The sequence below is a fragment of the Ambystoma mexicanum genome, chromosome 14, assembly GCF_040938575.1.
Source record: "Ambystoma mexicanum isolate Mex_15411 chromosome 14, UKY_AmexF1_1, whole genome shotgun sequence".
Classification (NCBI taxonomy): domain Eukaryota; kingdom Metazoa; phylum Chordata; class Amphibia; order Caudata; family Ambystomatidae; genus Ambystoma; species Ambystoma mexicanum.
In genome coordinates this window covers 326,347,357-326,491,535 of record NC_090940.1, presented here as the reverse complement: position 1 = coordinate 326,491,535, position 144,179 = coordinate 326,347,357, and positions in this window count along the sequence as shown.

Below are 144,179 nucleotides of genomic sequence, written 5' to 3'. Positions count from 1 at the left end.
GATACAAAAGGGCATCCAATAATATTGCGGTGAGTGTGCTCACCTGTATTCAATATGTTGAAACTTGTATAATGTAACCACAGGGCGTATCTCTAAATGGAGCTTGGTCCAAGGATAAAGTCTCGGTAGGTGTGAGCGTTTTTCAGATCTACAGAAGACAACAATTGTTTGAAAACCTCTATTAAAATTTCATAGGGTGTAACGAATTAGTCATTATATATAGAAATGCGAAATTATTACCTCTAAATTGGCCGGAGATTAAATCCGCGTAAAGGAGGTTGTAGTTAACCCTTATCGCGTCAGCCAAACAATGCCCAATAAAGGATAGATAGCAGGACACAGAAAATGAGTGCTGGGTCTGATCAATGCCTCGGAAAGATGGAACGTTGTGGCGGCTGCTTACCTTGAAATTGATTCTAAAGTGCCGTGGAACTGACGAGCACGCGAACGCTTTGTTAGTAATGATTCAAGCGCCAGAGACAAACTCAGAGGCGTGGTTTACCGAAAGATTGGGACCGTGTCAAGCAGCGTGTCAGGCGTACGCACTGACGTGAACAGCTGTGGAGGGAGTAAGCTGAGTATTTATGCAAATGTCACGTTGACGATTAGGCCTGTAAAACTAGAGCGCACTAACGTCTGATGTTACTAGAGGCACACACGGTGACGTGATTTCCCAAGAGACTGGGGCCATGTCAATCAGCAAGTAAGACGTACGGGGTGACGTTGATGGCTGTAAAAACATTGAACTCAGTGTTATAGTGAAAAGTCAAAATAACATTGTGGTCTAAAAAATTAATAAATAAGGATTCACGTCTGGTGTTATTAAACCCGACAACGTCATGCTGTGCCTTTGTATAAGACAGCGGCAAATGCAACGCTCAAAAACATGAGCAAGAGATGTTAGGAGTGCCCTGACTTATCCCAAAAAGAAGGCAACGGTGCACACAAATCAAAACAGAAAATAGCCATGATGTTAGGGTCTATATAACGGCTTATGATGGTACTATGCTGTTTGAGAACAGTGGTCTCTGACTTTATTCATGTTTAAATTCTTACCATGAAAGCGGATGATGTATGTGAGTGCATGGGGGCTGAGGCCCTCTAGAAAAACAGGGACCACTCCACTGTTGTATTTAAACCCCGTTTTACAGTTCCCAGATTAAAAATCCATTTTTGTTCTTGTTTTGTGAGGAGTAGATCTCTATTACCTCCTCTTATAGGCACTGGAATGGTTTGGATTACGAACCAGGATAGATCGTTGAAGGAATGATGTTTTAACTGAGTGAAATTTGCCACCATGGGTTTATTATCGATCTTATTTTTAATACACAAACGATGCTCGCATATTCTTTGTTTTACTGGACGTTTAGTTTACCAATATAGTGTAAATTGCAAGGGCATTTAATGCCATAAATGGCCCACGGGGTGTTACAGTTGGAGAAACCTGTTAAAGTCCATTTTATTTCACACAGTTCAAGTGTTTTCACGTTTTTTGTTAAAGAGCAAACAGAGCAAGAGCCACATTTATTATTTGCTGTAGTCATCCTGTGAAATTTCTTTTCCTCCTTGTTTCCTTGTTAACGGAATTCTTAGATTGATTTTAATATGATAAAAAATAAAATTCGTTTTTGTTATTATTTAGTGGTTGTCCTTTTTGTCAATGGTCTTGTAAATGGTTTTTGTAAAACCTTGGTGTTGTTATTTGTTTGTTTTCAACCTTAGACCTGTTGAGTATTACCATCATACTCAACCTTTTATAAAAAGTAGATAAGTGTTCTAGTGGTTGTTTTTTCCTAATGACAGACACACCATTCACCTGATTGTGGTTCCAAGGTCACAGGGTCACCACTACTCCCTTTGTTGCTTTCTCTATTCCTCCCAGATGTCCATAGAATCTTGCATGGTCATCTAAACTCCATGGGGGTCATTATGACCCCGGCGTTAAGGGGTTAACGGCACCGTAAAAGGCTGCGGCGCCGTTAACCCCTTAACGCCTAACTACGAGGTCCCTTTATGGCTCCCGCACTTAATGGCTGGTCTGGACCAGCCGTTAAAGTAGGGACCCACAAAGGGACCTTGATGGCAATTACGGTACCGCAATTTGCGGTACCGTTATTGACGGCTTCCCCATTCCCATTGAGCCCTATGGGGCAAAAATGGGAATGGGGAAGGGCCATGGAGAAAGGGGGAATTACCGCCCCGCCAACCTCGAGCTGCTATAATCTTGTCTTCTTCAGAAGTTGGTTCTACTAATACTTTAATTCCTACAGTTTTCTCTGTCGTTATTCGGCATTCGCACACAGTGTCAGTAGTACGTATACTGATGCTGCCAGCAACACTTTAGTCCGTTGTCCATCCATGTAGGTATCCATGAGAAGATGTATGGCAGCCAAGGTTGTGAAAGTTGAACAGAAGTCCATTGAGGAGTATAAGGGTTTTAATTACAACAAGAGCATGGAGGTGGTCTTCCACCCAGAGAAAAATAGCAGGGAGTATGGGACGGAGTATTCTCATTTGAAAGCACCTCAGCTGGTGAGTTCCACCATTTGCTCTACCTCTGTTATTTTGTACAAAACTAAATATATGACCGCGATGTGTGACCCAGCGCTTTTTCCAAGCAACTGGTCCCACACGCAGTCACTTTTTACCCAGTCATGGAAATACTCTATTTTGTTTCAAGATTGATTTGATCTGAACAAAAGTGGTTTCACTTTACAGATTTACCTATCGCATGCTTAATGCATCCACCTTGGAACACTCCCAAACACAGGTCAGTCAAGGTCTCATTTGACTTCTATTGAAGTTATCCATTATCCCCCAAATGAAATCTCTCATTTGCATTATATGATCTATTTCTTGCAGAAACTACTCCACCTCTCATACCTGATGAAGGGCTGTACCGCCCGAAATGCATAGTATACACAAGGAGCGACACTACACTTTTTTTAATCACAGAAAGTGCTGTCTGCCCCTTTCAGGAGACAGTAGTTGCCTTAAATTTTGTATACCATTGAATTGTGAAAATGCTCTACTTATGTATCCTTTGAAATATTTGTATGAATTCACATTAAGCATTGTTAGGATTCTCTGCATTGGTGAGCATTATACGCCCTATTTGTTGCTAATGTTTGTTTTGATTGAAAAGTATCAATGTATAAATGTATTGTTTATCTCCAAATGTTTTTGAAATTGTTGACCTTTTGATGAATTTAGTGAAAACCTAACTGACTACGTCAGACAAAAGTGTGCCCTGTTGTTGTCCCCAACTTGTGGTGGACCTCTTTTCCTCACATTAGCATTTTCTTGTAGCCAAGATATACACGGGAGCACCTACATTCTTCCTAATTGTTTTTCGAGAGCAATTAAAACCAAATGTGGTCTTCCATTCTGAATCTCCAAAACATGCTGAGTGCACCCCTATAAAATTTGTTTTACACACAAATCACCTCAGGCCTATGGAAATTACAATGTCATGGGGAAAGTAGACTCAGGTGACCTTCTAGTGGAGGTAGTCAATCTGAAGTTTATATCATGGAATACCAGAGACAATTCACATCTGTTTACTAATCCTGATACTAAAAGAAAATAATTTTATTTTCTCCTCGTATTTTCTTGCAAGAGACATGGCACCTGTCGAACCCATCCCATGATGGCTTCCAGATACTATCACAATTGGCCAAACAGAGTAAGGGAGGCAGACCTTCTGCCAGTTTAATTATTGCACTCAAGAGTACTTTGGGTCTATCGGCCATGGTAGTCTGTGTGATAACAGATCGATTTTGTTATTGTCCTCTGCAACCGATTGCCCCCACCCCAACTTGTAACCACACCAAGCACTGTTATTTCCACAGTGTCATGGAAAAGGACACCAGTCTTGCAAATCCAAATGAAATACCCCTTGATGTGTATTAGAAGAGGTTGCCAAAGTGAAAGTTCTGTCCTGGCCTAACATTCTTACAAAAGTATTACCTTATTACTAAATGAACAGCTTTTTTTTGTTTATGAAAATCATTTTAATCTCTGCAACAAAACATTGGTTCCGTAAATTTGCTCAATGATTTCAATATCAATGTTTTCATACTGTGTGTTTTCCCCACCTAAAATTAGATGGTGGCCATTTTAAAAGATGAAAACACTCTGTGGAAACAGTTCTATGATGCACTTTCCTCTGCAATGTGTATGGTTGGGGAAAAGGACGGGCTAGAGATGAGTGATGGCAGGAAGGGAGTGAGGTAACCAGGGGTGTCCCCCACATGTTGATGTTCAGGTATAGTCAGGGGAAGGAGGGATCAGAGGGGACGGAGGAGGGGGAAGCCAGTGGTGCGATGGGAGCAAGTATTAGGGGTTTCTCCTCTGCTTGCCAAAGAGGTGCCAGAAGGCAAAATCGATGCATGTTGTAGGAGTGAAGGAGAGCAAGTGGGAGCCTAGAATAATGAGAGGGGTGCAAATATTGCAAGAGTATCAGGGGTGTCCCCTGCTCACGACAAAGAGGAGAGGAGGAGTTAGAGAGAAAGGGACGTGTGTGGCAACATCAGGGGTCAAGTGCTAAAAATAAAGTGGGGGAACACATTAACATACCATTTGAATGTGGTGTCACCAGCAATTAGAATTATCTAGGTACCCACCCACGTGTGCCCTCGACTTGAGCCCTGGGCAACATCTTCAGAGATGCCGGTGAGACAACAACGGATATGAAAGAGGATGGGAGGAGGAGCAAATACGGGAGGAGGAGCTGGTGCAGGAGTCAAGAGGCAACATTGTCTAGGACGCACAGGCATGAAGAGAGAACAGTGAGGATGGAAAGCCGCAGATTTTAAGGTGGGTGAAGAGCGACAAAAGCATTAAAAGTGGTGAAAGTATATGAAAAATGACATGTTTAATGCAAGCAGTGAGCCACCAATTAAACAAACACCTGCTTCTCTGTGACCAGGAAACATGCAGCAAGCAAATTTAACTCGAGCAAAGAATTTAGAACCCAATCTCTCTCTTTGCACACGTGACTACCCCCCCAAAAAAGCCACAGTTTCTCACAGTAGTACCGTTCCTTGAACACAAAGGTGAACCCTAGCAGTACTGTTATGCTATTAAGTTCCAAGTCTATTCTCAGGATTTCTGGAATTTTTCCCCCAATTCTTGACCAGAATGTGGACGCCACTTGGCATGACCAGAACATGTGTGTGGGATCTCCAGGGCTTTTCCCACATGACCAAAATGTGTCTGATTTGCATTAATGCTCTTAACTGTAACATCTGTGATGATGTGACTCGATGGTGAGCGTCACAGGGACCTGGGTATGACATCCTCACGTTGACACACAATACTAGCCATGATCATTTAAATGGTATCCCCAGATAAAGACAGCCCAGCCCTTTCAGAGAAGCTAACAAGCAAAAACTGGGTCGCCCATAATTCTCCTCTGCAACAGAGGGAAAACCAGGATAGTGTCCAGGAAGCGGGGGTTGCAGACTCTGGCGAGGGTAAACTATGGAGAAGCCCCATTCACTTCACCTAGGCCAGGTAGGACGCTAAAGGACATGTCTTAGGGAAAAATCTCCCAACCACACTGACAAGCCACACTGACAGCAATGGCATCTCCCACAATGCCCTTCTCTAACAACTGGGAAACTCGGGCGAGATCAAGGAAACGCAATTACAGAGTCAGAGAGTCAGAGACAGTGAGACCATGGGGAAGACCTATGCACTCCGTGGGTGTGCTTCCCACCCCCAAGGTGAACTATCACAATGGACTTAACCCCTTCTCCCTTTTAAATCTCATAGGGTTATTAAACTGGAGAAGGGGGTAAGACCTGGTTTAACACCTGAGGGGTGGCCGGAAGTGCAGCACTTTATAGCAGGGGCGAATAGTCTATAATGGGCCAGTGGGCGCCAACCCACCAGCACTCTCGCCCATTATTGAGCACAGCTGCTTAAACTGTCAAAGGAATATAAACGTTTTGCTTTGACAGTTTCTGTTCCCCAGAGTGCATGTCCAGGGGACCATGCAAGGCTAGGGGCGTTTTGCCTTCCACGACTTGCATGGCTCATTTGGGGATGCAGGCGGGGAGAACTGCACGTCTGAATTTGCGAGTGATGCCTCTGAACCTCCCTGCCCATTTAGACTCAATGGGCCATTTCAAACAAAGCACTCCGGCTCCTCTGCGTATGTGCAGGAACCAGGAAGTGCTTTGTGCTTTCTGTTTCCTGTTCCTGTGCACAGGGACTGGAGGGCCTTCATTAAGGGCGGTGGTGGCGCAACAAGGAGCAGCATCCATACCAGGTCTGAAGGTAACTCTGTAGTTTGTATGTATGAATGTGTATGTTATGCGTGTTTGGGGGGGGGGAGGGGGGGGGTGTGTGTGTGTGTGTGTGTGTGTGTGTGTGTGTGTGTGTGTGTGTGTGTGTGTGTGTGTGTGTGTGTGTGTGTGTGTGTGTGTGTGTGTGTGTGTGTGTGTGTGTGTGTGTGTGTGTGTGTGTGTGAGACAAGTGAATGCTGTGTGAATGTGTGCTTAAATAAGCTAGTTAATGTGTGTGTGCTTATGCTCAATTTGTGCCGGCCTCAGTGCTGATATGGGAGGGAGCAGTGGGAGGGGTAGGGATATCATTTTATAACCAGTGCCATGTCTGTGATAAAAGAAGCAAGGTTAGAGTTATTACGTGGCTAGACTAGCATTTTGGTGCAGTCATTATAGCTATTTTTTACTGTGGCATGACATTATTTAATGGGCATCTGTGATAAAGCAAAGATGATAAGTGTTATTACGTGGCTAGACTGGCATTTTGGACATGTTTCAATATAGTGGCAAAACCAGTAGGAGTATGTTCTTACATGGGGACACTGCCATATAGTGGCCGAACCAGCATTTACATGTTTTCTTATCAAATAATTCCTGGCATTATGCGCAATGCAAACATGAGTGTATTGTTATATGGGAATAATGGCATATGTTGATGTAGCCAGCATGGAAATGTATGGGCACACCCAGTGTACAAATATTTTTATACTGCCATAAATTGTGGCAGTCGCATCCTAAAAGTGTGTTGAGAAATTATCCTGTGCACTGTTGGCGACTTAGATTTATTGGATTTTTCCATGAGTATGTTGTAAAGTCCATTCTTTTTATATTCATTTAAATGTAGGTTAATCCTTCCCTTCCCCTTTGTCACTGTTGCATTCTTATTTGAAACATGTTTCCTTGGTAATGGAATTGTTTTGATTGGAAGGTTGGTGCCTGAATAGCAGATAGAGAGAAACCCTGGGAAACACAAATTGACCAATCACAATCTGCCTTTCCCGGGCGCGATTGGGCCTTCACCACCCACAGTGGTTGGAAAAAAAGGTAAACAAAAATGACCAGCACCATTAAAATAGGAAAGGGACGTCCCTTTTTGGATGATGGTGGTCCCATTTTTTAACATGTTTTTCATGGCCGCCCCCATCTGAAAATGGACCCAGTCCTTTTTCTATTTTTATGGCAGCAGTCATTTTTTAAAACTTTTTTTTTCATTCCGACAGGAGTTGTGCTAGTGCTGAGCTCATCTCCCACCAGAATAAAAAAGAAAAAAGAAAACTATCCGTGAATAACTTTACACACGATTGCGTACAAAAAAAAGTCACAAAAATGGCCACCGCCATTAAAATAGAAAAGGGACTTGGAATTTGTATTAAAAAAAGGGCAGCAGACATTTTTTTATACTGTTTTTTTTCTCTGACCCGTCGGAAGAAAAAAACAATGAAAACCGTAAGCTTCACTCGGGCCTACAAAGCTCGGACTGGCAGGTCGTTAAATCCCATGTGCGTCCCAGCTGGCGTGAAAGCTACATTCATTGCTTTAAGCGTGAAACCACAATAAAGAATTTGGACTTGCCTGTGTATGTTGTCCACTAAAGTAATTGAACCCGAGGATGGCGGGCATTACCGGTTGATTAATTCCTCTGGGGTGATCGTTACAAGCCGAGCAGTAATGCCCCCCCACCTAGGGTTCTATTGCTATTAGTACACTGGCACGTCAAACGTAGTGCCTCCTCCCTTTCCCTAGCGACCATTAAAAAGATTGAAAAAAACAAAACAAAGAAAATGTAGTCCCTTCTCCCTTTCTATGGCAGCCGGGGAAGAAAGAAATGGAACTCCGCAGGACTCGATGGTCCAAAGTGAGCACAGCAGGTGAGTCTTTCCCTGCCAGGTAACGATCCGATGAGGGCCAATCAGATTGTTCGTAACAATCTGATTGTCCCTAGCCGGGTAGTAATTCATAATACGTTACGCCACAAAACCAATTCCAAACTGTCTGGCCTTTTACCCAATTTTTCACTTAAAGTGTGCTAGAAAATGCACCATTCTTACCCATTATTCAAACAAAGTTCTCAGGGGGAGAACCCCTACCAATCCCCACCCCCTTCACTGATTTGGGCCCATGATCACTTGAGCATATTTGTGGGAAATGTTTACGCCCTCCAATTAAACAACCCAGCAGCTGACACTGCTTAGTATTCCGGTAACCAGACACAAAGAAAATACCCCACCACTTCCTCACACCAAAGAGTAACCTGTAGAGAGAAAAAACATTAATTCCCAGCAACTGCAGCTACAGAAAAGAGAGAGGCCCCACACAATATCCACCCCCACAAAACAATGGGGAAAACAGTAACTTAAAATATAAGTTGTGAAAAACTGTTTCTTTTTCCTCAGAATGAAAACTAAGTAGGCACACTGCCCTGCTACAAACAGCAACTTCAAACTCCAGAAGTAAGGGAACCACCATCAAGAGACAGGGAGAGAAAATAGCAACTCACACCCTGCAAATCAGTATTCCTTCAGCATGGGTCAGAAGTCCCACAGAGCGTAGTGGCCCAGAGCAGATTCTAAGTTTAGTAAAGGTGCATATTTGGTGCAAACTAGAGGAGAGAATACAAGAATCAGGGAGAAGGAGGCTGGAGACTCGAGGCCAGAAGGCAGGAGATGAGTGGAAGGGGAGACTCTCAGAGGAGTGAAGGAAACGTGTCTTGGAAGATCTGTAGACACGTACTGTGGAGAAGTGGAGAACCTCATAGGAGAGAAGGAGAGCTAACACAGGCAGAGCAGCGAAAGGGAAAGGAGTGGGGGAGAGGAAAGCCGATACAGGCAGAGCCAAGGAGAGAAGAGATGGAGACCCAAGAAGGGGCTGAAGGAAAGAAGGCAGAAGCCATAGCCAGAAAGAGAGCATTTACAAAAGATAGAAGCCCTAGCCCAAAGGAGATGAAGAGAAACACGGCTAAAGCCCTATTCAAGGAAGGGCAGTGAAAAAATGGATGAAGACCCTAGCTCGGAAAAAGACAGAGAAGGTGCAGATTGAAGCCCTCACAATGAGGATGAAAGAGAACAAGAAGACAGTTGCCCTGACAGGTCAATGAAAAGGTGGCGTCCCTGATCCAGAAGTAAGAGAATACACCTAAGGAGAGTACAGCGACTGAACATATGGAGGCCCTGAAACAGGAGAAAGAGTGAAACCCATGGAAGAGGCAGAGAAAGAAAGGACAGAGGCTCAGAGCCAGGTTAAAGAGAATCTACCAGAACGGGTGCACGGAAGGGAAGGGAAGGACCATAGCACAGAGCAAGTAGAGAATAGAAGTGTCATGTTCCAGCGTGCAGGGAGTTAACGATGGGCAGACGTATATGGTGCTGATGCGTCATAGTAGATAACCAATGGGAAGCATTGGTTGTACTCATGTGTAGGGGGGTTATTGTTATGAAGTAAACTCCAGACGGGTTTATGTTGCTTCTCAATATGTTTACTTCAGATTCTTAGTTACAGTTACATGACGCTGAGATGTCAGGATAGACATATATCACCGGCACCCATCACCCAGGGAGGGAGGGACCAACTGATACCGTTACAGAACACTCAACACAACATTCTTACTCTCATACATCAACATTCCACTTGACACTGGCATGACATCACTAAGCACATGACCAGCTTCAGCAGACTCAGACAAGCACATCATAACACATCTCCCTCCTGACCGAAACACCTACACAAACAACAAGCACTTTACATACAGGAAAGTTACACCACCATCCACCATACACACTTCACAAGATACTCTCACAGCTATACGATTCCGAACTTCGCCTACAAATCCAGGTCACCCTCAATAATAACGCAAATCATCTTCTGTCTGTCCCTGCCACGAACAGACTCTAGACTCACACTCTATACACATACCAGCCCATACACAGGCTAATACTACCCTACAAACCAAACACCGACTAAAATAACATATATCCTTCCTCCCGCCCCCGCCACAGGCGAGCCTCCAGGCTGCCAACCTGAAGCACAGGTTGCCATCCTGACGCAATACTAGTCATCCAGGATGACAACAGAATCACCATACCTGTTAAGAAACCCCATAAACCGCCAAAAACCTTGGTACCAGATATCGCCAACTTTACCTGCATCACAAACATACAAACAGATACATGTATGTACTATGCCAACAGAGCCCACCCAACCACACCAAGATATACAGATTCTGCAACAACTTGAACTTGCTGGTCAGCCATCTCCAAGACCACCAACAAAACATGGGGTTGACCTAACTACTTATCTCAATGGCAGCACTAACAAGACCCATAAACAAACCGTGACCAAAGAAAACAATGGCCAAGATTAACACATAACATAAAGACAAACAAATCACCATGCGACTCTTCATCTTGAACAGCATCTTTAAATTTAACATAGCATTATCTAGAGGGCGTCCCCTACCAGCAACACACTTCATCTAACTTAACCAGCTGTCCCCAACAATAAGAGTCGACTTCTCCTAACAGTGTACTACATCCAATCCTACAATCTCCAGACTTACAACTCCACTATCCTTAGTGCACTTCTCACACACCACTCACTAATACTCCTGACAGGGCGCTACCCCCAGGTTTACTCAACAAATATAACCCAAAGAGGCACTACCTCAAAATAGTTACCTGCACGGGGCCTTTAACTCCATGACCCAGTAGTGCCAACACACTTAAACCTAAAGCTATAATAGGATGCGCTACCACCTAGCAACACTCATACACCAACAGGGAGGCGCTACCTCGTGTCAACATCAACAGAGGTGCTACCTCTCTAAAATCTGAATTCCATACCACATAAAAAAAAACGAATGTCACAACCACACATGCTGTTCTTCACTTCCATGCTTCTTAACTAAACGAATATACATGTGATAGTTCTGTTTCTTCATCTCTTAACATTTTCAGACAAAAATATGTAACACAGTTCTTGTTTTACGGTAGCTACATGTGTCTAAAAGTCCATGTTGTTGAATGAACAGCCTAACTCCTAAAAATCCTCAAAATGTTAAGCTAACTCCATTAAGCATACATGCTATAGGCCTACACTCATTCAACAAAACATTACTCATAGTCCTTTTACATGCCTATAAATCCTCAAAAGGGTTAAACTAACTCAATCAGGCACGCAAACACGAGTAATTGTATCCTTTAACAAATAATCCATTAACTTATAGACCAATTACCTGCAAGGCCAAAAACACAATGGTTAAATTCCAATAGCAGTGTCTTAACCTTTGTCATACACCCACTAAATTGACCTACCATTCAAACCTACTATCATGCTCAATGTCACTTTACCATACAACCTCGTTTTACACTTGCATTAACAATGTGTTCTCTTTTTGGCCATTAATATTGAGCATTTATAAAACTTAACGTGCCTAAAATAATAGCACAATACAAAACAACATCCGTATTTGCTTCACTGGGCCACTGTGGCATTGTCATCTGCCATCACGCTTTTCGATGCTCACCAACAGTACTTTGATATCGGCGTACACTGCGAACCATCACTGTACACTGCATCTCTTTACAACATAAGGTCAGGGGCCACATATTGAGTACCAACCGCCTCACAGTTCCTACACGATGCGCCCCATCACCTTTGGGAAAAACAGTTTCCAATACAACCTTGACTTACACATCGCGTCCGTTGGCCGCTACCATACGCCTCTATCAGGCGGAGCGGCATTTCTTCCCATTTATAGCACGAGGAAAAAGGAAAAGCAGACCCCCTTCCTTACTCAAGTTCCTGCAAATCACCACCGTTGCCCGCTACCTTACGGCTCCACCAGGCGGAGCGGCATTGCTGCACCTTCCCTGCTCTTGTAGCATACACATCCTTTTAATGACTTCCGGATCGTGCGACGTGACGTTGCTTTGCGCCAAAACCACAGGGTCCTTTACTCACACACTTGTTCCGCTCGTCACTGCTTTTGCTAGGAATGGGAAACATCTCTCCAGAACATTGAACCACAACGTTCCACAGCTTCGCCGAATCCCCTTTGTTGGATGACGACGTCATCACTTTCAAACAGTTCATCGAGGACAGCGGAGCTCCTACGGTAATCCATGAGCCAATTGTCATTCTGCGAGCCATATTATCGCACAGTGTTTTCCTTAACCAAATGTCCGCCCTTATAGCAATGGCACTGCACATGTAACGTCTGCAAATAACTGCACGGTACTCCCACTGGGGCCCAGCTCCACTCCCGTGATCTCTGTGCCAACTGTGATGCAGGGGGCGGGACAATTCTACCTTATTGGCAAGTCTCTCCTCACTCATGCTGGGCTTAGAAGTCCCTTATGTCCCCATAAATCAGTCTCCTAGAAAAACGGGGTGCTGGTCCTGCTAGTCCATCCAAATAAGTACATGAGCACTTTTCTCACATGTCCCAAATTCCAGCACTCTAGGGGCACCCTTCTCACATGGATCCCTTCCACTTCTTATGCCCCAGGACCCAGCACTCTCAAGGCAATGGGCTGCTGATCCAATCTGCTATGGTTCTCCTCCTCCCTTATCCGCCCTGGGTGATGGGTTTGCTTACTTGGGGTCGGTGTAGTCTTTTTCATCTCCTGGTCCTGATGTCCTCTGCACCCCCCGCAGCAGTACTCTTCAGTCACAGTCTTCTCCTTCTCCTTGCACCATGGATACTTTTCTGTTAGGAATCCTCGTCGCCAATGTTATGAAGTAAAGACCAGACGGGTTTATGTTGCTTCTCAATAAGTTTACTTCAGACTCTTAGTTACAGTTACATGATGCTGAGACGTCAGGATAGGCATATATCACCGGCACCCATCACCCAGGGAGGGAGGGACCAACTGATACCGTTACAGAACACTCAACACAACATTCTCACTCTCATACATCACCATTCCACTTGACACTGGCATGACATCACTAAGCACATGACCAGCTTCAGCAGACTCAGACAAGCTTGACCAGCTTCAGCAGACTCAGACAAGCACATCATAACAGTTACTAGATAGTATAGGCACATTTTTGGGGAAGGTAATCCTGGCTCAACTAGAAGGTTGGCTGGAGTCAAAATACATCATTATTCACTTGCAGGGAGGCATCTGAAAAGGAGTAAGCATGGTAGATCAGGGGTTTATGTCATTTATGCTGGGGAAAAAATTAGTAACACTAAAAAAGTTATCTATATTTATGACATTTGTCGGCCTTAAGGCGGCATTCGACACGTCCCTAGAAGTGAGTTGAAACCCTACTTAGTATGCTATGGAGTACCAAGGAATATTATCAAGGCAATTTTCAGCAGCATTTAGGTGGGGACAGGAGGAGAAAACACCATGGGGGTCATTACGAGGTTGGAGGTAGCCATGGCGCTACTAGCGCCATGGCTACCCCCTTACCGCATACCGGGTCCGGGTTCCCTGAATGGGGAATTACCGGGCCATTCCAACCTTGGAGGACCCGGTATTTCCCCATTCAGGGAACCCATCCCCATTCCCATTCGGGCCCCCATAGGGCTGAAAGGGAATGGGGAGCATGCTAACAACGGGCCTGTTAATAACGGGCCTGTTGTTAGCATGTTGGTCCTTTAGCGGCTCCCAATAAGGGCGCCTGGTAAAACCAGCCGTCCTTAGCGGGACCCGCTAAAGGACCTCGTAATGCGGCGGTAAGGGGTTAACGGCACTGGCACCATAACCGGCACGACCCCCCATGTCCTTTAAAGTGCAGAAAGGAGTAAGGCAAGGCTGAAAATTGCAACGGAATTGTTGAACACACAGACTGACGCACCTACCCTTGTGGGGTATGTTCAGCCCCAGGATACGCATGATCTCCATCTGACTAAGGTAGGCCCAAATAGCAGGAATATGAAAAGCAAACAGTTGGATGCTGACTTAAAACTTTTGTTTTAGCAAGGGAAAACTTCCCCATCATAGTCAAGGGTCAAACACTTGGAAGGTATGCCACAGGACCGGTGGGTCGCACTACAAAATCAGAGCTTAGCAGGGTACCCAAGGTCCATCAAACCCTCCCCTGGCAATGATGGATGACTCACCCATGGGACAAGTTAGAACTGTCCTTTATTTTTCCAGACAGACAGGGATCATACAGGAAATAACAGAATCTCAGGTGATCACATCTCCTGAGCCCGTGTCACAAGCTTATATCCCGTAGTGACATCCCAATTCCCAACCCTTTCCAAAAAGCCTAAGAACCAAACCCATTGGGTAGCTCGGGTAATAATACCTATAGAAATCATCTATATGGGTTGTTCGATTGATCTTCCCATGTCAGGTGGGTTCACGAGAGACTTCCCCAAAAACTATCTATTACATTGTTGCTGGGCCCTTGGCCCTTGCAACCTCACACACCACCCCAGGATTTGAGCCTCCTGATTGGCTGGAGCGGGTCTCCTCGGGCCTGTTGTTCACAGCGCTCAGTGTACCCTTTGAAGGTAAAGTGAAAGATTTTGTTTCCCCATTGTTGCCACTGATATAGCCACCTAGCCTGGGAGAGTGCCTGCCGTTTGCAATGTCTGGTGGACAACACATGTATCAATTGTGTCTGCTTCACTTTGAACAGCTCCTCTTCCCACCGTAGGTAAATGGCCATTGTCCAGCTCGGCTGAGTCACGTGGGTGAGGACCACAAACCTGATCTTTCTGGTCTGCAATTAGTGAGAATTGTATTATGTGATTTTGCAGGTGGCTCCTTGCCCCAGGAGCCAGGAATTTTCCACACGCCCTTGTTCTTGGCTGCAAGCACTGGCTCTGTTTTTTGTGCTCCAGAATCTGCATCTCTTCTTCCCTTATATTTGAGGCTGGTAGCTTCATGTGAATTCACTACAGTCATTCCATGGTCTTCCTATATATTGTATTATTTTCTTTAGAGGGTAGTAATACTCAAGCCCTTCCAGGTTCCTTATACGACCCTGTACCTCCATTTGGTTAGTTGCAATAAGCCTGCTCTGTGTGAATGTTGCTTTCTTGCATTTCTGCATTTGGTTAGTGAAAAAGGAAAGTATTCTGCTAGTATGTATATGTATCTGTCGCCTATTTACAGAACTGTGTGTGCATGTTCTTTGTGTATGCATGTGTGTCTGCTTAACTTTGTGCAGGGATGCAAGTTTACTTCGTGACAAATGTTGCTAGGTCATGTGGTCACTAATGATGTCAGCACGGCTGGACGTTTATCATTAGTCAATATGGTCCAGTGATGAGGCTCCTGTATCTGCGAAGACATCAGCTGGATAGGGTTTGAATGGTTGTCTAAGTGAGTATCTGTTCCCATACATGTAATACACTGGCCCACCTGGGGGTTGGCCAGACACAACTGGCATCTCACATTTCTCATTTTCCGGGCTGACATGCGCATAGGGGACACAAGGGCCATCCCGGGTACCCTCTCTTCAGTCCCTCCTCTGGTCAATTTATCAACCACTTCTCCAAACGTATTCACCTTTGCCCTCGGGAGCCAAAACTTTGTCACTCCTCCCAGATGCTTATTTAACGTTAGGAAAGATCCAATTTCTGGGAACACCACCCTCAGGGATCACAAGGAAGTAGAGAAAGCAACAAAGGGAGGAGTGGTGACCCTATGACCTTGGAACCACAATCAGGTGAATGGTGTGTCTGTCATTAGGAAAAAACAACCACTAGAACACTTATCTACTTTTCATAAAAGGTTGAGTATGATGGTAATACTCAACAGGTCTAAGGTTGAAAACAAACAAATAACAACACCAAAGTTTTACAAAAACCATTTACAAGACCATTGAGAAAAAGGACAACCACTAAATAATAACAAAAACTAATTTTATTTTTTATCATACTAAAATCAATCTAAGAATTCCGTTAAAAAGGAAACAAGGAGGAAAAGAAATTTCACAGTATGACTACAGCAAATAATTTTGTGTTACCAAGGCTGAATAGTCTAAAATACACGAGAAATCTTGTGGGGTTAGTATGTGAAAACAAAGGGTATTATGTGAGCACTCAATGTACAACATCAAACACTTAAAGGTGGAGCATTATTTGATTGAACCAGCTCTATCACATGGAAAAGAAAACCTATTAGCTATCTTAGGTTTGATTTTGTGAGAGTCGACATATGTTTCGGCTAATAGCACCAAAAGAAATCAGGCAATGCACAAAAACGTTATCTGTTGATGCAAGTGTAGCCGTCTTCAGGACAAAAGGAGAGGAACAATGTAACACTTTGATAGTGCTGAGTGCTTCTTAGTAGAGTACTTTTTTTTATATAAACACGGAACCCACGACATATGTTTCGGCTAATAGCACCAAAAGAAATCAGGCAATGCACAAAAACGTTGTATGTTGATGCAAGTGTAGCCGTCTTCAGGACAAAAGGAGAGGAACAATGTAACACTTTGATAGTGCTGAGTGCTTTTTAGTAGCCGTACATTTTTTTATATAAACACGGAACCCACTACAAAATAAACAAACATAAACATGTAAGTATCAATGAAATAGAACATTTTTTTTTTAATATTGAAGTGGATGAGAGAAATTACAGATTAAAAACACTAGCAGTGTGGTAGAGGCAAAATCCCCATTGACAGTACACATCATTATTGTCATCACTGACTTTGGCCAAGGAAAAAACAACCAGCATGTGATATTTAATATTCCATGCAATATGTCGAGAGGCATGTTTATTTGGGCCTTCCAACTAGGAAATGAATAGAAATTTAAAAAGGCAACCAGGGTCTCTGAAAGCATTTTCATTTTTAACAGCCTGGGGTGGGAGAACTCACCTATGTGTAGAATTTTGGCGAAAGGGCTGCAATTTGCTTCACAAAAGTGCAGCACGAGCCGAATATCTTTTTGATCTCAGTGGTCAGTGAAGATCTATCAATGGAAACCACCTATAGATCAGTATACTTTACACGGGGTGTGCCACTTATAGATTTGCATTTGATATTGAGCAACGTGATTAAATACAAAAGGACATCCAATAATATTGCGGTGAGTGTGCTCACCTGTATTCAATATGTTGAAACTTGTATAATGTAACCACAGGGCGTATCTCTAAATGGAGCTTGGTCCAAGGATACAGTCTCGGTAGGTGTGAGCGTTTTTCAGATCTACAGAAGACAACAATTGTTTGAAAACCTCTTTTAAAATTTTCTAGGATGTAACGAATTAGTCATTATATATAGAAATGAAAAATTGTACCTCTAAATTGGCCGGAGATTAAATCCACGCAAAGGAGGTTGTAGTTAACCCTTATCGCGTCAGTCAAACAATGTCTAATAAAGGATAGATAGCAGGACACAGAAAATGAGTGCTGGGTCTGATCAATGCCTCGGAAAGATGGAACGTTATGGCTGCTGCTTACCTTGAAATTGATTCTAAAGTGGCGTGGAACTGACGAGCACGCGAACGCTTCGTTCGTAATGATTCAAACGCCAGAGACAAACTCAGAGGCGTGGTTTACCGAAAGGCTGGGACCGTGTCAAGCAGCGTGTCAGGCGTACGCACTGACGTGAACAGCTGTGGAGGAAGTAAACTGAATATTTATGCAAATGTCACGTTGACGATTAGGCCTGTAAAACTAGAGCGCACTAACGTCTGATGTTACTAGAGGCACACACAGTGACGTGATTTCCCAAGAGACTGGGGCCATGTCAATCAGCAAGCAAGACGGACGCGCTGACGTCGATGGCTGTAAAGAAATTGAACTCGGTGTTATTGTGAAAAGTCAAAATAACATTGTGGTCTAAAAAAATGGTTAATAAATAAAGAGAAAAAGGATTCACGTCTGGTGTTATTAAACCCGACGACGTCATGCTGTGCCATTGTATAAGACAGAGGCAAATGCAACGCTCAAAAACATGAGCAAGAGATGTTAGGAGTGCCCTGACTTATGCCAAAAAGAAGGCAACGGTGCACACACATGCAAAACAGAAAATAGCCATGATGTTAGGGTCTATATAACGGCTTATGATGGTACTATGCTGTTTGAGAACAGTGGTCTCTGAATTTATTCATGTTTAAATTCTTACCATGAAAGCAGATGATGTATGTGAGTGCGTGGGGGCTGAGGCCCTCTAGAAAAACAAGGACCACTCCACTGTTGTATTTAAACCCCGTTTTACAGTGCCCAGATTAAAAATCCATTTTTGTTCATGTTTTGTGAGGAGTAGATCTCTATTACCTCCTCTTATAGGCGCTGGAATGGTTTGGATTACGAACCAGGATAGATCGTTGAAGGAATGATGTTTTAATTGGGTGAAATGTGCCCCCATGGGTTTATTATTGATCATATTTTTAATACACGAACAATGCTCGCATATTCTTTGTTTTTCTGGACGTTTAGTTTACCGATTTACAGTAAATTGAAAGGGCATTTAATGCCATAAATGGCCCACGGGGTGTTACAGTTGGAGAAACCTGTTAAAGTCCATTTTATTTCATACAGTTCATGTGTTTTCACGTTTTCTGTTAAAGAGCAAACAGAGCAAGAGCCATATTTATTATTTGCTGTAGTCATATTGTGAAATTTCTTTTCCTCCTTGTTTCCTTTTTAACGGAATTCTTAGATTGATTTTAGTATGATAAAAAATAAAATTAGTTTTTGTTATTATTTAGTGGTTGTCCTTTTTCTCAATGGTCTTGTAAATGGTTTTTGTAAAACTTTGGTGTTGTTATTTGTTTGTTTTCAACCTTAGACCTGTTGAGTATTACCATCATACTCAACCTTTTATAAAAAGTAGATAAGTGTTCTAGTGGTTGTTTTTTTCCTAATGACAGACACACCATTCACCTGATTGTGGTTCCAAGGTCACAGGGTCACCACTCCTCCCTTTGTTGCTTTCTCTACTCCTCCCAGATGTCCATAGAATCTTGCATGGTCATCTAAACTCCATAGGGGTCATTACGACCCCAGCGTTAAGGGGTTAACGGTGCCGTAAAAGGCTGCAGCGCCGTTAACCCCTTAACGCCTTACTACGAGGTCCCTTTGCGGCTCCCCACCTGAATGGCTGATCTGGACCAGCCGTTAAAGTAGGGACCCGCAAAGGGACCTTGATGGCAATTACGGTACTGCAATTTGCGGTACCGTAATTGCCGCCTTCCCCATTCCCATTGAGCCCTATGGGACAAAAATGGGAATGGGGAAGGCCATGGAGAAAGGGGGAATTACCGCCCCGCCAACCTTGGAATGGGGTGGTAATTCCCTCTTTCTCCATGGCGGACTCCGGCATGGACCATGGTGCTAATAGCATCATGGTTTAGCGTCAGAGTCCTAATGAGGGCCCATGTTACGTAACAGCAGTCTCCTTCCGGGTTGCACCACACCCATTTTCCACAATATTCTTTGTAGTTGTTGGGGTCCTCGAACACTACTCCAGTCGGCAACAGTGGACACCCTGTTATTTGCATCCTCAGGGTATCTCGAGCTGCTATAATCTTGTCTTCTTCAGAAGTTGGTTCTACTAATACTTTAATTCCTACAGTTTTCTCTGTCGTTATTCGGCATTCGCACACAGTGTCAGTAGTACTTATACTGATGCTGCCAGCAACACTTCAGTCTGTTGGCCATCCATGTAGGTATCCATGAGAAGATGCATGACAGCCAAGGTTGTGAAGGTCGAACAGAAGTCCATTGAGGGGTATAAGGGTTTTAATTACAACAAGAGCATGGAGGTGGTCTTCCACCCAGAGAGAAATAGCAGGGAGTATGGGAGGGAGTATTCTCATTTGAAAGCACCTCAGCTGGTAAGTTCCACCATTTGCTCTACCTCTGTTATTTTGTATAAAACTAAATATATGACCGCGATGTGTGCCCCAGCGCTTTTTCCAAGCAACTGGTCCCACACGCAGTCACTTTTTTCCCAGTCATGGAAATACTCTATTTTGTTTCAAGATTGATTTGATCTGAACAAAAGTGGTTTCACTTTACGGATTTACCTATCGCATGCTTAATGCATCCACCTTGGAACACTCCCAAACACAGGTCAGTCAAGGTCTCATTTGACTTCTATTGAAGTTATCCATTATCCCCCAAATGAAATCTCTGATTTGCATTATATGATCTATTTCTTGCAGAAACTACTCCACCTCTCATACCTGATGAAGGGCTGTACCGCCCGAAATGCATAGTATACTCAAGGAGCGACACTACACTTTTTTTAATCACAGAAAGTGCTGTCTGCCCCTTTCAGGAGACAGTAGTTGCCTTAAATTTTGTATACCATTGAATTGTGAAAATGCTCTACTTATGTACCCTTTGAAATATTTGTATGAATTCACATTAAGCATTGTTAGGATTCTCTGCATTGGTGAGCATTATACGCCCTATTTGTTGCTAATGTTTGTTTTGATTGAAAGGTATCAATGTATAAATGTATTGTTTATCTCCAAATGTTTTTGAAATCGTTGACCTTTTGATGAATTTAGTGAAAACCTAACTGACTACGTCAGACAAAAGTGTGCCCTGTTGTTGTCCCCAACTTGTGGTGGACCTCTTTTCCTCACATTAGCTTTTTTCTTGTAGCCAAGATATACACGGGAGCACCTACATTCTTCCTAATTGTTTTTCGAGAGCAATTAAAACCAAATGTGGTCTTCCATTCTGAATCTCTAAAACATGCTGAGTGCACCCCTACAAAATTTGTTTTTCACACAAATCACCTCAGGCCTATTGAAATTACAATGTCATGGGGAAAGTAGACTCAAGTGACCTTCTAGTGGAGGTAGTCAATCTGAAGTTTATATCATGGAATACCAGAGGCAATTCACATCTGTTTACTAATCCTGATACTAAAAGAAAATAATTGTATTTTCTTGCAAGAGACATGGCACCTGTCGAACCCATCCGATGATGGCTTCCAGATATTTTCACAATTGGCCAAACAGAGTAAGGGAGGAAGACCTTCTGCCAGTTTAATATTGCACTCAAGAGTACTTTGGGTCTATCGGCCATGGTAGTCCGTAGCCTCCCGCTTGGGATACTTGCAGTAAAATTATCCTCCTCAGAGTGTCTGATCAACATCCTCCAGATTAATATGTATTGGCATACTGGGATAGCCCAATTAGGCAAATTCCTGGATGCAATCACTTCCCTAGTTCAGGATTGGCATTGTTCCGTCCCAAACAGGAAAGTGGTCGTGGCAGGTGACCTCAACTCAGATTGTCGCATCTTGTATGACAAGGGCGTTTTTGATTTGGGCGAGGAATTGCCATGTGGGATGGAGAGTGGTCGGAAATCTCAATGGGGAAAATTGTGGAATCTCTCCCTTGAATCCGTGGGTTTGGTATCTTTAAATGGAGAACTGGAGCCAGTTATTCCAACTCCCCATACGTGGCATAGATGAGCTAGTTCCTCGACAATAGACTACATATTTGTAGATGTAGGACTTTCTCAATTAACCTCTGGGGTTACCATCACCTCGAATATGTGGAGTGACCACAGTACCCTCAAAGCAGAATTCGATCTCCCCATGAATAGGACTTATAAAAGGGGTGTGATCAATCGTAAAGTTGTAGGACAGGGAAAAGGATTAAGACGGACTCCCAGAAACATCGAAGTCTTCTATGGGGAATTGAAGAAAATTATCAATAATAGCACCTGTGAATGGAAATTGCAGGTTTTAGCACCCTAGAATTTGGATTATTTTTGGGTGATTTACTGTCACGGCTCGCTCCCTTCGCTCCCGTTCCCGTCACTTGGGGGCATGTTTTGGGGTTTTTTCCCTACTGGACATTTCCTCCAAACCTTATGCTACAGTGCTGTGAAGAAATGGGAGCGCTAAAACCTTATTTTCCAAGTTACTTCCCTTCCGGATCCATTCCAGGTTTTTGGCAGCCAGCATGCTACGTTAATCTAATGACTATGCTTCCCAGAATGCCTGGCTCACTGCCTCACCTCCTCCCTTGCAGGACAAGGTTGGGTACAGGATAGGCAACACCTGTGGCTGCAGGTGCAGCAGGCGGCACACCTGAGGGGTGTGCTCGTTAAGGAGCTTTAAAAGCCTCAGTTTACTTCAGTCCAGCGCTGGTCATTGTTGCAGTGTTACTCTTGTGACTGGTCCCTTGTTCTTGGTTCCTAGTTTTTGTGCCTGGTTCCTAGTTCCTGTTTCTTGTTCCTCTGCCCTGGATTTCGAATTTATGTGCTTAATTGATTTCTGCTTTCTGGATTTCCCTTTCTGTCTTCCTCTGTCTGCAGGCAGCCTTTCTCTGTGCTTTACCCTTTAATGCTGCCCAATTTGCCTCTGTTTCTTTGAAGCTGTCCTTAGCTACTGGAAAACTTGATGCATTAGTCTTTCCCTTTATAGATTTAGCTTCCTGCCTTTTCTCCTTGGATGGGTGGGAAAGGTTTCCTTTTGTGATATCATTTTCCCTGCTCCTGAACCTTACTTTCTATTGGGATCCATTCCATGTTTTCCATTGCACTTCTGCATTTATTTCCCATTGATTATTAGGTGTGGGGTGCTGTTGTAACTAGTCCCAGTGTGAATGCCCTTTGTTTTCCTCACTATTCTATAATCACTATTCCTACTTGCCCCTTGACTAGGGTCGTATGTATTTAGTTTCCTCCACCCATTGCTGTTATAGCTTTCAGGGTCCCTGTTTGATCAACTGGGTTCGTGGGTTTACTGACATTCAAGTGGTCTTTCCGGTCCTCGTGAGTACTGTTTCTAAGTTCCTTATTCAGTATCATCCAGAGTGTCAGCTCACAGATCCTGTCCTTGCTTGCCCTCTACGTGGGCTTAGCGCTGTCAGTTTCTGTAATAGCATAGTGGGTAAGGAGTTTGCCGACTTTCCTTTCAGTCATAAGGAGGTACTAAGTGCTTACCCCACATCCCTTTTCATATATTGGTATTATTGTTTCACTCTATTTGCACTCCTGGGTTTTCGTATACACGAGTCTTGGGTATTGTATGCACGTTGTTAGATTCAAAGTTGTTCACTGTGTGATTCCGTGCACATTTTCCTTGCCATATTCATTGCCTTCTTCCTTTCTTAACAGAATGACCAGCCATTATTCCCGTTTGAATATGGCCAGTTTAAGATAGAAAGGCAGCAAGGCCACTAACAGGTTTGTACAGAAAGCTTCCCTTAAATTTACCTGTGACAATCCAATCACTGATCCTGACTTAAATGAACTCCTTGTTACAAATGGGTATTTACGTGCAAAGTATTTTTCCCACAGGATGGCCCATCGTACATTGCCTGATCCTAGTTCTGTCTTTAATTTTGATCCAGATTCTATGTCCGCACAAGCCTTAGCAGCAGAAAACAACACACTGTTAGATTTACTACACACAAGTACGTCTGTTGTTGAAACCCATGATTCCGGTTGTGCTTTACCTCAGATTGAACAGTTTCATGATTCAAACATAAAGAATGGAGGGGTTCATTGCATATCTTCTGTTTTCAGCCCTCAGTCTACTGCTTACTCCTCTGCACAAGTACTTACTGTAGTCCCTAATGCCACGAGGTCTGATGTCAGTAGTCTGCTTAAGGGAAACACAGACCAAGTCGGTAAGAGAGAGGATAGATCCCAAAACCTGCAAGCAGTAAATGACAATGTACAATCGGTGCACATCCGGATGGCTAGGGCAAGATCCAGCCCTGATGCCACCATGCCTTCCCCTGTGCCTACTGATAGGGATGTACAGTTAAGGCGGGGCATGCTAAAAGCTGAACTTGAGGAGTTAAAACAAGAATACATTACTTTAGAAGAGGAGAATAAAACCTTACAGTCTTTTCTGAATACACCTCAAACTTTATCCGTTGATGAAGTGAATACTGTTCAGTCCCTGAGTGCGGAGATTTTTGTAGGTCATGAGACTTGTCAATATGTAAAATCTATTGGGAATGAAAGTCCTTTTTCCAGCACAGCACTTATTCAGGGCACAGGTTTTGACAATTGTCCTACCGTTTGTCAGGAATTGCCGTTAGCTGAAGATTTACAAGCCACTCCTTTACCTAAGATTTCCTGTGTAGCAGTTTGCCATAATTCTGAGCTTGAACACATACATGCTGCTGATTTCCAAACACAATCCACAATGGTGGCATACACAGAATCTGTCACTACTGTAGGCTTAGGTTCTGCCCTTGATCTAGCTGCTGAGACTGAAGTAGACATTCAAGCTGATGTGGAAAACGATGCTACCTCTGTGTTCGCTCCTCCTTCTGCCAATTTTTGTCACAACGAACAGTCAAAGACAGTACAGAATTCATGTTTTGATGGACTCATTCCACAGTTTACTGAACCAAAGACCCGGCAGGCAATTCCTGAACTGTTGATTGTTAATATGCCACTTTCAGAAGCTAAAACAGAGAAATGGACATTTGACGAAATCCTGATTAACAGAGACTTTACTATGGTGATTCATCTGGTTGATTTTGACTTCTACAAAGGAAGAGACTCTGTGTCATCCACTAAGGAGAGGGACGGCAGGGGTACAGCTCAGTCTTTGGTTACTGGTGCCAAGGATCAGCCGCTTGACAGCTTTTTTGTTGCCGGATCCCACATGAGCATGAAAGAGGGGACGGGCACGGCCCCCCAGCTGCTGCACCATCCGGGTGCTAGTAGCCAAAGGAAGGGTATGACTGCTGCAGTTCAAAATGTGCCTGTTATTGCTCCTGCTGCGAGTGCGCCTGATGTACCAAGTACTGCGTCTATCACTCCTATCGGTATGCCAAACGTCCCTGCGGTTGTATCCCACGTGCAACAAGGTGGCTACATGACTGACACCAGGAGTGCCAGCCTCGTACAACCCATTGGACTTCCAGGCCCCCAAGGCGTGGAACAGATGCAGTCGAACCTTGGTCACCCTCAACCACAGGCCTTTAACCAGATGGATGATGGGAGAAGATCCGAACCTCTACCTCGGCCGCCACCTTCTTTTTCTGAACATGAACATTTCCTGAAACCTGCTATTTTCTCACCTCCTGTGTGTCCGCTCTCAGCAGGGAGGCTACCAGAGCATCTACCATTGTCTAAAGCATGTTGCACCAGCCTGCCTCCCTCCTCAATGATGTATGAGTGTTCGCTCCCAGAGACTGAGCTTCCTGGACCTTCCAACTCTGCTTCGGGTCCTGGAAGTCCTTCATGCCTTTCTTTGACCCATGAGTCTCTTCCTCACCGAAAACCTGCCTATGGCTCTTCTAGACTGCGGCCTGATTCTATTCATTCCAGTCCCTCTGCTTTTGCCCGCGGGTCATCGTTTCCGTCAGTGCCACCTCCGAAGACAAAGCGCTCCTGTCATGGAAGGAAGATGTTTTGTGCGGGTGACGGCCGCCTGGAGTCGGCCGTGGGAGGGGGTATAGTGTCACGGCTCGCTCCCTTCGCTCCCGTTCCCGTCACTTGGGGGCATGTTTTGGGGTTTTTTCCCTACTGGACATTTCCTCCGAACCTTATGCTACAGTGCTGTGAAGAAATGGGAGCGCTAAAACCTTATTTTCCAAGTTACTTCCCTTCCGGATCCATTCCAGGTTTTTGGCAGCCAGCATGCTACCTTAATCTAATGACTATGCTTCCCAGAATGCCTGGCTCACTGCCTCACCTCCTCCCTTGCAGGACAAGGTTGGGTGGAGGATAGGCGACACCTGTGGCTGTAGGTGCAGCAGGCGGCACACCTGAGGGGTGTGCTCGTTAAGGAGCTTTAAAAGCCTCAGTTTACTTCAGTCCAGCGCTGGTCATTGTTGCAGTGTTCCTGTTGTGACTGGTCCCTTGTTCTTGGTTCCTAGTTTTTGTGCCTGGTTCCTAGTTCCTGTTTCTTGTTCCTCTGCCCTGGATTTCGAATTTATGTGCTTAATTGATTTCTGCTTTCTGGATTTCCCTTTCTGTCTTCCTCTGTCTGCAGGCAGCCTTTCTCTGTGCTTTACCCTTTGATGCTGCCCAATTTGCCTCTGTTTCTTTGAAGCTGTCCTTAGCTACTGGAAAACTTGTTGCATTAGTCTTTCCCTTTATAGATTTAGCTTCCTGCCTTTTCTCCTTGGATGGTGGGAAAGGTTTCCTTTTGTGATATAATTTTCCCTGCTCCTGAACCTTACTTTCTATTGGGATCCATTCCATGTTTTCCATTGCACTTCTGCATTTATTTCCCATTGATTATTAGGTGTGGGGTGCTGTTGTAACTAGTCCCAGTGTGAATGCCCTTTGTTTTCCTCACTATTCTATAATCACTATTCCTACTTGCCCCTTGACTAGGGTCGTATGTATTTAGTTTCCTCCACCCATTGCTGTTATAGCTTTCAGGGTCCCTGTTTGATCAACTGGGTTCGTGGGTTTACTGACATTCAAGTGGTCTTTCCGGTCCTCGTGAGTACTGTTTCTAAGTTCCTTATTCAGTATCATCCAGAGTGTCAGCTCACAGATCCTGTCCTTGCTTGCCCTCTACGTGGGCTTAGCGCTGTCAGTTTCTGTAATAGCATAGTGGGTAAGGAGTTTGCCGACTTTCCTTTCAGTCATAAGGAGGTACTAAGTGCTTACCCCACATCCATTTTCATATATTGGTATTATTGTTTCACTCTATTTGCACTCCTGGGTTTTAGTATACACGAGTCTTGGGTATTGTATGCACGTTGTTAGATTCAAAGTTGTTCACTGTGTGATTCCGTGCACATTTCCCTTGCCATATTCATTGCCTTCTTCCTTTCTTAACATTTACTTAGTAGGGTTTCCACTAAATTGAGTTTTGGAGGACCTCCGAATAAACACAGACATGTCTATGATCAAAATGTTGCTAAAGTCTAATCTCTAATGCTCCGGAGATTAAGATCGATACGCAATTCTAACTGTGAGCAATTCGAGAAAACTACCAGAATCAAAAGCGTCAGGCAGAGATATAAAACTACTGCTGCTCTAGAAAAGCAATAATGATGCTAAACGATGCGCAATCGATGCTGCATTTTCTAGTAAAAAGAGATCTAAGGGCATTCTGGGAATTGATTAACTATCAAGACCTTCCGGTATTAGTTGGGCAGCTGAATGGAATCTCAGAGGCACAATGGGTCTCCTTTTTTTCTGATCTGTCTGGGGACCATTTGGAGGGCTGCCACAAGAACTATAACGGTGTTAATGTAGAGGAGAGGGTAGGTTGGTCTCCTAATATTGAGCTAAGACAGCTAAAACATCACGTGCAGCAGGCCCTAATGGACTGACCAACAAAACACTAAAAGGTAATCTTGCCGCTTGGGCCCAGATCCTTACCATGCTATATGGGAGTATTATAAAAAGTGGAACTATCCCAATTAGCTGGCAAACAGCTTATGTAGTCCCCATTCCTAAGCGGGGGACAGAAACCAAGCGTGGAATTACAGACGGACAGCATTAATAGACATGGACTGCAAGTTGTTTGCAGCTTTTTTCCCCATCTCATGTAAATGAATAGGTGGCTAGCTCTCATTTATTATACAAACTTCAAACTGGCTTAAGAGTAAGGCACTCTACAAATCTAAATGGGCTGGTAGTGGGAGCCCTCCAGGACTCAGTTTGGGGAAAAGTTTGAGGGAATTATACGTAGCCTCCATTGAATTATTGACTGCTCTTGACAGTGTAATCTGTTCACGTCTTTGGGCTAAACTGGCAAAATGGGGTATCCCTAGAGGTCTGTTGAATTTAATAATGGCTATGTATGAGAATTCAGGAATCAGAGTTTGTCTGAACTTAGAGGGAAATCTGTGTCGTTGGATCAAAACTCACGTGGGATTAAGACAGGGATGTTCATTGGCTCCCTGTCTGTTCAATCTCTATGTGTCAGATAATGGTGAGTTCCTGGAAGAAGTGGGCCTAGTGGTTCCAAAATTGGGTGACTTGAGGATACCATAGTTGGCCTACACAGATGATTTCCTCCACCCAGAGCGCACCAGGGTGGGACTGCAGCGGTTAATTAATACGTTTACAGAATTTGCAGCAAAAAATGGGTTGGCAGTCAATCCAAGGAAGACTCGAGTCCTGGTTGTGTCAGAAGGGAAGAGAAGGAAAATGTTGGGCTGGAATTTGGGGGGTCGCCCACAGAGACTACCTCAAAAATTCTTTACCTAAGCTTCCCTATAGCAGCACAGTCGTCTAGATCTGTGCTTTGTGCCTTTTTCAAACAAAAGGCCGTGCCTTCGGCATCCCAAGTGCTGAAACTGGAGTATAAATATGGTTGATTTCCCGCAAAACCCGCAATCTCCTTTCATGAGGGGAAATAGTCCCAAAATGAATATATCGGATGGAATGACACTATATCCAATTGCAGAATTTTTGGGAAACCCTTGAGGGAACTATTCGGACGTAAACATTGAAACTGCTGAATAATATCCCAATGGCAGCTATCTGCTATGAATTTGGTTTACTATCACTGAAAGTGAGGTCCCAATGGTGTCTGTTGTCCCTGTTCCATAGCGTGATAGATCCGGTCTATAGCACCTTATATGAGGACCTGGGGAAATTGGTGCCTTTGTTGGGAGTGGGGAGTCACCCAAATAATACTTGGCCTCGATCCCTGATATATGCAACCTTTTTCTTGCTTAACTGGATACAGACAGGCAGATGTTGGTAACAAATCCTGAAAGAGTTTAAAAACTATTATATGAAAGGGATTGGATTGACACGATAGACAAATTCCATTCATTTGCCTCTTTTAGTGATTTAAAATATGAGCACAAAAAGCGGGGGATAATTTCCTTTATAATGACACAGTTTCCAAAACGATATTATCATTCACTCCTCCTCAGACTTAGATGGAATATCCTCCCAACAAGAGAGGTTCTGAAAAGAAGAATGATTGTGGATGGTGTGAATTCCTTCTGTTGATTCTGCTGGAGTCCAGGGGGAATGGACACTTGCATGCATTTATTACTCTCATGCCCGCAGCTACAGGCAAAAAGAATGATCTATCTTGAGAAATGTGCAAAGTGGGGAATCAGGGGTGAGGATGATTATATTTGGTCCCGATGTATTTCGATCCAGAATAATGCAGAGGGTCTGGGTGTAGCATGTTTTATTACATTTTTGAATGTATACACTGACCCCGTTCTGGAAGCTGAGACTTGTAATCCATCAGTTTGAGTAGGACACAAGTTAATATAGTAGTAGAGGGTTAAATACCTGAGGTACTGGAAGGATGAAGTTTACATATGAAATCTGTGGTGTTTCTTCTCTTGGGAAATGAATATTTTCTTTTTATCTCTATGTATTTTTAGATAAAAAGTCTAAAGATTCTATTTCATCACAGTACATTTTTAATATGTATCAAAATGTTTTGAATGATTGTAAAATTTCCTTCACTAATACTGAACTTTGAGAGTATGTGGAGCATATGTGAATGAAGGTACTTTATCTGTCTAGCCATGTAATAATGTATGTTTCTATCTATTTTTGTGATGTCTTTTTCCATATTCCAATTGTAAAGGTTTCTATTGTACACCAGATACAAATAAAAAACAAAAGAATACACGTGAGTCTAATATGCACATACATACACTACAATTGGAATATGAACAGGCATAATGGACACATACAAAACATACACTATATAAGTATAGACAACATGTTCGGAATATGGAAATGGAAATGCAACAAAGAATGTTTGCATACACAATGGGCTTCATTACAAGTTTGGCAGTGCAGGAAAAAAGGAGGTGGTAATTCCGTTACCGCCACTTTCCCCACACCACCAAATTATAATTTCTGGCGGATTTACTATCGAATTACCACTGAACTCGAAATGAGGCCCAATTTGCTATGAGTGATTAAAATCAACACAGAATGTAAGTCATATGAGGAAATGCACTCGGAATCTGAGTAATACTCTTACAATGTATGGAAGCACAACCAATATGCTCTGAATATACATTTGCACAAACGATGATACCTGTCAACCTGGTAAGATATGGTCGTTTAACATCATGATACTGGGTGATGATTGCTGGGTGCTATTGGCATAGCAGATGCTCCCGCAAATATGACAAGGGGGAGTTTGGCCCAAGTCATTTATGCAAATGTAGCCATCATGTGATCCAGAAAACCTCCCTCTATTATTGTGTTGTAGTTGTGTGGGGTAGTGTTGGTCATTAATTATTTACTGAAGACCATTTAAGGGTCTATACAAGTTGTGCCCTGCTATCGTTCTTAACATGAGCAGTATTTTAAATGAAATGTATTGTACGTACTCATATTCTCCTGCATAAAGCCCGAAGGGAAAGCAGCCAGTTATCGCATAGCAGAGGATATGATGGTGCAGTGAGAGGAAGCAATAACCACAGTTCCCAGCTCCTTCCCCACACATGAGGACCACCCCATTCCTAAACATTGCACGCGCAAACATCCTCCTTCCTTATCCACAAAATGGAAACCTACATACCCGGATCACCTCTATGCCTGTTATGGATACAGACCCGCCTTCCGTGCAATAACAGATCAATTTTGTTATTTTCCTCTGCAACCGATTCCCCCCACCCCAACTTGTACCCACACCAAGCACTGTTATTTGCACAGTACCATGGAAAAGGACGCCATTCTTTTTTTTATTATTAAGTTTATTGAATTTTATAGAAAACATACAAGCAACAAACTTATCAGCATTGTAATCGTAGAACTCATTGCATAGAATCCACACCCCATAACCACCCCCAACCTTCACAGAATCTAAAAAGCAAAACAGGCCAACTTATTATCACATGTCATCCAAAAACCCACCCCACATATCATCAAACAATTTCAACTTTTTGTTCCTGCGAAGGATAACCTTCTCAATTCTGGCCACTTGCCTCAAGTCCTCCACCCATTCTGAACAGGTCGGCCTCTCATCACATTTCCATTTTCTCAAAACAATTATTTTCGCAGAATTTGTAGCCCTAAAAAAACAGCATTTCTGTGGATAAGTGAGATCTTCCACTTTATCATCCTCACCCAAGATGATAGTGTTATAATCAAAATCCTCTTGCAGCAATAGAACCTCATTAATCTTCTCAGTGACATTCCTCCAAAATGTCCTCAGTTCATAACAGTCCCAGATCAAGTGCTCAAAGGAGCCGACATCATGCTTACACCTCCAACAGGCCTCTGAGTCAATCATCCCTCTCGCATAAAGTCTCTGGGGAGTCCAAAACACTCTATTAAGAATTTTGATTTGGCGGCATTGTTCTCCAAGATTAATGGATGTCAGAGTTACGTTTTTACAAAGAAACCTCCACCTCTCCACAGTCATATCAGAGCCAATGACCTCAGACCACTTAGTTAACAACCCCTCTGCTGGCGTGTACTGTTGGCTCAGATTTCTATATACTTTGGACGCCATACCACCTAATGTCTTATATTCAGGTAGCCATAACTGCCAACCACCGCCATCAACAGTTCTCTGGTTCCGCAGCAAACTCTCAATTTTCTGTATTCACCCATTGTACAGTCTCTGAGATCTTTAATTTGTGCAAGTCTTCTATAGCTGATCCATTTGCCGTCTTCCATCAGATCACTCAACCATAGTACACCACTCAGGAGCCAGTTCAACCACAATAGCGGCCTCCCATTCAGCAAAATACCTGGATTCAACCAGATAGGGATGTAATCATTATCACATACCTTGCGCTTACTTTTCTTCCATAGTTCCCTCCAACAAGTTCTCAGGAATCTTGTCGGCGGAAATGAGCGATAACCAGATCCATCCACCGTGGACAGTATGGCCCTAGGCGGCAACGGAGAAGAACTACTTGATTCCGCCAGCGTCCAAACATCCTCCGAATCTTCAATAAATGGAACCAGATGCCTGGCTCCAAAGGCCAAATGATAATTCTCAAAGTCAGGAACCCCCAAACCTCCACAGTCTTGGGGCAGCTGCAATTTCCACAAGCTGAGGCGTGTGAGGACACCATTCTTGCAAATCCTAATTAAATACCCCTTCATGAGTATTACAAGAGGTTATCAGTTATAGGTGAAAGAGTGAAAATTCAATCCCGGCCTAACAATCTTACACAAGTATTACCTTATTACTAAATAAACAGCGTTGTTTGTTTATGAAAATCATTTTAATCTCTGCAACAAAACATTGGTTCTGTAAATTTGCTCAATGATTTCAATATCAGTGTTTTCATACTGTGTGGTTTCCCCGCCCAAAATTAGATGGTGGCCATTTTGGCTTACTGCACAAAAACCCAGACTAATTTAAAAGTGGAAAAGGTTGCTTTAATGTGACAGGCCAAAGCTTACAATTAAACGCTTACCTGGCTCCAGGGCATTACAGACTAAAGAACTATTTTAAACAACCAATTAAATAATTAAACATTTTCCTTTTCCCCCCAACAATTAAATAATTAATTAAAGCCACTTCCTCCCTAACTATCCCTTGGACCCTACCGTCTCCTTACCCCTTTTCCAGGCGTCCCGCTTTCTCCCCGGGGCCATGCCCCTCCAGGCTCAATACCTGTCTCCCCGGGGTGGCCCGCTTGTGCAAACAGCACCACCCCATCCTTTCCCGTGCCATTCCCCCATTGTGCTTCACTCCCCCCACATTTCAAGGGCCCATGCCCCCGGCACCAGAAAAACCCTCCACCGAGGTGTTCTTTCTGCCCCACCCCCCCACCAGTTCTCTTTACCTCCAACTCCTTAACAACTCTCCCACCCAAGAGCCCCAGTCCGCCAGATAATGATTATTCCCTTAAAGCGACAAGTGTACACCATCCTCTCAAAAGATCATGAAACCCTCATAGCCTATTTTCTGATGGTCCATAACCTGTACCACCACCGAGGCACAACTTTACCATATCTCTGTTTATCCCCTTCCTAGCCCGCTCTATCGCTCCCTCACTTCTCGCTCCCCTCCTAACTCTCTGCGGCAACCACTTAGACCCTAGTACAGATGCTTGAGGCCACACTTCTCGGAACCATAACAAAATCCCTTTTTATTTTCTTAAGAAGAGCCACATCCGTATCCCTTACCAGATCATTTTTCCCACCATAAATAATCACCCCATCTGGAGGCCCATAGCTTTCCCTCAACCCAGCCAACCTAGGAAGCAACTGATCCAATCCCAGCCCCCTAAACCCGGACCAACTTACCACAACATCTTTATAGCTGCAACCCAGTTGCCTGCCAACCAGCCTTTTCACAGCCTCTTTCCCCGCCCACTTAACCATAGAATGTCCCACAAACCAGATTTCTGACATCTGACCCGACCTCCTAGCAGCATCTGAAAAAGAAATTACAAAATCACTTACAAATCAACAACATCCTAATAACTACAACTACTCCTGCTACCTACTGAAAATGTATTTAAAGACATCCCGCCCCCGCCTTCCCTCCTTACTAATATGTCCCTGCGTTGCCCACCCTGCACCGGGGGCCCACGTGCACCCCCGTCCATGCAGGCCCTTTTCTTTATTACTCCTTTTCGCCACTGCACCAGGGGCCAAACCTGCACCCCGTCCATGCAGTCCATTCCCTATAACTAATCTTCAAGCTCCTTGCGTCCATTATCACCTGTTTCCAGCCTGCACCAGGGGCCCTAGTGCACCCCCGTCCATGCAAGCCCCTTCTTTGCCTTCCGCTGCACCAGGGGCCAAACCTGTGCCCCCGTCCATGCAGTCCATTCCATATAAATTCCTCTTCCAGCACCTTTCCTTGTTGCTCCATTTTTCCCCCAGCTGCACCAGGGGCCCTAATGCACCCCCGTCCATGCAGACCCATCTCATCACTTCCCTCTGCTGCACCAGAAGCGCTCCCGCACCTCCGTCCATGCAGCCTGAACTTACTCACCTTGTCGTGCGGCACGCGTGAGGGTTTCCCGCCATCGTCCATGCCCTCCAAAACAACTGCCACCAACCCCTAACAATTTCCACAGTTACATCCCCCCTGTGGCCCTCCACCACCCTACCTAAGCGTCTTCCTCCTCACCCCTCTCCTACCCCCTTTAGATCACCCCCCAAGACTTCTCATCAACCTTGTGCCCCCCCTCCTTTTCCGATAAACGGAGCCTGACCTACCAGAACACCCCAATTTACCTGGCATGCGGTTCTTCCCCCCCACCTCCTTGCCCCGCTCCTCGCCCTGACCCACTGTCCTCTGCCTGAAAACAATCTGTCACCGGATGCCGACCCGGACACCTGCTGCACTCGTGTTTAAATTTGCACATCCACCTCGTGCAGCCTTCTTTATTGAACGCACAACACGCTGCTGAGGGCTGTCCTCTGCCTCCTCCCCCCGTCCCCTCATGGGCGGGGCGACCAAGAAAGGGCCGGTAAGGCACCGGCAGACCACTTGCTGTGTGCAATGTCGGGGCAGGCCTCGTTGGAGCCATCCATTGCAGCCAAAGATCCATGTCGATCTCCCGCCAGACCGCCTGACTGTCCTCCGCCATCCTCTCTCTGAATTCCTCATCATACCTTACCCAGGCAAATCCCCCGAAACTTGTGAAAGCCTTCCGAATTATGTCCATATATTTAAGTAGGGCCACACAACGCTCAGGAAATTTTTCACAATAAACACTGGCATAAATGATAAATGCCGACGTCCAATTCTCAATAGTCACCGGTACCCTTGGGCGCGCAGCTAGCTCCCTCTCTTCTTCCTTAGACCCCTCCTTAGCTCTCACTTCCCTATGTAGCAATTTAAAAACGTCTACAAATTCCCCCCCTGAATCTTCTCCCTGGTTGCCGCCATCAAGTGCGCCCCCAACGTTTTCGTTATCCCCATGTATGGCAGTTTTTTCTCTTTTCCTTTCACTTCCAACTCTTTTTCTTTCCCAGATTGCCCCTCGAGCACCAATGGCTCCCCCACCTTGTCTGTTTGGACCTCCACTGAGCAGATGCCCTTCTTGACCCCCAAGTCTCCAATGGCTTGTACCCCCACTTCTTTCCTTAGCCCTTGCAAACCAGACCCTTAATTTCCCGTCCCCCCTCTTGGGACCCCTCTCTGCCATGCAGATGAACATTCCCTTTCCCGCTCACCTCTTTCCGCACCTGCCGCTGCTGTCTCGCGTCCACACCAATGCTCCTTATCTCCTTCCTTATAGGGCTCCTACTGCGGGGTCAAAACATGTCAGCAGACTCACCCAACCAACTGTTCCCCCGCCTTCTTGCCCCCCGACCACCCTGCGCCTGCCTTTCCCGCTCCCAATACCAACTTCCTCTCTCCTCCCCCCTTTCACCCACAGTCCTATAACCATCTACCTCCCACTGCCCCACATAATCCTCAAAACCGACTTCATCACCCGTCCAATACCATTGCGGCTGCGAGCCCGTGCCCCAGTCGAGTTGATCTTCTTCCTGCGAGCCCGGGGTGTCCACCTTTGACGTTTTCTCGGCGGGGCCGTGGAAACCCCTGCCTGGTCCTCTTCACTCGGGCGAGGCGCTCCGACCTCCACCCTGGAGTCTTCATTGCTAGGGGCTGTGCTGCACCCTCTAGGCTCTCCGTACGCTGACCGAGGAGGGGCCGTTCTCAAACCCTCTACCTCCACCCGCCCTCCGCCCCCACTTCTCCTACCCGGGGGGGCCGTTCCGCACCCCGCCCTAACCATCTCAATTGATGGGGACCTCTCCCTCCTCCTCCCACCCGCACTCTTACGCAGGTATTTCCCCCCTCTTCCCCGCTGCCTTTGCACCCCCTTTTGTGCCCCATCCCTAGCCCCGCCGTGGCTCCTTTGAGCCACCTCCATTTGAGCACTCCCTGCTTCCTTACTGCTATCCTCCCTTCCCTCCCCACATGGCTGCCCACCCGAAATCCTCTCTTCCCCGGACGCCCTCCTGTCTATCTCCTTCCTCATCCTCCTGCCCCTGGATTCCCACACCTCCCCTCTCCCCGCCGCAGGGGTGCAAGCCACCACTGCCGCGAGAGCCTCATCTGCTGCCGCCCTACGCTGCGGCCTACCCCCACTTGTCTTCCCCTCACCCGTGACCTCCCCCACCGCCCCCTCCAGCTGGGCCTTAGTTGCCCTGCCAATTATTGCCAGGTCCTCCCTCAGAGCCCTCGCATCAACCAACCCCTTCCTGCCTGCACCTTGGCCCACCATCGTGCACCCGCACTGAATGGCGCACTAAAATATGCCCCTTGTCGCTCGCCCGCTATTTAAGCCCCCGAGCTGGGCCTAACCGTGGAAAGAAGGACCCCTAGTAGCGGGGAAACCCAAAAGAAATTGCACTAACCACTAATAACGAAAGGAGTTAAATAACTCCCGCTTTGAAACCAAACTTACAACTCTATTCTAATTATTCTATTTATTTAGCTATTTTTTTTATTTGCCCCCCACCTAAAACTACCCCCCCTTCCCACAACCCCCTCTCCTAATTGCCCCTCTCCCTACAGTACTAGCAGGCCACCCACAAGCCTCCCTTCCCCCCAACTGCTGAACCCGCGCCGCCCACCCGGACGCTGCTAACCCCCGGCGGCGGCTCAGGTAAGGAGGGGGGGGGGATAACTTATCTACGATACCCCCGACTAGGCTGGACAGAACGCCCCCACCTCCGTATTATTATTTTTTTTTTTTTTTATTATTCTGCCTGACACTATAACAACCCCCACCCAAACTAACTACTCCCACTACCCTACCTCACCTGCTCTAACCAACGACACCTGGGCCCCACTCACTCAGGGAAGGCTCGGGGGCAGGCAAAGGGACCTGACAATCTCCAAGTCCAACCGTCGCCTGCCTCCCGAACCTTCCCTAGAACCTTAAATACCCAAAGAGGCGCTCTGCCCCTCCACGGCCACTCGCTGGCCGTGTGCAGCGCCAAAATAATCCCCGGGGGGAAACGCTTTGCGTTCCCCCCGGGGCCTCCCTTTTAAAAGATGAAAAAACACTGTGGAGACGTCTATTGTGCACTTTCCTCTGCAATGTGTATGGTTGCGGAAAAGGACGGGCTAGAGATGAGTGATGGGCAGGAAGGGAATGAGGTCACCAGGGGTGTCCCCCACATGTTGATGTTCAGCTATAGTCAGGGGAAGGAGGCATCAGAGGGGGCGGGGGAAGGGGAAGCCAGTGGTGCGATGGGAGCAGGGATTAGGGGTTTCTCCTCTGCATGCGAAAGAGGTGCCAGAAGGCAAAATCGATGCATGTTGTAGGAGTGAAGGAGAACAAGTGGGAGCCTAGAATAATAGAATAATGAGGGGGCGCAAGTATTGCAAGGATATCAGCGGTGTCCCCTGATCATGACAAAGAGGAGAGGAGGAGTTAGAGAGAAAGGGGCGTGTGTGGCCTAAGAAAAAAGTGGGGGAACTCATTAACATACCATTTGAATGTGGTGTCACCAGCAATTAGCATATCTAGGTACCCTCTGAAAAAAGTGGGGGGACGCCTGAAAAAAGTGGGGGGACTCCGTCCACCCGTGTGTACCCTCGACTTGAGCCCTGGGCAACATCTTCAGAGATGCCGGTGAGACAACACCGGATATGAAAGAGGATGGAAGGAGGGGCAAATATGGGAGGAGGAGCTGGTGCAGGAGTCAAGAGGTAACATTTTCTAGGAAGAACAGGCATGAAGATAGAACAGTGAGGACGGAAAGCCGCAGATTTTAATGTGGGTGGCGAGCAACAGAAACATTAAAAGTGGTGAAAGTATATGAAAAATTACGTGTTTAATACAAGCAGTGAGCCACCAATGAAACATACAGCTGCTTCTATGTGACGAGGAAACATGCAGCAAGCAAACCAATATCTCTCTTTGCACACGTGACTACCCCCCAAAAGAGCCACAGTGTCTCACAGTAGTTCAGTTTCTTGTACACAAAGGTGGACCCTAGCAGTACTGTTATGCTGTTAAGTTCCAAGTCTATTCTCTGGATTTCTGGAATTTTTCCCTCAATTCCTGACCAGAAAATGGACGCCACTTGGCATGACCAGAACATGTGTGTGGGATCTCCAGGTCTTTTCCCACATGACCAAAATGTGTCTGATTTGCATTAATGTTATTAACTTTAACATCTGTGATGATGTGACCCAATGGTGAACGTCACAGGGACCTGGGTATGACATCCCCACGTTGACACACAATACCAGCCATGATCCTTCAAATGGATGATATCCCCAGATACTGATAGCCCAGTCCTTTCGGAGAAGCTAACAAGCAAAAACGGTGTCGCCCATAATTCTCCTCTGGAACAGAGGGAAAACCTGGATAGTGTCCAGGAAGCGGGGTTGCAGACTCCGGCGAGGGTAAACTATGGAGAAGCCCCATTCATTTCACCTAGGCCAGGTAGGACGCTAAAGGACATGTCGTAGGGCAAAATCTCCCAACCACACTGACAAGCCACACTGACAGCAATGGCATCTACCACAATGCCCTTCTCTAACAACTGGGAAACTCGGGCGAGATCAAGGAAACGCAATTACAGAGTCAGAGAGTCAGAGACAGTGAGACCATGGGGAAGGCCTATGCACTCCGTGGGTGTGCTTCCCACCCCCAAGGGGAACTATCACAATGGACTTAGCCCTTCTCCCTTTTAACGCCCATAGGGTTGTTAAACTGGAGATGGGGTTAAGACCTGTTTTAACACCTGAGGGGTGGCCGGAAGTACAGCACTTTATAGCAGGGGCGAATAGTCTATAATGGGCGAGTGGTGCCAACCCACCAGCACTCTCGCCCATTATTGAGCACCGCTGCTTAAACTGTCAAAGGAATATAAATGTTTTCCTTTGACAGTTTCTGTTCCCCAGAGTGCATGTCCAGTGGACCATGCAAGGCTAGCGGCGTTTTGCCTTCCACGACTTGCATGGCTCATTTGGGGATGCAGGCGGGGAGAACTGCACCTCTGAATGTGCGAGTGATGCCTCTGAACCTCCCTGCCCATTCAGACTCAATGGGCCATTTCAAACAAAGCACTCCGGCTCCTCTGCGTATCTGCAGGAACCAGGAAGTGCTTTGTGCTTTGTTTCCTGTTCCTGTGCACAGGCACTGGAGGGCCTTCATTATGGGCGGTGGTGGCGCAACAAGGAGCAGCATCCATACCAGGGCTGAAGGTAACTCTGTAGTTTGTATGTATGAATGTGTATGTTATGCGTGTATGGTGGGTGTGCGTGTGAATGAGTGAGTGTCTGAGTGTGTGTGTGTGTGTGTGTGTGTGTGAGTGAGCGTGCATGAACAAGTGAATGCTGTGTGAATGTGTGCTTAAATAAGCTAGTTAATGTGTGTGTGCTTATGCTCAATTTGTGCCGGCCTCAGTGCTGATATGGGAGGGAGCAGTGGGAGGGGTAGGGATATCATTTTATAACCAGTGCCATGTCTGTGATAAAAGAAGCAAGGTAAGAGTTATTACGTGGCTAGACTAGCATTTTGGTGCAGTCATTATAGCTATTTTTTACTGTGGCATGACATTATTTACTGGGCATCTGTGATAAAGCAAAGATGATAAGTGTTATTACGTGGCTAGACTGGCATTTTGGACATGTTTCAATATAGTGGCAAAACCAGTAGGAGTATGTTCTTACATGGGGACACTGCCATATAGTGGCAGAACCAGCATTTACATGTTTTCTTATCGAATAATTCCTGGCATTATGCGCAATGCAAACATGAGTGTATTGTTATATGGGAATAATGGCATATGTTGATGTAGCCAGCATGGAAATGTACGGGCACACTCAGTGTACAAATATTTTTATACTGCCATAAATTGTGGCAGTCGCATCCTGAAAGTGTGTTGGGAAATTATCCTGTGCACTGTTGGCAACTTAGATTTATTGGATTTTTCCATGAGTATGTTGTAAAGTGCATTCTCTTTATATTCGTTTACATGTAGGTTAATCCTTCCCTTCCTCTTTGTCACTGTTGCATTCTTATTTGAAACATGTTTCATTGGTAATGGAATTGTTTTGATTGGAAGGTTGGTGCCTGAATAGCAGATAGAGAGAAAGCCTGGGAAACACAAATTGACCAATCACAATCTGCCTTTCCCGGGCGCGATTGGGCCTTCACCATCCACAGCGGTTGGAAAAAAAGGTAAACAAAAATGACCAGCACCATTAAAATAGGAAAGGGACGTCCCTTTTTGGATGATGGTGGTCCCATTTTTTAACATGTTTTTCATGGCCGCCCTCATCTGAAAATGGACCCAGTCCTTTTTCTATTTTTATGGCAGCTGTCATTTTTTAAAACTTTTTTTTTCATTCCGACAGGAGTTGTGCTAGTGCTGAGCTCATCTCCCACCAGAATAAAAAAGAAAAAAGAAAACTATCCGTGAATAACTTTACACACGATTGCGTACAAAAAAAAGTCACAAAAATGGCCACCGCCATTAAAATAGAAAAGGGGCTTGGAATTTGTATTAAAAAAAAGGGCAGCAGAAATTTTTTTATACTGTTTTTTTTCTCTGACCCGTCGGAAGAAAAAAACAATGAAAACCGTAAGCTTCACTCGGGCCTACAAAGCTCGGACTGGCAGGTCGTTAAATCCCATGTGCGTCCCAGCTGGCGTGAAAGCTACATTCATTGCTTTAAGCGTGAAACCACAATAAAGAATTTGGACTTGCCTGTGTATGTTGTCCACTAAAGTAATTGAACCCGAGGATGGCGGGCATTACCGGTTGAGTAATTCCTCTGGGGTGATCGTTACAAGCCGAGCGGTAATGCCCCCCCACCTAGGGTTCTATTTCTATTAGTACACTGGCACGTCAAACGTAGCGCCTCCTCCCTTTCCCTAGCGACCATTAAAAAGATTGAAAAAAACAAAACAAAGAAAATGTAGTCTCTTCTCCCTTTCTATGGCAGCCGGGGAAGAAAGAAATGGAACTCCGCAGGACTCGATGGTCCAAAGTGAGCACAGCAGGTGAGTCTTTCCCTGCCAGGTAACGATCCGATGAGGGCCAATCAGATTGTTCGTAACAATCTGATTGTCCCTCGCCGGGTAGTAATTCATAATACGTTACGCCACAAAACCAATTACAAACTGTCTGGCCTTTTACCCAATTTTTCACTTAAAGTGTGCTAGAAAATGCACCATTCTTACCCATTATTCAAACAAAGTTCTCAGGGGGAGAACCCCTACCAATCCCCACCCCCTTCACTGATTTGGGCCCATGATCACTTGAGCATATTTGTGGGAAATGTTTACGCCCTCCAATTAAACAACTCAGCAGCTGACACTGCTTAGTATTCCGGTAACCAGACACAAAGAAAATACCCCACCACTTCCTCACACCAAAGAGTAACCTGTAGAGAGAAAAAACATTCATTCCCAGCAACTGCAGCTACAGAAAAGAGAGAGGCCCCACACAATATCCACCCCCACAAAACAATGGGGAAAACAGTAACTTAAAATATAAGTTGTGAAAAACTGTTTCTTTTTCCTCAGAATGAAAACTCAGTATGCACACTGCCCTGCTACAAACAGCAACTTCAAACTCCAGAAGTAAGGGAACCACCATCAAGAGACAGGGAGAGAAAATAGCAACTCACACCCTGCAAATCAGTATTCCTTCAGCATGGGTCAGAAGTCCCACAGAGCGTAGTGGGCCGGAGCAGATTCTAAGTTTAGTAAAGGCGCATATTTGGTGCAAACTAGAGGAGAGAATACAAGAATCAGGGAGAAGGAGGCTGGAGACTCGAGGCCAGAAGGCAGTAGATGAGTGGAAGGGGAGACTCTCAGAGGAGTGAAGGAAACGTGTCTTGGAAGATCTGTAGACACGTACTGTGGAGAAGTGGAGAACCTCATAGGAGAGAAGGGGAGCTAACACAGGCAGGGCAGCGAAAGGGAAAGGAGTGGGGGAGAGGAAAGCCGATACAGGCAGAGCCAAGGAGAGAAGAGATGGAGACCCAAGAAGGGGCTGAAGGAAAGAAGGCAGAAGCCATAGCCGGAAAGAGAGCATTTACAAAAGATAGAAGCCCTAGCCCAAAGGAGATGAAGAGAAACACGGCTAAAGCCCTATTCAAGGAAGGGCAGTGAAAAAATGGATGAAGACCCTAGCTCGGAAAAAGACAGAGAAGGTGCAGATTGAAGCCCTCACAATGAGGATGAAAGAGAACAAGAAGACAGTTGCCCTGACAGGTCAATGAAAAGGTGGCGTCCCTGATCCAGAAGTAAGAGAATACGACTAAGGAGAGTACAGCGACTGAACATATGGAGGCCCTGAAACAGGAGAAAGAGTGAAACCCATGGAAGAGGCAGAGAAAGAAAGGACAGAGGCTCAGAGCCAGGTTGCACTTCCTGCAACTGTTGAAGAACACGCAGTTTGTGGAAGGGAGAGATATATTATTTACTATGGACGTTACGTCCTTATACACAAATATTGCCCATGAAGCTGGCCTAGAAGCTATAGAATGGCTTATTTTGAGATCGGACAAATGTCAAGGAGACCGGCTGTTCATTCTCTCCCTCTTGAAATTGGTACTTAACAACAACTTTTTTAAGTTTCAGGATAGATACTTTATCCAAATTTCAGGCACAAGCATGGGTGCAGCTATGGCACCGTGCTATGCCAATGCATTTATGTACTATCTGGAATACGAACATGTTCTCACATCACCAAGATGGATGAGACACCTATCCCTGTACGTGAGATACATTGATGACGTCTTTGGGGTATGGACTGGTCCTCAAGACGAATTGGTCAATTTCTTTGACATGATGAATCGGATGAATCCACGCATTAGGTTTACTACAGAGACAAGTACAACAACTATACATTTCCTGGATGTGGAAATTTACGTGGCTGGAGCTAAACTGGAGACCAGGATTTACACCAAACCAACCGACAGGAATAGTCTATTACTCGCCACAAGTTTCCATCCTAAACGAACCATTGACAGTGTGCCACTGAGTCAATTTCTACGTTATAGGAGGAACATCTCAGAACCCACTGAATATGAACGTCAGGTGATTACACTGGAAAATAAATTCACAGCAAGAGGATACGACTCTACATTGATCTCAGATGTATCAGGAAAGGTCCGTGAGATAAACAGGGACTCACTACTAGTACCGAAACCAACAAAATCTCGAGAAACACTGGTATATGTTACCACCTACTCGGTCCAGAGCACAAGAATTAAGAAAGCCATCAAAAAAAACTGGCCCATGCTACAATTGGACCCACAATTGCAACATCTTTTCCCTGATCCTCCAACGTTTGCCTATAGAAATAGCAAATCTATACGAAAGACCCTAGTGAAAGCTGAGATCCCAGTTGGGGGTCCGTCCACCCAACACAAAGGCACTATTCCATGCCACAATTGTCAACACTGTGGCAACATCATAAAGGGCAATCACATTACACACCCCCATTCTGGCAAACCTTTACAATTAAAACACTCCTGTACCTGTGATGCTCAAAATGTGATATATGCACTGAAATGTCCATGTGGACTCTATTATGTAGGAATGACTACTCGGAAAGCAAAAACAAGATGGACTGAGCATAAGTCTAATATTCGGAACAAGAGTCCCAAATCACCTGTTTCATTGCACTTCACAGAGGCACGCCACACTGTGGCGCAGTTAAAATGTGTTATTTTAGAACAAGTGACATCAGGTACCAGGGGGGGAGATATACAACGGAAATTAGCACAACGTGAAATACTATGGATTGATCTTCTAGACTCACTGCACCCCCGGGGGATGAATGTTGAATTTGATTTAATGTGCTTTGTATAAATTAGCCTGAATCGCCACAATGTCCGCCCAGCTGCAAGGGTAACTGACATATGATTGTTTCATGGACTACAATGCCTCACCCCAAGCTGTAAATAGGGTTGTCCCCACGCCATTGTGACTCTGAGCTCATATTTCCACTTTCTTTATTCCTTATTAGGTTTTCGTTCTCAAACATCTAGAGCCTGTGTCCTTAACATCTAGATTGTGTGATATCATATATTCCCCTCTTTGTCCACTCGATTCGTTACCATGGGCTTGTCGATACATTTACTCTATGACTTTGTCACTTGGTGATTAGTAGATTAGGAATGCACATAGCTATATTGGCTTGACTCGCCAGTTCAATACCTCTTTTTAGTACAGAGATACGGCCACCTGAGATACCCCCCCATAGAATTGTCATTTATATTGATGCGAGATGGGGGCACCCCGCGAATCCTTCTGGTTTCGCGGTGGTGCCCCCACTCGCATCCCAGAGTAAGCAATGCCTGTTTGAGTGCTTTCCTCTACATATTTAATCTAGAGACCCCGCTACATGGGTTACATTGATTCCAAGGTGCTCTTACCTATTACTCTATGGAGCTCCTCTCTCTGCGACGAGTGGCCCACACCAATATGGCGGATTTCCCGGCTGGCCCAGCGCGCATGCGTGGGGTTACCGGGACAACAACTAATGCCTACCGCAGTGGAGCCGCTGCGCTTACAGCGGTCGGCTCACTCGGTGTTTATCTGCAACCTAGGTAGGTCTTTAGACTCCGTGTGGACGGCGCACCTGCGTCTGCACTTTTTTGCACCCGCCTTTCTACACTTGGCGTGATGCATTGAACTTCATGTATCTCGTAGCGAGATACCAGGCTTGCGCTCCTATATACATTTAATATCTGTTTCTATCCCCTCGGTGGATAACTTAGACATAGCTCGTTGAGAAAACTTTGTTATGACCATCTAGATGACTCATGACTGTTTGGTCTGATCATTACTCTGTTACTATTCCTTATAGGGTGTCCCGGCCGTATTCTGTCACTTCCCGGCCTCCGGCGCATTACAGCTGTTGACTGGGTCTGAATTGGAACTTTATCAGCCTCAGATTGAGGTTAGTACCCATTACCTCTCTACTTATTTCGGTTCAAAATTACATCAGTTAACCTCACTGATTAGCTTAAATGGTAATGTTTACTCTTTTGAATTCCCCGCAGGAAAGGCTTTTAGAACGCATTTAGCAATCACTACCCTACTACATACAGGAACAGTGAAGTCCCCACCCTGAAGATGGATCATTCGATCCGAAACGCGTTGGTTACCTATGTCACCTATTAAAAGGGGCTTCCCTGAATGGAGCTACTTCACAATACAAAACCCCAAGAGTGAACTTATTGCTGTTTGTCAAATTTATATCGCTGGTTTACAATTGGTTAATGAAATGTGTACATGTCCCTTTGAACATTTACAGGATGTAAATAATTATGCTAGGCTTTGAGCTACTTGCTTTCTGCTTTTGTTGCATTTATGTACCTTCACGAACCAGGATATACTCTGTTTGTTAATTGGAATGAGAATTCCTGGATGCTTCACCATTGTCTGAATAATTCTTTTGTACATTGTTCATTTGTTTGGAAAAAACAGACCTGGAGAGGTCTATTAAAAAGTATTAAAAAGTATTAGTCAGTACCAGATCTGTATAATTAGTTACATAAGTGATCTTACATGCCCGGTTTACCCTTTATTGATGCTATTTATTTTCTATTTTGTAATTTGTTAAAGTCAAGACTCAATTAACACTCTTTCCACATGAGAGTATTAATTGATCAACTAAGAGTCAACATTTAACTCCCGAACGAAGATTCGGTAGGAGTGCATTTGGGCTTACTGCCTAGCAATAGGTAGTTTAGGTTGTTTAGATATTTTGTCCCAAGTGGTCTTGTGACGTTAGCCCGCCTGCACCTGAAATTTCACCATAAAATTCATTGACATTATTTCTTTATTTAATAGTGTGAACTAACACCTTTGGTGTGCTTCTACTCCACATCAATTATCCTGATTTACATTAGCTGTGCATTCCCACCTCACAGTTCTCTTGTGTTTTCCTTCTCTGACCACACAAAGGGAATTGCACGCACCTTCTAGATATTCGGTATTATATAATACCTGGATCTGTTCTCTAGTGAACAGTATAATATGTCTTTCTCTAAAATAGACCAGACTACAAATAACAGAGCTGAAACTTTAGCTCTCAGCGAAGAAGAAGCCACGAGAATCCTGGGGCTGATTAAGATAGCAGGAACTGAACTTACAACCACTGACAAACCAGAAGCCCTGATTCGACAATTAGAGTGGAAGATTCGAAGGGAAATCAATCTCAAGTTACATGCATCAACTTTAGCTCAGTATTTCACCACAAAGAGGATACCAAGAGGCCTGAGGGTAAACCTCGAACCCACCTTATGCAAAGAAAATCCTGCCTTTGTGAAACGTTGGCATTTGATCCTCAATAAATGCTCACTGGATTTGATCATTTTAACGATTGAAGAACTGGCTCGTTCTTTGACTACCTTGAATGAAGATATAGAAGGTCTCAAAACTTCACTAAGCAAAACCTACACGGCAGATCAACTTAAACAAATTCTTGACGAAACCAATCAGAAACTAGCAAACTATTCACAGGAACTTGAAGCAAAAAAGATCAGGAAGTTCAGAAGGGACACGCAAGACTATAAGTTGGACATAGTCTATAGTTGGCAAGCCTATTACGGGTACTACCCGAATAAACAGAATAGTAGCAATCCACGGAAGACTGGACACCCATCTACTGGGAACACCTCTTCTGACGCTTCCAGCACAGAACTAGACGCCATATCAGGTCAGACCGCGGAAATAACACCAGGTCCCTCAGCCAGCGAGCCCACGAACCATGAAGCTACGACTTCCCCTTTTTTAGAAAAAAGCCGACTCGAAGAGGACAAAAGAAAAAATCCACAGAGAAAGAAGGGGACGAAGAAACCCTGATAGTCAATATTTCGTCATACCATCTCTCGAAGATGGAGACACAAGTTCTGAGGAAAGGTTTATCCTTTGTTCCAATGAATAACAGTACCTTATTGAGGGAAAAGATTGATTTCTTTAAACTTATGCGCAAATTGAAGCTTAAAGTATTCTTCAACTCCCTGGAAGAAGACAACATCGAAAAGGAACCACATGAATTCCTAGAGCTCACTCCTAAAAGTACTTTTAATCCCCCAATACATAACCATATACTATCCACTTTTGAGAAGACCGTACTTGAAGACTTCAAGAAGATACGATTCAAAACTAAGGCTCAAGGAAACTTCACTAAAATCGAACGCCAGACATTGAAAAATCTATTAGACAATCAAACTATCATCTTCAAACCAGCAGATAAGGGAGGAGCCCTAGTCCTGATGGACAAACAGGATTACCTTGATGAAATTGAAGGCCAATTAAGAGACGAGGAAACTTACCTTGAGGTCCCTATGAACCCAACAGAAACAGTGCGAGCTCTGATTGAAAAAGTCCTGGATGAGGCCGAAGAGAATGACGTAATCTCTGAGAAAACACGCCGGTTTCTCGACAATAAACATCCCATCATGCCGGTGATGTATATCTTACCTAAAATCCATAAGAGACTGTTAAAACCTCCAGGCCGCCCCATTATAGCAGCTACTAACAGCATCCTTGAACCTTTGGCACAATATCTGGACAAAATACTTCAACCCTTGGTCCAAGAGACGCCGACTTATGTGAAGGACACCATGCACTTCCTGCAACTGTTGAAGAACACGCAGTTTGTGGAAGGGAGAGATATATTATTTACTATGGACGTTACGTCCTTATACACAAATATTGCCCATGAAGCTGGCCTAGAAGCTATAGAATGGCTTATTTTGAGATCGGACAAATGTCAAGGAGACCGGCTGTTCATTCTCTCCCTCTTGAAATTGGTACTTAACAACAACTTTTTTAAGTTTCAGGATAGATACTTTATCCAAATTTCAGGCACAAGCATGGGTGCAGTTATGGCACTGTGCTATGCCAATGCATTTATGTACTATCTGGAATACGAACATGTTCTCACATCACCAAGATGGATGAGACACCTATCCCTGTACGTGAGATACATTGATGACGTCTTTGGGGTATGGACTGGTCCTCAAGACGAATTGGTCAATTTCTTTGACATGATGAATCGGATGAATCCACGCATTAGGTTTACTACAGAGACAAGTACAACAACTATACATTTCCTGGATGTGGAAATTTACGTGGCTGGAGCTAAACTGGAGACCAGGATTTACACCAAACCAACCGACAGGAATAGTCTATTACTCGCCACAAGTTTCCATCCTAAACGAACCATTGACAGTGTGCCACTGAGTCAATTTCTACGTTATAGGAGGAACATCTCAGAACCCACTGAATATGAACGTCAGGTGATTACACTGGAAAATAAATTCACAGCAAGAGGATACAACTCTACATTGATCTCAGATGTATCAGGAAAGGTCCGTGAGATAAACAGGGACTCACTACTAGTACCGAAACCAACAAAATCTCGAGAAACACTGGTATATGTTACCACCTACTCGGTCCAGAGCACAAGAATTAAGAAAGCCATCAAAAAAAACTGGCCCATGCTACAATTGGACCCACAATTGCAACATCTTTTCCCTGATCCTCCAACGTTTGCCTATAGAAATAGCAAATCTATACGAAAGACCCTAGTGAAAGCTGAGATCCCAGTTGGGGGTCCGTCCACCCAACACAAAGGCACTATTCCATGCCACAATTGTCAACACTGTGGCAACATCATAAAGGGCAATCACATTACACACCCCCATTCTGGCAAACCTTTACAATTAAAACACTCCTGTACCTGTGATGCTCAAAATGTGATATATGCACTGAAATGTCCATGTGGACTCTATTATGTAGGAATGACTACTCGGAAAGCAAAAACAAGATGGACTGAGCATAAGTCTAATATTCGGAACAAGAGTCCCAAATCACCTGTTTCATTGCACTTCACAGAGGCACGCCACACTGTGGCGCAGTTAAAATGTGTTATTTTAGAACAAGTGACATCAGGTACCAGGGGGGGAGATATACAACGGAAATTAGCACAACGTGAAATACTATGGATTGATCTTCTAGACTCACTGCACCCCCGGGGGATGAATGTTGAATTTGATTTAATGTGCTTTGTATAAATTAGCCTGAATCGCCACAATGTCCGCCCAGCTGCAAGGGTAACTGACATATGATTGTTTCATGGACTACAATGCCTCACCCCAAGCTGTAAATAGGGTTGTCCCCACGCCATTGTGACTCTGAGCTCATATTTCCACTTTCTTTATTCCTTATTAGGTTTTCGTTCTCAAACATCTAGAGCCTGTGTCCTTAACATCTAGATTGTGTGATATCATATATTCCCCTCTTTGTCCACTCGATTCGTTACCATGGGCTTGTCGATACATTTACTCTATGACTTTGTCACTTGGTGATTAGTAGATTAGGAATGCACATAGCTATATTGGCTTGACTCGCCAGTTCAATACCTCTTTTTAGTACAGAGATACGGCCACCTGAGATACCCCCCCATAGAATTGTCATTTATATTGATGCGAGATGGGGGCACCCCGCGAATCCTTCTGGTTTCGCGGTGGTGCCCCCACTCGCATCCCAGAGTAAGCAATGCCTGTTTGAGTGCTTTCCTCTACATATTTAATCTAGAGACCCCGCTACATGGGTTACATTGATTCCAAGGTGCTCTTACCTATTACTCTATGGAGCTCCTCTCTCTGCGACGAGTGGCCCACACCAATATGGCGGATTTCCCGGCTGGCCCAGCGCGCATGCGTGGGGTTACCGGGACAACAACTAATGCCTACCGCAGTGGAGCCGCTGCGCTTACAGCGGTCGGCTCACTCGGTGTTTATCTGCAACCTAGGTAGGTCTTTAGACTCCGTGTGAACGGCGCACCTGCGTCTGCACTTTTTTGCACCCGCCTTTCTACACTTGGCGTGATGCATTGAACTTCATGTATCTCGTAGCGAGATACCAGGCTTGCGCTCCTATATACATTTAATATCTGTTTCTATCCCCTCGGTGGATAACTTAGACATAGCTCGTTGAGAAAACTTTGTTATGACCATCTAGATGACTCATGACTGTTTGGTCTGATCATTACTCTGTTACTATTCCTTATAGGGTGTCCCGGCCGTATTCTGTCACTTCCCGGCCTCCGGCGCATTACAGCTGTTGACTGGGTCTGAATTGGAACTTTATCAGCCTCAGATTGAGGTTAGTACCCATTACCTCTCTACTTATTTCGGTTCAAAATTACATCAGTTAACCTCACTGATTAGCTTAAATGGTAATGTTTACTCTTTTGAATTCCCCGCAGGAAAGGCTTTTAGAACGCATTTAGCAATCACTACCCTACTACATACAGGAACAGTGAAGTCCCCACCCTGAAGATGGATCATTCGATCCGAAACGCGTTGGTTACCTATGTCACCTATTAAAAGGGGCTTCCCTGAATGGAGCTACTTCACAATACAAAACCCCAAGAGTGAACTTATTGCTGTTTGTCAAATTTATATCGCTGGTTTACAATTGGTTAATGAAATGTGTACATGTCCCTTTGAACATTTACAGGATGTAAATAATTATGCTAGGCTTTGAGCTACTTGCTTTCTGCTTTTGTTGCATTTATGTACCTTCACGAACCAGGATATACTCTGTTTGTTAATTGGAATGAGAATTCCTGGATGCTTCACCATTGTCTGAATAATTCTTTTGTACATTGTTCATTTGTTTGGAAAAAACAGACCTGGAGAGGTCTATTAAAAAGTATTAAAAAGTATTAGTCAGTACCAGATCTGTATAATTAGTTACATAAGTGATCTTACATGCCCGGTTTACCCTTTATTGATGCTATTTATTTTCTATTTTGTAATTTGTTAAAGTCAAGACTCAATTAACACTCTTTCCACATGAGAGTATTAATTGATCAACTAAGAGTCAACATTTAACTCCCGAACGAAGATTCGGTAGGAGTGCATTTGGGCTTACTGCCTAGCAATAGGTAGTTTAGGTTGTTTAGATATTTTGTCCCAAGTGGTCTTGTGACGTTAGCCCGCCTGCACCTGAAATTTCACCATAAAATTCATTGACATTATTTCTTTATTTAATAGTGTGAACTAACACCTTTGGTGTGCTTCTACTCCACATCAATTATCCTGATTTACATTAGCTGTGCATTCCCACCTCACAGTTCTCAAGCATTGGTTGTACTCATGTGTAGGGGGGTTATTGTTATGAAGTAAAGTCCAGACGGGTTTATGTTGCTTCTCAATATGTTTACTTCAGATTCTTAGTTACAGTTACATGACGCTGAGACGTCAGGATAGACATATATCACCGGCACCCATCACCCAGGGAGGGAGGGACCAACTGATACCGTTACAGAACACTCAACACAACATTCTCACTCTCATACATCAACATTCCACTTGACACTGGCATGACATCACTAAGCACATGACCAGCTTCAGCAGACTCAGACAAGCTTGACCAGCTTCAGCAGACTCAGACAAGCACATCATAACAGTTACTAGATAGTATAGGCACATTTTTGGGGAAAGTAATCCTGGCTCAACTAGAAGGTTGGCTGGAGTCAAATTACATCATTATTCACTTGCAGGGAGGCATCTGAAAAGGAGTAAGCATGGTAGATCAGGGGTTCATGTCATTTATGCTGGGGAAAAAATTAGTAACACTAAAAAAGTTATCTATATTTATGACATTTGTCGGCCTTAAGGCGGCATTCGACACGTCCCTAGAAGTGAGTTGAAACCCTACTTAGTATGCTATGGAGTACCAAGGAATATTATCAAGGCAATTTTCAGCAGCATTTAGGTGGGGGCCAGGAGGAGAAAACACCATGGGGGTCATTACGAGGTTGGAGGTAGCCATGGCGCTACTAGCGCCATGGCTACCCACTTACCGCATACCGGGTTCGGGTTCCCTGAATGGGGAATTACCGGGCCATTCCAACCTTGGAGGACCCGGTATTTCCCCATTCAGGGAACCCATCCCCATTCCCATTCGGGCCCCCATAGGGCTGAAAGGGAATGGGGAGCATGCTAACAACGGGCCCGTTAATAACGGGCATGTTGTTAGCATGTTGGTCCTTTAGCGGCTCCCAATAAGGACGCCTGGTAAAACCAGCCGTCCTTAGCGGGACCCGCTAAAGGACCTCGTAATGCGGCAGTAAGGGGTTAACGGCACTGGCACCATAACCGGCACGACCCCCCATGTCCTTTAAAGTGCAGAAAGGAGTAAGGCAAGGCTGAAAATTGCAACGGAATTGTTGAACACACAGACTGACGCACCTACCCTTGTGGGGTATGTTCTATGTTCAGCCCCAGGATACGCATGATCTCCATCTGACTAAGGTAGGCCCAAATAGCAGGAATATGAAGAGCAAACAGTTGGATGCTGACTTAAAACTTTTGTTTAACCAAGGGAAAACTTCCCCATCATAGTCAAGGGTCAAACACTTGGAAGGTATGCCACAGGACCGGTGGGTCGCACTACAAAATCAGAGCTTAGCAGGGTACCCAAGGTCCATCAAACCCTCCCCTGGCAATGATGGATGACTCACCCATGGGACAAGTTAGAACTGTCCTTTATTTTTCCAGAAAGACAGGGATCATACAGGAAATAACAGAATCTCAGGCGATCACATCTCCTGAGCCCGTGTCACAAGCTGATATCCCGTAGTGACATCCCAATTCCCAACCCTTTCCAAAAAGCCTAAGAACCAAACCCATTGGGTAGCTCGGGTAATAATACCTATAGAAATCATCTATATGGGTTGTTCGATTGATCTTCCCATGTCAGGTGGGTTCACCAGAGACTTCCCCAAAAACTATCTATTACATTGTTGCTGGGCCCTTGGCCCTTGCAACCTCACACACCACCCCAGGATTTGAGCCTCCTGATTGGCTGGAGCGGGTCTCCTCGGGCCTGTTGTTCACAGCGCTCAGTGTACCCTTTCAAGGTAATGTGAAAGATTTTGTTTCCCCATTGTTGCCACTGATATAGCCACCTAGCCTGGGAGAGTGCCTGCCGTTTGAAATGTCTGGTGGACAACACATGCATCAATTGTGTCTGCTTCACTTTGAACAGCTCCTCTTCCCACCGTAGGTAAATGGCCATTGTCCAGCTCGGCTGAGTCACGTGGGTGAGGACCACAAACCTGATCTTTCTGCTCTGCAATTAGTGAGAATTGTATTCTGTGATTTTGCAGGTGGCTCCTTGCCCCAGGAGCCAGGAATTTTCCACACGCCCTTGTTCTTGGCTGCAAGCACTGGCTCTGTTTTTTGTGCTCCAGAATCTGCATCTCTTCTTCCCTTATATTTGAGGCTGGTAGCTTCATGTGAATTCACTATAGTCATTCCATGGTCTTCCTATATATTGTATTATTTTCTTTAGAGGGTAGTAATACTCAAGCCCTTCCAGGTTCCTTATACGACCCTGTACCTCCATTTGGTTAGTTGCAATAAGCCTGCTCTGTGTGAATTTTGCTTTCTTGCATTTCTGCATTTGGTTAGTGAAAAAGGAAAGTATTCTGCTAGTATTTATATGTATCTGTCGCCTATTTACAGAACTGTGTGTGCATGTTCTTTGTGTATGCATGTGTGTCTGCTTAACTTTGTGCAGGGATGCAAGTTTACTTCGTGACAAATGTTGCTAGGTCATGTGGTCACTAATGATGTCAGCACGGCTGGATGTTTATCATTAGTCAATCTGGTCCAGTGATGAGGCTCCTGTATCTGCGAAGACATCAGCTGGATAGGGTTTGAATGGTTGTCTAAGTGAGTATCTGTTCCCATACATGTAATACACTGGCCCACCTGGGGGTTGGCCAGACAGCAACTGGCATCTCACATTTCTCATTCTCCGGGCTGACATGCGCATAGGGGACACAAGGGCCATCCCGGGTACCCTCTCTTCAGTCCCTCCTCTGGTCAATTTATCAACCACTTCTCCAAACGTATTCACCTTTGCCCTCGGGAGCCAAAACTTTGTCACTCCTCCCAGATGCTTATTTAACGTTAGGAAAGATCCAATTTCTGGGAACACCACCCTCAGGGATCACAAGGAAGTAGAGAAAGCAACAAAGGGAGGAGTGGTGACCCTATGACCTTGGAACCACAATCAGGTGAATGGTGTGTCTCTCATTAGAAAAAAAAACAACCACTAGAACACTTATCTACTTTTCATAAAAGTTGAGTATGATGGTAATACTCAACAGGTCTAAGGTTGAAAACAAACAAATAACAACACCAAAGTTTTACAAAAACCATTTACAAGACCATTGAGAAAAAGGACAACCACTAAATAATAACAAAAACTAATTTTATTTTTTATCATACTAAAATCAATCTAAGAATTCCGTTAAAAAGGAAACAAGGAGGAAAAGAAATTTCACAGTATGACTACAGCAAATAATTTTGTGTTACCAAGGCTGAATAGTCTAAAATAGACGAGAAATCTTGTGGGGTTAGTACGTGAAAACAAAGGGTATTATGTGAGCACTCAATGTACAACATCAAACACTTAAAGGTGGAGCATTATTTGATTGAACCAGCTCTATCACATGGAAAAGAAAACCTATTAGCTATCTTAGGTTTGATTTTGTGAGAGTCGACATATGTTTCGGCTAATAGCACCAAAAGAAATCAGGCAATGCACAAAAACGTTATCTGTTGATGCAAGTGTAGCCGTCTTCAGGACAAAAGGAGAGGAACAATGTAACACTTTGATAGTGCTGAGTGCTTCTTAGTAGAGTACTTTTTTTATATAAACACGGAACCCACGACATATGTTTCGGCTAATAGCACCAAAAGAAATCAGGCAATGCACAAAAACGTTGTATGTTGATGCAAGTGTAGCCGTCTTCAGGACAAAAGGAGAGGAACAATGTAACACTTTGATAGTGCTGAGTGCTTCTTAGTAGCCGTACATTTTTTTATATAAACACGGAACCCACTACAAAATAAACAAACATAAACATATAAGTATCAATGAAATAGAACATTTTTTTTTTAATATTGAAGTGGATGAGAGAAATTACAGATTAAAAACACTAGCAGTGTGGTAGAGGCAAAATCCCCATTGACAGTACACATCATTATTGTCATCACTGACTTTGGCCAAGGAAAAAACAACCAGCATGTGATATTTAATATTCCATGCAATATATCGAGAGGCATGTTTATTTGGGCCTTCCAACTTGGAAATTAATAGAAATTTAAAAAGGCAACCAGGGTCTCTGAAATCATTTATATTTTTAACAGCCTGGGGTGGGAGAACTCATCTATGTGTAGAATTTTGGCGAAAGGGCTGAAATTTGCTTCACAAAAGTGCAGCACGAGCCGAATATCTTTTTGATCTCAGTGGTCAGTGGAGATCTATCAATGGAAACCACCCATAGATCAGTATACTTTACACGGGGTGTGCCACTTATAGATTTGCATTTGATATTGAGCAACGTGATTAAATACAAAAGGACATCCAATAATATTGCGGTGAGTGTGCTCACCTGTATTCAATATGTTGAAACTTGTATAATGTAACCACAGGGCGTATCTCTAAATGGAGCTTGGTCCAAGGATACAGTCTCGGTAGGTGTGAGCGTTTTTCAGATCTACAGAAGACAAAAATTGTTTGAAAACCTCTTTTAAAATTTTCTAGGATGTAACGAATTAGTCATTATATATAGAAATGAAACATTTTACCTCTAAATTGGCTGGAGATTAAATCCACGCAAAGGAGGTTGTAGTTAACCCTTATCGCGTCAGTCAAACAATGTCTAATAAAGGATAGATAGCAGGACACAGAAAATGAGTGCTGGGTCTGATCAATGCCTCGGAAAGATGGAACGTTATGGCGGCTGCTTACCTTGAAATTGATTCTAAAGTGGCGTGGAACTGACGAGCACGCGAACGCTTCGTTCGTAATGATTCAAACGCCAGAGACAAACTCAGAGGCGTGGTTTACCGAAAGGCTGGGACCGTGTCAAGCAGCGTGTTAGGCGTACGCACTGACGTGAACAGCTGTGGAGGAAGTAAACTGAATATTTATGCAAATGTCACGTTGACGATTAGGCCTGTAAAACTAGAGCGCACTAACGTCTGATGTTACTAGAGGCACACACAGTGACGTGATTTCCCAAGAGACTGGGGCCATGTCAATCAGCAAGCAAGACGAACGCGCTGACGTCGATGGCTGTAAAGAAATTGAACTCGGTGTTATTGTGAAAAGTCAAAATAACATTGTGGTCTAAAAAAATGGTTAATGAATAAAGAGAAAAAAGATTCACGTCTGGTGTTATTAAACCCGACGACGTCATGCTGTGCCATTGTATAAGACAGAGGCAAATGCAACGCTCAAAAGCATGTTAGGAGTGCCCTGACTTATCCCAAAAAGAAGGCAACGGTGCACACACATGCAAAACAGAAAATAGTCATGATGTTAGGGTCTATATAACGGCTTATGATGGTACTATGCTGTTTGAGAACAGTGGCCTCTGAATTTATTCATGTTTAAATTCTTACCATGAAAGCAGATGATGTATGTGAGTGCGTGGGGGCTGAGGCCCTCTAGAAAAACAAGGACCACTCCACTGTTGTATTTAAACCCCGTTTTACAGTGCCCAGATTAAAAATCCATTTTTGTTCTTGTTTTGTGAGGAGTAGATCTCTATTACCTCCTCTTATAGGCGCTGGAATGGTTTGGATTACGAACCAGGATAGATCGTTGAAGGAATGATGTTTTAATTGGGTGAAATGTGCCGCCATGGGTTTATTATTGATCTTATTTTTAATACACGAACAATGCTCGCATATTCTTTGTTTTTCTGGACGTTTAGTTTACCGATATACAGTAAATTGAAAGGGCATTTAATGCCATAAATGGCCCACTGGGTGTTACAGTTGGAGAAACCTGTTAAAGTCCATTTTATTTCATACAGTTCATGTGTTTTCACGTTTTCTGTTAAAGAGCAAACAGAGCAAGAGCCACATTTATTATTTGCTGTAGTCATACTGTGAAATTTCTTTTCCTCATTGTTTCCTTTTTAACGGAATTCTTAGATTGATTTTAGTATGATAAAAAATAAAATTAGTTTTTGTTATTATTTAGTGGTTGTCCTTTTTCTCAATGGTCTTGTAAATGGTTTTTGTAAAACTTTGGTGTTGTTATTTGTTTGTTTTCAACCTTAGACCTGTTGAGTATTACCATCATACTCAACCTTTTATAAAAAGTAGATAAGTGTTCTAGTGGTTGTTTTTTCCTAATGACAGACACACCATTCACCTGATTGTGGTTCCAAGGTCACAGGGTCACCACTCCTCCCTTTGTTGCTTTCTCTACTCCTCCCAGATGTCCATAGAATCTTGCATGGTCATCTAAACTCCATGGGGGTCATTACGACCCCGGCGTTAAGGGGTTAACGGTGCCGTAAAAGGCTGCAGCGCCGTTAACCCCTTAACGCCTTACTACGAGGTCCCTTTGCGGCTCCCCACCTGAATGGCTGATCTGGACCAGCCGTTAAAGTAGGGACCCGCAAAGGGACCTTGATGGCAATTACGGTACTGCAATTTGCGGTACCGTAATTGCCGCCTTCCCCATTCCCATTGAGCCCTATGGGACAAAAATGGGAATGGGGAAGGGCCATGGAGAAAGGGGGAATTACCGCCCCGCCAACCTTGGAATGGGGTGGTAATTCCCTCTTTCTCCATGGCGGACTCCGGCATGGACCATGGTGCTAATAGCACCATGGTTTAGCGTCAGAGTCCTAATGAGGGCCCATGTCACGTAACAGCAGTCTCCTTCCGGGTTGCACCACACCCATTTTCCACAATATTCTTTGTAGTCGTTGGGGTCCTCGAACACTACTCCAGTCGGCAACAGTGGACACCCTGTTATTTGCATCCTCAGGGTATCTCGAGCTGCTATAATCTTGTCTTCTTCAGAAGTTGGTTCTACTAATACTTTAATTCCTACAGTTTTCTCTGTCGTTATTCGGCATTCGCACACAGTGTCAGTAGTACTTATACTGATGCTGCCAGCAACACTTCAGTCCGTTGGCCATCCATGTAGGTATCCATGAGAAGATGTATGACAGCCAAGGTTGTGAAGGTCAAACAGAAGTCCATTGAGGGGTATAAAGGTTTTAATTACAACAAGAGCATGGAGGTGGTCTTCCACCCAGAGAGAAATTGCAGGGAGTATGGGAGGGAGTATTCTCATTTGAAAGCACCTCAGCTGGTAAGTTCCACCATTTGCTCTACCTCTGTTATTTTGTATACAACTAAATATATGACCGCGATGTGTGCCCCAGCGCTTTTTCCAAGCAACTGGTCCCACACGCAGTCACTTTTTACCCAGTCATGGAAATACTCTATTTTGTTTCAAGATTGATTTGATCTGAACAAAAGTGGTTTCACTTTACGGATTTACCTATCGCATGCTTAATGCATCCACCTTGGAACACTCCCAAACACAGGTCAGTCAAGGCCTCGTTTGACTTCTATTGAAGTTATCCATTATCCCCCAAATGAAATCTCTGATTTGCATTATATGATCTATTTCTTGCAGAAACTACTCCACCTCTCATACCTGATGAAGGGCTGTACCGCCCGAAATGCATGGTATACACAAGGAGCAACACTACACTTTTTTTAATCACAGAAAGTGCTGTCTGCCCCTTTCAGGAGACAGTAGTTGCCTTAAATTTTGTATACCATTGAATTGTGAAAATGCTCTACTTATGTATCCTTTGAAATATTTGTATGAATTCACATTAAGCATTGTTAGGATTCTCTGCATTGGTGAGCATTATACGCCCTATCTGTTGCTAATGTTTGTTTTGATTGAAAAGTATCAATTTATAAATGTATTGTTTATCTCCAAATGTTTTTGAAATTGTTGACCTTTTGATGAATTTAGTGAAAACCTAACTGACTACGTCAGACAAAAGTGTGCCCTGTTGTTGTCCCCAACTTGTGGTGGACCTCTTTTCCTCACATTAGCTTTTTTCTTGTAGCCAAGATATACACGGGAGCACCTACATTCTTCCTAATTGTTTTTCGAGAGCAATTAAAACCAAATGTGGTCTTCCATTCTGAATCTCTAAAACATGCTGAGTGCACCCCTACAAAATTTGTTTTTCACACAAATCACCTCAGGCCTATGGAAATTACAATGTCATGGGGAAAGTAGACTCAAGTGACCTTCTAGTGGAGGTAGTCAATCTGAAGTTTATATCATGGAATACCAGAGGCAATTCACATCTGTTTACTAATCCTGATACTAAAAGAAAATAATTGTATTTTCTTGCAAGAGACATGGCACCTGTCGAACCCATCCGATGATGGCTTCCAGATATTTTCACAATTGGCCAAACAGAGTAAGGGAGGCAGACCTTCTGCCAGTTTAATTATTGCACTCAAGAGTACTTTGATTCTATCGGCCATGGTAGTCCGTAGCCTCCCGCTTGGGATACTTGCAGTAAAATTATCCTCCTCAGAGTGTCTGGTCAACATCCTCCTGATTAATATGTATTGACATACTGGGATAGCCCAATTAGGCAAATTCCTGGATGCAATCACTTCCCTAGTTCAGGATTGGCATTGTTCCGTCCCGAACAGGAAAGTGGTCGTGGCAGGTGACCTCAACTCAGATTGTCGCATCTTGTATGACAAGGGCGTTTTTGATTTGGGCGAGAAATTGCCATGTGGGATGGAGAGTGGTCGGAAATCTCAATGGGGAAAATTGTGGAATCTCTCCCTTGAATCCGTGGGTTTGGTATCTTTAAATGGAGAACTGGAGCCAGTTATTCCAACTCCCCATACGTGGCATAGAGGAGCTAGTTCCTCGACAATAGACTACATATTTGTAGATCTAGGACTTTCTCAATTAACCTCTGGGGTTACCATCACCTCGAATATGTGGAGTGACCACAGTACCCTCAAAGCAGAATTCAATCTCCCCATGAATAGGACTTATAAAGGGGGTGTGATCAATCGTAAAATTGTAGGACAGGGAAAAGGATTAAGACGGACTCCCAGAAACATCGAAGTCTTCAATGGGGAATTGAAGAAAATTATCAATAATAGCACCTGTGAATGGAAATTGCAGGTTTTAGCACCCTAGAATTTGAATTATTTTTGGGTGATTTACTTAGTAGGGTTTCCACTAAATTGAGTTTTGGAGGACCTCCGAATAAACACAGACATGTCTATGATCAGAATGTTGCTAAAGTCTAATCTCTAATGCTCCTGAAATTAAGATCGATACGCAATTCTAACTGTGAGCAATTCGAGAAAACTACCAGAATCAAAAGCGTCAGGCAGAGATATAAAACTACTGCTGCTCTAGAAAAGCAATAATGATGCTAAACGATGCGCAATCGATGCTGCATTTTCTAGTAAAAAGAGATCTAAGGGCATTCTGGGAATTGATTAACTATCAAGACCTTCTGGTAATAGTTGGGCAGCTGAATGGAATCTCAGAGGCACAATGGGTCTCCTTTTTTTCTGATCTGTCTGGGGACCATTTGGAGGGCTGCCACAAGAACTATAACGGTGTTAATGTAGAGGAGAGGGTAGGTTGGTCTCCTAATATTGAGCTAAGACAGCTAAAACATCACGTGCAGCAGGCCCTAATGGACTGACCAACAAAACACTAAAAGGTAATCTTGCCGCTTGGGCCCAGATCCTTACCATGCTATATGGGAGTATTATAAAAAGTGGAACTATCCCAATTAGCTGGCAAACAGCTTATGTAGTCCCCATTCCTAAGCGGGGGACAGAAACCAAGCGTGGAATTACAGATGGACAGCATTAATAGACATGGACTGCAAGTTGTTTGCAGCTTTTTTTCCCATCTCATGTAAATGAATAGGTGGCTAGCTCTCATTTATTATACAAACTTCAAACTGGCTTAAGAGTAGGGCACTCTACAAATCTAAATGGGCTGGTAGTGGGAGCCCTCCAGGACTCAGTTTGGGGAAATGTTTGAGGGAATTATACGTAGCCTCCATTGAATTATTGACTGCTCTTGACAGTGTAATCTGTTCACGTCTTTGGGCTAAACTGGCAAAATGGGGTATCCCTAGAGGTCTGTTGAATTTAATAATGGCTATGTATGAGAATTCAGGAATCAGAGTTTGTCTGAACTGAGAGGGAAATCTGTGTCGTTGGATCAAAACTCACGTGGGATTAAGACAGGGATGTTCATTGGCTCCCTGTCTGTTCAATCTCTATGTGTCAGATAATGGTGAGTTCCTGGAAGAAGTGGGCCTAGTGGTTCCAAAATTGGGTGACTTGAGGATACCATAGTTGGCCTACACAGATGATTTCCTCCACCCAGAGCGCACCAGGGTGGGACTGCAGCGGTTAATTAATACGTTTACAGAATTTGCAGCAAAAAATGGGTTGGCAGTCAATCCAAGGAAGACTCGAGTCCTGGTTGTGTCAGAAGGGAAGAGAAGGAAAATGTTGGGCTGGAATTTGGGGGGTCGCCCACAGAGACTACCTCAAAAATTCTTTACCTAAGCTTCCCTATAGCAGCACAGTCGTCTAGATCTGTGCTTTGTGCCTTTTTCAAACAAAAGGCAGTGCCTTCGGCATCCCAAGTGCTGAAACTGGAGTATAAATATGGTTGATTTCCTGCAAAACCCGCAATCTCCTTTCATGAGGGGAAATAGTCCCAAAATGAATATATCGGATGGAATGAAACTATATCCAATGCAGAATTTTTGGGAAACCCTTGAGGGAACTATTCGGACGTAAACATTGAAACTGCTGAATAATATCCCAATGGCAGCTATCTGCTATGAATTTGGTTTACTATCACTGAAAGTGAGGTCCCAATGGTGTCTGTTGTCCCTGTTCCATAGCGTGATAGATCCGGTCTATAGCACCTTATATGAGGACCTGGGGAAATTGGTGCCTTTGTTGGGAGTGGGGAGTCACCCAAATAATACTTGGCCTCGATCCCTGATATATGCAACCTTTTTCTTGCTTAACTGGATACAGACAGGCAGATGTTGGTAACAAATCCTGAAAGAGTTTAAAAACTATTATATGGAAGGGATTGGATTGACACGATAGACAAATTCCATTCATATGCCTCTTTTAGTGATTTAAAATATGAGCACAAAAAGCGGGGGATAATTTCCTTTATAATGACACAGTTTCCAAAACGATATTATCATTCACTCCTCCTCAGACTTAGATGGAATATCCTCCCAACAAGAGAGGTTCTGAAAAGAAGAATGATTGTGGATGGTGTGAATTCCTTCTGTTGATTCTGCTGGAGTCCAGGGGGAATGGACACTTGCATGCATTTATTACTCTCATGCCCGCAGCTACAGGCAAAAAGAATGATCTATCTTGAGAAATGTGCAAAGTGGGGAATCAGGGGTGAGGATGATTATATTTGGTCCCGATGTATTTCGATCCAGAATAATGCAGAGGGTCTGGGTGTAGCATGTTTTATTACATTTTTGAATGTATACACTGACCCCGTTCTGGAAGCTGAGACTTGTAATCCATCAGTTTGAGTAGGACACAAGTTAATATAGTAGTAGAGGGTTAAATACCTGAGGTACTGGAAGGATGAAGTTTACATATGAAATCTGTGGTGTTTCTTCTCTTGGGAAATGAATATTTTCTTTTTATCTCTATGTATTTTTAGATAAAAAGTCTAAAGATTCTATTTCATCACAGTACATTTTTAATATGTATCAAAATGTTTTGAATGATTGTAAAATTTCCTTCACTAATACTGAACTTTGAGAGTATGTGGAGCATATGTGAATGAAGGTACTTTATCTGTCTAGCCATGTAATAATGTATGTTTCTATCTATTTTTGTGATGTCTTTTTCTATATTCCAATTGTAAAGGTTTCTATTGTACACCAGATACAAATAAAAAACAAAAGAATACACGTGAGTCTAATATGCACATACATACACTACAATTGGAATATGAACAGGCATAATGGACACATACAAAACATACACTATATAAGTATAGACAACATGTTCGGAATATGGAAATGGAAATGCAACAAAGAATGTTTGCATACACAATGGGCTTCATTACAAGTTTGGCAGTGCAGGAAAAAAGGAGGTGGTAATTCTGTTACCGCCACTTTCCCCACACCACCAAATTATAATTTCTGGCGGATTTACTATCGAATTACCACTGAACTCGAAATGAGGCTCAATTTGCTATGAGTGATTAAAATCAACACAGAATGTAAGTCATATGAGGAAATGCACTCGGAATCTGAGTAATACTCTTACAATGTATGGAAGCACAACCAATATGCTCTGAATATACATTTGCACAAACGATGATAACTGTCAACCTGGTAAGATATGGTCGTTTAACATCATGATACTGGGTGATGATTGCTGGGTGCTATTGGCATAGCAGATGCTCCCGCAAATATGACAAGGGGGAGTTTGGCCCAAGTCATTTATGCAAATGTAGCCATCATGTGATCCAGAAAACCTCCCTCTATTATTGTGTTGTAGTTGTGTGGGGTAGTGTTGGTCATTAATTATTTACTGAAGACCATTTAAGGGTCTATACAAGTTTTGCCCTGCTATCGTTCTTAACATGAGCAGTATTTTAAATGAAATGTATTGTACGTACTCATATTCTCCTGCATAAAGCCCGAAGGGAAAGCAGCCAGCTATCGCATAGCAGAGGATATGATGGTGCAGTGAGAGGAAGCAATAACCACAGTTCCCAGCTCCTTCTCCACACATGAGGGCCACCCCATTCCTAAAAGTTGCACGCGCAAACATCCTCCTTCCTTATCCACAAAATGGAAACCTACATACCCGGATCACCTCTATTCCTGTGATGGATACAGACCTGCCTTCCGTGCGATAACAGATCAATTTTGTTATTTTCCTCTGCAACCGATTCCCCCCACCCCAACTTGTACCCACACCAACCACTGTTATTTGCACAGTACCATGGAAAAAGACACCATTCTTTTTTTTTTATTATTAAGTTTATTGAATTTTATAGAAAACATACAAGCAACAAACTTATCAGCATTGTAATCGTAGAACTCATTGCATAGAATCCACACCCCATAACCACCCTCAACCTTCACAGAATCTAAAAAGCAAAACAGGCCAACTTATTATCACATGTCATCCAAAAACCCACCCCACATATCATCAAACAATTTCAACTTTTTGTTCCTGCGAGGGATAACCTTCTCAATTCTGGCCACTTGCCTCAAGTCCTCCACCCATTCTGAACAGGTCAGCCTCTCATCACATTTCCATTTTCTCAAAACAATTTTTTTCGCAGAATTTGTAGCCCTAAAAAAACAGCATTTCTGTGGATAAGTGAGATCTTCCACTTTATCAACCTCACCCAAGATGATAGTGTTATAATCAAAATCCTCTTGCAGTAATAGAACCTCATTAATCTTCTCAGTGACACTCCTCCAAAATGTCCTCAGTTCATAACAGTCCCAGATCAAGTGTTCAAAGGAACCGACATCATGCTTACACCTCCAACAGGCCTCTGAGTCAATCATCCCTCTCGCATAAAGTCTCTGGGGAGTCCAAAACACTCTATTAAGAATTTTGATTTGGCGGCATTGTTCTCCAAGATTAATGGATGTCAGAGTTACGTTTTTACAAAGAAACCTCCACCTCTCCACAGTCATATCAGAGCCAATGACCTCAGACCACTTAGTTAACAACCCCTCTGCTGGCGTGTACTGTTGGCTCAGATTTCTATATACTTTGGACGCCATACCACCTAATGTCTTATATTCAGGTAGCCATAACTGCCAACAACCGCCATCAACAGTTCTCTGGTTCCGCAGCAAACCTCTCAATTTTCTGTATTCACCCATTGTACAGTCTCTGAAATCTTTAATTTGTGCAAGTCTTCTATAGCTGATCCATTTGCCGTCTTCCATCAGATCACTCAACCATAGTACACCACTCAGGAGCCAGTTCAACCACAATAGCGGCCTCCCATTCAGCAAAATACCTGGATTCAACCAGATAGGGATGTAATCATTATCACATACCTTGCGCTTACTTTTCTTCCATAGTTCCCTCCAACAAGTTCTCAGGAATCTTGTCGGCGGAAATGAGCGATAACCAGATCCATCCACCGTGGACAGTATGGCCCTAGGCGGCAACGGAGAAGAACTAATTGATTCCGCCAGCGTCCAAACATCCTCCGAATCTTCAATAAATGGAACCAGATGCCTGGCTCCAAAGGCCAAATGATAATTCTCAAAGTCAGGAACCCCCAAACCTCCACAGTCTTGGGGCAGCTGCAATTTCCACAAGCTGAGGCGTGTGAGGACACCATTCTTGCAAATCCTAATTAAATACCCCTTCATGAGTATTACAAGAGGTTATCAGTTATAGGTGAAAGAGTGAAAATTCAATCCCGGCCTAACAATCTTACACAAGTATTACCTTATTACTAAATAAACAGCGTTGTTTGTTTATGAAAATCATTTTAATCTCTGCAACAAAACATTGGTTCTGTAAATTTGCTCAATGATTTCAATATCAGTGTTTTCATACTGTGTGGTTTCCCCGCCCAAAATTAGATGGTGGCCATTTTGGCTTACTGCACAAAAACCCAGACTAATTTAAAAGTGGAAAAGGTTGCTTTAATGTGACAGGCCAAAGCTTACAATTAAACGCTTACCTGGCTCCAGGGCCTTACAGACTAAAGAACTATTTTAAACAACCAATTAAATAATTAAACATTTTCCTTTTCCCCCCAACAATTAAATAATTAATTAAAGCCACTTCCTCCCTAACTATCCCTTGGACCCTACCGTCTCCTTACCCCTTTTCCAGGCGTCCCGCTTTCTCCCCGGGGCCATGCCCCTCCAGGCTCAATACCTGTCTCCCCGGGGTGGCCCGCTTGTGCAAACAGCACCACCCCATCCTTTCCCGTGCCATTCCCCCATTGTGCTTCACTCCCCCCACATCTCAAGGGCCCATGCCCCCGGCACCAGAAAAACCCTCCACCGAGGTGTTCTTTCTGCCCCACCCCCCCACCAGTTCTCTTTACCTCCAACTCCTTAACAACTCTCCCACCCAAGAGCCCCAGTCCGCCAGATAATGATTATTCCCTTAAAGCGACAAGTGTACACCATCCTCTCAAAAGATCATGAAACCCTCATAGCCTATTTTCTGATGGTCCATAACCTGTACCACCACCGAGGCACAACTTTACCATATCTCTGTTTATCCCCTTCCTAGCCCGCTCTATCGCTCCCTCACTTCTCGCTCCCCTCCAAACTCTCTGCGGCAACCACTTAGACCCTAGTACAGATGCTTGAGGCCACACTTCTCGGAACCATAACAAAATCCCTTTTTATTTTCTTAAGAAGAGCCACATCCGTATCCCTTACCAGATCATTTTTCCCACCATAAATAATCACCCCATCTGGAGGCCCATAGCTTTCCCTCAACCCAGCCAACCTAGGAAGCAACTGATCCAATCCCAGCCCCCTAAACCCGGACCAACTTACCACAACATCTTTATAGCTGCAACCCAGTTGCCTGCCAACCAGCCTTTTCACAGCCTCTTTCCCCGCCCACTTAACCATAGAATGTCCCACAAACCAGATTTCTGACATCTGACCCGACCTCCTAGCAGCATCTGAAAAAGAAATTACAAAATCACTTACAAATCAACAACATCCTAATAACTACAACTACTCCTGCTACCTACTGAAAATGTATTTAAAGACATCCCGCCCCCGCCTTCCCTAGTTACTAATATGTCCCTGCGTTGCCCACCCTGCACCGGGGGCCCACGTGCACCCCCGTCCATGCAGGCCCTTTTCTTTATTACTCCTTTTCGCCACTGCACCAGGGGCCAAACCTGCACCCCGTCCATGCAGTCCATTCCCTATAACTAATCTTCAAGCTCCTTGCGTCCATTATCACCTGTTTCCAGCCTGCACCAGGGGCCCTAGTGCACCCCCGTCCATGCAAGCCCCTTCTTTGCCTTCCGCTGCACCAGGGGCCAAACCTGTGCCCCCGTCCATGCAGTCCATTCCATATAAATTCCTCTTCCAGCACCTTTCCTTGTTGCTCCATTTTTCCCCCAGCTGCACCAGGGGCCCTAATGCACCCCCGTCCATGCAGACCCATCTCATCACTTCCCTCTGCTGCACCAGAAGCGCTCCCGCACCTCCGTCCATGCAGCCTGAACTTACTCACCTTGTCGTGCGGCACGCGTGAGGGTTTCCCACCGTCGTCCATGCCCTCCAAAACAACTGCCACCAACCCCTAACAATTTCCACAGTTACATCCCCCCTGTGGCCCTCCACCACCCTACCTAAGCGTCTTCCTCCTCACCCCTCTCCTACCCCCTTTAGATCACCCCCCAAGACTTCTCATCAACCTTGTGCCCCCCCTCCTTTTCCGATAAATGGAGCCTGACCTACCAGAACACCCCAATTTACCTGGCATGCGGTTCTTCCCCCCCACCTCCTTGCCCCGCTCCTCGCCCTGACCCACTGTCCTCTGCCTGAAAACAATCTGTCACCGGATGCCGACCCGGACACCTGCTGCACTCGTGTTTAAATTTGCACATCCACCTCGTGCAGCCTTCTTTATTGAACGCCCAACACGCTGCTGAGGGCTGTCCTCTGCCTCCTCCCCCCGTCCCCTCATGGGCAGGGTGACCAAGAAAGGGCCGGTAAGGCACCGGCAGACCACTTGCTGTGTGCAATGTCGGGGCAGGCCTCGTTGGAGCCATCCATTGCAGCCAAAGATCCATGTCGATCTCCCCCCAGACCGCCTGACTGTCCTCCGCCATCCTCTCTCTGAATTCCTCATCATACCTTACCCAGGCAAATCCCCCGAAACTTGTGAAAGCCTTCCGAATTACGTCCATATATTTAAGTAGGGCCACACAACGCTCAGGAAATTTTTCACAATAAACACTGGCATAAATGATAAATGCCGACGTCCAATTCTCAATAGTCACCGGTACCCTTGGGCGCGCAGCTAGCTCCCTCTCTTCTTCCTTAGACCCCTCCTTAGCTCTCACTTCCCTATGTAGCAATTTAAAAACGTCTACAAATTCCCCCCCTGAATCTTCTCCCTGGTTGCCGCCATCAAGTGCGCCCCCAACGTTTTCGTTATCCCCATGTATGGCAGTTTTTTCTCTTTTCCTTTCACTTCCAACTCTTTTTCTTTCCCGGATTGCCCCTCGAGCACCAATGGCTCCCCCACCTTGTCCGTTTGGACCTCCACTGAGCAGATGCCCTTCTTGACCCCCAAGTCTCCAATGGCTTGTACCCCCACTTCTTTCCTTAGCCCTTGCAAACCAGACCCTTAATTTCCCGTCCCCCCTCTTGGGACCCCTCTCTGCCATGCAGATGAACATTCCCTTTCCCGCTCACCTCTTTCCGCACCTGCCGCTGCTGTCTCGCGTCCACACCAATGCTCCTTATCTCCCTCCTTATAGGGCTCCTACTGCGGGGACAAAACATGTCAGCAGACTCACCCAACCAACTGTTCCCCCGCCTTCTTGCCCCCCGACCACCCTGCGCCTGCCTTTCCCGCTCCCAATACCAACTTCCTCTCTCCTCCCCCCTTTCACCCACAGTCCTATAACCATCTACCTCCCACTGCCCCACATAATCCTCAAAACCGACTTCATCACCCGTCCAATACCATTGCGGCTGCGAGCCCGTGCCCCAGTCGAGTTGATCTTCTTCCTGCGAGCCCGGGGTGTCCACCCCGCCACTCCTTTGACGTTTTCTCGGCGGGGCCGTGGAAACCCCTGCCTGGTCCTCTTCACTCGGGCGAGGCGCTCCGACCTCCACCCTGGAGTCTTCATTGCTAGGGGCTGTGCTGCACCCTCTAGGCTCTCCGTACGCTGACCGAGGAGGGGCCGTTCTCAAACCCTCTACCTCCACCCGCCCTCCGCCCCCACTTCTCCTACCCGGGGGGGCCGTTCCGCACCCCGCCCTAACCATCTCAATTGATGGGGACCTCTCCCTCCTCCTCCCACCCGCACTCTTACGCAGGTATTTCCCCCCTCTTCCCCGCTGCCTTTGCACCCCCTTTTGTGCCCCATCCCTAGCCCCGCCGTGGCTCCTTTGAGCCACCTCCACTTGAGCACTCCCTGCTTCCTTACTGCTATCCTCCCTTCCCTCCCCACATGGCTGCCCACCCGAAATCCTCTCTTCCCCGGACGCCCTCCTGTCTATCTCCTTCCTCATCCTCCTGCCCCTGGATTCCCACACCTCCCCTCTCCCCGCCGCAGGGGTGCAAGCCACCACTGCCGCAAGAGCCTCATCTGCTGCGGCCCTACGCTGCGGCCTACCCCCACTTGTCTTCCCCTCACCCGTGACCTCCCCCACCGCCCCCTCCAGCTGGGCCTTAGTTGCCCTGCCAATTATTGCCAGGTCCTCCCTCAGAGCCCTTGCATCAACCAACCCCTTCCTGCCTGCACCTTGGCCCACCATCGTGCACCCGCACTGAATGGCGCACTAAAATATGCCCCTTGTCGCTCGCCCGCTATTTAAGCCCCCGAGCTGGGCCTAACCGTGGAAAGAAGGACCCCTAGTAGCGGGGAAACCCAAAAGAAATTGCACTAACCACTAATAACGAAAGGAGTTAAATAACTCCCGCTTTGAAACCAAACTTACAACTCTATTCTAATTATTCTATTTATTTAGCTATTTTTTTTTATTTGCCCCCCACCTAAAACTACCCCCCTTCCCACAACCCCCTCTCCTAATTGCCCCTCTCCATACAGTACTAGCAGGCCACCCACAAGCCTCCCTCCCCCCCCAACTGCTGAACCCGCGCCGCCCACCCGGACGCTGCTAACCCCCGGCGGCGGCTCAGGTAAGGAGGGGGGGGGGATAACTTATCTACGATACCCCCGACTAGGCTGGACAGAACGCCCCCACCTCCGTATTATTATTATTTTTTTTTTTTATTATTCTGCCTGACACTATAACAACCCCCACCCAAACTAACTACTCCCACTACCCTACCTCACCTGCTCTAACCAACGACACCTGGGCCCCACTCACTCAGGGAAGGCTCGGGGGCAGGCAAAGGGACCTGACAATCTCCAAGTCCAACCGTCGCCTGCCTCCCGAACCTTCCCTGGAACCTTAAATACCCAAAGAGGCGCTCTGCCCCTCCACGGCCACTCGCTGGCCGTGTGCAGCGCCAAAATAATCCCCGGGGGGAAACGCTTTGCGTTCCCCCCGGGGCCTCCCTTTTAAAAGATGAAAAAACACTGTGGAGACGTCTATTGTGCACTTTCCTCTGCAATGTGTATGGTTGCGGAAAAGGACGGGCTAGAGATGAGTGATGGGCAGGAAGGGAATGAGGTCACCAGGGGTGTCCCCCACATGTTGATGTTCAGCTATAGTCAGGGGAAGGAGGCATCAGAGGGGGCGGGGGAAGGGGAAGCCAGTGGTGCGATGGGAGCAGGGATTAGGGGTTTCTCCTCTGCATGCGAAAGAGGTGCCAGAAGGCAAAATCGATGCATGTTGTAGGAGTGAAGGAGAACAAGTGGGAGCCTAGAATAATAGAATAATGAGGGGGCGCAAGTATTGCAAGGATATCAGCGGTGTCCCCTGATCATGACAAAGAGGAGAGGAGGAGTTAGAGAGAAAGGGGCGTGTGTGGCCTAAGAAAAAAGTGGGGGAACTCATTAACATACCATTTGAATGTGGTGTCACCAGCAATTAGCATATCTAGGTACCCTCTGAAAAAAGTGGGGGGACGCCTGAAAAAAGTGGGGGGACTCCGTCCACCCGTGTGTACCCTCGACTTGAGCCCTGGGCAACATCTTCAGAGATGCCGGTGAGACAACACCGGATATGAAAGAGGATGGAAGGAGGGGCAAATATGGGAGGAGGAGCTGGTGCAGGAGTCAAGAGGTAACATTTTCTAGGAAGAACAGGCATGAAGATAGAACAGTGAGGACGGAAAGCCGCAGATTTTAATGTGGGTGGCGAGCAACAGAAACATTAAAAGTGGTGAAAGTATATGAAAAATTACGTGTTTAATACAAGCAGTGAGCCACCAATGAAACATACAGCTGCTTCTATGTGACGAGGAAACATGCAGCAAGCAAACCAATATCTCTCTTTGCATTCGTGACTACCCCCCAAAAGAGCCACAGTGTCTCACAGTAGTTCAGTTTCTTGTACACAAAGGTGGACCCTAGCAGTACTGTTATGCTGTTAAGTTCCAAGTCTATTCTCTGGATTTCTGGAATTTTTCCCTCAATTCCTGACCAGAAAATGGACGCCACTTGGCATGACCAGAACATGTGTGTGGGATCTCCAGGTCTTTTCCCACATGACCAAAATGTGTCTGATTTGCATTAATGTTATTAACTTTAACATCTGTGATGATGTGACCCAATGGTGAACGTCACAGGGACCTGGGTATGACATCCCCACGTTGACACACAATACCAGCCATGATCCTTCAAATGGATGATATCCCCAGATACTGATAGCCCAGTCCTTTCGGAGAAGCTAACAAGCAAAAACGGTGTCGCCCATAATTCTCCTCTGGAACAGAGGGAAAACCTGGATAGTGTCCAGGAAGCGGGGTTGCAGACTCCGGCGAGGGTAAACTATGGAGAAGCCCCATTCATTTCACCTAGGCCAGGTAGGACGCTAAAGGACATGTCGTAGGGCAAAATCTCCCAACCACACTGACAAGCCACACTGACAGCAATGGCATCTACCACAATGCCCTTCTCTAACAACTGGGAGACTCGGGCGAGATCAAGGAAACGCAATTACAGAGTCAGAGAGTCAGAGACAGTGAGACCATGGGGAAGGCCTATGCACTCCGTGGGTGTGCTTCCCACCCCCAAGGGGAACTATCACAATGGACTTAGCCCTTCTCCCTTTTAACGCCCATAGGGTTGTTAAACTGGAGATGGGGTTAAGACCTGGTTTAACACCTGAGGGGTGGCCGGAAGTACAGCACTTTATAGCAGGGGCGAATAGTCTATAATGGGCGAGTGGTGCCAACCCACCAGCACTCTCGCCCATTATTGAGCACCGCTGCTTAAACTGTCAAAGGAATATAAATGTTTTCCTTTGACAGTTTCTGTTCCCCAGAGTGCATGTCCAGTGGACCATGCAAGGCTAGCGGCGTTTTGCCTTCCACGACTTGCATGGCTCATTTGGGGATGCAGGCGGGGAGAACTGCACCTCTGAATGTGCGAGTGATGCCTCTGAACCTCCCTGCCCATTCAGACTCAATGGGCCATTTCAAACAAAGCACTGCGGCTCCTCTGCGTATCTGCAGGAACCAGGAAGTGCTTTGTGCTTTGTTTCCTGTTCCTGTGCACAGGCACTGGAGGGCCTTCATTATGGGCGGTGGTGGCGCAACAAGGAGCAGCATCCAGACCAGGGCTGAAGGTAACTCTGTAGTTTGTATGTATGAATGTGTATGTTATGCGTGTATGGTGGGTGTGCGTGTGAATGAGTGAGTGTATGAGTGTGTGTGTGTGTGTGTGAGTGAGTGTGAATGAACAAGTGAATGCTGTGTGAATGTGTGCTTAAATAAGCTAGTTAATGTGTGTGTGCTTATGCTCGATTTGTGCCGGCCTCAGTGCTGATATGGGAGGGAGCAGTGGGAGGGGTAGGGATATAATTTTATAACCGCTGCCATGTCTGTGATAAAAGAAGCAAGGTAAGAGTTATTACGTGGCTAGACTAGCATTTTGGTGCAGTCATTATAGCTATTTCTTACTGTGGCATGACATTATTTAATGGGCATCTATGATAAAGCAAAGATGATAAGTGTTATTACGTGGCTAGACTGGCATTTTGGACATGTTTCAATATAGTGGCAAAACCAGTAGGAGTATGTTCTTACATGGGGACACTGCCATATAGTGGCAGAACCAGCATTTACATGTTTTCTTATCGAATAATTCCTGGCATTATGCGCAATGCAAACATGAGTGTATTGTTATATGGGAATAATGGCATATGTTGATGTAGCCAGCATGGAAATGTATGGGCACACCCAGTGTACAAATGTTTTTATACTGCCATATATTGTGGCAGTCGCATCCTGAAAGTGTGTTGAAAAATTATCCTGTGCACTGTTGGCAACTTAGATTTATTGGATTTTTCCATGAGTATGTTGTGAAGTCCATTCTTTTTATATTCATTTACATGTAGGTTAATCCTTCCCTTCCCCTTTGTCACTGTTGCATTCTTATTTGAAACATGTTTCCTTGGTAATGGAATTGTTTTGATTGGAAGGTTGGTGCCTGAATAGCAGATAGAGCGAAAGCCTGGGAAACACAAATTGACCAGTCACAATCTGCCTTTCCCGGGCGCGATTGGGCCTTCACCACCCACAGCGGTTGGAAAAAAAGGTAAACAAAAATTACCAGCACCATTAAAATAGGAAAGGGACGTCCCTTTTTGGATGATGGTGGTCCCATTTTTTAACATGTTTTTCATGGCCGCCCTCATCTGAAGTTGTGCTAGTGCTGAGCTCATCTCCCAACAGAATAAAAAAGAAAAAAAGAAAACTATCCATGAATAGCTTTACACACGATTGCGTACAAAAAAAAGTCACAAAAATGGCCACCGCCATTAAAATAGAAAAGGGACTTGGAATATGTATTTAAAAAAAATGGCAGCAGAAATTCTTTTATACTCTTTTTTTCTCTGACCCGTCGGAAGAAAAAAAACAATGAAAACCGTACGCTTCACTCGGGGCTACAAAGCTCGGACTGGCAGGTCGTTAAATCCCATGTGACAGCTACAGTCATTGCTTTAAGCATGAAACCACAATAAAGAATTTGGACTTGCCTATGTATGTTGTCCACTAAAGTAATTGAACCCCAGGTTTGCGGGCATTACCGGTTGGGTAATTCCTCCGGGGTGATCGTTACAAGCCGAGCGGTAATGTCCCCCCCACCTAGGATTCTATTGCTATTAGTACACTGGCACGTCAAACGTAGTGCCTCCTCCCTTTCCCTAGCGACCATTGAAAAGATTGAAAAAAACAAAACAAAGAAAATGTAGTCCCTTCTCCCTTTCTATGGCAGCTGGGGAAGAAAGAAATGGAACTCCACAGGACTAGATGGTCCAAAGTGAGCACAGCAGGTGAGTCTTTCCCTGCCAGGTAACGATCCGAAGAGGGCCAATCAGATTGTTCGTAACAATCTGATTGTCCCTCGCTGGGTAGTAATTCATAATACATTACGGCACAAAACCAATTACAAACTGTCTGGCCTTTTACCCAATTTTTCACTTAAAGTGTGCTAGAAAATGCACCATTCTTACCCATTATTCAAAAAAAGTTCTCAGGGGGAGAACCCCTACCAATCCCCACCCCCTTCACTGATTTGGGCCCATGATCACTTGAGCATATTTGTGGGAAATGTTTACGCCCTCCAATTAAAAAACTCAGCAGCTGACACTGCTTAGTATTCCGGTAACCAGACACAAAGAAAATACCCCACCACTTCCTCACACCAAAGAGTAACCTATAGAGAGAAAAACCATTCATTCCCAGCAACTGCATCTACAGAAAAGAGAGAGGCCCCACACAATATCCACCCCCACAAAACAATGGGGAAAACAGTAACTAAAAAAATAAGTTGTGAAAAACTGTTTCTTTTTCCTCAGAATGAAAACTCAGTATGCACACTGCCCTGCTACAAACAGCAACTTCAAACTCCAGAAGTAAGGGAACCACCATCAAGAGACAGGGAGAGAAAATAGCAACTCACACCCTGCAAATCAGTATTCCTTCAGCATGGGTCAGAAGTCCCACAGAGCATAGTGGGCCGGAGCAGATTCGAAGTTTAGTAAAGGTGCATATTTGGTGCAAACTAGAGGAGAGAATACAAGAATGAGGGAAAAGGAGGCTGGAGACTCGAGGCCAGAAGGCAGGAGATGAGTGGAAGGGGAGACTCTCAGAGGAGTGAAGGAAACGTGTCTTGGAAGATCTGTAGACACGTACTGTGGAGAAGTGGAGAACCTCATAGGAGAGAAGGAGAGCTAACACAGGCAGAGCAGCGAAAGGGAAAGGAGTGGGGGAGAGGAAAGCCGATACAGGCAGAGCCAAGGAGAGAAGAGATGGAGACCCAAGAAGGGGGTGAAGGAAAGAAGGCAGAAGTCATAGCCAGAAAGAGAGCATTTACAAAAGATAGAAGCCCTAGCCCAAAGGAGATGAAGAGAAACACGGCTAAAGCCCCATTCAAGGAAGGGCAGTGAAAAAATGGATGAAGACCCTAGCTCGGAAAAAGACAGAGAAGGTGCAGATTGAAGCCCTCACAATGAGGATGGAAGAGAACAAGAAGACAGTTGCCCTGACAGGTCAATGAAAAGGTGGCGTCCCTGATCCAGAAGAAAGAGAATACACCTAAGGAGAGTACAGCGACTGAACATATGGAGGCCCTGAAACAGGAGAAAGAGTGAAACCCATGGAAGAGGCAGAGAAAGAAAGGACAGAAGCTCAGAGCCAGGTAATAGAGAAGCTACCAGAACGGGTGCACAGAAGGGAAGGGAAGGACCATAGCACAGAGCAAGTAGAGAATAGAAGTGTCATGTTCCAGCGTGCAGGGAGTTAACGATGGACAGACGTATATGGTGCTGATGGGTCATAGTAGATAACCAATGGGAACCATTGGTTGTACTCATGTGCAGGGGGGTTATGTCATGCAGCAGAGTTCTCACGCAACATGAATAAAGCCAGCTTTCTCTATACCCTGCTCTCTGCTTGTTTTCCCGCCGAGTACTACATATCCCCAATGTTATGGGGATGCCACAACTGACGACGAATGTGGCATTAAGACCACATGCTGCAGAAGCATGATTACAGGCACATGTGTCCATAGCCTGTCTGATGCTGAGTGTGAAGTTGGAAAGTAGATTCCCATGCTCTTGCTGATCGTGATACTTTCTTTGCTTGCAGATATACTTCTCACAGAGCCTTACACAGATCCTGCACGCTTGCTGATTACCGTGCCGTGGATCGAAGTGCTCAAGATGTCGGACACTGACAGTGTGGGGGATGAAGAATCCACTACAGCTGCTTATGACTGATCAACAAGCCCTAGACCCACGCTTGGAACATTGGCTGAGATGCTTCAAAAATTAACTGCCCGCTTACAACAAAAACCTGTCAGACAAATTCGCCAGACAGCTGCTGATCAATTTAGTTGGAGATGAAGTAGAAGATTTTATGCCTACTTTACCCCCTGACCAGATTGGCTCCTATGCTGGACAAAAAGAAGCGCTGAGTGCTTAATTCTACCCACAGCGGAACGTCGACCACGGATGACACACTTTCAACATTACATTGCCTGCCATGTGACTGCCGAATCAATGGACGCATTTGCTACCCACCTACGCAAGTCAGTAGCTCACTGCAACTTCCACAAATTCACAGTCATTGAAGGCTGCATGTCATCTTCATTCCAGAAGAAACTACTGAGGTTACTGCTTGCACATGCCATATTACTACTTATTGTCTGGATGGAAGCCAGAGCTGATGATCAAGCCACTTATAGAGAGACTGGTAAGGAGGCCAGAGGATAGCAGGTGTACCAGGTCTCTCACCTGATGAGGAACCGAAATGTAAGCAACGTACCCCTGAGAAGATACCCATCGAGAGGAAGATGCTATCGATGCGGCCTACCATTTCGCATGACGAGGGTGTGAGGTGTTCAGCACTGAGGCAGAATTGTAGTAATTGTGAGAGGGCCAATGTTTGCAACTTAATATATACGAAACCAAGCATGAGCAACTCCATAACTGCTAGGCAAGAAACTCATGCCTATGGGTCTGCATCAGCATGAAAGGACACAAATGCAAGAAGCGGATTGGTGAGCCATGTTCATCAAGTCACGGGGTGTTCCCTGTCTCCTTCATCTCCTCAACACGTTGAGAGTAACAACTACACCTATAATATGGCCAACCTCGTGGCTCCCCCTGCGAGTGATGTTGACCTGCTGGTGAGTGATTGTGAGGCCAAATACGTTGTTGACATGGGTGCGACATTGAACATTATGTGTGTGTCTGAATTCAACAAAATATAGCATCCACCGGCAGTGGTACCCTCAGAACTAAGAGTGTTTTTGTGGGCTGAGTAAAGTCCAGTGATAAATCATGGGATGTTCCGCATCACTATTCAATACAAAGAAAAAAGGATGATATTTGAAATGTGTTCTTCAAGCTGAAGGGCCAGGAAGCATCCTGCTAGGACATGCAACTGCCATAGCAATTAACATTGCAGCCATAATGTACACTATGCAATGCGCGCATACGATCATACAGCAATTTCCCTCTCTGTTTCGAGGATTAGGATGCATTAAGGGCACCCGGTGATACTTTACATTGAAGAGTCATCACTCCAGTAACACGACACCCCTGGAAAATACCCATTCACCTTCATCCACAAGTAGAGAAGGAAATACATTATCTGCTGGAAAGTGACATGATTGAGGGGGCTTCTGGCCCCACTCTGTGGGTGTTGCACATAGTTTCTATCCCGAGGAAAGGTGTGATGAATTACATACACATCCAATATGAGGCAGGCCAACAAAGCGATGGGAAGGGAACGACATCCGGGAACACATCAGGATGAAATTATCATCCTGTTAAATGGTGCCTGGTTCTTTTCAAAGCTCGATCTAAACCAAGGGTAGCATCAGATTGAATTGGATGTGCACTCCAAATACATCACCACGTTTGACACCCACATAGCTTTGCTCAGATACAAATGGTTAAGCTTTGGCATCTCGTCGGCTGCTGATATAGTCCAAGAAAGCATTCAAACAGTAATACGGCACATACAAAATTGCTTTAACTACAGTGAAGATATTTTGATCTTCGGATCAATATTTGAACAACATGGTCAGGCACTGACACACGCGTGTGCAGCACTACCGGATACAGGTTTACTCTCACTCTCAAAAAAAGTACATTCCACAAGTTGCATCTAAAATTCTTCAGGCACATATTCTCTCAAAAGGGAATGAGTCCGACCCAGGAAAAGTGAAAGCCATCTCAGACATCTCGCCCCCTGCCGATGCTAGTGAAGTTCCATCATTTCTGGGGATGGCCAGTTACTGCAACAGATACATAAGAGATTTCGCCACTACAAACATGCTGATGAGAGGACTTATCAAGCAAGGCGTTATGTTTAAATAGTCTCAAGTGAGTGAAGAGGCGTTTCGTCACATCAAACAGGACATTGCATCAGCCAAACACATGGCATATACGTCAATCCATCGCTGTGAATGGAAATGCCGTTGGATACCTGTCCCATTGGGTCGGAAGCTATACTGGCTCAACACAAACCTGGGAGAGTCCCAGAGAGTAGTAGTTGCATATGCCAGTAAGAGTCTTTCAGACGCAGAAAGGTATTATTCACAGCCTGAAAAAAACGGTCTGTAGTGTGGCCTCGCAAGCATTCCCACATGTTCTTGCTTGGCAAGTCATTCACAAAAGTCACAGACCATCAGGCCTTGATCACCATCTATGGAACTCCATATGCAATATGCCGCCGAAAATAGAGAGATGATGTTTTCATCTCCAAAAATAGGATTTTGTCCCCAAAAATATGATTTCAACATTGTGCACAAGCCAGGCAAAGAATACAGCCCAGCAGATTCCATGTTTCAGCATCCTCTCCCTGATCTTATGCCTGACATAGCCATGGCAGAGGAATGTGTCATTTTTCTCACTCTAACTCTCCATGCCTGTCCGATACCTACAGCTCTCATTGGAGACTGTACTCAGCATGATGACACTTTACAGAAGGAGCAAGAGCTGATTTTGACCGGGAGATGGGGATCAGTGTTTCCAGGAGGAGTGCAAGACAGAAGCAAATCCATGACTGACTTGTGCGCATTCAAACAAGGGATTGATGAACTCTGTGTCAGCAAAAGGATTAGTCATGAGGGGCACCTGACTAGTAATGCCGTCTGAGCAAATAGTTGACCTAGCGCATTAAGGTCATCGGGGAGTGGTTGCCAATAAGCGGCAAATCAGAGACACAATGTAGTTCTTCTCGATTGATGCACTCGTCAAATGCAAAATCAGATTGTGTCACTTGTGTCAAATTACGGTGCAGCCAGACAGACCGGAACCCCTTCAAATGTCTGGCATACTGAGCGCTGTATGGAGCCACCTATCTGTTGACTTCTTCTGACTGTTCAAAGATGGAAAATACTGGGTAGTGGTTTTGGACAAGCATTCACGATTCCCCATAGTACAGATGATTTTGTCTACCGCAGTAAACACTGTAATTACGGAACTCGATATCATATTTTCAGCATGGGGGATTCCGGATGTACTCAAGTTAAATAATTGTGAGGGGTCAGTAACGCAAGGCAGACAACTGCTTGTAGTTTTCTCAAGATGAGACATTTTATTAAAGAAAAAGTTAGAAAAAAAGCCTTGCTTGCCCTACTCTATCAGGGAATTCCCTACCTATCCTAAAGGGTAAGGGAACAATTCCTAACATAGGTAACCTACCCTCACACTAAACAACAAAACATTCAAATAATATAATAAAACAACATAAGATGACAAACAAGAATCGAACAATATCTGAGGGAACTTCACCTGTCCTGGGTAAATCCCTTCCCCGGGTTCTAAAATCAGCTTCACAATGTTCAAAGAAAAGAAAATTCTTGAACCGGTTCTTATCAGTTTTCCAAATGTTCAAAGGAAAATAATAGTATTGAACCAGTTCTAATTAGCTCCCAAGCCAAAACAAAGGTTCATCAAACAAAAATCCACTGGTAATAATTCATTGGTGTCCGTTGAAAAGATCCCCTCCCAATTCCAGCCAAGAAAATAGCACGAATAGTAATCCTGGATATCTTCTTTCCAAGATTATTTGCCACAGTTCAAAGAGTAGGTGTAGAGCTTCTTCTACAACTCTACAATTAGTTAGGACCTCTGTAGTGCAGTTGGTTTATTTGTCAGGATGCTTCTCTGGGTTGCTGCTTCCTTCTCAACAACCATACTTTTACTATTGTTACTATGAGAACAGTCACGCTTGTCCCACAGTATACCAGTACTCAAAACCACTTCAATGGGACATCTGCTGACAGTATTATACACCACCACAGTTCAGGTACTTCTGCTTGAATTATATATTTCAGAATTCTTAGGCATATGGTGGCAAGACACTTAAACCTCTACAGGTAGGCAAGGCACTCTTCCTTTCTATGCTCCAGGAAAAGGGCAGCCTCTTTGCCTCTTCCACCTGTCCCACTGCCACAAATATAACCTGCCTCTGCCCAAAGACTGACTTCCTCTCAACTTCAGCAGTCTTCAGCATTACTGGTTGTTTCTTTCACCTGCTTTACAAGCATCCATCCTCCTTCCCCAGCTTCACTCACATCTTCTTGGTTCCAGCAACTACCCCGAAGCTGTAGTGCCACTCTTTCAGTTTCAGGCAGCAATGCCGCACTTGTATCCGGGGCCACTGGACCTTTAACAACTTTTCAAATTAGGTGGATGGGTTCAAACAGTACTTGTTTCACAATGCAAAGGGTTTGTCTCTTGGCTTGGGTAATGCATTTTCTCCTTGTCATTATAACAACTTCTGGGATAAAGAATGATAGTTCAGGATACTAAAAGGTTCAGTCTTGAAAGGGAAAACATAATTAGGCACACGTGACCATTCATTAAAATAGATATTTAACCTTAACGGGTTACAAGTAATTGTATTCCTGTATCATATCACAGAGATGACTTCAGACTTGTCTCTGGAAACACAATTGGCCACATGCAACCTTCCTTTGATGCTGTATTCATTTGTAACTTGTGTGAAAAGTCAATGTTATCTTTCGATTCGATTTTTGACCAGATAAATACCCTTAAGACTGAGGGGGCCCCGATACAGAACATCGACTCTCAGGAATAATGCCCACTAGGTTTCAGGCTAAGGTCGCCGTTTCCGTGCGACAGGCCGGGCCAGCCTTTCGAGGGAGGTATTTTTATGATTTTTTTATGATTTAATGTGTGTATCGAAATACAATGTAACGCTCACCTGATTCCCACTGAGGCACTGGTCCTGGCTGAACTGTTATAGTCTCTTCAATTGAGAAGCGTAGAGCTCGGATGACTCTCTGGACTGAGCTTCCTCTTATTGACCGTCTGGCTTGCAGGGTAGGGTTTCTGCAGGCGGAAGAAAAAAGGGTTAATGACCGTTTGGCTGGACTTCCTCCTCACTAATCGCCAACTCTCCGAAAGTCCAATGTCCTGGTGAGCTCTCACCTTAGGCGTATAAATGCTGGGTTCTCCATCCTGCGACTTCTGCAGGGGTGCGTGGGTTCCAGTTACGTCACTGGAGATCCTCAAAGTCTTTTGTGGCCTTAGAAGTGGCACAGGTGCTGAGATGCCAAAAGGTGATGCCGCCGTTACTGCACGAGCGGATGCCAGTAGGTATAAAGAGTTTATAGTCTTGAAGAGATGGGCACCTTTAATGAAGTCTTTGCATTGTCTTTTTCAGGTGCCTGGATGCTGAGGGCGTGGTCACTGAGAGCGCGACACGTGCGGTTGTACGTAGGTATGGGAATTTCAAGAACACCTCAATAATGTCCCTGGTTTTCTGTTTTCAGGTCTTGAGATGATGCAGGCGTTTTCCCAGTCGCGGATGCACGTGGGGAAACACGTAAGTGTTAGGCTTTCTTGCAGTCTTTAATGGCACTTAAATAATGTCTTTTCTTGTTTTCAGGTGCCGGGCTGCTGCGGTTGAAGAGATCGTAATACGCGCACAAAAGCAGGTAAGAAAAGTAAATGCGGCCGGCTTCACCCGATTCCTACTTAACAATGTTCTTTGTCTTTACAGGTGCCGTTAGGCTGCTGAAGAGAAGGCCGCGAAGAATCCGTGAAAGCACAGATGGATCAGGTAAGCGAGCGCGGCTGCGAACGTGTTGCAACTTGCTAACCTTATGTTTCTTTTGCTTGCAGGTTCTTCCGGTGTCTGGATTCCTGGATGGTAAGTATAGTTCTCGTGTCTTTCTTCCACAGGTTGCTGAGCTGAAGCTGGAGATGTCACTGGAATGCTGGAGCTGACTCGGTGAGCGTCCTGCTGCAGATGCAGAATAACGCGAAACACGTTTTCCCAATCGGGTGTGGTTTAAATAGTGTTGGAGTGATTGGGTGACTTCTTCCTCAGCCTCGCCCAGGTAAAAGAGTTCCTGTGTTCCAGTGCTAAGGAGTGGCATCAGCCCCACCCAGGTAAGAAAGTAGTCCCAGTTCAGGGAATAGTTCCTCCCAGCAGATGGCTGGGGACTTCCTCCTGCCAGCATTTGCAAAGGTGAGTATGCAGCATGGTCTGCTACAGGTAGGTCCACCCAAGCACCTTTGCAAGAATTATGAGCCCGGCGCCCCTGGCGCCGGGACTGAGGTTCCTTATTAGCATGGTGCCAGAGGCGCCAGGACATGGTCCAAAGGGCCCCAATAGGGGTTTGCTGGAGCCGGGGACGAGGGTCGTGCGCCTGCTTCCGGGGATGCTGGGCTTGACTTGGCTTCTCGGGAGCAGTGCTCATGACAGCACCCCCCCTCAAGGCCCCTCCCAAACTTGTCTTCCCGGAGGTTTTGGCCTATTAGGAAATGTTCGGTGGAATTTTCTGACTAGACGAGGAGCATGGACGTGGTCAGAGGGTTCCCATGATCGTTCTTGAGGTCCGTAACCCTTCCAGTCGATCAGATAGTATAATTTTGACTTGATGATCTTGGAGTCCAAGATGTTTTTACCCTCAAATTCAGGTTCTCCATTTACTTGAATAGGCTCTGGAGGTTTATTCAGTCTGGTTCCAGGTTGCATAGGTTTTAGTAGAGATACGTGAAACACCGGATGTATCTTCATGTGGGATGGCAAACCCAATTTGACAGCCACTGGGTTTATTATGGCTGTAATTGGATATGGTCCCAGATATTTTGGGTTGAAGGTGTGAGGTCCTTTAAGTGATAAATGTTTGGTGGATAACCAGACTTGATCTCCAACCTGGTATTGAGGGGCGTCTCTTCGGTGTTGGTCTGCTCCCCTTTTGTACCGTTCTTTAGCCTGTTGTAGGTGGATTGTCGCTTCTTTGAAAGCTTGAGTGATAGCATTGTGAAGTTGATCCACGGCAGGCGTTCCAAGATCTTGGGGCGGGTCGAGATTGGAGGTTCGAGGATGAATCCCATATAAAATGTAAAAGGGACTTTTTCCAGTTCCTGAATGGATCGAGTTGTTGTAAGCATATTCGGCTATCCAAAGGATATCTTTCCAATTACTTTCCGACTGCTGTAGCATACAACGTAAATATTGTTCCAGAGTTTGGTTTGTCCTCTCAGTTTGTCCGTCGGTCTGGGGATGATGGCTGGTTGAAAGTCTCACATCGATTTGAGCTAAACGACAGCAACTTCGCCAAAAGTGAGAGATAAACTGGCTCCCCCTATCTGAGATCAAAACCGAAGGGAAGCCGTGCAATCTTACAATATTTTCAAGGAATTCCCGTGCTAGAACTGAAGCTGAAGGTAAGCCCTTTAGTGGAACGAAGTGGGCCATTTTAGAAAACAAATCTACAATTACTAGAATAGTGTTGTATCCGGAACAGGAGGGTAAATCGGTGATGAAGTCCATGGAGAGGGTATGCCAGGGATGTGGCGGGATGTCTAGCGGATGCAGGAGACCCGCTGGTCTTTCCTTCTGACCTTTGTTTTGGGCACACACACCACAGGACATCACAAACTCCTTTATGTCTTTTCTCCATGACGGCCACCAGAAGTGTCTCTTGACTTTTTCCGAGGTTTTGGCAATGCGTGGGTGGCCCTCCATCAAGGAATCATGGTAGCAAGAGATTACCTGTTTTTGTAAATCGGCATGTGGTAGGAATAGTCGTCCCTGAAAATAAGGCAGGTCTTTTTTTATGATGAAGTCCTTTCCCTTCAGTTGCCAGTTTTGTAAGTCCGAAGGGGTCACAAGTTGTTTAACTTTTGCTTCGATATCTTCGATGGATTGTGAAGAAATCAGGCCCAGGATTCTCTGTTCTGGAATTATTGGCACAGGTTCAGGATTGACAATATATTCTCCCATTCCAATCCGGGAAAGGGCATCCGCTTTGCCATTTTTGTTTCCGGGGCGATAAGTAATTACAAAGTCAAATTCGGCAAAGAAAAGTGCCCAGCGAAGCTGTCTGGAGGACTGAGCTTTGGCGGTTTTCAGGTATTGTAGGTTTCGATGATCAGTGATTACCGTGACAGTGTGTTTGGCTCCAAGGAGATAGTGCCGCCAGGCCTTGAAAGCGGACTTAATTGCTAAAAGCTCTTTATCTGTGATGGTGTAGTTAATTTCAGGCGCCGAGAACTTGCGAGACCAGAATGCCACGGGGTGCAATTGGTTAGTTTCCGGATCTCTCTGTGATAGAACCACCCCCATTGCTAAGCTGGAGGCGTCGGTCTCAACGATGTAAGGGAGGTCTGGGCGTGGGTGTTTCAGTATGGGTGCTGAGGTGAACTTGGCTTTTAGCTCTTGAAAGGCCTGTTCTGCTTCTGTTGACCACTCGAAACGTTTGTTTTTTCTTAAGAGGGCGGTGATGGGCTGCACCACTTGTGAAAACTCTGGAATAAACCTGCGGTAAAAGTTGGCGAAACCTAACATGCTTTGGACACCTTTCACGGAAGAAGGTGATGGCCACTTGATGATAGCGTCCACCTTTCTCGAGTCCATGTGGACTCCTTTGGGTGTCAGAATAAAGCCTAGAAATTCGACCTCCGTGACGTGAAAAACACATTTTTCGAGCTTAGCAAAAAGCTTATGTTGGCAGAGTTTTTCAAGGACGGCTCTAACATGTTTCCGATGATCTGCTTCTGAAGATGAGTACACAAGGATGTCATCTATGTAGACGACTACGCAAACATCTATGAGTTCTCTGAGGACATCATTCATAAAATACTGAAACGCGGCTGGTGCATTGCATAGTCTGAAGGGCATCACTTGGTATTCAAATAGTCCATACTTGGTGCGAAATGCCGTCTTCCATTCGTCGCCTTCTTTAATCCGTACCAAGTGGTAGGCTCCCCGGAGATCTAGCTTTGTATAAATGCAGGCGTTCTTAACTTGGTCAAGGAGTTCCGGAATCAGAGGTAGGGGGTATCTGTTCTTTACCGTTATCTGGTTCAGGGCACGATAAACAATACAGGTTCTAAGGTCACCTTCTTTTTTAGGTACGAAGAACAGAGCCGAGGATGCAGGAGACTTTGATGGGCGGATAAATCCATTGGCCAGGTACTGGTCCAGATACTGTCGCAAATGAAGATTTTCAGGCTCGTTAAGGGCGTAAATTCTACTACAAGGGGGAGTGGCTCCGGGTATCAGGTCTATTTGACAGTCGTAAGATCTGTGGGGAGGCAGGGTATTAGCCTGTTCCTTCTGAAAGACATCTTGGAATTCTTGATACTCTGGAGGCAATTGCGGTCCTTCGGATGTTGCTACCGCTAGGCCAATACTGTGTCGAGGATAACAAGTAGGTGCACACTCTGGGAACTGTATCGTCTTTGCTCGCCAATCAATTTGAGGATTGTGTTTCTCCAACCAAGGGATCCCCAGAATTATTTGGAACTGAGGGGCCTTGATCACATCGAACACGATTACCTCCCGATGTCCATCTTGGCCTAATAACGTCACTTCTGTGGTGGTATGGGTTACCGGTCCGGAGGCTATTTCCGTACCATCCACTGTGGTAATGACGTCTTTAATTACCTTAGGACAAAGAGGTAGGTTCATCCTGGAAGCCATCTCGCGGCCTACATAATTTCCAATCGCTCCGCTATCAATGTATGCTTTAATGGCATGCAAACGATCCGGTCGTTCTGGATTTATGAGGACCATTGACATTATGAAGTGCGAGGTCAAAGAACTGGTTTTTACGCTCGGCAAGCGGACCTCTACACTTGTCGGGCGAGGTCGTTTCCCGGCTCGGGCTTTTCGGAATTCTTATCAGAAGCTCCCACTGTCTTCTTCGGAGGTTTCACCGGGCAATCTCAGAGGAAATGTCCTGAATTTCCACAATAGAGACATAGCTGCAATTGTCGTCTCCTGTCGCGTTCTTTCTGGGTTAGGGGACCCTTTACGACCCCTATTTGCATAGGTTCTACGGCTTCAACTCCTTTGGTGTGAGTTAGTGGCTTAGAGAATACTCGAGTTTCGAACCTGGAGCGGTCTGCCTTTCTGTTTTGTAGTCTGTGATCCAATTGGACCACTAAATCAATGTACTCTGAACAATCTTGAGGGGGATTCACGACCTGGGCTAGGACGTCTTTGAGTTCGCCACGCAAACCCCTGAGGAAAAGCGTGATCCTCTTGTGCTCGGGCCATCTGGTTTCTACGATTAGTCTGTTAAATGACGCAATATAAGCCAGAAGATCCTGATTGCCCTGCCGTAGGGAAAGGAGTTCGTTGTCCAGGGCCTGCCCCTGGGAATGTCTTGCGAAAAGTCTTTCCATATTGGCCTGGAAGGCCTGGAAATTGAGAAGAATCGGGTCATCCTGTGTAACCAGAGGGATCGACCAATCAGCGGCGCTGCCACTAAGATACGAAAGCACAAAGGCTACTTTAGTCTGATCAGTCGGAAAAGCAGCTGGTCTACAAAGAAAGTGCAATCGGCACTGATTTATGAACACCGCAAACCTCTTAGGGTCACCAGAGAAGCGTTCGGGCGGAGCCAAAGCCACATTTCCGGGCAGATTGATTTGAACAGCATTGGCTGAAGCCGCCGGGGTATAGGTCCCTCCTGAATTAGGTAGAGGGGTTTCCCCCGCTTGTGTTTGTAATAACTGTCTGGCGAGGTCATCAGTTCATTCTTTGGACATAATCAATTCCCTCCTCAGGGCATTTGTTTCCTGGCGGGCAGCATGTACTTCAGCTCTTAATTCCCCTAGTAACTGGGCCAGTTGATCAGTGTCGGAAGTTTCCATAGCACCTGGGTAGGAGGTTATTGGAGGGCTTCGCGTTATGTAACGCTCACCTGATTCCCACGGAGGCGCTGGTCCCGGCTGAACTGTTATAGTCTCTTCAATTGAGAAGCGTAGAGCTCGGATGACTCTCTGGACTGGGCTTCCTCTTATTGACCGTCTGGCTTGCAGGGTAAGGTTTCTGCAGGTGGAAGAAAAAAGGGTTAATGACCGTTTGGCTGGACTTCCTCCTCACTAATCGCCAACTCTCCGAAAGTCCAATGTCCTGGTGAGCTCTCACCTTAGGCGTATAAATGCTGGGCTCTCCATCCTGCGACTTATGCAGGGGTGCGTGGGTTCCAGTTACGTCACTGGAGATCCTCAAAGTCTTTTGTGGCCTTTGAAGTGGCACAGGTGCTGAGATGCCAAAAGGTGATGCCGCCGTTACTGCACGAGCGGATGCCAGTAGGTATAAAGAGTTTATAGTCTTGAAGAGATGGGCACCTTTAATGAAGTCTTTGCATTGTCTTTTTCCAGTGCCTGGATGCTGAGAGCGTGGTCACTGAGAGCGCGACACGTGCGGTTGTACGTAGGTATGGGAATTTCAATGACACCTCAATAATGTCCCTGGTTTTCTGTTTTCAGGTCTTGAGATGTTGCGGGCGTTTTCCCAGTCGCGGATGCACGTGGGGAAACACGTCAGTGTTAGGCTTTCTTGCAGTCTTTAATGGCACTTAAATAATGTCTTTTCTTGTTTTCAGGTGCCGGGCTGCTGCGGTTGAAGAGATCGTAATACGCGCACAAAAGCAGGTAAGAAAAGTAAATGCGGCCGGCTTCACCCGATTCCTACTTAACAATGTTCTTTGTCTTTACAGGTGCCGTTAGGCTGCTGAAGAGAAGGCCGCGAAGAATCCGTGAAAGCACAGATGGATCAGGTAAGCGAGCGCGGCTGCGAACGTGTTGCAACTTGCTAACCTTATGTTTCTTTTGCTTGCAGGTTCTGCCGGTGTCTGGATTCCTGGATGGTAAGTATAGTTCTCGTGTCTTTCTTCCACAGGTTGCTGAGCTGAAGCTGGAGATGTCACTGGAATGCTGGAGCTGACTCGGTGAGCGTCCTGCTGCAGATGCAGAATAACGCGAAGCACGTTTTCCCAATCGGGTGTGGTTTAAATAGTGTTGGAGTGATTGGGTGTCTTCTTCCTCAGCCACGCCCAGGTAAAAGAGTTCCTGTGTTCCAGAGCTAAGGAGTGGCACCAGCCCCACCCAGGTAAGAAAGTAGTCCTAGTTCAGGGAATAGTTCCTCCCAGCAGAAGGCTGGGGACTTCATCCTGCCAGCATTTGCAAAGGTGAGTATGCAGCATGGTCTGCTACAGGTAGGTCCACCAAAGCACCTTTGCAAGAATTATGAGCCCGGCGCCCCTGGCGCCGGGACTGAGGTTCCTTATGAGCCTGGCGCCAGAGGCGCCAGGACATGGTCCAAAGGGCCCCAATAGGGGTTTGCTGGAGCCGGGGACGAGGGTCGTGAGCCTGCTTCCGGGGATGCTGGGCTTGACTTGGCTTCTCGGGAGCAGTGCTCATGACATACAAGGAGATTGGAATAAGAAGTTTTTGACAAAACTCAGTTTTCACTGAGTAAAGCTCAAATAAAAAAATTAAAAAAAGTTATCTTTCATAATGGTTTGAACAAGTGTTCCCTTTTTAATTAAGGACATGTGACCATTCTGGCAACAGTGAAGATGTTCAACAATTAATGTAATGTTCTTTATTTCTTACACAAGCACTACGGCTTTCACAATTATTGCATGTGTTACATTTCTATTGTTAGAATTGATCTTCAAAACAGCGAACAGTTTATAATCACTTTTAAGCATGTGCAAGTTAATTTAGAGCTGGTTACAGTTACCGGCAAGGCTTCGCTCACCGGTTCCAGGAACACTGCAGATACGGGCTACTTCACTTTCCAGACTTCCTTGACTTCTACTACTGCTTTGGGCTCACTTGGGACCCACACCCTTCTGCAGCACGCATGTCTCCAGTCTGGCCACGTTGAATGGGAGTCTCCTTTACTCCCCAGTCCCTCGGCTTGCCTTCTGCTTCTGGCCTCAGGTTTCTTCAGCATAGTCACGGCTCTGCAACCACAGCAACTCGACGCATATGGGGAAAACTTTACTCTCAGCGCGTCTTCCTCAGTGCAGCCACAGCAATACAGGTTTTGAGTACACAGGACCCTCTTCAGAACTTGCTGGTGAAATCTTCTGTCTCAACGTTCTGGTCTCCCTTCTGTGCTCCCACTTCCTCGTGAATTGCCAGTCTTGTGCTTCTCCTCTACTATTACTATTGCCAGCCTCCCAAATCCTGCTCTAGCTCCTTCTCTCTCTCCTTTCCTGCTCCTGCCTTTTATGGTTCACAAGTATGGCAATTGGCTTCAGGTGTGAGCCATTAGTTTCAATTGCCTGACTCCTGCAACAGCTATTAAGCTTAATTGCCTGACTACTACATCTACATGCTTCTTCAGCCCTCTTCCTCATCTCTGTCCCTCCAGGATTCTGGGACATATAGTTTGTTTCTTTAAAGTTACGTTTTTCGAATTCTTGAGTATTCTTAAGGGTAGATTTAATTTCCTTGGTAATTTTACCAGAGGGGCTTTTGGCTTTTACATCTATAGAGGAGATGGTTTAGAGAAGACAACATTTCCACCATCCTTTGTAGTGCACCCTTGGAATTGAGGAGGGTATTTAATTTTAGAAACCAAAAAGAGTCTTTCTTTTGGTATAGTATACTTTGTTGTTACAACCTTAGGGTCCACCTCTTTATGTTTAATAGGAGGTTGAGAGACATTAAAATGACAATAAGTCATAACCTCTTTTGGCACAGTGTCAAGAGTCTCCCTAACAGAGGAGAAATATTGTCTCATTCCACTCACTCTCCTCACTCCCCTGGGACTTGCCTCCACCCAGGTGATCCTCCCGCAGTACACCACCCCCAGGGTTAGGATCAGAAAGTGTCTGTCTTCCCCTGGCCATCTGGGATGAGGCTTTTGGCAGGGTTTCAGTGAGGGTATCCGCATGATTCTTCACATAATGGACCCCCGTTTGGTAGCCTAGAGTTGGCGATGTTTGTGCAGTGCATGGGAATCCACCACATGAAGATAACTCCTCTGTGGCCTCTAGCCAATGGTATGGTCGAGAAGTTAAAGGGCAGTCTCAAGAAGGAATTACAGCAGAGTTACGGTCCATGTCACTAAACCAAACGCCGCGCAACATATTGCGGGACTATAGGAATTCACCACATGGAGCTACGGAAAGGTGTTCAGCAGATCTGATGTTTGGGAGAAAAGTGAATTGGACTTCCGAATCTACAGAACAAGGTAACTGTGGCCGAACAAGATGTAGTTGCATCAGACCAGATTAAGAAGCAAGGGATGAAACTACCTGCTGATCAGAGGAAACAGAGGCAACCTGCTCTAGGATCCTCGATATGAGCAGTAGATCGAGTGCTGGTCTGTCATAGACAAGAGCAGAACTCAGATTCCAGATTTGATCCGGTACAGTTGATGGTCTCCCATGTAAAAGGGTCAATGATAACAGCCAGTTCTCCTAATTGAGTGATCACCCGGGTTGTGCCCCATTTTAAAAGGTACATTGAGAGAGAGGGTGAAGGAAACCATAAAGAGCATGGGAGTGAACTAACCATGACTAGTCAAGAGAGACTTGAAGATGGGGAGCAGCCAGTCATACCTTCCAGACTTGTCAGATGCATCAGATGGCCTGTGCGTCTTATTGAATGTAGAATTGTGTATACCCAGGGGAGATAGCATGTCCCGACGTGCAGGGTGTTAATTCCGGGCAGACATAGAGGACGCTGACATGCCAGAGAAGATGACTATAATGCTTATGATTAAAACATGGCGCCTGTGTGCAGTGGATTTTGGGGGCGCCCAGAGCCATAATTGACATTTACTCCAGGTCTCTGTGGAAGCTATATTTGATGCAAACTCTTCTTGTATCATTCCACTGGTATTCAGCACTGCCTATTGCTTATATTATTCTGCATTGCTCCAAGGACACGTTGGAAAGAAGATGAACGCATAGGCTAGAATGAATCAGGTGCCGGCTGGTGCTTGTTGATGTTATCATGGAATGTGCTGAAGCCGAAGAGGAGTTATGTATTTGTATTTTGTATTTTTATTGTTCTTTATATAGCGCCTTTATCCAAAGTGCTTTACATAGGAGATCAACGGCACATAAAAACAGTGGTGCAAATCATGGTTCAGCAACAGCCTGTAACAATCAATCAAAGGGTTTTACATAGGAGATAAACTGTACATTAAAACAGTGGTACAAAACATGGTTCAGCAACAGCCGGTAATAATTAATCAGGGTACTGAAGCAGGTGAGTTTTTAGAGAGGAACGGAACAAGTAGTAAGAAGTAATAGAGCAAAGAGACAGAGGGAGCATGTTCCAGAAGAGGGGCGAGGAGCTAAAAAGAACAAAAGCAGGATGGGGAGCAAGGAGGATGGGGAACAGTCAGTCTAAAAAGATCTGAGGAACAGAGAGAACGAGAAGGAGAATAGAATGAAAGAAGAGATGCAAGAAAGTCAGGGACAAGTCCATAGAGAGATTTAAAGACTATGCAAAGAAAATTCTATTTAGGCTGAGAGTAGAAAGACAAACAACCAAGTGTGATGAGAGAAGAAGAGATCAAGTCACGATATGAGAGAAGAGAGAGTGAGAGAATAGACGAGTGATAGATAGATTTAAGAGGAGCAAGACATGAGTGAGGAAGACCAATGAAGGTGACAGAACAGTAGAAAAGTCAAGAGAAGATTACTGACGAGATAAGAAGTTTTGAGGCATGGAAAGTGAGAAAAGGGTGGACTCTGTGAATCTTGTGTAGATGAAATTGACAGGCACGGGATATGAGAGAGATATGAGCAAAGGAAAGGTTGGAATCGAAGTGGAGACCAAGATTACGGGCAGTAGAAGAGATGGATAGACTGAAGGGAGCGAAAGAGATAGATGGGAGAGGAGACTGTGGTAAGAGAGTATTAGCAGGAAAGAATAAGACGTCAGTCTTTCCGGCATTCAAAGTGAGAAAATAGGAGGTCATCCAGGATTTAATAGCAGACAGGCAAGTTGCGAGAGTAGAATGAATGTCAGGCATAAAAGAGGAAAAAGATAGAAAGAGCTGAGTGTCATCAGCATAGAAGTGGTGAGATATACCAAAAGAAGAGATTATAGGGGCAAGGAAAAAAGTGTATAAAGAGAATAGAAAAGGACCAAGAACTGACCCTTGAGGAACACCATGATCCAGGGGAAAAAGCGATGAGGTGTTACCACCCCAGGAGACAGCAAAAGTGCGGTTGGATGAGTAAGAGGAAATCCATGATAGCACATAGCCATGAAAGCCAAATGAGGAGAGAGAGTCCAGAAGCAAAGAGTGATCCATAGTGTCGAAGGCAGCAGATAAGTCAAGAAGAATAAGAACAGAGGAGTGTTTAGAATAACGAGCTGTGAGAAGAGAATTAAGCACGCAGGTCAGGGCAGTTTCAGTGGAGTGACGGGGACGAAAGCCAGACTGAGTGGAAGGAATAAGAGGTAGACTATACACAGATGTGGAGATTTGTGAATATACAAGACGCTCAAGGAGCTTGGATAAAAAAGGTAAGAGAGAAATAGGACGATAGTTTGAGACAAGGGGATTAGCTGTAGGTTTGGTTTTTTTAAGATAGGAATTATGATAGCATGTTTGAAAACAGAGGGGAAGGTAGAAGTGGAGATACAGATATTGAAAAAGGAGGTAAGAAAGGGTATCAGCAGCGGATAGAATTTGGGAATGAGTGAAGAAGGAATAGAGTCAGTAGGGGCAGCGGTGGGGTGGGCTTTAGCCAAGAGGAGAGCCACCTCAGAGTCAGAAACAGGGGTGAAGTTACCCGTCTCAGAAACAGGGGTGAAGTTAGAGATAGTGTTGGAAGGGGTGGGGAGTGGTGAAGGAGAGGAGTTATAAGAGGGTGACAAGAGAATATCTTGACGTAAAGAGTGAACGTTAGACGAAAAGAAATTAGCGAGATCCATTGCTGATAAGGAGGCATTAATAAAAGGATCAAGTAAAGGAGGAGAAAGACGCTGAGTTAATGTTTGAACAAGACGCAGAGGGTGAGTAGTTTGAGTATGGAGGAGGTCAGAGAAATAAGTGCATTTATCAGAGGTAAAACAGTTGACATAGAGAGTATTATAAGAAAAGTAAGTAGTGTGATTAACAGAGGAACGGAGTTTAAGCCAGCGCCTTTCAAGGCCATGAAGAAAGTGGTGCATAGCACAGAGATGGGGAGACAGCCAAGGTTGGGCAGGTCTACGGGTATGCTGAAAATGAGAAAGAGGATAAGGTTGATCAAGGCTACAAGCAAGAGATGAAGAAAGAGTGGATGTTGCTTTGTCCGCAGAGAGGGCCGAAAAGTTTGTGAGAGACGGAAGGGAGTTAATACAGGTACTATAGAAGAGGGAGGAATTAAAGTTGCGTAAGTCCTGCCTAAAGAATGTATTAGATTGAGAAGAACTAGAGATACTAGGAGAAGTGAGTCGAAGCAATGAAGCAGACAGTAAGGAATGGTTGGATAAGTGGACAGGTAGAGCAGATATAGAGGGAACTGTGAATGAGGAAATAAAAATCAAGTCGAGAGTGGAACCAGAGGTATGAGTGGGAGGAGTAGGACGTGGAGAGAGCAGATGAGAATCAAGTATGGCTAGAAAAGGAGATGTGGAATGAGTAGAGGAGAGATGAAGATTAAAGTCTCCAAGTAAGACAAATGGAGTTGTATGTAGTTGTTTTTGCTGCTTCCTTGAGAAAGGGAAGAGTTTTGTCTCTTGAGGTTACCGTGGGTCACTCAGACCGGGGGCCCATGAGGATTGACAACAGTTGGAGACTTGGAATGCCAGAAAGTTCTTGGAAATGCCATCACGCGTTTGCGGGTGCCTTAAAATTAGGGGTACCGGAGCAGTCAAGTAGAAAGATTCACTGGAGGATGGACGTATTGTCCAGGCCTGTTCATGCCAAGATCTCTATGTCTGGCTGTTTGGGAGCTTTTCAGGGATTGCTGGCAACATGGGGATGGCTTTGCAGCTGTGTCAATGGTGATGTATTTTATCTAGATTTCTTGTATTAATTTATGTATGCTTTTGGTGAATAAAGAGGCTGTATAAGAGCCAATTGTTTACAGTCTATCTGAGAGAGAGAGAGAGATAGAGAGAGAAAGAGAGAAAGAGAGAGAGAGAGAGAGAGAGAAAGAGAGAGAGAGAGAGAGAGAGTGTGTGTGTGTGTGTGTGTGTGTGTGTGTGTGTGTGTCTGTACTTTTTAATTCAGTGTACTGGCGAGAAAAATAGAAATATATCTGTGCACTCTGTGAAAATCTAAATAATGGCCAACACGAAGCATTGGTTGTGCACATGTGTTGGGGGGTTATGTCGAGCAGCAGAGTTCACATGTGGCATGAATGATGGCAGTTCACTATAAACTCCCTGTGCTTCTTTTCCCACTGATTCCTACATATCTCCAATGTTATGGGGATACAATAGAACATGTCCAAAAAGGAGGAAAAGGAGGAGTGGGCACAGGTCAGACCAAAGAGACTAAGAGTGTGGCAAGAAGGTTGCCTGGTTAGTAACCCAGGAAGAAGACATGGCGAGCGAAAGGTCCCCTGGGGACTAACCCTGGAAGCAGTCCATGGGGATATTTTAGACATCCCCAACCATCCTGATACGTTCAATACAATACTGAAACAGCATGTCCTTGTTGTGTCATTTGTTTGTGACTTGTGACATTTCCATTCCTGGATCCTTTCAATAATATTAAGAATCCTCTGCCCTGGTGCTATACTTGTGATGTTTGTAGACTCATATATTTTGACTTTCCCTTTGCTACAAAGAGTCTCATGCTAATGAAATCCTATTGTGTTCTAATCTCTGTATCTGCCATGTCATCCACTATTTCTTCATTTGAATTGTGGTGGTTTATTTGACCACTATCGTCTCATCGCAAGTTTAGATGTAACTGGAAAACATGATTTATTGCCTGTTTTTACATAACGGCAAATTGCAAGTTTGGAGCGCATAAGGAGGAAATACCTCCAGCACATGCACGGAAGTATTTCCTCCAGAAGAAGGGAGGAATTATCTCCATCAGAATTATCACCAGCCATGATTCCTCCTAACCTCAATGAAGTTCTATTGAGCTTCAACACATGGATTCACCATTGACTATAATATATAACTTGGAATAAGGAGGATCTAGCCTGTAATGGTAATTTGTTTTGGTGGTATTACCATGAGTAACACCGCAAATATTTAAGGAGGGGAACACCTTTTATGGGGACCCTTGAGCCTAATATCTACATGTTGATCATTGATAACTTGGAAGATGTCATTGTTCCCCTGTGTATGTCACTACAGAAGCCTGATTTAGGCAGAAGTCTGGTTCGGGCTAACCAAAGAAATAACACCATGTAGCTAAGCATTATATTAATTCTGAAATCTTGCAAGGAGCTATGACTTTTGTGCCTTTTCAAGATATATGTAACTAAAAGTAGATCTTAATACAGTTTCAAATGTATTTGTTTGTGTCTTATCCTTTGGGGCATATCGGACACCCTGGCCCGCATTTTACAGATATCTGGCAGATGAATGCATGTTAGAACAGCTACAGCATCTGCCACATAAGCTCATTGAAATGTTCAAAGGACCACAAAGGACTATGATATCAATTCACTCTGCATCATCTAATGAAGAGGTGTGTTGGACTATGACAGCTAATGCGCTGTTCCATATCTGCATAGTAGTTCCAGTCAGTCCAATAAAAGCTATCGAAATCTGGATCTTGTGTGATTTTTGGACTATAATTAAAGACTGGGACTTTTTTGATTTGGGTGTGATTTCATCAAAGGTCATTCCACCTGGAATAAATACAGAAAGCTGCATGGATGCAATTATTGTTGTATAACGTATTTTGTTTTAAAGTTTATTCTTTTTTGGCATTCTATCGTGTTAAATTCACCCCTGCCCCATCAAAAGTTTGTTTTCATGATTTTCTTCCTACAAATGTTCCTTATTTTTTCTCACAGATTTCGTTTTAAAACTGTCCTTCATAGGATTTGGACATAATTCTAGCATATCCCAACTATATAATTGAGCATTCCTAGAGGTTTGTGAGGTATACTCCAATGCAGGCGCTTGGGCACACTGATGCATGCATTGTTTGCTTGCACTATCAGTCTCCCTTCCCACTCCAGCATTTTCTAGCAGATCGGCATGATTTTTCTGCCACGGAAAAGTCAGCGACGGAAAAGTTTGCATGATTAATGTACGAACCACAAAAGGTTTGTACATTACCCTTGCGAACATACATTAAAAACCCCTACAAACCCACACCCCACCGACACCCACAACACACCTCCACCCACACCCCCACCCTACTTACCTTTGAAGACACGATGTGTCCCTCTGGCGCGAGTTCCTTTTCACTTCCGTGATCGGGAACTGGCGCCGCAGGGTCCTTTTCTTTTTCACATTTTTTTTTCGGGCAGCTGCAGGGGTTTCCCCCGCAACCCCCCGCTCACTATACTTTAAAGTATAGTGAGCGGGGTGTTGCGGGGGACACCCGCGCAGTCCCCGTTTTTTTTCTTTCTTGGGTGTGCTGTGGGGGCGTCCCCCGCAGCACCTCGCTCTGTATACTGTATAGCATGGTGAGCGGGGCATTGCGGGGGACAACCCTGCAGCCCCCGGCTTTTTTTTTCATTTGGCGTGAGGCTATGGGGGTGTCACCCGCAACACCCCGCTCACTACAGTGAGTGGTTGTTGTGGGGGGACACCCCCATCCCTAAGTCCGACCCCACCGAAACACCTAAACACATGCCACGAAAGGTCCGAACTTTTGGTAATTAGAACTTTTCGTGGTGTGTGTTTTAGGTCTTTTGGTGGGGTTGGACTTTTATATTCGGTAATTTCATACAATACCTTTCTAACACGACATAAACTGCTATAAAAGTAACAAAGTATTGCAGCCTTTTGTGGTGACAGTCATGTAACTCATGCAGCCCTCTGTCAAGTGACCGCACTCTCACACAATAAATTGCAATATATTATCAGAATATTTAATTATTCCCTCCCACTACGCCCACCCCTCAGTATGCGGCCATGGACGCCCAGCACTCTCAGAGATGGCCAACACATAATATTTGTCTTCCCTTGTGTGTCCATCCCATTCGCCCCTTCACACAGTCTACCCTGGGCTCTGTCGCTTCTGACACTATGCTGGCCAATCCCAGCATTATCTCCATAATAATAATAATAATAATTTGGCACTTATATAGAGCTACGAACCCTCAGGTATCTGAGCACTGCTTATTATTACCCACGGTGTGTGGTGCTCATTTATCGACCTCGGAAGGATGAAAGGCTGAGTTTGGCCCTGCTGGGATTCGAACCTGCGGCAGCAGGCTCTGCACAGATGTCAAAGCAAGCGCTCTACTCGCTGTGCCACTTGACCGCGTGGGTCTGTCAGGTTACCATACCACCTAATGGACAAAAAAGTACCTACACTTCAAGGGTAGAACATCTCAAGACCATCACTCAACCAGTCAATGAGGGTCATCCTGCATTTGCCGGCATCTTGGCAGTAAATTCACCAGGATACCGGCAAACAGACCTACCGTTACTGGCACCTGATATCCCGGTATCACCTGGATATTACAGTTGCCAGCAACGGTAGATAAATCATCATCCCATGGGGTTCATAGGACTCCATGGGGGGATTGCCAGTATTACCATCACCGGTGATACCGGGGCTGCTAATACCAGCTGTTTTTTGCCAGTGGGTGCCTGATTTATCTCCAGCTATTGGCTAGAGGTAAATCAGTAAACCCCTACTGGAAAACTTGTACACTGTCGGTCCGGAAAAGTGCTTGCATATGGAAATATTGACACTTTTTCTCTGGAAAGGCAAGGTCGGCTTGAAGCCTGATTACTCATTGCAGCACTGCCCTGAAAGTACTAGAAACTACCAACACTGAAGTGGACTCATTCGCCCAATGCCATGCTTTGATCGTTCTACACTGACTACAAGTGTGTAAACTATCTCAAATTCCATCCTTACCTGAAAAAAACCTCCATGTGGTGTTAACTTTGCTCTCCGTTTGACCTCTTTCCCCCTCCTCTACTGCCCTTCTCTTATTCTCTCAATACCCCACTCTGCAGACAAGCATCCGCACTGCTAGACCCCTACGGTTGTGATTGACATAATACTCACAAGGCATAGTAGGTTCCTCTTTTATCTTCCACTGTATTCACTGTTTTCAATCCCATGTTCCCTCCCTGTTGCCCTGTGGGCGCTTTGAAACAGAATTGAGGTACTGTATAAGCACCAAACAAGTGCACAATAAATAAATAAATAAATATGAAAAAGCCTTAACATGATATAAAAAGTTATTTTTGAAATTGGATAATTGATTCAGATTGTTGCTTAGCAAGACTAAATGAAACAGAAGGAGGTATGCCATTTCAGCATAGGCAATGCTCAAATGTTTTTTTTATATACATGGGACATCAAATATTTCACAGCATCGTATATTCAGAGGGAAAATTTATGAAAAATGACAGTGCTTTTAGCTCATTGTTTTAACCCAAGGATAGGGCATGGGTGGGCCAGCGACAACCAACACCCACAGTGCTGGAGCCAGAGCCTGCATGCAGAGCCCACTCCGATAAAACCCTGATTCAAAATGAATTTGCGAGTGGGTGTAGACTCCTGGGGAACAATGCACGAAAGTCTGCAAAGGGGGTCATGGCTATAGATGGAGGGTGCGGAGCGAGAGAGGGCTGTTATGTCTGCCTTGCATCCCACTACGTGGTGACGCAAGGCGCCCAATAAAAGCCCCGCTCGGCGGAGGCAGTTCCGTGTAGCCAAGCGTGTCCGTGTATTCTTAGCTCCCGCCGGAACTGGGCAGGCAAGGCCTACCCGCGTGGGCCTCCTTATCCCTGTCTCTTGCCGACGCATCGGCTGAGACAGGACTAAACAAGGGCCAGGCCGAACCTGAATAAAAAATGGGCCTATTAAGCTGAAGATCAATAGAAGTAGGAAAATAGAGCTGAAATAAAAAAAAAAATCTGATGTCCATCTCGTCTCACTTAGAGATTTGCCGCTTAATTTCAGACGTCTCCAGTGGTGTGTGCGCGCGCGTGCCTGTGTGCGCGCGTGCCGACATGCGCACACCGCCCCCTGGTGCCGCCGAGTTTGCTTACTTGAGTACGTTCCTTCTCAGTTCTTCACGTGCGTCACTTCTCGCGGCACTATTCCCCTGAATGCGGCCCGTGTCTTCTTTGCCTTGTCCGTTAGGGGCGCTGTGATGGGCCCTGCTGCTGTATGGCTATGTTATGCAGGATGCAGCGTGCATAGCATGACTATAGACCTCGCCTTGTTGGGGGACATTGGCTGGATGAACTTTCCCAAAAGTGTCTTATAAATATTCGCCCAACATAGAGAGAAAACGGCTGTTGCGCAGTAGTATCACGGATCCCTTTTGAGGGTGCAAATTATCCCCCGCACCGCTTAAAAACACGTCCATTCTGCCCACCGTCCCCACCCTTCTGCTCCCCACTACCTCCCTCCCACACGCATGCATGCAAAAGAACAATGAGGAAGAAAATCCTGGAAGCCTGACAACAAATTCCTTGCTTTAAATGCATGTGGGGTGATAAGGAGAGATGGAAGTAGTAGGGGCGTGTGGTGGATGAGAGAGAGGCCCAGAGGGGCAGAAATTGAGGCTACCCACAACACACAGGCCCGTGGCGCAGAGGCCCGCCGGCGGTTCTGAAATGAAGCGTTCATCTGATAAGGCCACGTTGTGTGGGGGAGGCGCTGTTATCTAGTGCAGCATTTAGGAGTGATTTGCTGCACCAGTTAAAATGCACAGGCCAGAGTCTTTACATGCCTGCACGCCATGTTCAGACAGAGTGCTGTGCTTCCACGGCTGCTGTTATACAGCTGGATCTGCAGATCACTGGACCATTACTGGATTCAGGCGAGAGTGCACAGAGCGCGTGCGTGGAACGATCCGCATTCCATCATGTGCCAGTTGAACGCGAATAACATGCTGACTTTACTGGAACCTGCACGTCTTGCTCCCTGGCGATTGGACGCTATGCTTCACAAATCAGAGCCATCCACACAACTGATGTCTTTGGGAAAGACGGCTACATGTTAGAACTTGGGACTTCACTCTGTTGCCAATGGCTACATCACTGGGGTACCAGTTCACCTGCCACAGTGCGACTTCTAGTAGCTACTGAAATGTTTTACTAATGGCTGACTGACTGGGGCGATGAGATATGCCCGCTCTGTGCAGCAAGGAATTGGTAGGGAACGCTGCAGTAGTAGGGGGAAATGAATTGTGTGAAGGCCTACATGCAGCTCCTGTTCAACCCTTATGGGTTTAGAACCTGCATGAAGGTAGCTGTTTGCAGTCCAAACATGGTGAGGAGTTAGTGCTGTCTCTTGCAATGGCGACTGTCTAGGTGGGACCAATCTTGCGTCTTTTGGGTCATCCTCACTCCCACCACTCTATCATCTGCATTGCTGTGGTGATCACTTGGAACTTACTTGGTTGTGCGTTCGCGCGGCGTTGCCGGTGAAATCGTGCCACTGCCTAGTGTTAACATGGACCGAATGCTGCCTTTTGCATGTTTCGCTCCACGTACATGTGGCGGACTGAGGCGGCTCTTGCAGCGGTGGTCGCCTATGTAAATTTGGTTGAAAGCTCTGAGAAATGTGGCAGTATCCATTGATGCCGCGTGGGAAGTGGCGGGCGTGGCGCATGCCATCCATCAGGATTTTACTGACAGGATTGGCCCTTGTGTTAGGGGCCCTACTGTCACATTGCATCACTGGTTACTTTCCATCATGGGAAAACAATGATTCCCACATACACCATGATTCAATGATCGATTACTGCATTTATGGGATTAAACCCGCAAGATTTACCTCCCTGTTGTCCCGGGGCCCGGCAGAGCATTCTAAATTGCACGGCTTTGCCCCAGGCCACATTTGCACAAATGGTTATTCCTCTTCCCAGAAACAAATTGTGATTTGCCCTAAAACTCTACACAGGCTCTTTGGTCCTTGACTAGTTTGGCTTACCATTAAATACACACAATTTCACACAGCCTATTAATACAGCTCTGTGTAGATGGGAAACATCACACATTCTCTGTTCACATTCTTAAAGGGGAAACCAAACCATGCTGTTTCCTTTACTGTAAACGATGTACTTGCTACACACACACGTGGGCATTGCAATGTGCTGTCAACCCTTGCGCGTAGCTGTTTGTTAAAGACATAATTGAAACTTGAAAATTCCCAGAACACTGTAAGGAGCGGCATGTATCAAAATAAAGATTGGATAAGCAGGGTCTAAAAGCAGCTCCTGGGTATCCAGCATTAATTAACCCATGTTGAGGAACTTGTAGGTATCTTTCCGCAAATCTATCTTTCACATGAAATGCAAAAATATCATTTTGTCCATTATTTATGTCCCCTGATGGGTTGCCCAACTCCATGCCTCAAGCACCGGATCCATGCCGTGTTTTCAGCATACCCCTCATTAATATTCATGAGAGTAATTTGCATACAATGATTCTAAATGCAGGCACATTTTTCTCATGAATATTAATAAGGGGTATGCTGAAAACTCGTCAGGATTCCCGCCCTCAGAAATGTTGTATCGATGTGTCTTAATGTTTGTTTATAGATTGTCCCAAATGCACATTGTTACATTCACATCACAGGTGTTTCTTTGGATGGCCCGGGCAGCCAAAAGTAGCTCCTGGTTGGGGTTGTTGTCAAGCTAACCAGGCTCTTATAGGCTACAACCAGGAGCTAAATAGCTCCCAACACCCCTCAATTTCGAACCCTGCAGTGGTCACTAATGGTGTATCACATAGGTGGCCCAACACAACACATTGTGCACCGCATGCACTCACACTTGCACATAGGCAACACAGACACATCTAAGTCAACAGTATGAAGTAGATAAACAAGGAAATGCATCAGGTGCGTTTATGGGTTAATCGCGTGATACACATATTTTTGTTGGGGGGGTGGGAGTGGGGTGCATAGAACGCCGCCTGTGGACGGCTCTGCCTGCGAGGCTAATCGAGCAGCTGCAGAGAGATAACTTCATTAGCAAACATGTGTGTCTTTCTTTTGAAACTAATTGGTTTTCCCTGTCAAGTCGCATCTGGTCAGTTACATCTGCAAACAGAGGTCACGGGAATGAGTGAAAGGCATGTTCGGCAAGGCTGTTATTGCAGGCCTGGATAGATCTGTCACCCCCAAGTGCAAGGGTCACTGGTCTCTTGACCCGTGTCAAGGCCCGGGCTCTGACAGGGTCAATCTATCATCAGTACTGTGGCCAGATATGGGCGGTGTTTTTAGGGCGGAGGTAAGCCAGAGCCTTGGGCTACAAGCGAGTGTTAGAAGGGCGCTGGCTTGCACCCAACTGTCTACCCTTGGGCGTGTCTGTGGGCCATCTTAAAGCGGAATTGCGCTCACCTTTACCACAAGGAAAGTACCCACAATGGCAAGTATATGTGTGGTATCGGTGGAATCTGTTTTACGTAAGGAATTCACATTTCAAAAAGCAGAAGTAATTATTTCGAGTCGTATGCTTTATATCAACAGAGAAAGGCTTATTTGAGCAAATATCGCATGCTGTAATCTGCAGAAATGCCCCCATCTTTACTTCTTTTGGAGGTGCACTTCGTTCAACGAATGGAAAATGTACACAACCATGCTATTATTTCACTGTGAAGTTACTCTTGATGCAGAAACTAGTCTGAAAGACCGTTTGCAGGGGCCAAAGTCAGTCAGGCCAAAGTGAGTGAAGAGAATGCTTAAGGCAACAGCTCCCTCTAGTGGTGATAACAGGTGAAGCGGGCAGTCTCTACAGCGCATTACTGCATCGGACAAACATACTTCTGTATTATGTTTTACAAAGGCCAGGATTGGCTCGCAGCTGTTGAAGCCAGGGACGAATCTACAGTATGTTCGGTAGGTCGTTGTTTGACAAACCCTCTGGTCTATGCATTTTGGTCGACGACATTTGCCCGAGTCGTCCATACACATACATATGCATGTATGGTGTAGGGCGGTGGGAAACTGGAGTAGTGGGTGTGGGGTATGAAAGGGTGAAAAGGGAAGTTCCCCTTAACAAAAAAGGATGACTTTAGTTTGTTTATTTATTTATTTAGGCATTTGTAACGTGCACATAACCCAGAGGCATCTAGGCGCTAGTTGAACCAAATGTAGTCAACCAATAATTCAGATTGGAAATGTCAGCTGGCCTGCTTTCTCTCACCGCCTTTTGCTCCATAACGGCATGCGCAGTGCTTAATTTCTGCGGATGCTTGCGCCTTGGCACTTATTTTTGATCCCCAGAACTTATTCTCTCAGACTCGCTCTAATTATGAGGTGGGGGATAGTGCATTTATCAACCACAATGAGCAGGTGCAGGCTGTAATGTAACTCCCAAATGTGTCGACACTGTGGGGAGCACTATGGGTGGTGGCAGCAGTGGTGGGGAACTGCCCGCCCGCAGTGTTTCAGGAATGCTAGAAAATATTTGGGACTTTTTTTTAACAAATTAAGCACTGGGCATGCTCATCGGAAGGACACTCCAGAGCTGTCATTCTGAGTGACTCGATCATCACCCCACGCATGCCAAGCACAGGTAATGGAGGAAAGAGCACCAAGGTGACACACAAATGATAGCCAAACCCTGAAGTTGTGTCAGGAGGGTTCTTAAACTCTGTATTTCCATTCCTGGTTCCCCTGATCCACCAACCGGCATCCATTTCCGCTGGCTAAGGCAGTGGCAAGAAGGCGGTCAAGTCGATCCACCTTTTACTCCATCACACACCACACAGACTGCAGCCAGAGAGAAGCCGCCCTGAAAAAGCGTCATCTAGTCCAAAACACGCAGCCAAGTTGGCACGGGCAACACTATAAACAGTACTGCTGCTTTCACAGAAAGCCAGACCTTCTGACAGCTACAAAACAACACTCCAGCTTGTTGCAAAACCGCACACAGATCCACAACACTTGGCAGTCACTACCAGTAAAACAATTCCCAGCAATGGTTCCAGCTCGGATATTTGTTCAAGCCCTAAAGTCCTTGCAACCCCCTTCTGTTGCGTTGGGCCAGGTTGATAATTATAGTCCATTCTTACAGGTGATTATTGCGGGTAAGGTTGGAGTGCAGTGGTATCTCAGAGTTGATATTTCCGGACATTTAGAAAGCGTGGCTCGGTCAGTAACGTCACATAATTATGGTCGTGTAGTTCTTAGCCGTAGCATTTTACATCTTGAATCCAACACTTGTGTATGTACCCGCTACCCTCTCCCTCCACAGAGCTCACACTCTTACTCCAGGATTCACGGCACTTGAAACTGTAGATGCCCGGGCCAGCATGCTGTGCACGCCCGTGATCCTACTACTTTGATGGGTGATTACATCAAGCATGTATCTGACTTCCAGCCATTCACCAACACTCTGAAACCACTGATGTCCACTCACCTGACTACCCAGTAGCAAACAAACTACCCCTGTCGACTACAAACCCCGTGAACTTCCTGCAAGGTTGAAAGCTTCTCTGATGAGTGCACAGACCTCCCTCGGTAAGAGTTGACCAACCCATTCACGTGTCTTTCCCTCATAATATTTCAGATGGCTTGCTGATCCGGGACTCCATAACAGTACTCTGCACCGCTCCACCCTCCTCAAATCACCTTTTAGGCCCAACTCACTTGAGTCATACATATGTCCCAGCTTCGCCTCAATGAAGAGCCACCACACTTGGAAATCCGCATGCCAATCTATACTTAAGAACCCATGCATGATGTGCCAACTCGTGCCCACAGACATGTTTACGGTCACGCCTCCTTCTACTCTTTGCCCGCCCACCTTCACTCACCACCTAGGAAGGGGTCATCAGGCTTGTCCTTCCTGCAACCATCCAGTCAACTTGATAACATTGAAGCCGTTTCTACACAACCCCCTTTCCTCGCCAATCTTTAGGTGGTCAGTGAATCGAAGCAAGTGCAGGCTCCGACCTCACCAGCTGGAAGAAGACTGACTTTGGCCTTCTTTGGCGCTGCATAAACCATAGTGAAATGAAATTAAATGATATTTTATTTATATCGCGCTCGTACACAAGTGTTTGACATAGTGTCCTCCACAGACCAGGGCGCAGCGGACAGAACAGACATGGCAACTAAATCTGCTCCGTGCACACAGTCACTATTAGGCATTTCATTCTCATACTCTAGGCCAGGGATCCCCCACGTGTAGCTCAGGAGCAACATGTTGCTCACAGCACCCTAAATTGTTGCTCGCCAGTTTCCCTGGGCCATGGTGTGAATGCCTAGAAGGAGGTGCTGAATGGATGAGACCTCAGTAGCACTGTAGTCAGGACAGAGTCCTGGACTGTGCAAGAATGTTGGCCAATGAGCCGCTGTGTTTCCAGCTGGATTATTTTTATCCATGCAAGATTTGTTTGGTGCCACCATGCACATAATTCTTCAGTAAATGTCCTTACTTGTTATGGTAGTGTCATTGCTAAAACCCTGTCATCTCCAGTTACTTTGCCCAGCTGACAAATGTATTAATGAGTACAATATTTTAACCATGTTTGTGTCATGGAGAAAATTGGCATATTCTGTTCTTTGGTACAACTAGTATGAGCATAATGGACAAGGAGGTGGTATGCATATCCAACTTTCCTTTATTAAATACTGTGCATGCACACTTTCTGTACAAGTGAGGTTTGTGTTTGATCCCAACGTGTATATTTATCGACAATATTCATTTTGGTGCCTCCTGTATTTATTATTACATAGTGTCCTAGCGGGAAAATGGTCATTGGTTGATAACCTGCCCATCTAGCACATGGTTAATGGGCAGATACGGTAAATGCATGCCACATTTTTCATAATGAATTTGCCCTGTATTCCAATCCAATTAATTTATTGTTAATAGGTTTAAACTAACAAGTCAATTAATTGATTCAAATACTCAGTTAACACCACCACCCCCCCTCTATGAAGTGGTCATCAAATGCTCAAAGGTTTGACCAGTGTTTGCCACTAAGTCTTGTGTAAAATCCCCTTTGGGCAGAGTAAATAGGCTCTAAATAATTGAGAAAGGTATTATTTTTATTCCTAACCACTTTTTCACCAATGCAACAGCCTCCTGGAGCTTTAATACACACCATTTGCCATAACATTCCCAAATAATTCTCAGGAGGTAACCTCCAAAGGCCCAATGAAGTGATCTTTAAAGGCTACCATGTAATGACCTGAAGTACTAATTCACATTTAATCGTATTTCTCCATTAAGTCAGCAACATTTAAAAACATGTTTCATATTTTTCATACAATTCACACAGAACAAGCCCAAAATAAAAAAGCAACTTTAACATAATCAAACTTGCTATATATATACAAGTCTGAACATTACAATTAATTACATATAACATAGCTCCCATGCATTCCACGCTTATGCAAAACAGAGAAACAACAGCAAATGAACAGAAAATGAACCAAATCTTTGACTCATATTTTGCAAGCGCACTTTGTGCTTCCTCCTGCACACTTTCTTAATTTATTGGGGAGTGGGTACATTTACACGTACCATTACCACCAGCCTCCTGCATTCTGGGGATCTTATTTGACAGATTTCTCTTTGCCATCTTATATGTGTACGTACGTCTGTATATAAGGCTAAAGTGGTCAGCCTATGTATATTTTGGACATCTGACTCTTTTTCCATCGGACACGCCATGGCTTTTGGAACTATTTTGAGGTGGCTTAATGCACCAAATGTAGTTATATTGCATCCCTATCCAAATGGACAGTACCTTACAACCGCCCATAACCACAAGTATTTCTTTTCACCAGGGGAGGCTACAATCGCACTTGCACTGAAATTCACTTTATGATTAGCAGAAAATCCTACATGTGCTTTTAAAAAATAAGGAACATTCTTAACTGGCCTGACACTTTCAAATTGAACACCCCCAATTCGGCTCACAAGGGGCTAGCAGGTGTATCTGCAGAGAGACCTGCTATTTGGCACAAGAATTTATTTTGCAACCCCTCCAGGAAATGACAGTTCTAACCACCCTAGATTTTGCGGCCTTAAAATCATGGAGCAGACCTTTGTCTTATATACCTCCAACTTCTCCAATCAGAATGCAGCAAACCTGAAATAACAACATAAAAATTCATTTAATCATTAATGATGCCTTTTCAGCTATCTTCTTAAAATGACTGACGCAAGCACTGCTCTTTCAGAAGAGTAGGCTCAGATAAATATGAGACTGCCCCCTCATCTCTACATTCATTTAAAAACGATCTACAAGGTTTCACCCTTTGCCTTAACACCATCATTTTTGTTTTTATCATAATTTCAAACTGTAATTCCCAAAATAGTAACTTGTGTTTAGCAGGCCCTGTTGGAGACCTGCTGGGGGCAAGTCCAAAATAGCTGTGTCTTCTGCATAAGGAAGCATGCTATAAAATGAACCCTTCAGGTGGAGGGTGGATTAAATTTCCTAAGAGAAGTATTAGAATCAACATCCAAAAGGAATACATTGGGACCAACTGACATCCCTGCTTGTCACCTTTATTGGTGTTGGAAAACAATGTATAATTCCACAATATTGTATATTGGACAGATGTTGAGATGTCTGTGTATCACGTTGGATAAGACTTAAAATACCATTAGCGACCTGTAAGAATGTAGAAGTAGGACTCGGACACAGTGGGCTCATGTTGATTGACATATACTTTTATTGAAAGTAAAAGGGTGGGGGACAGGGAAACTCCTGCCTTTCCCTAAAGCTAAGAGGGGTTTCCCTTCCTCAACCAAAACTAAGGAAACTGCCAGTATGTCTTGTCTAAAGTAAATAGTCCACTGTCACAAGTCCGAAGCCTATCTCCATCCCTCACACTATTTACTAACCTATAAAAAACAAAATGTCTTCTTAATTCAGAAGAATAGGTTGTAGATCCAATCAAAGAGTTCCAAATAAGACAGGTTCCAAACCCAAAGTTCTTAAATGTAAAACAAAGTTCCATAAAGTTCTTAGATATTTCTCTGTTGCACAAACTTTGTAGCAACCAGGGGCAACCACTCCCTTGTCCTGGTTCCTTCTCTTGGCAACTCTCTATTTATTGGACCACAGCCAGGGGCAATGACTCCTTTGCCCTGGTTCCTTCTCTTGTAGGTCCTAGATCTCTGCCTTTCTCTCTTTCTGCTTGGGCCAACTTGGTTCACTTCCTTGCCAAGTATGGTGCTTAGTAAATTACTCTGTGGTTTCCCTTCTTCTCATTGGTTTGTGCCCCAGACCCCTCTTTATGTTTGGGAACTGGGAGCCCTCTTCTCCCAAGTACCACCACGAGGAAGAGGACTTGTGTGTTTCTCCTGTAGTGGGTCCCAAACCCCCCTTCTTTGCGTGAGGGTACTTGGAGCTCTCTTCTCCCATGTACCACCACGAGGAAGATGACTTGTGTGGTTCTCATGTAGTGGGTCTCAGACACCTTCTTTGTGTGTGGGTACTTGGAGCCCTTTCCTCCCAAGTACCGCCACAAGGAAGAGGACTCATGTTGCTTTCATTTAGTGGGACCCAGACCATTAAGTTTCTCTTGTTGGGGGACAGACATGGTTCACATGCCTGCCAGGTACTGTGACTATTAAGATGCTGACTGCACCGTCTTAGTTTCCCACCAGCCAGCCTGAGTGCTCCCCTTTGTAGTGGGCTCTGGTCTGCCCAGGAACACTGCAGTGTCAATCTTTCCCAGGACAGCGTGGTCTTCCTTTCACGCGCTTCCCTATCTGCAGGAACACCGGGAGCTTCTCTCTGCCAGCTCGCCATTCGGTCCTTCCACTGTGGACTGGCTCTTGTCCTTCCAGCTCCTCTCTTGGCATCCTGGTGTGCTTCCCTGCACCGTGCTGGCTCCTGCAGCTCCTTCATGGAGGACTAGACAACTTCTTCCTGAGTCCCTCATCCTTTTCTACTATGCGTTGACCAATGAGCAGCCAGCAACAAGTAGACTGCTCATTGTGTTCTTAGTAGAACTCTACATGCCTCCGCTCCTCCTCTTCATCCCAGTACTTATTCCAAGTTGTCTAGAATGCTCATGTTGGTTATGCAGAACAATCTACATTCCTCCATGCATCTTATTTGTCTCAGTGGTTGTCAATAACATATCGTTCAACTCTTCCCCATTCTTCCTCGTCTCAGTATTTCTAACCTTGATCTCCCTTGGGTCAGTTGTGCTCTTCATAGTCCCAGTACTTATCTAGGGAAGGGGTTGTTCTTTGGGTCAAAGGAATGGGGGGGTCCTATGGTCTGGTGATTGGCGAGTATATTGCGTTCTCAGGGTAGGGCTGTTCCTAGTCCCAGGAGGGGTTTCCTCTCCCATGTGATTCTCTCCCTGTGCACCACCCTCAGGGGAACTATTGTACCGAGGACGTACCGCGCTGGCCGCATGGGAATGGTCACGCCCATAGGGGAGAAGGGACAGCATCCACAGATTTGTCACAGACTCCAATAAAATATAAATTCCGCCACATTATGTTTCTATCAATCAAATACCAATGAAATCCACCCTGGAGTGCTACGGACTCCATAATTGGGGACTAACACCGCCAAACCACCACTTGGAATCTGGCAGTGATACCGCTGGACCAAGTGGCAGTAACGGTACCGTTGAGATACCACCAAACTCGTAATAAGCCCCAATGTCCAGTACGGGAATGGCCTATAACCTTGAGGGGCTGGTGGTCCAAGAAATACTTGTCTATGGGGATGGCATAATGCCTGTCTTGACAACAGCAATAAACATAAAACGATTTGGTGTCCTTCAAAAAAGCTCCCATTTTTTTCTCAAATTCTTTTATTGTCTTAACGTGATTTTTTATGCCATTTTGAAACTATAAATCTGACCAGCAGTGTACACACCCCTCATTAAATCATGGTTCAGTTTTCTTTTCGAGATTCTTCATTCTGTATCGAAACATGGTGCATCCCTTTCTATAACCTGGAACTCCTCAACATCGGGGCACGGTTTGCCAATAGCTCTCTCCTGGATAGTTTCTCCTATAGACTCAGACAAACTGACGCTTTCCTTTGTGGCCTCTGAACTGTTCCTATATGTCTATAAATGTACTACTGACCACTCAATTTCCTCAACATTCCTTGTAAACAACCACTTAATGTCAAATGAAGTTAAAGGCCTTGCACATTTCCTTGACCAGAATAACACGTGGTCTATATAACTATTAAGTACTGCAAATTAAATGTTCAATATGCAGTTTTAATTTTGTTACATTTCTAATTTGTGTTGCAAACAATTTGTCCACCAACTGTGCGCCGATATATTCCGTCGAAAAATGGATGTTGCTCACCATTTAATTTGTTATGCCAATTTTGCTCATTGCGCACAAAAGGTTGGGGACCCCTGCTCTAGGCCCTGCATGCTACAACAATCTTCCCCCGATGGTACCCCATGTAAGATTACTGAAACCAGCCTGACCTGGAACTGAAACCAGCTTGGCGCCCAGAAAGGGAAGCACTCGCATACTTCAGGGGGTGCTGATAGCTTGACCTTACATAACTTGGCCAACATTGGCTGTGCTCACCAACCACCTAAATTTTCAACAGCATATTTTATAAATTGAAGGCACAGATAGAATGCCGATTACGGCAAATTCAGCGTCATTCATACTAAGCCGTGTACTGCATGGGAGTGGAAAACCTAGCAGACTGCTTCTCGTGGCATCTACACATGGCAGCAACAAAGGACCACAGCCCAAAGCAGTTACCATTAAAATGCTGCTGCGTGAATCTGGCTATGAGGAATGCAGATATGTTAGACCACAGCAAGAGAGGACGGTGGCTCATTGCACTGGTCTCAGACTACTTGCTGTCAGCATAAGAGCAGCTTAACTCCTCTTTCACAACTTCACGGTCACATTGCAATTCGCATTACACAAGAACTCAAGAATGGATGGACCCCAAGAGGCCTGCTCCACAGCTAGCACGGGAAGGCAACCAAGACACCGTCAACCTTGTCGAACAAGTGGTAATGATAACTTCCCTGCTACCCATGGTCATTGAGTCCCACGCAGGTCTCAAGTCGAGGGTACACGCGGGTGGACTGAGTCCACCCACTATTTTCATAGGGTGGACTCTGTCCCCCCAGCTAAAATGAGAAACATTGATTGTCTTCTTTGAATTAAAGAATTAATCCCTTAAGTACCATAGACTTGCATAATAACCTTGCACTTAGCTGACCTCTGGTATCAAACCACAGTTGTCAAATTTGAAGGCCGGACACTTCACCACTGCACTGTATAAACTGATGCAAAATGACAACCAACTGAAGGTGAAATGTCTCATTTCAGTATTGAATGTTCCAGAAGTTTAAAACATGCACACCTTTTAACGTTTTAAAAAACCCTATTAGAAGAAAATATCCTCTCTTGGTTTTGTGTGTCTGTGTTGATTTTATGAAAGGCACATGCCATTCATACTGTGCAATTTGAGTGGTTATGCAAAGCCAATTTAATGAAATGTGCATATTTCACCTCGATATGCTAATTTCTGGCGACAGTCACATCCCATTGCATTTGTTGATGAGTCCCCCCACTTTTATTTTTAGGACTTGACCCCTGGTCCCGCGGTGGAGCCCTGACCCTACACGTCCACGAAAAAATCACTACCAAAAACAGTACCCGTGCAACCTGTGTCTAAAAATGTGGCAGACAGTTCACACCGTTCACTCGCCATGTGATTCTACCACCAATAAACCACACTGTAAGATAAGAAAGAGAATGTCATGAGTAAGTTGGAAAGGGATGGGATATCCCGAAGTCTGAACACCCCCATACCTAAAAATTGCCACGTGTATCACGTCACATCACCCTACATCCGTCCAGCAGCTCAAACCACCCTTCAGGACAACAGGATGATAGACTTCAGGATTCCACAACTCCTGGAGGTTAATAGGCATGTAACAAAGCTGCAGACCATGTGGCGAATCACAATTGTCAAATCATACCAAGTGTTTCTTAACTTGTCGCACACCATCAGCTGGAGCTAATCGCAATTACTCATGCTTCCGTGTCCTGTAGTGGGCATGATATGCAGCCAGAGAGGACTGGAACCAGAAAGAACCGCAGTGGGATTGCAGTGTATGCTGCTTGTAAGCATACATTCCTCATGATATTATGACAATCCCTCTATTGGGGTGTTGCAATACCACCCAATGTGCTTAGGCCCACAAGGAGTGGAGGGAACACCACCACCAAAGCCAAAACTCACAAGTGCATTGGAGCAGGCTCTGACTGGCCTATAGGGCAATGCCCGAACCAAAAGCACAAAATGCTATTGTCGGGCAGTTTTTTTGGTCAAAGTGGGACACTTTTTTGGCCCATGTGGGTCACTTTGATAAGTTACTTCAGCATGCGGCTAGGGATTTTTGACCACTGTTACTGAATTAATATTCTTTAAAATGCTCAATTTGCATCACATTTTATTAAAAGCCTCCCCCTTGGGTACTACTCAAACAGTCTGTCACAAAAGGAATGAATTGCCATGTGCAACGGTGGGCCACTTTTTCATTGGTGCCCCAGACAATTGTATGTCCTATTCCGACCCTTCCTCGGACAACACACACATGAACATTTGACACACAGGCAGAGCTGCAACATTCATGCTGCAATGGCAAAGCAACACCCATTACTATTTACAGGGCTGCCTTGATTGGCCGGCATCTCCTGGCCACCTGTTGGCAGGGCGTTGCTCTGGGATTCAAGTACCTTGAGCAAGGTGCGTATTACAAGCATTCCTCCTGAGAATGCATGTTTCTGTAGCCAAAATAACGGTGACGGTTTGGCCATACTTTACGCACCTTGGAACACGTAGAGTGTGGTGTGAGTGCAGTGTGAGTGCATGTGTGTGTGCTGTGCCCTTTTTATAACACTACACACTGCATGCATGCCAAGACAGTCCAGGAAAATGTAACCAATATCTAAAAACCCACTGTTTGAAAACGGTGTAGATAAAGCACACAGAACATGTAAGAGAAAACATGAATTAGTAGCCCAAATGACTCTGAATTTCAGCATTTGCAAACTTCATGGAGAACAAGCAAATGGCAAAACCGAGGGCTCTAACTTTGCAAATGTAAAGGGTCAGAATTTGTATAAATCCTGATAGGACAAAAAAAAGGTTCATCCCCTACACTTGCAAAGCCAGGTATATTGGCTTTTCCTGTAGCGATACATTGAGAGCCCACCCTTAACATGGGTATCCTCCCCCTCCCAATTAAGGTGCCACAAAATAAATTCTTTATCTAGTTCAAGCTAGCCCTATCTATAATTCATAGAGATCCACATAGATCCACCCCCTGTGCCAACAAGGAGCCAAGACCTAGGTTGGGGTACAGAAAGAATATATATTTGTTTAAATTATAGGTTCAATGAATATTTGCACCAAATGTTCACACACACCACCATCTTCTCTGTGGCATAAAACAAAGCTTCAATACAAAAATGTCTTTTGGGGGTGTTTTTTTTAATCTTCAGTTTTATTCATGGAACACCGGCTAAATAACAGTTCCACCCACTTATCCCATGAACCCATTTTATGTCAAAGTTAAAGAGGAGTAGAGAGGACTGATGCTTCAATTACAAGTCCTCACCTGATCTGAGAACTCTTATCTAGAAGTGCTAAATGAGAGAGTCGGGACAGTTTATGAAAAGAGTCACTGGAGCACTTTAATACTTTTAAGCTGTTTTTGTATTTGTGATATGTTGTGTTTTTACTTGGTTTTATGTGAAATGAACTGAGATAATGTTTTGTGTGATTATTTAATAAAATCGGATTCATTTTTATTGCATATTATGTGACGTTATGATGTTGTTCCTCCACCTCAGTACAATTTCATAGTAGGTTCTCTCCCAAAACACTGCAAAAAACGACTAACAGTAGTCCAACCTTTTTTTCTAATAAAGTCAAATAATACCTTGGAACATTACTATATCATGAGCTTTACAGGCCGATTCATGGAATAATTAGCGCGGCGCAAGTGGGCAAAAACGTGCGAATCGCAGTGGAATAGCGAAAATCGCAGTGCAAGTGCGAATATCGCACGAAAAGCAGCGCACATCGATTCATGGAAGGCCGTGCGCGAGAAAACCATCGGATGTGCAATAAAAAAGTGCGCGGCGCACATTGGCGCACAGGCCATCTAACTGCGTGCGCCAGGTCACAGCGAAAATCGCACAGGCCACAGCGAAAATCGCACATAGCGCGTCGCACGCAACAAAAGTAGGCGGAACACGGGGCGTAACACTCGGAATGGGGAACAACTTGCCAAAATGTGGGCGTCACGGGGGAAGTAAAGGGTACAAGTGCGCGGAACGCCCACACGCTCGCCTACAACACGTATTCATGGAATAGAATAGGGCAAAAAAGCGCACGCTCAAACCAGCGCACAGGCACAAACACGACCGCCACAAGAAAGCAGGCGGTAGCGTCTCTGCGCCTGGAAGAAATGTGCGCCAAAAGGTGCGCCAACAAATAGCACCTATATACAGCCATGATGAATGTCCTATACTGTGGGCCTCCAGGACAAATGACGTGCAAAGGGGTACCCACAAACACGGACACCCGCTGACAAAAAATACGTGTGCGTGTATACCAGGGTGCACGGGAAGTCTCACACGCGATTTGGCAGGGTACGTGGATTTCAGGGGTGCGCGGGAAGTTCCATACGCGATTTGGCCGGGTACGTGCGCGGGAATTTCCACACGCGATTTTGCTGGGTACGTGGATCTCAGGGGTGTGCGGGAAGTCCCACACGCGATTTGGCAGGGTACGTGGATTTCAGGGGTGCGCGGGAAGTTGCACACGCGATTTGGCAGGGTACGTGCGCGGGAATTTCTACACGCGATTTGGCTGGGTACGTGGATCTCAGGGGTGCGCGGGAAGTCCCACACGCGATTTGGCAGGGTACGTGGATTTCAGGGGTGCGCGGGAAGTTGCACACGCGATTTGGCAGGGTACGTGCGCGGGAATTTCCACACGCGATTTGGCTGGGTACGTGGATCTCAGGGGCGTGCGGGAAGTCCCACACGCGATTTGGCAGGGTACGTGGATTTCAGGGGTGCGCGGGAAGTTGCACACACGATTTGGCAGGGTACGTGCGCGGGATTTTCCACACGCGATTTGGCTGGGTACGTGGATCTCAGGGGTGCGCGGGAAGTCCCACACACGATTTGGCAGGGTACGTGGATTTCAGGGGTGCGCAGGAAGTTGCCCACGCGATTTGGCCGGGTACGTGCGCGGGAATTTCCACATGCGATTTGGCTGGGTACGTGGATCTAAGGGGTGCGCGGGAAGTCTCACACGCGATTTGGAAGGGTACGTGGATTTCAGGGGTGCGCGGGAAGTTCCACACGCGATTTGGGCGGGTACGTGCGCGGGAATTTGCACACGCGACTTGGCTGGGTACGTGGATCTCAGGGGTGCGCGGGAAGTCCCACACGCGATTTGGCCGGGTACGTGCGCGGGAATTTCCACACGCGATTTGGCTGGGTACGTGTATTTCAGGGGTACGCGGGAAATTCTACACGCGATTTGGCTGTGTGCTCCCAGGTATTCCCTGTAGACCCTCCAGGGCCCCTGCAGGCAGCCGACACCACAGGGGACTACCCTGCACACCTGCTCATGTCACCCAGCACCCCCACCCCCCAGCAGTGTGGGGCACCCTCCACCAGGCCCCCACTCATGTCTCCCACCACCCCCACCCCCCAGCAGTGCAGGGGCACCCTCCACCAGGCCCCCACCCATGTCTCCCACCACCCCCACCCCCCAGCCACCATGGGCAGCCCCCACCAGGCCCCCACCCATGTCTCCCACCACCCCCACCCCCCAGCCACCATGGGCAGCCCCCACCAGGCCCCCACTCATGTCTCCTACCCACCCCCACCCCCCAGCCACCATGGGCAGCCCCCACCAGGCCCCCACTCATGTCTCCCACCCACCCCCACCCCCAGCCACCTTGGCCAGCCCCCACCAGGCCCCCACTCATGTCTCCCACCCACCCCCACCCCCCAGCAGTGCAGGGGCACCCTCCACCAGGCCCCCACCCATGTCTCCCACCACCCCCACCCCCCAGCAATGCAGGGGCACCCTCCACCAGGCCCCCACTCATGTCTCCCACCATCCCCACCCCCCAGCAGTGCAGGGGCACCCTCCACCAGGCCCCCACTCATGTCTCCCACCACCCCCACCCCCCAGCCACCATGGGAAGCCCCCACCAGGCCCCCACTCATGTCTCCCACCCACCCCCACCCCCCAGCCACCATGGGCAGCCCCCACCAGGCCCCCACTCATATCTCCCACCCACCCCCACCCCCCAGCCACCATGGCCAGCCCCCACCAGGCCCCCACTCATGTCTCCCACCCACCCCCACCCCCCAGCAGTGCAGGGGCACCCTCCACCAGGCCCCCATCCATGTCTCCCACCACCCCCACCCCCCAGCAGTCCAGGGGCACCCTCCACCAGGCCCCCACTCATGTCTCCCACCACCCCCACCCCCCAGCAGTGCAGGGGCACCCTCCACCAGGCCCACACTCATGTCTCCCACCCACCCCACCCCCCCAGCCACCATGGGCAGCCCCCACCAGGCACCCACTCATGTCTCCCACCCACCCCCCAGCCACCATGGGCAGCCCCCACCAGGCCCCCACCCATGTCTCCCACCCCCCAGCCACCATGGGCAGCCCCCACCAGGCCCCCACTCATGTCTCCCACCCACCCCCCAGCCACCATGGGCAGCCCCCACCAGGACCCCACTCATGTCTCCCACCACCCCACCCCCCAGCAGTGTGGGGCACCCTCCACCAGGCCCCCACTCATGTCCCCCTGCACCCCCACCCCCCAGCATCCAGGGGCAGCCTCCACCAGGCCCCCACTCATGTCTCCCACCACCCCCACCCCCCTAGCAGTGCAGGGGCACCCTCCACCAGGCCCCCACCCATGTCTCCCACCACCCCCCACCCCCCAGCCACCATGGGCAGCCCCCACCAGGCCCCCACTCATGTCCCCCTGCACCCCCACCCCCCAGCATCCAGGGGCAGCCTCCACCAGGCCCCCACTCATGTCTCCCACCACCCCCACCCCCCCAGCAGTGCAGGGGCACCCTCCACCAGGCCCCCACCCATGTCTCCCACCACCCCCACCCCCCAGCCACCATGGGCAGCCTCCACCAGGCCCCCACCCATGTCTCCCACCACCCCCACCCCCCAGCCACCATGGGCAGCCTCCACCAGGCCCCCACTCATGTCTCCCACCCACCCCCACCCCCCAGCCACCATGGCCAGCCCCCACCAGGCCCCCACTCATGTCTCCCACCCACCCCCACCCCCCAGCAGTGCAGGGGCACCCTCCACCAGGCCCCCACCCATGTCTCCCACCACCCCACCCCCCAGCAGTGCAGGGGCACCCTCCACCAGGCCCCCACTCATGTCTCCCACCACCCCCACCCCCAGCAGTGCAGGGGCACCCTCCACCAGGCCCCCACTCATGTCTCCCACCCACCCCCACCCCCCAGCCACCATGGGCAGCCCCCACCATGCCCCCACTCATGTCTCCCACCCACCCCCACCCCCCAGCCACCATGGGCAGCCCCCACCAGGCCCCCACCCATGTCTCCCACCACCCCCACCCCTCAGCAGTGCAGGGGCACCCTCCACCAGGCCCCCACTCATGTCTCCCACCACCCCCACCCCCCAGCAGTGCAGGGGCACCCTCCACCAGGCCCCCACTCATGTCTCCCACCCCCCACCCCCCAGCAGTGCAGGGGCAGCACCACCAGATTCATGTCCCCCTGCACCCCCACCCCCCAGCATCCAGGGGCACCCTCCACCAGGCCCCCACTCATGTCCCCCTGCACCACCACCCCCCAGCATCCCGGGGCACCCTCCACCAGGCCCCCACTCATGTCTCCCACCACCCCCACCCCCCAGCGTTGCAGGGGCACCCTCCACCAGGCCCCCACCCATGTCTCCCACCACCCCCACCCCCCAGCCACCATGGGCAGCCTCCACCAGGCCCCCACCCATGTCTCCCACCACCCCCACCCCCCAGCCACCATGGGCAGCCTCCACCAGGCCCCTACTCATGTCTCCCACCCACCCCCACCCCCCAGCCACCATGGCCAGCCCCCACCAGGCCCCCACTCATGTCTCCCACCACCCCACCCCCCAGCAGTGCAGGGGCACCCTCCACCAGGCCCCAACTCATGTCTCCCACCCCCCCGCCCCCCAGCAGTGCAGGGGCAGCACCACCAGGCCCCCACTCATGTCCCCCTGCACCCCCACCCCCAGCATCCAGGGGCACCCTCCACCAGGCCCCCACTCATGTCCCCCTGCACTCCCACCCCCCAGCATCCAGGGGCACCCTCCACCAGGCCCCCACTCATGTCTCCCACCACCCCCACCCCCCAGCAGTGCAGGGGCACCCTCCACCAGGCCCCCACCCATGTCTCCCACCACCCCCACCCCCCAGCCACCATGGGCAGCCTCCACCAGGCCCCCACCCATGTCTCCCACCACCCCGACCCCCCAGCCACCATGGGCAGCCCCCACCAGGCCCCCACTCATGTCTCCCACCACCCCCACCCCCCAGCAGTGCAGGGGCACCCTCCACCAGGCCCCCACGCATGTCTCCCACCCCCCCACCCCCAGCAGTGCAGGGGCAGCACCACCAGGCCCCCACTCATGTCCCCCTGCACCCCCACCCCCCAGCATCCAGGGGCACCCTCCACCAGGCCCCCACTCATGTCCCCCTGCACCCCCACCCCCCAGCATCCAGGGGCACCCTCCGCCAGGCCCCCACTCATGTCTCCCACCACCCCCACCCCCCAGCAGTTCAGGGGCACCCTCCACCAGGCCCCCACCCATGTCTCCCACCACCCCCACCCCCAAGCCACCATGGGCAGCCCCCACCAGGCCCCCACCCATGTCTCCCACCACCCCCACCCCCAATCCACCATGGGCAGCCCCCACCAGGCCCCCACCCATGTCTCCCACCCACCCCCACCCCCAAGCCAACATGGGCAGCCCCCACCAGGCCCCCACTCATGTCTCCCACCACCCCCACCCCCCAGCAGTGCAGGGGCACCCTCCACCAGGCCCCCACCCATGTCTCCCACCACCCCCACCCCTTAGCCACCATGGGCAGACTCCACCAGGCCCCCACCCATGTCTCCCACCACCCCACCCCCCAGCCACCATGGGCAGCCTCCACCAGGCCCCCACTCATGTCTCCCACCCACCCCCCAGCCAACATGGCCAGCCCCCACCAGGCCCCCACTCATGTCTCCCACCACCCCACCCCCCAGCAGTGCAGGGGCACCCTCCACCAGGCCCCCACTCATGTCTCCCACCCCCCCACCCCCCAGCAGTGCAGGGGCAGCACCACCAGGCCCCCACTCATGTCCCCCTGCACCCCCACCCCCCAGCATCCAGGGGCAACCTCCACCAGGCCCCCACTCATGTCCCCCTGCACCCCCACCCCCCAGCATGAAGGGGCACCCTCCACCAGGCCCCCACTCATGTCCCCCTGCACCCCCATCCCCCAGCATCCAGGGGCACCCTCCACCAGGCCCGCACTCATGTCTCCCAATACCCCCACCCCCCAGCGTTGCAGGGGCACCCTCCACCAGGCCCCCACCCATGTCTCCCACCACCCCCACCCCCCAGCCACCATGGGCAGCCTCCACCAGGCCCCCACCCATGTGTCCCACCACCCCCACCCCCCAGCCACCATGGGCAGCCTCCACCAGGCCCCCACTCATGTCTCCCACCCACCCCAACCCCCCAGCCACCATGGCCAGCACCCACCAGGCCCCCACTCATGTCTCCCACCACCCCACCCCCCAGCAGTGCAGGGGCACCCTCCACCAGGCCCCAACTCATGTCTCCCACCCCCCCGCCCCCCAGCAGTGCAGGGGCAGCACCACCAGGCCCCCACTCATGTCCCCCTGCACCCCCACCCCCAGCATCCAGGGGCACCCTCCACCAGGCCCCTACTCATGTCCCCCTGCACCCCCACCCCCCAGCATCCAGGGGCACCCTCCACCAGGCCCCCACTCATGTCTCCCACCACCCCCACCCCCCAGCAGTGCAGGGGCACCCTCCACCAGGCCCCCACCCATGTCTCCCACCACCCCCACCCCCCAGCCACCATGGGCAGCCTCCACCAGGCCCCCACCCATGTCTCCCACCACCCCGACCCCCCAGCCACCAGGGGCAGCCCCCACCAGGCCCCCACTCATGTCTCCCACCACCCCCACCCCCCAGCAGTGCAGGGGCAACCTCCACCAGGCCCCCACTCATGACTCCCACCCCCCCACCCCCAGCAGTGCAGGGGCAGCACCACCAGGCCCCCACTCATGTCCCCCTGCACCCCCACCCCCAGCATCCAGGGGCACCCTCCACCAGGCCCCCACTCATGTCCCCCTGCACTCCCACCCCCCAGCATCCAGGGGCACCCTCCACCAGGCCCCCACTCATGTCTCCCACCACCCCCACCCCCCAGCAGTGCAGGGGCACCCTCCACCAGGCCCCCACCCATGTCTCCCACCACCCCCACCCCCCAGCCACCATGGGCAGCCTCCACCAGGCCCCCACCCATGTCTCCCACCACCCCGACCCCCCAGCCACCATGGGCAGCCCCCACCAGGCCCCCACTCATGTCTCCCACCACCCCCACCCCCCAGCAGTGCAGGGGCACCCTCCACCAGGCCCCCACGCATGTCTCCCACCCCCCCACCCCCAGCAGTGCAGGGGCAGCACCACCAGGCCCCCACTCATGTCCCCCTGCACCCCCACCCCCCAGCATCCAGGGGCACCCTCCACCAGGCCCCCACTCATGTCCCCCTGCACCCCCACCCCCCAGCATCCAGGGGCACCCTCCGCCAGGCCCCCACTCATGTCTCCCACCACCCCCACCCCCCAGCAGTTCAGGGGCACCCTCCACCAGGCCCCCACCCATGTCTCCCACCACCCCCACCCCCAAGCCACCATGGGCAGCCCCCACCAGGCCCCCACCCATGTCTCCCACCACCCCCACCCCCAATCCACCATGGGCAGCCCCCACCAGGCCCCCACCCATGTCTCCCACCCACCCCCACCCCCAAGCCAACATGGGCAGCCCCCACCAGGCCCCCACTCATGTCTCCCACCACCCCCACCCCCCAGCAGTGCAGGGGCACCCTCCACCAGGCCCCCACCCATGTCTCCCACCACCCCCACCCCTTAGCCACCATGGGCAGACTCCACCAGGCCCCCACCCATGTCTCCCACCACCCCCACCCCCCAGCCACCATGGGCAGCCTCCACCAGGCCCCCACTCATGTCTCCCACCCACCCCCCAGCCAACATGGCCAGCCCCCACCAGGCCCCCACTCATGTCTCCCACCACCCCACCCCCCAGCAGTGCAGGGGCACCCTCCACCAGGCCCCCACTCATGTCTCCCACCCCCCCACCCCCCAGCAGTGCAGGGGCAGCACCACCAGGCCCCCACTCATGTCCCCCTGCACCCCCACCCCCCAGCATCCAGGGGCAACCTCCACCAGGCCCCCACTCATGTCCCCCTGCACCCCCACCCCCCAGCATGAAGGGGCACCCTCCACCAGGCCCCCACTCATGTCCCCCTGCACCCCCATCCCCCAGCATCCAGGGGCACCCTCCACCAGGCCCGCACTCATGTCTCCCAATACCCCCACCCCCCAGCGTTGCAGGGGCACCCTCCACCAGGCCCCCACCCATGTCTCCCACCACCCCCACCCCCCAGCCACCATGGGCAGCCTCCACCAGGCCCCCACCCATGTGTCCCACCACCCCCACCCCCCAGCCACCATGGGCAGCCTCCACCAGGCCCCCACTCATGTCTCCCACCCACCCCAACCCCCCAGCCACCATGGCCAGCACCCACCAGGCCCCCACTCATGTCTCCCACCACCCCACCCCCCAGCAGTGCAGGGGCACCCTCCACCAGGCCCCAACTCATGTCTCCCACCCCCCCGCCCCCCAGCAGTGCAGGGGCAGCACCACCAGGCCCCCACTCATGTCCCCCTGCACCCCCACCCCCAGCATCCAGGGGCACCCTCCACCAGGCCCCTACTCATGTCCCCCTGCACCCCCACCCCCCAGCATCCAGGGGCACCCTCCACCAGGCCCCCACTCATGTCTCCCACCACCCCCACCCCCCAGCAGTGCAGGGGCACCCTCCACCAGGCCCCCACCCATGTCTCCCACCACCCCCACCCCCCAGCCACCATGGGCAGCCTCCACCAGGCCCCCACCCATGTCTCCCACCACCCCGACCCCCCAGCCACCAGGGGCAGCCCCCACCAGGCCCCCACTCATGTCTCCCACCACCCCCACCCCCCAGCAGTGCAGGGGCAACCTCCACCAGGCCCCCACTCATGACTCCCACCCCCCCACCCCCAGCAGTGCAGGGGCAGCACCACCAGGCCCCCACTCATGTCCCCCTGCACCCCCACCCCCCAGCATCCAGGGGCACCCTCCACCAGGCCCCCACTCATGTCCCCCTGCACCCCCACCCCCCAGCATCCAGGGGCACCCTCCACCAGGCCCCCACTCATGTCTCCCACCACCCCCACCCCCCAGCAGTGCAGGGGCACCCTCCACCAGGCCCCCACCCATGTCTCCCACCACCCCCACCCCCAAGCCACCATGGGCAGCCCCCACCAGGCCCCCACCCATGTCTCCCACCACCCCCACCCCCAATCCACCATGGGCAGCCCCCACCAGGCCCCCACCCATGTCTCCCACCCACCCCCACCCCCAAGCCACCATGGGCAGCCCCCACCAGGCCCCCACTCATGTCTCCCACCACCCCCACCCCCCAGCAGTGCAGGGGCACCCTCCACCAGGCCCCCACCCATGTCTCCCACCACCCCCACCCCCCAGCCACCATGGGCAGACTCCACCAGGCCCCCACCCATGTCTCCCACCACCCCCACCCCCCAGCCACCATGGGCAGCCTCCACCAGGCCCCCACTCATGTCTCCCACCCACCCCCCAGCCACCATGGCCAGCCCCCACCAGGCCCCCACTCATGTCTCCCACCACCCCACCCCCCAGCAGTGCAGGGGCACCCTCCACCAGGCCCCCACTCATGTCTCCCACCCCCCCACCCCCCAGCAGTGCAGGGGCAGCACCACCAGGCCCCCACTCATGTCCCCCTGCACCCCCACCCCCCAGCATCCAGGGGCAACCTCCACCAGGCCCCCACTCATGTCCCCCTGCACCCCCACCCCCCAGCATCCAGGGGCACCCTCCACCAGGCCCCCACTCATGTCCCCCTGCACCCCCATCCTCCAGCATCCAGGGGCACCCTCCACCAGGCCCCCACTCATGTCTCCCAATACCCCCACCCCCCAGCGTTGCAGGGGCACCCTCCACCAGGCCCCCACCCATGTCTCCCACCACCCCCACCCCCCAGCCACCATGGGCAGCCTCCACCAGGCCCCCACCCATGTCTCCCACCACCCCCACCCCCCAGCCACCATGGGCAGCCTCCACCAGGCCCCCACTCATGTCTCCCACCCACCCCCACCCCCAGCCACCATGGCCAGCCCCCACCAGGCCCCCACTCATGTCTCCCACCACCCCCACCCCCCAGCAGTGCCGGGGCACCCTCCACCAGGCCCCAACTCATGTCTCCCACCCCCCAGCAGTGCAGGGGCAGCACCACCAGGCCCCCACTCATGTCCCCCTGCACCCCCAGCATCCAGGGGCACCCTCCACCAGGCCCCCACTCATGTCCCCCTGCACCCCCACCCCCCAGCATCCAGGGGCACCCTCCACCAGGCCCCCACTCATGTCTCCCACCATCCCCACCCCCCAGCAGTGCAGGGGCACCCTCCACCAGGCCCCCACCCATGTCTCCCACCACCCCCACCCCCCAGCCACCATGGGCAGCCTCCACCAGGCCCCCACCCATGTCTCCCACCACCCCCACCCCCCAGCCACCATGGGCAGCCTCCCCCAGGCCCCCACTCATGGCTCCCACCCACCCCCACCCCCCAGCCACCATGGCCAGCCCCCACCAGGCCCCCACTCATGTCTCCCACCACCCCCACCACCCAGCAGTGCAGGGGCACCCTCCACCAGGCCCCCACTCATGTCTCCCACCCCCCCACCCCCCAGCAGTGCAGGGGCAGCACCACCAGGCCCCCACTCATGTCCCCCGGCACCCCCACCCCCCGGCATCCAGGGGCAGCCTCCACCAGGCCCCCACTCATGTCTCCCACCACCCCCACCCCCCCAGCAGTGCAGGGGCACCCTCCAACAGGCCCCCACCCATGTCTCCCACCACCCCCACCCTCCAGCCACCATGGGCAGCCCCCACCAGGCCCCCACTCATGTCTCCCAACACCCCCACCCCCCAGCAGTGCAGGGGCACCCTCCACCAGGCCCCCACTCATGTCTATCACCCTCCCACCCCCAGCAGTGCAGGGGCAGCACCACCAGGCCCCCACTCATGTCCCCCTGCACCCCCACCTCCCAGCATCCAGGGGCACCCTCCACCAGGCCCCCACTCATGTCCCCCTGCACCCCCACGCCCCAGCATCCAGGGGCACCCTCCACCAGGCCCCCACTCATGTCTCCCACCACCCCCACCCCCCAGCAGTGCAGGGGCACCCTCCACCAGGCCCCCACCCATGTCTCCCACCACCCCCACCCCCCAGCCACCATGGGCTGCCCCCACCAGGCCCCCACCCATGTCTCCCACCCACCCCCACCCCCAAGCCACCATGGGCAGCCCCCACCAGGCCCCCACTCATGTCTCCCACCACCCCACCCCCCAGCAGTGCAGGGGCACCCTCCACCAGGCCCCCACCCATGTCTCCATGTCTCCCACCACCCCCACCCCCCAGCCACCATGGGCAGCCTCCACCAGGCCCCCACCCATGTCTCCCACCACCCCCACCCCCCAGCCACCATGGGCAGCCTCCACCAGGCCCCCACTCATGTCTCCCACCCACCCCCACCCCCCAGCCACCATGGCCAGCCCCCACCAGGCCCCCACTCATGTCTCCCCCCCCCACCCCCCAGCAGTGCAGGGGCAGCACCACCAGGCCCCCACTCATGTCCCCCTGCACCCCCACCCCCCAGCATCCAGGGGCACCCTCCACCAGGCCCCCACTCATGTCCCCCTGCACCCCCACCCCCCAGCATCGAGGGGCACCCTCCACCAGGCCCCCACTCATGTCTCCCACCACCCCCACCCCCCAGCAGTGCAGGGGCACCCTCCACCAGGCCCCCGCCCATGCCTCCCACCACCCCCACCCCCCAGCCACCATGGGCAGCCACCACCAGGCCCCCACCCATGTCTCCCACCACCCCCACCCCCCAGCCACCATGGGCAGCCTCCACCAGGCCCCCACTCATGTCTCCCACCCACCCCCACCCCCCAGCCACCATGGCCAGCCCCCACCAGGCCCCCACTCATGTCTCCCACCATCCCCACCCCCAGCAGTGCAGGGGCACCCTCCACCAGGCCCCCACTCATGTCTCCCACCCCCCAGCAGTGCAGGGGCAGCACCACCAGGCCCCCACACATGTCCCCCTGCACCCCCACCCCCCAGCATCCAGGGGCACCCTCCACCAGGCCCCCACTCATGTCCCCCTGCACCCCCACCCCCCAGCATCCAGGGGCACCCTCCACCAAGCCCCCACTCATGTCTCCCACCACCCCCATCCCCCAGCAGTGCAGGGGCACCCTCCACCAGGCCCCCACCCATGTCTCCCACCACCCCCACCCCCCAGCCACCATGAGCAGCCTCCACCAGGCCCCCACCCATGTCTCCCACCACCCCCACCCTCCAGCCACCATGGGCAGCCTCCACCAGGCCCCCACTCATGTCTCCCACCCACCCCCACCCCCCAGCCACCATGGCCAGCCACCACCAGGCCCCCACTCATGTCTCCCACCACCCCCACCCCCCGGCAGTGCAGGGGCACCCTCCACCAGGCCCCCACTCATGTCTCCCACCCCCCCACCCCCCAGCAGTGCAGGGGCAGCACCACCAGGCCCCCACTCATGTCCCCCTGCACCCCCACCCCCCAGCATCCAGGGGCAGCCTCCACCAGGCCCCCACCCATGTCTCCCACCACCCCCACCCCCCAGCCACCATGGGCAGCCTCCACCAGGCCCCCACTCATGTCTCCCACCCACCCCCACCCCCCAGCCACCATGGCCAGCCCCCACCAGGCCCCCACTCATGTCTCCCACCACCCCCACCCCCAGCAGTGCAGGGGCACCCTCCACCAGGCCCCCACTCATGTCTCCCACCACCCCCACCCCCAGCAGTGCAGGGGCACCCTCCACCAGGCCTCCACTCATGTCTCCCACCCACCCCCACCCCCCAGCCACCATGGGCAGCCTCCACCAGGCCCCCACTCATGTCTCCCACCCACCCCCACCCCCCAGCCACCATGGCCAGCCCCCACCAGGCCCCCACTCATGTCTCCCACCACCCCCACCCCCCCAGCAGTGCAGGGGCACCCCCCACCAGGCCCCCACTCATGTCTCCCACCCACCCCCACCCCCCAGCCACCATGGACAGCCCCCACCAATCCCCAATCATGTGCGTTATGGTCAGCCTCCACAGCCAAAAAGCCCTACCAAGTAACCCATTCACCCACATGGAAATGGAAATTACATGTTACACCCCCAATGTTCATAAAGCTAATGAACCCATGTCCGTCACACACAATGGTTGCAATTGAATGGGAAAACACCCAACATGACATGCATGAAACCAATGAGATGATACCACACAGTGAAGTATGAAAACAAAATTGTATTAAAAAAAAAAGAATGCAAAAGAAATGAAACAAACTACAATGGGAATGAAAAAAAGATAAGCTGCATGTCCGTTTAAAAAAATAAAAACACCAAATCCTAATCCAAAGAAATGTTGTCCAAAGTCAAATGAAAAATAAAATCAATCCAATGAAGAACTATGTACAAAACATCCAAGGGTCCATGAGCCCAACTGAACAAAGGAAACCTACAAAAAACCCTAACTAAAATGCAACTATATACAAAAAGTGGAGCAGTGTCCGTCGACTCCAAATCATAAGAACAAACAAAGGAAACCTAAAACTAAAGAACTATATACAAAGGTGGCGGGCAAGTCCAGCGGCTCACTCCGTGGTGTTCCGGGCCAGGGCATCATCGAACTCCTGTTCGATGTCCCGGAGGCGGTCCTGTTCCATGGCCCGAGGGTCCGCAGGGACGACGCCGTGTCCTCCTCCAACCCCCTGCGGATTGCCTCGAGGCACTCGACCCGCCTCAGGGCCCTCCGCATGGAGTTCTCCGCCCTGACCATTGTGAGCCGTGCCTCTTCCGCCAGCCGCCGCGCCGCACCTATGGCGTGGCCCAACCGCTGCCACACGGAAGACACTCTCTGTCCTGGGTCCTCCTGCCCTCCGGCCGATGCCTGCCCCTCCGATGTCGAAGGCCTGAGCCTTCATGGCTCCCACCATGTTGCTGCTGCTGCTCTGCCTCTGCCCGTGCACTGCCTCCTGCTGCCTGCACATCCTCCGCCGGCTGGGGTGCAGTCGTAGATGTGGCCACCCCTGCTGGACGTCCGACTCCCGACTGTGGCAGGGATGCCTCCTCCACCAGCCTGGCCGCACCGTCAGAGGCAGCACCACAGGGCACCCAGGTGACTGATGGGTGGGAAGATGGCACAGAGGACGACTGGCGCGTAGGGGGTCCAGTTGATGAGGGGGTCGGAGCAAGCCCCATCAGACGGAGGAATCCGGCCTGGGTGACCTGTCCCAGCAGGCTGACGTGGTCAACGAGCCATTCGAGATATGACGTGCAGTCTCTCCATGAAAAGACTGCAGGTCACCTCGCATGGCCCGTTGACACAACGCCACACCAGCCAGGACAGGCTCAACCCGGACCTGGATGGCCACGTCCGCAGGCAGAGGAAGGCCAGTTGACGTCAGCTCATCCCCTGCCTGAAAACGGGTCTGGACGTAGGCATCCCTGCTGGTGCAAGATGATGCAGGGACAGGATCGGGGAAAGGATTGAACACAGGCACCTCTGCGGCGGCCTGTGCTGCCTCCTGTCCCTGGTCCTGCACTGCACCACTAGCACCAGTGGGATCCCCACCTCCAGACCCCGTCTCTGGTGCTTGCACGGCCTCCTCCTCCACCAAACCCCCCACCAACCTGGATGACTCCGTGCCATCTTCCCCTGTTGGGCCCTGTGGGGTCCCAGCTGCCCCTTCTGCTGCCGAGGAGTCCAACTCTAACCTCCGCCTCTTGGACCTCCCCCCGGCAGCTGCGGCCTGGGACGCGGCACCGGACTCCTCACTCCCCGACGAGATGACAACACGGGAGGGGAGCCGGGCCTTGCGTCTCCGGCTGGCGGTGGGATCCCCGCCGCTGTGCTCCACAGCACCTTCTCCGCCCTCTTCATCAGTTGACGCTGCAGACAGGGAGAAACAAAACACAGGCATCAGGGCACTGTACAATGGACACATACACACATGACTGTTGCACATGAGTGGCATTGGCAAACCTCAGACATGTCATCACAATCCCCAACACACATGTCATTACAACTCGCACACATGAGCCATACCACAGCCATATCGCAACTGCCACCACCATCCCTACACATACAACAGCATGAGCAGCCAAAGGTGAGCCAGACATCACATGCAACACAGGAAGTGCACCACACATGTACACACACCACCACACTTGCATGCATGTGTACACCTCTGCCAAGTGTCGCACTGTTCAGATGGGCATCCATGTCACATCTGCCAATCAGGCTTCCACATACCGCTGTCACATGCATCCATGTTGCATCACTGTTGCACCCTTGTCAAATACACACACATGCACATGTACACAGTGCTGATACATGCAGCTGAAAACAACATACATGCGTGACATCACGGACATGTCTACTTACATACACATTCATCCAAACATGTGTGCCCACACAACTGCATTTGGCATGCAAGCCTACACACACAAGCACCATCCATGTCTCACACATTACAGCCCTCGCATGTGTCAGCCCCACGGCCCTGTACACCCCCACCCATACTCGACCCCATACAAACAGATGTGCAACCTGCACACTACCGAATAATCACCACACGCACTGCTCACAATCAGGATGCATGTACACTCACCGCTCGACTCCAGACGGGTCTGCTTCTCTAGGACCTGGACGTGGAGCGCTGGGGATATGCGTTCCAGGACCCTCATCTGTTCTTCCGACAAGTGGCCCCGGCGCCCCTTGGCATCCGCTGCCTTCAAGAGGCGCCGGGCCTTGTTCAGGGTCCTGGACCTGAAGTCCTCCCAGCGCTTCCTGACATGTTGTAATTAGCGTCTGTACGCGTCACGTCACAGGGGCGCTTGCACTTGAGGGGCCTTCTGTCCAATGAAAATGCGTATGCGTGCAGACGCGCTTACGCGCTAAGGGCCTTTCCTCGAATTACACGCTGACGTGCAGACTTTTCACGTGCCAAATCACTCTGTATCAAGCTGGCCACGCGTATGCACACGGAAGACCACGCTCCTGCCCAGAAGGCCGAACTACTGCCCCCCAGAGCCCCGAGCACGCTCCCACCTGCCATCTGCTGCTGCCTGACTGCCTGCTGCCCACGTGCACTGCCATTTGCTGCCTGCACATCAGCCAGGGGTGCTGTTGCTGTGACCACCCCTGCTGGAACCAAAGACTCCCGACTGGGATTCCATCACTCCACAGCCCAGCCCCAGGACCCAGTTGCCCACCCACTCCTGCCTCTGGGGTTGTCATGTCGGGGCAAACACCATCTGTGACCACTGACAACCCCCGGCCAGAGAGGCAGAGGGGCACCAGCTTCAGTGCCACCGAAGTTGGTGTCCTGGTGGAGCAAGTCCTGGGGCAGTATGATGCCCTCTTCGGAAGTTCCCGCGCCGACAAGGAAGGACGGACTCGGATTTGGACTGACATCGTGACTGCCATCAACGCGGAGGGGGTGGCAGTCCGCGACTTACAACATGTCAGGAAGCGCTGGGAGGACTCCAGGTCCAGGACCCTGAACAAGGCCCGGCGCCTCTTGAAGGCAGCGGATGCCAAGGGGCGCCGGGGCGACTTGTCGGAAGAACAGATGAGGGTCCTGGAATGCATATCCCCAGCGCTCCACGTCCAGGTCCTAGAGAAGCAGACCCGTCTGGAGTCGAGTGGTGAGTGTACATGCATCCTGATTGTGAGCAGTGCGTGTGGTGATTATTCGGTAGTGTGCAGGTTGCACATCTGTTTGTATGGGGTCGAGTATGGGTGGGGGTGTACAGGGCAGTGGGGCTGACACATGCGAGGGCTGTAATGTGTGAGACATGGATGGTGCTTGTGTGTGTTGGCTTGCATGCCAAATGCAGTTGTGTGGGCACACATGTTTGGATGAATGTGTATCTAAGTAGACATGTCCGTGATGTCACGCATGTATGTTGTTTTCGGCTGCATGTATCAGCACTGTGTACATGTGCATGTGTGTGTATTTGACAAGGGTGCAACAGTGATGCAACATGGATGCATGTGACAGCGGTATGTGGAAGCCTGATTGGCAGATGTGACATGGATGCCCATCTGAACAGTGCGACACTTGGCAGAGGTGTACACATGCATGCAAGTGTGGTGGTGTGTGTACATGTGTGGTGCACTTCCTGTGTTGCATGTGATGTCTGGCTCACCTTTGGCTGCTCATGCTGTTGTATGTGTAGGGATGGTGGTGGCAGTTGCGATATGGCTGTGGTATGGCTCATGTGTGCGAGTTGTAATGACATGTATGTTGGGGATTGTGATGACATGTCTGAGGTTTGCCAATGCCACTCATGTGCAACTGTCATGTGTGTATGTGTCCATTGTACAGTGCCCTGATGCCTGTGTTTTGTTTCTCCCTGTCTGCAGTGTCAACTGATGAAGAGGGCGGAGAAGGTGCTGTGGAGCACAGCGGCGGGGATCCCACCGCCAGCCGGAGACGCAAGGCCCGGCTCCCCTCCCGTGTTGTCATCTCGTCGGGGAGTGAGGAGTCCGGTGCCGCGTCCCAGGCCGCAGCTGCCGGGGGGAGGTCCAAGAGGCGGAGGTTGGAGTTGGACTCCTCGGCAGCAGAAGGGGCAGCTGGGACCCCACAGGGCCCAACAGGGGAAGATGGCACGGAGTCATCCAGGTTGGTGGGGGGTTTGGTGGAGGAGGAGGCCGTGCAAGCACCAGAGACGGGGTCTGGAGGTGGGGATCCCACTGGTGCTAGTGGTGCAGTGCAGGACCAGGGACAGGAGGCAGCACAGGCCGCCGCGGAGGTGCCTGTGTGCAATCCTGTCCCCGATCCTGTCCCTGCATCATCTTGCACCAGCAGGGATGCCTACGTCCAGACCCGTTTTCAGGCAGGGGATGAGCTGACGTCAACTGGCCTTCCTCTGCCTGCAGGCGTGGCCATCCAGGTCCGGGTTGAGCCTGTCCTGGCTGGTGTGGCGTTGTGTCAACGGGCCATGCAAGGTGACCTGCAGTCTTTTCATGGAGAGACTGCACGTCATATCTCGAATGGCTCGTTGACCACGTCAGCCTGCTGGGACAGGTCACCCAGGCCGGATTCCTCCGTCTGATGGGGCTTGCTCCGACCCCCTCCTCAACTGGACCCCCTACGCGCCAGTCGTCCTCTGTGCCATCTTCCCACCCATCAGTCACCTGGGTGCCCTGTGGTGCTGCCTCTGACGGTGCGGCCAGGCTGGTGGAGGAGGCATCCCTGCCACAGTCGGGAGTCGGACGTCCAGCAGGGGTGGCCACATCTACGACTGCACCCCAGCCGGCGGAGGATGTGCAGGCAGCAGGAGGCAGTGCACGGGCAGAGGCAGAGCAGCAGCAACATGGTGGGAGCCATGAAGGCTCGGGGCCTTCGACATCGGAGGGGCAGGCATCGGCCGGAGGGCAGGAGGACCCAGGACAGAGAGTGTCTTCCGTGTGGCAGCGGTTGGGCTACGCCATAGGTGCGGAGTGGCGGCGGGCGGAAGAGGCGCGGCTCACAATGGTCAGGGCGGAGAACTCCATGCGGAGGGCCCTGAGGCGGGCCGAGTGCCTCGAGGCAATCCGCAGGGGGTTGGAGGAGGACACGGCGTCGTCCCTGCGGACCCTCGGGGCCATGGAACAGGACCGCCTCCGGGACATCGAACAGGAGTTCGATGATGCCCTGGCCCGGAACACCACGGAGTGAGCCGCTGGACTTGCCCGCCGCCTTTGTATATAGTTCTTTAGTTTTAGGTTTCCTTTGTTTGTTCTTATGATTTGGAGTAGACGGACACTGCTCCACTTTTTGTATATAGTTGCATTTTAGTTAGGGTTTTTTGTAGGTTTCCTTTGTTCAGTTGGGCTCGTGGACCCTTGGATGTTTTGGACATAGTTCTTCATTGGATTGATTTTATTTTTCATTTGACTTTGGATAACATTTTTTTGGATTAGGATTTGGTGTTTTTATTTTTTTAAACGGACATGCAGCTTATCTTTTTTTCATTCCCATTGTAGTTTGTTTCATTTCTTTTGCATTCTTTTTTTTTTAATACAATTTTGTTTTCATACTTCACTGTGTGGTATCATCTCATTGGTTTCATGCATGTCATGTTGGGTGTTTTCCCATTCAATTGCAACCATTGTGTGTGACGGACATGGGTTCATTAGCTTTATGAACATTGGGGGTGTAACATGTAATTTCCATTTCCATGTGGGTGAATGGGTTACTTGGTAGGGCTTTTTGGCTGTGGAGGCTGACCATAACGCACATGATTGGGGATTGTGAGGACCTGGTGGGGGCTGCCCATGGTGGCTGGGGGGTGGGGGTGGGTGGGAGACATGAGTGGGGGCCTGGTGGGGGCTGGCCATGGTGGCTGGGGGGTGGGGGTGGGTGGGAGACATGAGTGGGGGCCTGGTGGAGGCTGCCCATGGTGGCTGGGGGGTGGGGGTGGGTGGGAGACATGAGTGGAGGCCTGGTGGAGGGTGCCCCTGCACTGCTGGGGGGTGGGGGTGGTGGGAGACATGGGTGGGGGCCTGGTGGGGGCTGCCCATGGTGGCTGGGGGGTGGGGGTGGGTGGGAGACATGAGTGGGGGCCTGGTGGGGGCTGCCCATGGTGGCTGGGGGGTGGGGGTGGGTGGGAGACATGAGTGGGGGCCTGGTGGAGGCTGCCCATGGTGGCTGGGGGGTGGGGGTGGTGGGAGACATGGGTGGGGGCCTGGTGGAGGGTGCCCCTGCACTGCTGGGGGGTGGGGGTGGTGGGAGACATGAGTGGGGGCCTGGTGGAGGATGCCCCTGGATGCTGGGGGGTGGGGGTGCAGGGGGACATGAGTGGAGGCCTGGTGGAGGGTGCCCCTGGATGCTGGGGGGTGGGGGTGCAGGGGGACATGAGTGGGGGCCTGGTGGTGCTGCCCCTGCACTGCTGGGGGGTGGGGGGGGGAGACATGAGTGGGGGCCTGGTGGAGGGTGCCCCTGCACTGCTGGGGGGTGGGGGTGGTGGGAGACATGAGTGGGGGCCTGGTGGGGGGTGGCCATGGTGGCTAGGGGTGGGTGGGAGACATGAGTGGGGGCCTGGTGGAGGCTGCCCATGGTGGCTGGGGGGTGGGGGTGGTGGGAGACATGGGTGGGGGCCTGGTGGAGGCTGCCCATGGTGGCTGGTGGGTGGGGGTGGTGGGAGACATGGGTGGGGGCCTGGTGGAGGGTGCCCCTGCACTGCTGGGGGGTGGGGGCGATGGGAGACATGAGTGGGGGCCTGGTGGGGGCTGCCCATGGTGGCTGGGGGGTGGGGGTGGGTGGGAGACATGGGTGGGAGCTTGGTGGGGGCTGCCCATGGTGGCTGGGGGGTGGGGGTGGTGGGAGACATGGGTGGGGGCCTGGTGGAGGGTGCCCCTGCACTGCTGGGGGGTATGGGTGGTGGGAGACATGAGTGGGGGCCTGGTGGAGGGTGCCCCTGGATGCTGCCGGGTGGGGGTGCAGGGGGACATGAGTGGGGGCCTGGTGGTGCTGCCCCTGCACTGCTGGGGGGTGGGGGGGTGGGAGACATGAGTGGGGGCCTGGTGGAGGGTGCACCTGCACTGCTGGGGGGTGGGGGTGGTGGGAGACATGAGTGGGGGCCTGGTGGAGGCTGCCCATGGTGGCTAGGGGGGGGGTGGGAGACATGGGTGGGGGCCTGGTGGAGGCTGCCCATGGTGGCTGGGGGGTGGGGGCGGTGGGAGACATGGGTGGGGGCCTGGTGGAGGGTGCCCCTGCACTGCTGGGGGGTGGGGGTGGTGGGAGACATGAGTGGGGGCCTGGTGGAGGGTGCCCCTGGATGCTGGGGGGTGGGGGTGCAGGGGGACATGAGTGGGGGCCTGGTGGAGGGTGCCCCTGGATGCTGGGGGGTGGGGGTGCAGGGGGACATGAGTGGGGGCCTGGCGGTGCTGCCCCTGCACTGCTGGGGGGTGGGGGGGGTGGGAGACATGAGTGGGGGCCTGGTGGAGGGTGCCCCTGCACTGCTGGGGGGTGGGGGCGGTGGGAGACATGAATGGGGGCCTGGTGGGGGCTGGCCATGGTGGCTGGGGGGTGGGGGTGGGTGGGAGACATGAGTGGGGGCCTGGTGGAGGCTGCCCATGGTGGCTGGGGGGTGGGGGTGGTGGGAGACATGGGTGGGGGCCTGGTGGAGGGTGCCCCTTCACTGCTGGGGGGTGGGGGTGGTGGGAGACATGAGTGGGGGCCTGGTGGAGGGTGCCCCTGGATGCTGGGGGGTGGGGGTGCAGGGGGACATGAGTGGAGGCCTGGTGGAGGGTGCCCCTGGATGCTGGGGGGTGGGGGTGCAGGGGGACATGAGTGGGGGCCTGGTGGTGCTGCCCCTGCACTGCTGGGGGGGGGGGGGGGGGGTGGGAGACATGAGTGGGGGCCTGGTGGAGGGTGCCCCTGCACTGCTGGGGGGTGGGGGTGGTGGGAGACATGAGTGGGGGCCTGGTGGGGGCTGGCCATGGTGGGTAGGGGTGGGTGGGAGACATGAGTGGGGGCCTGGTGGAGGCTGCCCATGGTGGCTGGGGGGTGGGGGTGGTGGGAGACATGGGTGGGGGCCTGGTGGAGGCTGCCCATGGTGGCTGGGGGGTGGGGGTGGTGGGAGACATGGGTGGGGGCCTGGTGGAGGGTGCCCCTGCACTGCTGGGGGGTGGGGGCGATGGGAGACATGAGTGGGGGCCTGGTGGGGGCTGCCCATGGTGGCTGGGGGGTGGGGGTGGTGGGAGACATGAGTGGGGGCCTGGTGGAGGCTGCCCATGGTGGCTGGGGGGTGGGGGTGGTGGGAGACATGGGTGGGGGCCTGGTGGAGGCTGCCCATGGTGGCTGGGGGGTGGGGGTGGTGGGAGACATGGGTGGGGGCCTGGTGGAGGGTGCCCCTGCACTGCTGGGGGGTGGGGGTGGTGGGAGACATGAGTGGGGGCCTTGTGGGGGCTGCCCATGGTGGCTGGGGGGTGGGGGTGGGTGGGAGACATGAGTGGGGGCCTGGTGGGGGCTGCCCATGGTGGCTGGTGGGTGGGGGTGGGTGGGAGACATGGGTGGGGGCTTGGTGGGGGCTGCCCATGGTGGCTGGGGGGTGGGGGTGGTGGGAGACATGGGTGGGGGCCTGGTGGAGGGTGCCCCTGCACTGCTGGGGGGTATGGGTGGTGGGAGACATGAGTGGGGGCCTGGTGGAGGGTGCCCCTGGATGCTGGGGGGTGGGGGTGCAGGGGGACATGAGTGGGGGCCTGGTGGAGGGTGCCCCTGGATGCTGGGGTGTGGGGGTGCAGGGGGACATGAGTGGGGGCCTGGTGGTGCTGCCCCTGCACTGCTGGGGGGTGGGGGGGGTGGGAGACATGAGTGGGGGCCTGGTGGAGGGTGCCCCTGCACTGCTGGGGGGTGGGGGTGGTGGGAGACATGAGTGGGGGCCTGGTGGAGGCTGCCCATGGTGGCTGGGGGGTGGGGGTGGTGGGAGACATGGGTGGGGGCCTGGTGGAGGCTGCCCATGGTGGCTGGGGGGTGGGGGTGGTGGGAGACATGGGTGGGGGCCTGGTGGAGGGTGCCCCTGCACTGCTGGGGGGTGGGGGTGGTGGGAGACATGAGTGGGGGCCTGGTGGAGGGTGCCCCTGGATGCTGGGGGGTGGGGGTGCAGGGGGACATGAGTGGGGGCCTGGTGGAGGGTGCCCCTGGATGCTGGGGGGTGGGGGTGCAGGGAGACATGAGTGGGGGCCTGGTGGAGGGTGCCCCTGCACTGCTGGGGGGTGGGGGCAGTGGGAGACATGAATGGGGGCCTGGTGGGGGCTGGCCATGGTGGCTGGGGGGTGGGGGTGGGTGGGAGACATGAGTGGGGGCCTGGTGGAGGCTGCCCATGGTGGCTGGGGGGTGGGAGTGGTGGGAGACATGGGCGGGGGCCTGGTGGAGGCTGCCCATGGTGGCTGGGGGGTGGGGGTGGTGGGAGACATGGGTGGGGGCCTGGTGGAGGGTGCCCCTGCACTGCTGGGGGGTGGGGGTGGTGGGAGACATGAGTGGGGGCCTGGTGGAGGGTGCCCCTGGATGCTGGGGGGTGGGGGTGCAGGGGGACATGAGTGGGGGCCTGGTGGAGGGTTCCCCTGGATGCTGGGGGGTGGGGGTGCAGGGGGACATGAGTGGGGGCCTGGTGGTGCTGTCCCTGCACTGCTGGGGGGTGGGGGGGGGGTGGGACACATGAGTGGGGGCCTGGTGGGGGCTGCCCATGGTGGCTGGGGGGTGGGGGTGGGTGGGAGACATGAGTGGAGGCCTGGTGGAGGGTGCCCCTGCACTGCTGGGGGGTGGGGGTGGTGGAAGACATGAGTGGGGGCCTGGTGGAGGGTGCCCCTGCACTGCTGGGGGGTAGGGGTGGTGGGAGACATGGGTGGGGGCCTGGTGGGGGCTGCCCATGGTGGCTGGGGGGTGGGGGTGGGTGGGAGACATGAGTGGGGGCCTGGTGGGGGCTGCCCATGGTGGCTGGGGGGTGGGGGTGGGTGGGAGACATGAGTGGGGGCCTGGTGGAGGGTGCCCCTGCACTGCTGGGGGTGGGGGTGGTGGGAGACATGAGTGGGGGCCTGGTGGAGGGTGCCCCTGCACTGCTGGGGGGTGGGGGTGGTGGGAGACATGGGTGGGGGCCTGGTGGAGGGTGCCCCTGCACTGCTGGGGGGTGGGGGTGGGTGGGAGACATGAGTTGGGGCCTGGTGGGGGCTGGCCATGGTGGCTGGGGGGTGGGGTGGGTGGGAGACATGAGTGGGGGCCTGGTGGAGGCTGCCCATGGTGGCTGGGGGGTGGGGGTGGTGGGAGACATGGGTGGGGGCCTGGTGGAGGCTGCCCATGGTGGCTGGGGGGTGGGGGTGGTGGGAGACATGGGTGGGGGCCTGGTGGAGGGTGCCCCTGCACTGCTGGGGGGGTGGGGGTGGTGGGAGACATGAGTGGGGGCCTGGTGGAGGCTGCCCCTGGATGCTGGGGGGTGGGGGTGCAGGGGGACATGAGTGGGGGCCTGGTGGGGGCTGCCCATGGTGGCTGGGGGGTGGGGGTGGTGGGAGACATGGGTGGGGGCCTGGTCGAGGGTGCCCCTGCACTGCTGTGGGGGTGGGGGTGGTGGGAGACATGAGTGGGGGCCTGGTGGAGGCTGCCCCTGGATGCTGGGGGTGGGGGTGCAGGGGGACATGAGTGGGGGCCTGGTGGAGGGTGCCCCACACTGCCGGGGGGTGGGGGTGGTGGGAGACATGAGTGGGGGCCTGGTGGGGGCTGCCCATGGTGGCTGGGGGGTGGGGGTGGGTGGGAGACATGAGTGGGGGCCTGGTGGTGGCTGCCCATGGTGGCTGGGGGGTGGGGGTGGGTGGGAGACATGGGTGGGGGCCTGGTGGGGGCTGCCCATGGTGGCTGGGGGGTGGGGGTGGGTGGGAGACATGAGTGGGGGCCTGGTGGGGGCTGCCCATGGTGGCTGGGGGGTGGGGGTGGGTGGGAGACATGAGTGGGGGCCTGGTGGAGGGTGCCCCTGCACTGCTGGGGGGTGGGGGTGGTGGGAGACATGAGTGGGGGCCTGGTGGAGGGTGCCCCTGCACTGCTGGGGGGTGGGGGTGGTGGGAGACATGGGTGGGGGCCTAGTGGAGGGTGCCCCTGCACTGCTGGGGGGTGGGGGTGGGTGGGAGACATGAGTGGGGGCCTGGTGGGGGCTGGCCATGGTGGCTGGGGGGTGGGGGTGGGTGGGAGACATGAGTGGGGGCCTGGTGGGGGCTGCCCATGGTGGCCGGGGGTTGGGGGTGGGTTGGGAGACATGAGTGGGGGCCTGGTGGGGGCTGCCCATGGTGGCTGGAGGGTGGGGGTGGGTGGGAGACATGAGTGGAGGCCTGGTGGAGGGTGCCCCTGCACTGCTAGAGGGTGGGGGTGGTGGGAGACATGAGTGGGGGCCTGGTGGAGGGTGCCCCTGCACTGCTGGGGGGTGGGGGTGGTGGGAGACATGGGTGGGGGCCTGGTGGAGGGTGCCCCTGCACTGCTGGGGGGTGGGGGGTGGGTGGGAGACATGAGTGGGGGCCTGGTGGGGGCTGGCCATGGTGGCTGGGGGCTGGGGGTGGGTGGGAGACATGAGTGGGGGCCTGGTGGGGGCTGCCCATGGTGGCTGGGGGGTGGGGGTGGGTGGGAGACATGAGTCGGGGCCTGGTGGGGGCTGCCCATGGTGGCTGGGGGGTGGGGGTGGTGGGAGAGATGGGTGGGGGCCTGGTGGGGGCTGCCCATGGTGGCTGGGGGGGTGGGGGTGGTGGGAGACATGGGTGGGGGCCTGGTGGAGGGTGCCCCTGCACTGCTGGGGGGTGGGGGTGGTGGGAGACATGCATTGTTGATCAGTAGTGCAAGGTGACATGTGGGTTGGCTGGGGGGCATGCCCATGGTGGATGGGCTGCCTGCGGGACATGAGCAGGGGTGCAGGGTAGTCCCCCGTGGTGTGGGCTGCCTGCAGGGGCCGTGGAGGTTGTGGAGCGTACACCTGGGAGGACCCACACGGCCAATTCACGTGTAGTACTCCCCAGAACCCCTGAAATACACATACCCTGCTGAAATCGCGTGTGGAACTTCCCACGCACCCCTGAAATACACGTACCCTGCTGAAATCGCGTGTGGAACTTCCCGCGCACCCCTGAAATACACGTACCCTGCTGAAATTGCGTGTGGAACTTCCCACGCACCCATGGAATACACGTACCCTGCTCGCACTGTGCCAATCGCGTGTGGAACTTCCCGCGCACCCCTGAAATACACGTACCCTGCTTGCACGGGGCCAATCGCGTGTGGAACTTCCCGCGCACCCCTGAAATACACGTACCCTGCTTGCACGGGGCCAATCGCGTGTGGAACTTCCCGCGCACCCCTCAAATGCACGTACCCTGCTCGCACTGGGACAATCGCCTGTGGAACTTCCCGCGCACCCCTGAAATACACGTCCCCTGATGAAATCGCGTGTGGAACTTCCCGCGCACCCATGGAATACACATACCCTGCTCGCACTGGCCCAATCGCTTGTGGAACTTCCCGCGCACCCCTGAAATACACGTACCCTGCTGAAATTGCGTGTGGAACTTCCCGCGCACCCCTGGAATACACGTACCCTGCTGGAATCGTTTGTGGAACTTCCCGCGCACCCCTGGAATACACGTACCCTGCTGAAATCGCGTGTGGAACTTCCCGCGCACCCCTGAAATGCACGTACCCTGCTGAAATCGCGTGTGGAACTTCCCGCGCACCCATGGAATACACGTACCCTGCTCGCACTGGGACAATCGCGTGTGGAGCTTCCCGCGCACCCCTGAAATACACGTACCCTGATGAAATCGCGCGTGGAACTTCCCGCGCACCCCTGAAATACACGTTCCCCGCTTGGCGTTTGCTGTTTGCCAGCCCGGTGAACTGGTCCAGGGTTAGCGCAGCCCTTTGCGATGATTTAGCGATTTTGATGGCTTTTCCTTGTGCGAGGGCGTTCTTGGGGGCGTTACTGGCGCTGCTGCAGGGTCGCTGCGATTCTCTGCGCCACGGCTGGTTTGGGAGCCTAAAATCCATGAATACGCTGTGCGCGGAAATCAGTTTTAGGGCACGTGCCTGGCGCAGACAATCGCACGCGGACACTCTGCGCCAGCCGCTTGCGACACTTTTCTGCGAAATTCTATGAATTACCCTCTTAGTGTTCCTTGATAAGGTTACGTTTTGCATCAAATGCACATTTTCAGTTTCAAAACAATTTCACATGCAGCGCTTTGCATGTTTAATTTCCCTACATACTTGAAAATGCTAGCAGCTTTGAACTCACACAGACTTTCCAGAATACGTTAGATAGATAGCACCTTCCTTCCTTCTTCACCCTGAAGTAATACAACATCGCTCTTTCATCAGGGTCACGTACTCATCTCAGAAGAGAGTGTGCATTTTTGAATTCGAAATGACACTTGGTTTTATTTAACACAGCACTTCTCTACCAGACTTCAGTTCCATTCAGCACCCCTCTGCTTAAAGGCCAGATCTAAAGAATGGTGGCAGATAGGGACTTCGTTTTTGGGCAAGGACACCCATTTCCTTTAGGGAATTCTGCAGTTGACAAAGAGAATAGGGGTACCCAGTGACTAAAACTTGAATTACCACTAGGAAAGAGAGCAGAGGTTTCGAACTCCCCCATGCTCCCCCTGCTTCAATCTATATGGGAGTTAATAAAATTAATATTCAGTAAAATATGCTAAGGGTCTACACAGATTCCCCCCACCCACTATTACCAGGGAAGACATTAAGTCAAGCAGATCCCACACACACGTGCTTCTGTTAGACAAGCTACATACATTGGATTTCTCTGGGTTTGGTCGCAAGAAAGCCATCAGCGTTTCAGAGCCATCTCTTGGGGATACACAGGGATCTGGTCGCTGTCCGGACATTTGGTCAAAAGACATTTGGTCGAAAGACATTTGGTCGACGTAATTTGATCGAAAACCAAATGGTCGAATTTTTTAATTTATTTATATATATTTTTTAGGTTGTAGTTTAGGGAAAAAAAAAATTCGACCATTTGGTTTTCGACCAAATGGTTTCGACCAAATGTCCTGTCGACGAATTTTTTTCGACCAAATGTCTGGCAACCATCTGGTCAGGTACTTCAGTCAAAGACCCAATAACATCCACCCCTCTATTTGGCTCTCCTTTGTCATAGGGCCCAGCCAGCTTTTAGGCTTTCCCAACTGATGTCTCCCAGGTAAAAATAATCCTGCAGCAATCGTCAATAATTCCAGCCCAGGTAGTCTCAGTCCGTTATCTCAGGATTCACCCAGACGGTTTTTAGGCAAGTCTCCTTGAACATTTTCAGGCAGTTATCCCATTTCCATGGTGCAACGCCTTTTTACCCTTTAAGCCCCTCTGCCCGGAAGAGTGGAATCGGGAGGTGTTAACTTAATAGCACGTAATTCTCCTCCATTCATTTCAAAGCTGGTTTCATTTCTGGCGTTCGCTCTATGCATCTGCTGTCTATTTACATTAGCTGGCACCTAAAGTCAATAATCAGTCCTACCCGTCAGGGACTTAGTAGGGATTCTCATCTTTCAGCAACATGGCTCACCTTTGCCCTCAGAAAATCACGAGGCAGTTCAGCAATTTGTCATTCAAGTCTTGACCACCCCACATTTTGAATTTAAAAGCTTTTATTTTTAAGAGTTGGTCAGAGTCCATCCCAATTAAGTCTGGCAGTCTGTTGACTCCGCTACACCAATAAATGGCTCTGTCATGTATGAATGCAGCTCTTCTCCGGCCCTGAAACTTCAAAGAGATTGTCTTTCAGAAAGAGAGCCAAGAATATTTGTTAGTCACTGATGGGGGGAAGGTGGCAATGTCCCATGGGTTGACCCTTCCGTGTCCATGCATATACAACTCATTACATTGATTTTTACAAATGAGGTCTTCTATTTATTTTTAATAAATTGCATCTCACCATCACTGTTCAAGGCTCTTCTCATGATATGCTCATTTTGGCAAGGCAACAATTTTCCTCCATGTATTTATTTCCAGCTGCAAAATGCAACACAGTTTCAGTGTTTGCAAAGCCCTGCTTTCCATGTAGAATCAGCCTTCAATTTTTCCTGGCTTCATTAATCACATGCAAAGCCCTTTTGAATCTGTGTCTTTGCCTTGATTTGCACACAGCATTTTTAATGTGACAGCTGGAAATGAAATACTGCCTTTTGTCTGTCAACTCACAATGTGCCTTTGTTTCATTTTCCACATGTTCCATGTTCAAACTGCAGAAGTTCACCCATGTGAAGTCACCAGGCACCTTGGCTGTGTTTCAAATTGGAGGCTGGCTTCTCATTCTGCCAGTTTGCCTTTCCATGTCAAAAAGATGTTTCTTTTCATTTTGGTCCTACAATGCCTTTCAGTTCATGTCATCCTGGGTCTGTCCTCAAACCCCACATTTCAATGCTTGCTATCTCAAATTTTCCACTCAAACTATTTCCCAAAGTTTCCATTGCTCAATGTCTGCCATATTGCTGAACTCAGTGATTGCACTATAGCTTTATTTTTTGTTTAATTGCTCTGACCAAAACCTACCATGTGTGGCTGGGTGGCAAGAACATAGCACTAGAATCCAGGTTGACATTTAACAGCGCTTTATTTCACACAACAAGGGGTTGGATTAAGCTTTACCATAAATGGGAGAGTCTCAACAAAAGAGAATAGTCACCCCATCTCTACTAAATATACAGTGCCCTGGGTAAGAAAGCCATGAGCATGACAGTGAGGGAACAACTTGCCTCTGGTGGTCGTTACTCAAACCTTCCCATCTCACAAACTGAGCTACTGCATCTACCCTCTGAGAACCTTAAGGGGTCATTCTCAAAAGTTCTGAGATGAGTCTAACTCCTGTAGGATCGAGGAGAACTTCTTGTGACTAAGAAATAGACCAGCCCCAAAGGAAAATGTGCCAGGATGGAGGATTAACCACATGCGTTCAACAAAGGGATAGTGACTGGGTTCCAATTCCCTATGTTTCCAGTCCAGATGTCTTTGCAATTATCGCAGACGATGAGCACAGGGCAGACCCCGAACCTTGCAATGGGAGGTAACAATGGGAATGGGGGAAATCCATCAGCGCACAGTGGGCAAAATGTGTATATGGACTAGGACAGCTCACTGGGAACCCTGATGTGTTCTATCCTATCAGTGACACCAGACCCTCACAGGGAACCTGGGGTGGATGTCGTTAGAGGGGATAAAGAATATTCCTTCCTAGTTGACAAAGGTGCAACACGCTCGCGCATACGTGAAGACAAGTTTTCCTTGTCCGGCGAGGCCATAAATACTCCGAGTTTTGCAGGAGCTACAAGTCGTGTTCCCTTCACAAATGCACTTCAAGTCTTCATAGGAGAATGTGAAATGAATGTGCCTTTACTATATTCACGTCATACCCCAGTAAACATTTTGGGTCGAGATTTAATGACAAAGTTAAACATGGCAATCTCGTTCATGGAGGAGGGCATAATATGTTCAACTCCAGGAATGCACTATTCAAATGTATGCAAAATGATCAGAGCATACGCAGGACACACAGCCATGAGGGCTATACCGTTAGAGCCAGAAATATGGCATGCGTGTGTTTATGGCACGATTGCCAGGCCTTGCAAACAAAATCATGAGAACCCCTGATGAGTTCTTATTTAGACCAAGAATATCGATGTACGAGGAGAAGAGACAAGTATTTCCCTTGATGATACACACAGCTGCAGTACGTGGGAGGGTGGCCTTGAGTGACGGTTACGATGATGAGGGCCGACAAATTGTGCGCAGTAACTGCCATTGAAGAAGGATATTGATTGACTGACATCACCAATGACGATCTGTTTGAAGAACAAGCAGATATGGGAGAGACAATGGTGGAAGTGAGTTTGACCTTTTGGGTAAAAATGATCAAAAGAGAAGTACCTCAGAGAATGATGTTGGCACGAAACCGTCCTGAATATTTTGATGACGACATGGCCCAGGTGTCTGTCTCAGTGTGGACCACAGAACCCTATGACGGAGGCCTTT